Raw genomic sequence first — 141,498 nt, forward strand, 5'->3', positions numbered from 1 at the left:
AATAATCGAGTTACCGTCATTTACAAAGTGAATAATTCAATCGAGAACAAATAACCAGGATCTCGGGACCCCTCTGAATACTAGACAATGCTATTTGTTTCGGAAATCGCTACATAGCAGAGCAAATTAGGGTTCTTACTTAATTGGTGGGACGCAGTCATTGAGTCATTAATGTTTTACAAGACTAGTTGAGTATAGCAAATGGGATCGATACACTGTATACAGTGTCTTTAATAAGTAGTTAGGTCTTAAGGACTTCACTTAACGAATCTTCGTAATTCTCACACTAAAGTACTAAATGATTGACATAAAATAAAACCTAATAGTCCCTGGCATCAACTATAAGTTACTTCACAATTTATTTCTTAATCTGTAACGAGCTGATCTTAAACACATGGCGCTGTTTTTAAAAATTGACATCGCGACAGGAAAATAGAAAAAAATATTTCTAAGAAACAGTAGCGGCCAAGTGAGACATTTGTAGTGATAATATTAGTCGGCTGTTTCCGTGAAACTCTTCTGAGAGAGGTCGCTGCTGACATATTAATTACTAATTGAGAGAGAAATCTTTCACGTGGCAACAGTAAAGGATATTGTCTTTTGTGTCAAGATCACGGACAGATAATTGTTACTCATTCGATTGCCATTAGATATATTATATTAGAGTTGTATTACATAAGTTAAGTGTTCCATATAACATTATTTTCAATAAATGGTTACTATAACCACATATTGTTTTACATTTACTTTATTAGGACATATAATAAATATTCTATAACACGATCTTAAATTGATTGTAACCTGCCTTTAAACCGAAAAACTAAAAAAAACTGTACCTCGTCTACCTAGAAATTGAATTGTTAAAGTGGACATCGTTTTCACGGCTCAAGGAAGCGATTCATCACAATTGGCAGGTAAATTGTTAACTTAAGGGACAATTTGAGTTAAAAGCCCATGCCAAATTGTATAAAAGAGGCATCCAGCTTAGCGTCGGTCGTGCCTTATCGCCATCCCATGAAATTGACTTTGTCACTACCCATAAATCTTCCCACCGAAATGTAAAAATATGGCATCCCGCTGACGCATCCAGATACATTCAACGGATGTTTACACAACAGGCCAGGCTCACAATAAACGAAAACTTTTTTGCAATTTCTTTGGAAAGCTTCATGTGGCGATCGCATTGTTATCGCTATTTAGTTGTCAAAACTTTACTTCGAACTGAATAAAGGCGCTTATTTTGCATGGCATGATTTAAAGCGGGATATGGCACGGACAAACCATTATCGTGGAAATATGACGTTTTTAGCAGAGTCGAATTAATTTCTAGCGCATTCAGCGCTTCCTTTATAGCGCTGGAGGGCTGCCAATAAAATAAGTTTAAGGCGAACTTTCTGCGATAGCTCGTGGGCCATAACTCTTGCCCCTGGCTGGCAATAAATGTCATCGAGGACGCACTACGTAGCACTATCAATCCGGTTTTGCATGTTATCGAGTGTCTCCATCTGGCGGCCATTTTTGCGTTGGCGTCGCGCGCCAGAAACTGTGTTACCACATGAAAAAACAAAAAACATGAGGGATGTCTACATAAAAAAGCAGTGGCGTATGGCGCGCGTTGGACGATGTGGTTTAGTTTGTTTAAAGTTATTTATGTGGTGGGCTCGTGCGAGGAAGTAATTACCCGTGTTATTAGTATTATTTGCGGCTTATTTTAGACACCCGTAGTCGGTGGGGCTGGTGGTGTACAGTTTCAATGAAACATGTCTCGAATAACACAGATGACGTCTCGTGTACTTTTTCCTTCTTTAGCCAAAAATAAAAAGAAAATGTGTTAAGCGCCCCTATCAAATAACAAAGTTGGGGGCTGGAGACATTCATGTATGTGTACATTTGGCTAATTGCAGGATTGCTATGTACGGAGATAAAGTAAATACATTTCATTATACCCGTTGTATCTAAAGCTACAAATTACGTCGAAGCAGTTCGTGTTGTAATCTCTATTTCTACACCAAGTTGGAATTGTTAAAGTTTTATTGTTGTTTACCGATTGGGTCTCGATCTAAAGCCGATCTAGCTTTTTATTAAAAGCTATTTGTTTCAATCGGAAACTGGACACTAAACAAGGCTTTACGCGCTGAGTTATAGCTCTTCTAGCTATTTATTTCTAAAAGGTTTGACTAATCTCATGAACTTATATGACACATCTCTATTTTCTCATCAATTGACATTACCAAGTTGGTTTTAATAGGAAAATATTATTGTTTGTACAATGAAACAATCAAAACTATTTCTATGCAAATTTCCATATACCTTCGTTATATACATGTGTTCGTGACTTAGTAATTTTGTTAACAAATCCATGTGACATTTACATAAACAAACAGATCTTCAAATCTGGGCGTCACCTCTCGAGAAATTAATTGTCATCCTTCTCTCTTACCCTTACTCTCGAATTCAATTCTTAAAGTCTCTTTTAATTTTCCAAATACTATGTACCTTTAGTGTATTGTGTATTATTTTTCAATTTAGACGCAGTGGTCATGTTTTATTTTATTTATATGCAAATTAAGTTTAAAAAAAGTGGGTGGCGCAACTTTCTATTCCTGTATCTGTTTCGCCTTAATGTTTAAAGAACTTTAATAATTACAAAATAATATTTTAATTCCCTTGAGAAACTTTGTGGTTTAACGTGCTAATATTACGAATTTAACACAGCAATTTATTATGTAATTGCACACCCTCATACTTCTCTACTACTCACAAGATTATTAAAGGATATTGCGTGTACCTTCATTTGATTTGCCTAATTGATTTTTACTATAGAGATATTGAATACGAGCGTGTGTTAAATGAGGACATAAACGACCTCAGAGATGAGACTCGCACGTTGAAATCACTTGGCTATCGCTGCTATTAAACTAACAACAAAGGCTAAAAAGCCAGTGACACAAACGCACATTGAGATCATGTAGTAAGGGAAAACATTAGTCATGAAAATATATTGTTTTATTGGTGCCCGCATCCTCTTGGGACAAAAAATAACTCTGTTTGTGTTCTGCGGGGATCGTGTCGCGGCTGACAACCCTTTTAGATTGACATATTTACATACAGACATACATTTATTTAATTTGTAGTTATTTTAAATATTGAAGTCACCAATACTTTAAATTCTAAACTGTAGATTTGTCTACAGATTTGTTTAACGAAATAAACTATTTTATGATTAATGTCTTGGGGTAAAATACCTTGTAATCAATATGCCGCATACAGCATATTTATATCTACGTGTTATGAGTATTAAATAAAATGGGTAAAGGTACACGAAGGAAGATTCAATTAAAGATTTATTTTATAGCGAAATAAATAATAAACAAAATCCCATTACATGTTAAAATAGGCATTAATCTATTAAACGTTCCATAAACATTCGTTCAATCGTATTTGTTCTTTGAAACTTAATGGATCGGAAGAGTTGCACCGTAGAGACGTGTGAAATTGTGTGAAAACTCCTCGATTCCGGCTTTTCATTTTAATCACGTCTAATTAGGTGCCAATTGGCTGTTCTTATGAGGTAAAGGAGAGATTTTTTATAGCAGCCAATGTAAGTTGGCTTGATTATAAATAAAATGCACCTATTCATTTATTATATGTACCAACCTAAGTCAGTATTGTGCTTAAAGGCTACAGCACCTATCAAGTCCAAACATTATTTATTTATGACCATTACTGCCACTGTTTATACGTCCGACTAATTGTGAAGGCGAGTAGGCGTTCAGCCATCTCGACTCACCAATTGTTTCACTTGGGCCTCCGGGTTATCCACCATATGCATCACAACTAGCCTTTTCCTATAGTGTCTCATTACGATTACATATTCCGTACTCACAGCCGTAATTTTCCTTTAACGGGTGAGCCAGTCTCGAACCGCAAGTGAGTTCACGTCACTGAACGCGCACGGATGTTTAGCGCATGAGCACACGCCACAGTAAATACTTTACTATTTTGATGTCTCATCAGTGAATATGCATTTTTAAACTCGCAAAGTTAATCATATGAGAAGTTCTTTGCTGCTCGAAAACTACGCTACCTGAAATATAATATTTTTTTTGTGACTGAACTTTTAAATATAATAAATAACTATGTTATAATTATAATAACTATAAGTAAATCTTCAGTGTTGGCCTAGTCACCGTGAGATCGTAGGTTCGATCCCTGGCTGTGCACCTGGACTACCTTTCTATTTGCGTATTTAACATTCGTTCGAACGGTGAGGGAGGAGGTTAACAAATTGTATGTTGTCAATGACTATAATGTAATAAACAAACACAATCGGATTGTAAATAGCAATAAATAAAAATCCAATTATAATTTGCATAAAACAGTTAGAAATAATTGCTTGCCACTATTTAAATAAAATATACACAATTTTGAATATGATAATACGATCATTTAATAATATTTATGAGTTATATTTAAAAGTAGTAAACTGAAGAACAGGTCTTTGTGACATAGAAAGTGCCTTCTCAAAGATAATTTATCAAGTATATTTATTTCCGGCTATTATATATATAATAGCCTTAAAAGCAGCGTTATGCCAATTGTGAGAAAATGTTTTGATAAGATTTTCTACTTCAGTCTATTTTAATTTTCTTGTCAGCACTGAGGTGATGTCGGTTCATGGAAAGTTCATCACGTTTTGCTTAAAAAAAACAATAAAAGTTAAATTATTAGATATAGTAATTTAATTTTTGTAGACATATTTTGTGTTAAATATTAAAAAAAGACTCAACAGCTTCCCATTTAAACACATAAACCTAAGCCAAGGAATTGAGCCGCACACTGAAGTGCACTATCGTATTATTTCTGGCTAACGATTTTTAAGTCTCATTAGTATATAGATATACTCCAGTTGGACATTGGCTGTATTTTGTCTCAATCGCCAAATCATAGCGACGATCGCAAACTAACATTTTGCTAATGCTGAATTATTCATAACTAATACGAACCCCCAGTTTGGTAATTCGTTTTCATTGTAATACAATACGCGCCCACGCGCCCAGTCTTTGGTTCTTTCGACCACACCAACGCTTAAATAATACTATTAAACATATCGTACTTTATTGAATGTTTTTAGGCTTAGCAGACTAATATGTATACGCAACGCTACATCACAAAAACTATCGAATTATGACTTGTACGACTTACGAGCTAAGCCCGTATCTTTCTACTCACTCAGGTGTTCTTAGTTTTACAAAACGCACTAAGACTAAACTATTTTAAGATAACTTATGGTTATATTGAAGTTAGTTGATTTAGCAGGCTCTTAGTCAAGGTTATTTCGGTAATGCATAACACGTAGTTATCAATATAGTATACATACTAGGGATGCTGCATCTTATTGGCGGATCGGATCCGTAATAATATCTCAAATGGTAACGCAAGACGTAGTTTTTTACCTAAATTCTATTAAAACAAAGTCGTGGACATCGGCTAGTCAGAGTATGACTTGTTCCTTAAAGGTAATAGACTCATTAATAGCCATTAATGTGATGCACCAGTGACGCACGTCCTTCTAGATGGTCTAATATAACCACAATGTATCCAATGACATTATGGTTCATTATTATTCCCCACAGAGCACTATTTATAAATGACTACAATCTTGCTGACAGTGCTGGACTTTTTGCCCTGAGTATAATAACTAATTAATTTTTATAAACAAAAGGTTTTAACAAAATATGTGCATGTGTTAATAACGTACAATAGAAAAATAACTCGACTAAAATTTTTAAATGCGCAGAGGTCTTTTTGAGGTTTCTTCCTGCTAAAAATACAACCGCGGACCACGGCTAGCCAAAATCTTGGCAAATTACGTGACAGTTAAAGTATAACTTTTATACTGTACCGTGTGAACTGTATTTATTCGCAAATACATTTTTTATTTAATGTAACGATGGTATAGGTAAATGATAAGTATCCATCAGTCTTGTTAAACCAAATTATTATAAAACCACTTCCAACTAGATTTGATAGTAGGTAATACACCTTTTTGTTACTTTGTACTTCGTTGTCTAGTAAAATATATGCCTATAGTATTGTCTTTTGTTAAAATAGCTTTTACACATTAAGAAAAACACTTTTTGAACGGGCTAATAATATTAAAACTTATAGTTATTTACATAATAATAATACAATACATAGCTTTAATCCATTCCGTTAAAGTGTTTTTCTAGTAAATCCGACCCTGTGCCAAACAATTCGCTAATACAACGGATGTCATAATACGTACTAAATATATTATGCAAATCTCCTACACGGAATGTGACTGACATGCTACGCTATTCAGCTATATTAGCCTATACATAGATAATTTATATTCAAACTAAATCATGCATCATTATACCGAATGATTATTTTATTAAAATTTGATTCTAATATATAGACTGCAATTTCTAGTGAAAACTAGAAACACACTTATTTAAACACAATATATATATAACCTGTGGTTTATTTTACCTCAGGAATAATGTGACATGTCGCCTGACATATGAAAAACGAATAATCGAATGGAACGTGAGTCGTAAACATTCGTTATAGCTACGTATCGATTACTATCGCCTCGCTCTGTCTCCTGTCTCCTCTCCTGCTGTGATGATCTCCGATCTGTTTACATGCGATGCTTGCACGATTTTAAAAGATTATATGTGTATATATATATATTAAGGACATTAACACATGGCAATCCAATTGAGTCTAGTTATAATATGTCAGTCCGCAGTTTCTACTTGCTTGTCTTTGTTTAGATTATATTGAATACTATAAGGTTCTTAACAAGCTGTAGAATTAACTAGCCTCATTATATATCTTCCAACTTAAATATCTACTCTATTAGAAAATTTGCAGTTTGCCCAATATAAATATCAGTTAAAAACGTATCTGTAACCGGATAAGTGCGTGCTATTTGAGTACAAAACAAATAAAAACTAAACGTGGCGTGGTTTTTGATTAGTTTCGTTAGATTGTAAACATTGTTTCGTTTTCTCTATTACAATTAATCATATACTTATTAAGTGGTATATGATTTGTTTTGGGTCTATGTAAAAAAAATATTCAAGAAATTGTTAAATGACACTAGTTACTTTATTATATCCGACAATGTCTCTAATTATTTTAGGTAATTAAAATGTTTTGTTTGCATATATTGCCCTATATTATAAAAAATGTATATATTATAAAATACACTATAAAAACGCAAAAATGTCAAACAATACTACAAAGCCTTGTTTGTCTTCTAAGGTCATTAAAAACGTTGATTTTTATCTATGGTAAGTACAGCTTTTATTAAACAAATAAAGTAATTAGTACAAAAAGTATAGACTGCCCTAGATGGCCTAAAGTTGGTCATACATATTCATAACAGCGTCGTGTGTAAGCGACATTCCATCACGAAACCTGCATCCTCCATATCAGGTTACCTCTTATAAATATCTAATTATATTAATCGTAAATTCGTTCGCTACATTATGTTACATACTAGCTGATGCCCTGTTTTTATTTTCATTCAAGAATTCATGTAATGTTCATAATCTCCTGTTTTCTACGTGAGAAATACCTAGCACAACTATAACTGTTTTTGTTGGACATATTTTTTTTTAATCGTACGTAGAAATGCTTTAAAAGACATTTTGCATCCACACAGACTGCCTTTATCAATTCGACTTCATCAAATTGTAGTTTTCTCCAAATCGGCTGAACGGTGTCTTAGTCTACAAGTTATGTTGCGAAATTGAGGCCCTGGTGTTCTTTGTTAGCAACGATGTTTCACGCTTAGCACTGGACTTATTGATCTGATTTCTATAGTTTGAGGTTGCTCAAGGAGTGTCGAAACAAACTAACCCACGTGCAATGTACTGCAAGTTACATTCATTTGATATCAAAGGTGCATACAGTACAAACTAAAATTAATCAATATTTAAATTTGTTTGTGTATGTATTATTCTCGAATCTCTATTTACCTCAGTCAAAGTCAAATATCATTTATTCACATGGGTAATACAATGTACACAATGTAATGTCAAAATAGAAATGTATATAAATTGATTCTAATTTTACATTTTCTGGCAGTTCTCAAATCAAGGTCGTAGAACGGAAGAGAAGAACTGAAAATAAACTCTCCGCCACTCTTTTTAACCGCCAAGTTTTTGTTTTTCACAACGTTTGTAAGGAGCTGCAACCATTACTCCATATTCCACATCACAAATTAAGTAATTAATAATAATAAAATACATCTTCAGTAAATCAGTAATTTACATAGTCACTTAAATAATAGAAGTAATTAATTTAATAAGAAACTATGGTTACGATAGTTTAGTATATCCAATGTAAAATGTTATCTCGATGTAGGTAGCCATAGATCATGACAATTGGAGGGGAAATGCGGGTAGGCCTTTAAACTCTTAACAAACTATTTACCAATTAATGGCGCCTACAGCCTTTTGGGTCTGGATCCTCAGATTTCAGTATCGTGACCATTTCTAATGGGCAAGTATAAACATTCTGTGCCGTACGCATACCGTCGACTTTTTGGTCAAAGGCATGCCAGTTTTCTCACGGTGTTTTCCTTGACGTACGGTCAATTAGCGATTGTTAAATTCGCACAAAGACAGAAAGTCTATTAATGCACAGCCGGGGATCGAAACTACGACTCCAGGGTTAAGAGTCGCACGCTGAAACCACATGGCAACACTACTCTTAATATACTAAACCCGTAACGAATATATTTAAAGTAAATATATTATTTTAGTAACATATCAACAATCTTTAATATTTTAGGCTGATATTCAATAACGTTTTCAATACGCATTCGTTGATATGATAAGCGTGTACTAAACTAGTTCATACAAATTACTTTCGATATTTCAAAATGCATTACAAATAAGTATGGAAATCAATTTTTGCAATATGTAAACATTATGTACAAGTTGTAAATTTATTGACGCATAATAAAGGGCTATTAAGAATTTTATAAAATCGAAATGTAGGTAGATAAAATGTACGATACAATATACAATCATTTTTTTCTGAATGTTTATCGTATATTAATGACAGTGTTACAATATTGTGACAAGTCGAAGATCATTGGTCAAGACGAGGATGTATACGATAATATCAGGTGAATAAGATGAGGCAGAGAGGTGAGTGAGACTCACGAGTATTATGTTACAACACTTTTGACTGTGTATATTTTAAGTGTGAATGTTATTTTACGTTTATATTGCAGAGTTAAAAAAACTTTAGATACATTTTGATTTACATATATTACAGAGCTAAAGTTCAGTGATAGATTGCTTATTTTCAAATATTTGTACTAAATAAATAAGTAAATAAACAGCAGTGTTAGCGTAGTGGCTTCAGCTTCCGACTCTCATCCCTGAGGTCGTAGGTTCGATCCCCGGCTGTGCACCAATGTACTTTCTTTCTATGTGCGCATTTAACATTCGCTCGAACGGTGAAGGAAACTATCGTGGCTTGTCTAAGACCTAAAAATTTCGACGGCTTGTGTTAGACACATGAGGCCGATCATCGACTTGCCAATAAAACAAATGATGATGTTGATAACGGAAAAAAGATAAGTTAATTTTGAAATAGTTAAAATGCAATAAAGTTATTGTAATATATAACTACCCGTGTTTTGAAATTGGTTTATCTGTGTTGTAACGAATAAATCTCCTATGCTTCATTAGTGCGCTCCTATTTCATTTGCAAAAAAGCATTTCTGAACGCACCTGAGTAAGCTTTTGCTTGAGACAGTATTGTCTGCAAACCACAAAGCATTGTAGGGCCAATATCTATCATCTAATGCCACTTAACGTCACACTGACGGACATTAAAGCTTCAACCCTTCAGCCGGCTTAAAAGTTAAGCCGATCAGAGCTGATAAAAATATCCTGCGGCTTACTGTCTTGTACATGTCCACATTGTTTATTAGAAAAGGAAATGCGAAATAGATTAACTTTAATGCTCAGAAGTTCCCATTCAATAGTGGAATACAATGTTGCCAAGATGCTGTTAATGCAGCTTCTGTTCTTGTTTAACAAGAACATACATTTTGAGTAAAAAAATATATTTTTCTGTCGAATAAAGAACATAGAATTCATTACTCAGGATTTTTATTTCCACTATTCATGATGACTACCCCTGTGTTTTAATAGTTAATGCAAATAACCGAGCGGTAGACAAAAGTTTGATCACCTACTTGCTTTTACTGGTGTTGCCTCGTGCTGTATTATGGGGATCAAAAAGGCACAATTCAATACATCAGATATCTTGTGGAAGCTTTGTTCATCTTCATCATATACGTGTAGGTAAGTGTCCGTACAACTTTATTTTGTTAGCGGGCCGGAGATATGTTTGGCTCTAAAAGCATTTCTTTGTTGAATTTGAAAAAGTTGTGTCATTGAATGAGTAGTTTTAATATTTTTTTATTGATTAATACATTGCTATTTTACTGTTATGCCCATCAAATATATTTGAGTTTTTTTACAAATATTTGAATCAAAGATGTGAGGTGATTGATTGTAGATACCTTTTTTCACGAATGAATTAATTTGAACAACATTTTTATTATTTTAAGAACATTAGCTCAGATAATAAAGATTAGCCGAAGCTGTGCCGTTCTTCTGTGATTTATGGTCTCACCCACATCCCGGCGACATTCATAAATCTTTTGTTTTTTTTTTCACCACATTGCTTTTGTCTGTGGAATTTAAGTGTCATTTAGGAAGAATGCCGTGTCGTGTAAATATCACGAAAAGATTAATTATGGATTTCTGATCAAATACATATATGACACCATGATGTACAATCTAAAACAGCGTTGTATGTGATACAAAATCTTTTTAACGTATTTCCAAGACTTGCATCTCAAAATAAAGTTATCGGTCAGCAGTAAATCTTGATGGATTTTAAACTGTGATGTGTCGTTAATTTGTCTTCATTGAGAGAATAAAAGCGATATCACTGTCTTATTGCGAAGTGGTGTGGGAAACAAGTAATTTTAATCAAAATTCAAGTTTCGCAATGGCTATAGGAATTAAAATGCATTGAATGGGGTGTAGTATGTAATTCCTAGTAAGTCAAAAGTGGAAAGTTAGCCATAGTAGCGGCAAAAAAACAATTGCTATTAGCAATTATTTAAGCATTCCAGGATTTCTTTTCGTTACAGCACAGTTTATTATTTATTATTTTATGATATAATACATTTTGTACGTAAGTGTAGGAATACATAAATAATTAATCTGATGTTGGTATGTATTGTTAATGAACTTTATTATCATATTGTAGGGTCCTTGCTAGTCTTACCTTTGATTTAATTTAACTATTGTGACTAGATATAGCTTGCGAGATAACATTTTCTGGTGGTGAACTCGCTTCATCAATCAGTCCGAGAAGGTAGCCGGCAGGCTCTTGTGCTACTCACATTACAGACATTATTAACGCGCAGAACTTTGGTATTAAACGCTATTAATAATTTTTATTATAAAGAGTTTCGTAATTGTCTAAAAAACTGATATGAGACGTGTGTGGTCTCATTCATAAAAGCCTCAATATTATATTAAATACGTCACATCACTGACTAGATATTTGATACTTCGACAAGACCATTTACACCTGTACACAATTCAATTAGACATAAAGCAATTCGTGTCTTGTTTTCTATCAAAATAATCCAACGTAATCTTCACAAACACTTCCTCAATACAGCACTGTATCGAAAGCCAGATGGTGAACCTAGCCGAGCCAATCCTTCCGTTTCAGAATCTGGTTTCAATAAAATATTATGTACTGCCATAAGAGGGTTACTATGATTTGTTGATACTTTCGAGTGGCTTAATGAGGAAATTATTTTTAATAAACTCATGTTTTATGAAGCCGAATGATGATTAACGATAATATTTTAAGATTCATACGGTCTGTTTGTGTATTCTTAACGGATTACCACCGGAAACCAATTAAAAGCTAGTACTTTTAATGTACAAGAATACATTATAATGTTTAAGTAAACATTAAACAAGACAATTAAACTTGATAACTGATAACGAAGTTTTATAACGAGGTTAACCGGATTTTGTGTTTAATTAAACACAAAGATTGCACACGTTTTCATAAATTTAGCCTTTACCAGATTAACTAATTGTAACAGCTCGTAATCATTACCTGTATCTCTTTAATCCACATTAACAGGATTAAGAAAAAACACGATTCCACATTAGTAAAATTGAGCGGTAAACAGCAAATTAACGCATAATTTAATGTACGACATGGGCTTGTTCCTTTGTTTTCGAGCAGCCGTTAGCTGAGATGAACTCCAAGTACTGACGAGCGGACAAGCTAATTGCTGGCTTTATTATGTAAAATTTTACGTAGATGAAATAAATTAGTATCTATGCAACGCATAGTTAACAGCATTCGGAACCAGGTATGTTTAATAAAATATAGACCTTTTTAAAAATTTATTATCAGTATCATCGTCGTCATATCGTTATTACCGTAATCGGCTAATAGTACCTATTTTTCAAGTAGGTACCTTCATTCACCTGGTTCATCTCCTTAAACAAACTAAACAATTTCCTCTTTAGCTATATATATTGTATCTATGATCCGCTAACCTTCGAGACTTCGGCTGCCTATTTACATCTTCACAGGCCTTTTTGAGTGTGTTTCTAAAAGGTTGTTGCAATAACATTGTACATTCATTATACTTCACGTTTTTTCGCTATGAAACCGACCAAGGCATCATTATTTCCAAAACAAACCATCAAACGTAACTATATGTACAGGTAACAGGCGTAGTATTGATTAAGCACTTTACCGCATGAGTGTCCAGAAGGTGCGTTGCGCCCACAAGCGCCCACTGTCCCATTGTAATCGTTCCAACTGCATTATGCTGAACGTCATTTGTTTAACTCTACGTACCAACAGCGGAACACCTCACGGCTTATGGTCTCCCGGTATTGTTCCTCTTAAAACACGTTAGTTTTTGTTTTCATTCCGGCTATGATTCGAAGTTAGGTACTTCAGATAGACAATACAAGGCCGCCTCACATATCTGGTCTGATTCTAAAACATTATCTATTATATACGAAAAATAAATAAATAAATTCATATAACAGTACGCATAAAGCTGACCCATCAAATTCTCAATATGCATTTGCTTAAAAAATCAATATGAATTTGGGAGATAAAATTGTTTTTAACCTACCGGTCTAGACTTGTGATAAAGCGGCGCCGGTCTATCAACTCAGTTATCTAATGTCAACTTAGGTTTACATTTTACGCACTCTTATTACTTTATCGCAATAGTAATTCATATTGTCTCGTACATAGTTAAATCTGTCGCGTCTTCATATCTCCAAAGACGGTGACACGGTGTCTTAATCATTAATGGAAACAACAAACAAGCTCGTAACAAAGATGTTGCATTTTTTCCATAATAAATCTATATTAGTAACAATATGTTGATATCTTGCAAAAACAATTGAGTGTTTCTAACGTCTTTTAAAACCGAACAATTTCAATTATTTTCAGAGGTGTAATAATTGTTGGTTACGTTGATAAATTAGTTCAACTAATTTTCCTGTGACAACAACTAAGAGTTTATTGGCGCGTAAATAACCCCTCTTGTTGAAATATGACAGATGATACGCTGGCCATAAACAATAGAAGCGATAGCGCAGATAAAGCGCTGATTTATTGAACCCGCGCAGAACTAAATCAATTACGTGAACGATGACCGATATTGGTTGATGATTAATAATTTTACTTGTGGGATTATTTTTAGAAAGATTTATTTATTTTTGTTTAATTAATATTCAAATAAGGAGTAATATAAATTTACAAAAACATTACAGCAATCCTAGGTAATCATTCAGTAAGAGTTGCTTGAGTTGGCTTGGCTCGGCCATCTTTTAATCAGCTGAATTCGGAATTCACAACTGTAGAGGACCCTTTAGTTTAATAGAGCATTCTCTTTATTTCGGTGATAGGGAAGTGAGATCAAAAATGAATTCTATTTGATCGACCCTCCAGATAACAAAGTGAAGCGGCTCCGCAAACTTTAATCGATTTTTTCATTTGTGATTACGATTCCCAATCTCCGATTTAATGAAATTTTTACATTTACCGAACACTCTTCACTGATTTTCTGAAAACTCTCTTCAAAGTAATGCAATGTACACACTAATTTCCGTCACGAAGAAAACGCCGCTGTTCGCGTAAATTAAATCCGGATATGGTGGAGAGGGACTTTCGATAAAACGTTTCGCGTCGATAATTTGGAAACGTTTCCCTGATTTAGAATCAGAGATTGAAAAGTGGATGCTCTGAGATACTTGATATATTTACTAAACACACTGAGTAATATAAGTTGGAGGGTAGGAAACATTCGCCTACCCTAGATTTAATCATAAGTCATTTAAATGAAATATTTTAGTAGTATACAGGATTTAAGTGTCTATTTATTTTGATAAGTTCTGATCTAATACTATATCCGTAATGCTTGTCCTCAGCCTAGAGGCTCTCTTTACTAAATATTAGTAATATGTTTATTTGGAAGCGGAATTAAATTCATTGCAAAATATATATTTGTAACTAATCTGAGTTCAATTAGTTTATTCAAAGTAAGCAAATGTGTTGGTTCTTATATCATCAAGTGGTGTTAGAAACAGTAACGGCTGCTTATTGTTGATCCTTAAGATAGTCCTCCGTCCTGGCACAAGTAGCGCCATCTACATGTGTAGTAAACTTGCGGAGAGTCCCCACGCCACGCTCCTCGCGCGCTGTCGCCTTTCTCATTCACTCATTCGCCATTGGCGTTTCGTGATTCGACGAAACAAATTCAGTCCCTCTCCGCGCGTCGCGGTGTAGTGTTGTGCATTTGTAAATTTTTATCGCGCCGAAAGCATTGTTTGAAAAACACGCTCAGCTGATCTATGACATAACTACATATTTCTATAGTGCTACAGCAATATCAAATATAGGAATCTCAACAGTTTTTTTTCGTGAAATACCTTCAAGGACTGTAATCTTCTAAAATTAAAATTATAGCGTCGCGGAGAAGCGACCTAACCGTGTGACTGGATCCTGTGAATCGATACTTTTAAATGATAACATGGATTTAATTATGTGCTTTAGAAGACGATGTGATTAGAGTGCAACTGTGAATTGTGTTGTATCTTGGGTTTTATTACAATTTTGGCTGAAAGAGGTGAGTTATCGTATTGATTTGACGTAGGTTTACCTGTGGCTTGATAAGGTGCTAGGATTTGTTTTGAGGCGATAAGTGTAAACGCGATAGCCGCTCAGACAATTAGGTACGATTGTATATCTTAATAATTATGTATGGTTGTGACTTCTAGTCATGAGGTGAATAGCAACGACATTTGAAATAAATATTAAACAATACTTGCATCCCGCGTTTCGTACAACAAAGTAGGTACCTACTTAAGAATAAACTTTTTACATACAAATAAATATTACTTTGGTATCAATACAAATTATTTACTGTATCAATGAGTAAAATAACGTCAAAATTCACGTATTTTTATTACCTTAAACTTAATCGTCTAATTGCTGCATGAAGATGAGATTCTTTCAATTGCAATCAGCGTTTGAATTGTGCATTCATGTACTATTATTTATGTATTTTAATACATTGTTTATACCTTACACACCCGGTGTGTGGAAATCGTTACGAACTGAATTATTTTTTAATAATTAACGTACACCCCTAAATTATCCCTAGTAGCATTCCTAAACCAGTAACCCCATTGGTATTCTGTGGCTAAAGTCAACGTCAGAAAAAGTATAAAATAGTTTATGGTCGAAACAACCGGATACTCTGTGCAGGCCTGCAAAGAAATAAACGTAAGAGTGCGTTGCACCCGCCACCTGAACTAAACCTAGCTATAGCTTAAACTGCACTTTCTCATTTGCAAGTCGAAAATAACCATCGTTCGACTGACTCACGCGTATTTACGACTCGTCTTCATCGACGATTAACGTCATATGACAATGCCTACGCGTTACAATTTTTAAATAGCTTCACAGAATTCCTTGCTTCTTAGCAGACAACCTAACAATTCTTTATTCGACATTACCATTATGATGCTGACAATTATCAATACATATGCGAATTTCAGATCTTGGAATTAGGCGAGAGATGTTTTCGTTGTCGCGGGCATTATTAATATTGTAAATTGTCGTCGTTTTATCTGAAGTGGAGGCTGCACTCAGCGCTTCAGAGACAAGTCTGCAATACATTGAACGCCAGCATTCATACTGTTGTTGTAATTTATTATTATTGTACGCCCGGGAAATGTGTTTAATACTTAACACAGACTACTCTGTCTGTCGTATTATTTATGGGGTCGTTCACTAGTCTAGCCTTAAGATTTTTCATTACTGACTTAAGTTACGTGTGATGTGAGCTTATTTGGTCAATATACGCTAGTTTTGATAATGTTTGTATAATACTATTAATTTACTTAAAAAATTTAATTTGTGAAGACCAAAAACGACTTAGCTATCAGTTAAACTCAATACAAAAATATTAACAAACGTTAAATGCTGAAAAGTCACTTTAGCAATAAAGTTTCGTTACTAAAAAGTAAATTGTCATTCGGTACCCTAAACAGATTTATCAGCGGTAAATTTTTATTATGCAATAAATTGACAAATTTTATATGCGCTTTATTTCTTGACAGCTCTTGCCGGTACTCGAAACGGTGGAATATAAAAGTTGAACAGTGCTTGCGAAAGCCTAGCTGAATAAAAATTGTGAAATTTTATTATTGGCGTTTTGAGTTGCGACGCTATCGGCGGGCCTTGTCTGCTTTGTAAATCATTAAGCCTCAATTAAACCTGCAAAAATATATATCAATTTTAAATATTTCGCTTTTGCTCTTGTAAAGTTTCGCTTTGCGTTAACGAGCACAAGCAACGTTCATAAACATCGGTTCCGTCATACACTGATCAAATTATTAACGCTGTGATACGAAAAGCATTATTGTTTAACTATTTCATTTCAGCCATTAAACACAAATTACATTTTACCCTTTTGACGTACCGTGTAACATGTAATGTGTTAAAACATTTCCCATAACTAAGCTTTCCTTCAAATAACTATGTAAACAACGTTTTCAAATATATTGCAATAACAATCGCGTAAATCTAATACAATAGCACTCCAGCTCCACAATGTTGTACATCGTTATAACACTTGGAGATGCCAGATATAAAAATAAATAAACCCAAACACTATATCGATGTGTGCTCAATAAAAACGGTGGAACGGGTGCGTGGGCGATGATGATGAAAACAACAGCCTCGGCCCAAACACACATCCAATACCAACAGCCGCTCTGTATTACCTAACACCTACTAATTGCAGGTAAAACGCATTAAATGTAATTAGTACGTCGAGTAGCGAGTTCGATGACCGCGCTAACATTCGGGATTCACGCGTCCGACAAAGATCTGTTTGTTCTGTATATTTTATGGCCGCTTATAAATTTTTAAGCGTGAACGTTATGCTGGTATCATTTGCATTCGTCCGAGTCGTTTGCGTCTCGGTGATATTTAGATTTATGTGCGGACAGCTTGTTATTTATTGTTTTAATGACTCGGGATGCCACCGGTAGCCAGCGTACTGCACAATCTACTCGCTCATTTGTAAGGTCCTGGTTGTGCAGTACGCTGAATTGATCAAAAGTTGAAAAGTATAATTTCTATTCGAACTGTTACTTCGCGCGTACTGATCGCCAAAAACATATGTTAACTTATACTCCCAGTTACCGTCTACGGCAGTGAACCGACACATTATCATTTTTATATATTTCTCAAAACAAGTTTCTCATTTAATTGGCTCCATTTAACTCGTCGTGAGTATATTCCATTTGCAAGCGCTGAATTGAATGCCGAGTTCTGTCAAGTTACACATAAGTAGAGTAGCCCAGCTAAAAGAAATAATTCGTGGCTGGTTTATTTAGTTAATTGCTCAATTGGGTACCCCACTAAAGTGTAAGACTGTAGAGCCCTCGGGGTATGCCCTTTGTGAGCTCGAGTCTTTGTGCCTCGCGCCTTTGACACTGTCAGAGAAACCACTGTGCGGGAATAATATAAGCTCCGTTATTGTATGAATTAAGTATGTTATTAAATCTTAAATTTAAGTGTCTCACGAGTTTGAATTTTTTTTTAATCTATTAATCCCAAAAAGGTTAACTCGGCTTCCTCTTATCTTACGTTTTATCTATTCAGTGGATAAAGCCCTGTAACGAAGACAACTGCTTCTTGCCCTTCCTGAATTGTATTGACAGTTGTACGGGCAATTTCGTAACAGTAATATAATATTCTATTTGTAAGAATTCAGTCACATGTCCAGCCATTAAGGATATTAACGAGGAGGTAGCCCCGCTGGGCCTGCTTCGTCGTTTATCAAATTATTTATACATGCAGCCCATACCACCCATCGACTTAGGGCCGACGCTTTTGGGCAACACATACGGCTATCTTCAACTTTAGCTCGCCCTGGTTTTACTGGTTGGTTTGGTCAATCGTTTTTCTACCTACTACTTGCCTAATGTGGTTTACCTACTGGTTACTATTACTGAAAGCAATTTAAAAAAAAAACGTTACATTGCCGCGTGATTTACTTTAAAATAAGACACTTAAAAGCCACGTTAAATGTAATAAAAATGTTGGCCAGTGTCGTTCGTGTATGTACAGCCTAAGACGCTTATTGAATTTTAAAGGCTCTCGTTTCGTAAACCGGTGATGTTCGGACTTTAATTTATGGCTTATTTTCTAAACATATAAAGCTATTTGTTATTCAATCGGATTGAAAGTTTCTAAAGTTATACGTTTCAATAAAACCCGTGAACGTTATCTATAAACCTCTTATATTTGTATATTATTAAAAGGAGTAAAATATTGAATTCATCTTGGGCACTATCATATTTTATTCGGCCCAAAGGAAACTCCTTTTAAAATAGCTATTCATGTATCTACTTACCAATCAAACAATGGTAGTAAAAAGATTACGTGTACCCACAAAAGTAGGAAAGAGTGAATTTTTGCAACTACCCTCTATCGGAAGTTCTGATCGCATAGCGTAATATTAGAAACGAGTAGTTAGAATTGTATGAAAACGGAGCGGCAGCGTGGCAGACATAAACAATGAATGTTTATAAAATATTCGACAAGCATTATACGCTTGTAATGACTACTTACCACTGCTTATGGTCTAAACATAACGGACAATTATGCTCTCAGAATATTAAACACTGGGTGTTTTGATTGTTCGTTCGCTTTCCCGAGGCAAATATTTTACTTTGACCAACCGTCACTTTAGCTGTCATCTATATCACAACAAATTCATTTCCCAAATTGGTCCAAGCGTCTTCTAGTGGCGGGAAAACAAAATCTGTTAAAATATATATAGTCACACCCTTATAAGCGAGATTTTACATTAACCAATTGATTTGAGATGGCTTTTAAACACTTAAAAAGACCTCTATCAGTGTGCACTTGATACGTAATCAGAGCGACGCCTTGGACAAATTGGACATTGGATCACCTTGAGAGCTGTACAAACACGATTTATTGTTTATAAGTACTTTATTATAATGGAAAATGAAATTTAGAAGTCTAGCTTTCCAATTATAATTGACACTTCAAAAGTTCATCTGTTTATCTTTAATGTATTTTGTCTGTTAGATTTATTTTACATTTATTATACAAGGCAGTATATTTGTGTATTTGTTAGACTAGGCCTGTGGTAAACCGGTTGATATTTAATGCAATCAGGCCACCGTGTTTCTCTCATTGGCGCCAATTAGAACCGAATACTTTAGAATGGCATCTACCGAATGTATTTTAATTTTTATAACCTTACACTCGACCCAATTGAACATTCAAATCGTTATGGTTTCGCGAGACCAGATTCCCGACAGAGGCTCGGTAGTTTTCGAAATCGAAACACAGGGCAGACCTCACCCTATCAATATAAAGAAAATATTATTCGATTACATATAAAACAACGGGCCAAAATAATGATTTTCGTTCTCCATAGTCCGTTATAATATTGTGAAGGAGTATGTAACCCGGTGTACTGATAAGGTTGTTTAATTACAATATGATAGAGCTGCATGATTTATTGATATTGGTACTGATAAACTGATAACAGCTACGACGACCAGATACCACTACCTAACACCGCTCGGAATTTATTTTTAATTCTAGATGATTCTAATCAAACGTAAAATTTTTCAATTGCATGGGATTTTTTAATAGAACGCAATTTATTTTAACGATTGCACTTTGACAGATTGTATCTATTGTTCATTTGTCGCCGTATCTACAAAAACATGATTGAATTAACTGTAATACAGAGATGATGATGGTAATACTCCCGATGACAGATCAAATAGATTTTTCACATATGGGAGTGTTTTCTCGCTAAGGCCCAACTCTGAATTTTACGCCGAAAGCGTGCTTGCGAGTAAACGACATAAGAACAACGCTTATATACTTGCGTTTCATATAAAACCATTTCTTCCTAAAATATCGAGAAAAATCTTTACGTAACGATAAGAAAATCCGCGTTATCATTGAAATCTGAATGCTCGAGGCAATAACATAAAATTTAGTTTTATAACACGTATCGTAAACTTGTAATAGTGTAGTTACACGGTATAGCGTGTACAAGATTGAGTGATAACCGCTGATAACGCGTGTTAGCTCCCTTATCACCTTTGCCAATTTTTTAGTTTTGTATGGATTAGAAAATCTCGTGGTAACGTAGACCAAGATATCATCTATAAATATGGTTCCTCATTCAATGGAAATCATTGAATCGGATAGTTGTCTTAGCTAGGGTCAGGAGAAGTTGGATTACATTATGGCCGGGGGTTGTCCGGGGGCCGGAGTGCGGGGTGTTCGGTAATCACGTCAGGGATACACCCTTGTGAAAAATTGTAGTCTGCCAAGTCTTTGCTAGAATAAAACGGTTAGAACATTGAAGTCGTATGTGGCTGCGGACTATGACCTAAAGTCTTGTCTCAATTAATAAATACATTTGAAAGAAAACACTTTTTTACCGGATTGAAGCTATTTATTATAATACATATATATATATATAGCTAATAGCTTCAATCCGGTATATATAAATTATAAGTTTATATCCAGTAAAGAAGTGTTTTCTTTCAATGTGTAAAAGCTATGTTAACAAAAGCCAATACTATGTACATAGTATTTTTTTTCAGCTAAAGTACAGTTTTCAGTTCTGAAAGCTATGCTTTTCCGTAACAGACCAACTCGCGTTTACATTACGAGTTAAACATTTAAAATTACAATTCATAAGGTCATACTCGATTGTTCGATTAAAGCCTGCACTGTTCAAACAGTCGTTTGTTATGCTCACAATGAACCTTTATAATTTATATAAGCGCACAAACAAATCCCTAATTTATCGAAAATCACCCGAATAGCAGCCGAGGAATTTTCGTAATGGCAACATTAACTAGAAGTGTAGTACAAACGAAACAAAACTTTACTGCCCATAAATTAGGGCGTATATCGGTGTGGGGTGGAATTTGCCAGGCATCGATTATTTGGACAAACAAGACTTGCAATAAATCATCCGTTCCCGACTACCTGAGCGCGATCGATATCAAAAAGACCCCATTTTGAAACATAAGGAAGTGACAGTTTCTAACGCAGTTCGACCATTACGGGAACCGATATTTAACAATAGTATATCCATTTAAAGTAATCTTTAAAAGCTTAACGAGAGATACACTTATAATTAATTATTTATTTGACTTATCAAATAGAAAAAAAGTTGTAGTAAGCAATTTGATTTTTTCTTAAGCCTTAAGGGAATTATTCACCCAAGTTGCTATTAAACACGAATGACGTGTCATATGTCAAAACTTATTGGAATTTGAAATGAATATAATACAATGGCGGAATCAAAAAAGTTCCGGAATGTGAGCAATGCGGGCTTAATCTCACTCAGATCATTCAGACTCAATGAACGAACAAGGGACCGATCTAAAAATAGTGTCATTCCCCAAAACATTTCATCACCACTGCGGTTATATTTTTGACAATATCAAATATCAATGCACGAGAAAATTATTTAGTAAAAGGCTACACAGCTAATGGTGTCTAAATCATAGACTACATTCTGTATTGAACGAATTTACCAAAATAAATAATTCTTTAAATAAATAAACTTAAACATAAAATAACGACCATTTTTTATAGTGTCAGCCGGTCACAGCACCTGTTTCACAGAATTAGATGTAGATAAAGCGGCCCAGGTAAAATATTTTATTTTCACGGGTACACGTATTGTTTTAAAAATAATAGTCTTAATGCGACACTTTAAGCTTAATTGCGTTGTAAAAATTTTGCGAAATTCTTCAACATTTGTTTGCAAATTGGCAGCCTGCCTTCGTTTCATATTTTAGTGCAACATTTTCTTTGAAACGTAACGCATTGTCGACCTATCGGCCTTGGGGAAGATGTTTTATGACCTCTTCTATTGTTTTAAGGGAGGTATTTAAGGGAGATTACAAAAAATGTAAACTCTATTTGGAAAGATTACAGGCAAAAGAATCTTGCAAAGATGCTTACTAGACTTACTAATGTTTTTTATTTGTTAGTCATATAAATTTGCTCTTAGATTTCGCGGTTATAAAAAAGTTTACTGCAAATGTAGAACATTTGGTCTACATCTGGAAGTCATGACATTTTATCGTAATTATTAATTAATGTTATTGTTATATTTTCTTATACTTATTTATTTTTTATCTCAGTCATACGAGGGTGTAATTATACACTTTGTCGAGACAATATAGGGGAGGAAACAAAGACCGGTAGGTACTTATATGCAAATTAAACATTTATACGTAGAAAACGAACAACTTTTCCAAGAAACTAATCTTCGTCTTAACGTTTATTTTTAATTTTAATAAACACAGAAAGAAATAATATTGTACAAACGCAGTCTATTTATTAAAGCATTGCCTTATCCGCTTTACATAGTTCAAATAATGATTATAATTCGTTATTGTGAACGGAATATACGGAATTAATTTGGGTTTTTACATCATCATGTCAACATATAATCAAATCATAAATTATTCATGAATCTGTGAATTTCTACCTTTTTTATAGATGTTTTTCTAATACATCTAGTTTATAGCACACTTAAATGTACGGTATTAGTTACAATGAAAATCATACACTATAAATCTCATAAATTTTACTGTCAAGTGTCAAACGAACATAAGCTGAGCTAAACTATCAAATATAATACTACTCAAGACGTAGATAACACTATCTGTCGATGAAATCATGTCATACTATACGTGACACAATTATATTTTGTAAATTCAAACGAACAGAGTTCAACAAAAAGTACTTGAGAAAACTAAATAGCGGTAATCTTGCGGTTTTTGCATTACACGTGCCTTTAGATTATTCTCATACAATTAGTTACATGGAAAACTGTTGCTTAAATACATAATCATAAAAAAAATGAGCAAACGATAAAGTTACAGTTAGCTGCAGTCTGAGTGACAGGATCCTGCTTAACCACTCCACGACTGAGCCCGTGAATATCACTGTAACATGCGAAACTATGAAATGATAAGAGAATAATGTATGTACAATTATGATAGGCCACTTGTTCCAGCTTTAAGACGTTCTCAAAAATGAGTATCAGAACCTCCAAAGATACCTAAATTCATGTGGGTCAAATTTGATAGGTCATTATCATCATAGGGATAGCCATTGCCGAACTGAAGTATTCCAAGCATATCAAGGATATACTACTTGTTATAATAATAATTGAGCCAATTTAATTCCTTACAATTAAAAATTATATATCATATGAGTGTTAGTTTTGTTTCCTACAGCATGGACCCCTGTTTGTTAAAGGCCTCCTGCAGAACTCTCCATTTGGATCTTTTCTAAGATTCCTCCATCCATTGCTCCCCAGAAACTTTGACTCGTCAGCCCATCGCTTTTGTGGTTTCTTTTTCCTGGAGGTCCCTTCTATCGGGTGGTTGTGGCGGTCGATCTTTTATCTGTACACCATGTAATATGGCGTATCGATTATCATTTCAGCTGTAAGGCGTTGTTTTTAGATTATTATACCCTTATGTTAGAATGGTCCGCACCATTAACCTCTGGGTCACCTTCGACTTCACTGTTTCAGCTCGTCATGGGCTTGTTAACGGGTATTATTTCATTTAAGCTTTATCAGAAGTTACATTTTTACGCAGTGACAATAAAGCTATAAATTATACAGTCGGTTCTAACAAGAAAGCGACAAAAAATCGTCACGCAACCACCCTTTCATTATAATATATAGAAGCGGGTTGACAGGGAATTTTGAATGACTAAGTTCAGATAAACTTCTTTAATGTAGAATAGTTTCCCCGAGTTCGTAAAACCCCTGAGGTCACGGGTTCACCTCAGAAATATACTACGTCCGTACCTTATATGTATTTTTAATGAACTCTATACAGCTCCCAGCGTTACTTATATGGAGACTATTTAAGATACATTTGTATTTACTTTATGTTATTTAATTTGTTATATTCGCTTTTAATTAGTCAAAGATTTTTATCAGTTCGTTTTAACTACCGGTAAACTCACCCGTTAAATATACAAACAGGCAGTTCCCACAAACGCAATAAGGACAAATCTGGCGGGCGGGCTCGTTTGTACGTATTTTCATTAGCGGTCTAACTACTTCACCGGTGGTGCTAGTGAACGCGTTAAGCGATTTATTAGATTCAAGTAAATTGGAACTCTTAGTAACCTAGTCTTAGTGGCCCGTCTTCGTTCTTCGGTTGTAATTCCCGTTTTTAAACCAAATTGTATAATAACAAATGAAGACCTTTGTTTTCACCCTTAGTGCGCAGAGACATACCAAATAAACATTTGCTTATCCGTTTACAATTTTGTATGGTACAGATAAAAAACTAATATAGGCTGGAGATGAAGCTTATGATGCAAATTTTCAGTAAAAAAAAATAACTAAGATTTTTCTAAAGTTCCTTGTACCACGCCACAGTCTATAAGCTTTTAATCAGTTGGCGCGAAGCCAACCGATCGGGCATCAACCTCGACCGGCCATTTCTGTCAAACGACAACCTGTCAAAATTATTCCCACATGACCATTGAACACCTTATACGAAAGAAAGCCAAAATTAGGAGGACATTTTATTTTAAACCAGAACGATTATAAACACGGGTTTACTTTAATTAGAGGAGTAGTATTAATATTATATTAGCTGTTGTGGTTGATGGTGAGTTTATAATTTAAGCCAATCAAAAAGGATACGATTAAACATCAGTTTAGGAACCGATTGATTAATTTGAAATGCGGATTGCATTTAGCGACACGTCCAAGCTACTCGACACCAGCTTTTACAGCTCTTTCTCAACCAGAATAACGAGCTGCCGAGCCTTCGGTTACGTAAACATTGTTAGCGGTTCAATCAGTTAGACAAAAGCGATATTGAGTTTGATTATATTTTCGCGACTTTGTGTATTCAAAACTTTCGGTAGTTTAAAAACCCTCGCTAAGGGATAACGAGCATCCTTTTTAGATAGATAGAAATACCCCTTTATAAAGTCAGTACATTACAATTGAAATGCATTAATATATTTTTGTCAATTGTATTTCCTTATTCAGTAATACACATGTTCTACAAAAACAGCTGCACTATTGAATATTAATTAAAACTTCCTTATTAACAGTGCGATGGGTGTCTTAACCATATTACTAATTAAGGCCTTGCAAAGTTGTAAATAAGGACTGGTTCACCGAAACCGCTACCTCAGAAATACCAAGCTAATATCTATGCCTATGATAAGGATAAAATAGAACTCAATAATAATATTATTAATAAAAGTATATTGCCTCGATTATAGGAGAATAATTCATCTGTTTGTTTTTCATAAAAAGCGAGAGAGACCTCACCGGTAGGTATGGTATAATTGATACGGTCTGCAACTGCTACAAATTTTACGAGTGCATTGTTTATAGTCGCTCGACCACCCCACATTGCGTCCCTATAGAAAGCTGTTTTTAGAAATTTTATGGCTTCATAGCTGACATGGTCCTGAACCTATGGTTTGCAAAATTAAATTCAATCACATGGGGTTCAGATATCTCACGTCTTTTTGGCGCAATAAAATAAATTTTTTTCAAGCTTTCGCTAGATTAATCCGGCATTTAGTATTGTGTCGTGTCCGATACTCAATTTTATATTATTTGCTGAAATGGCAGAAATCTTCTATATATTTATTACTAAAGGTTTAATATAAATATCACGTCACCACCAGTCCATTATACTCGAACACTAAATGTAAGTTATCTGAATGAAAAAAGGATCTCCGGTCTGTTTCACTGATTCACTGAACAGCCTTTTCCAATGCTTTTATTCCATAGGGCCGAGCTTCAGTAAAAAGCATGAATGCAATGCGGACTACTAACGAGTGAAATTATTTTCAGTTTGTCGTTGAGAATAGTTTCTCGTACTCGAATACTCTTTAGAGGCGGATGTGTCTTCGCTGGGCCAGTTCGGTTAATATCAATTTAACGATCCGCCATACACGTGGCGGTAACAGATACGCGCACTGAATGCCTTTCTTTAGAGGTGCCCTTCCGTTTAGGATCAAACGACTTCAAATTCGAGTCGAGCGTAACAAATCGGCCACCCTCGGACGTGTGTATTATCTGACTTAGATAAGAACTAATAAAACAATGCTAAAATGGCTTTTTTACAATTTCCAGATGCGGTTAGCATAGCGCGATGCTAGGCGTGTGGGTGTGGGCGTGCGCGGTGGCGGCGGCGGCGGCTCTGCAGCCTCGCTGTGAGGAGATCACCATTCCCATGTGCCGTGGTATAGGATACAACCTCACCTCCTTCCCCAATGGGCTCGACCACGACACGCAGGATGAGGCCGGCCTAGAGGTTAGTTTTCGCATCTTGTATCATCCACTTTGAATACAACATTCGACAGGTGTTTATCTACGAGTATGTAGACGTTATGTATTTACGTTGCATTATTTCATTGCAGGTGCACCAATACTGGCCACTCGTGGAAATTAAATGTTCGGCCGACTTGAAGTTCTTCCTGTGTTCTGTGTACACTCCCATATGCTTCGAGGACTACGCCATGCCGGTGCCGGCTTGCCGCAGCGTGTGCGAGCGCGCCCGGGCCGGCTGTGCGCCGCTCATGCAGAAGTACGGGTTCCAGTGGCCCGAGCGAATGGCCTGCGAGAAGTTGCCCCGGCTGGGCGATCCCGACCATCTCTGCATGGAGGAGAACGATCGCGCGCAGGAACCCGAGCCGCCGCGGCCGCCGCCTCGCCGGCCGTACAAAAACCACTGCAAGGATCCAAAAAACTGCGAAAGCGGCCCGGCTGCAAGCCCGGGCGAGGTCGCAAGCGAGGAGTGCGCGTGCGCGTGCCGGCCGCCCCTGGTGAGCGTGCGCGCCCTGCACAACGCCAGCGCGCGCACGGCCGGCGTGCCCGGCTGCGCGCTGCCGTGTCGCGGCCCGTACTTCACTCGCGAGGAGAAGGACTTCGCGGCCGTGTGGGTGGCGCTGTGGGCCGGCCTCTGCGCCTTCTCCACCCTCATGACGCTCACGACCTTCGTCATTGACTCGCAGCGCTTCAAGTACCCCGAGAGACCGATCGTCTACCTCTCCGCTTGCTACTTCATGGTGGCGATCGGGTACCTGGCGCGCCTGGTCGTCGGCCACGACGAGATCGCCTGCGACGGGGCGCTGCTCAAGACCTCCTCGAACGGCCCCAGCGCTTGCACCCTCGTCTTCGTCCTCGTCTACTTCTTCGGCATGTCGTCGTCGATATGGTGGGTGGTCCTTTCGTTTGCCTGGTTCCTCGCGGCCGGCCTCAAGTGGGGCAACGAAGCGATCGCGGGCCACGCCCAATACTACCACCTCGCCGCCTGGTTGATCCCCGCCGCCAAGACCGTCGCCGTGCTGTTGGCCGGCGCCGTGGACGGCGACCCCGTGGCCGGGATCTGCTACGTCGGCAACACTTCTTCGGAGAATCTGAAACGCTACGTCCTGGCGCCGCTGATAGTGTACTTCGCCCTCGGCGCGACCTTCCTGCTGGCCGGCTTCGTGTCCCTGTTCAGGATACGCTCGGTGATCAAGAGGCAGGGCGGCATCGGCGCCGGCTCCAAGGCGGACAAGCTCGAGAAGCTGATGATCCGCATCGGCGTGTTCAGCGTGCTCTACGCGGTACCGGCGGGGGTGGTCATCGGCTGCTTCGCGTACGAGGCGGGAGGCCGCGAGGACTGGCTGCAGCGCGTCGCGTGCGGGTCGGCCTGCGGCGGCAAGCCCGTCTACTCGGCGCTCATGCTCAAGTACTTCATGGCGCTGGCCGTGGGCATCACGTCGGGCGTGTGGATCTGGTCGGGCAAGACGCTGGACTCGTGGCGCCGCGTGTGGCGCGGAGGCCGGGCACCGGCGCCCGCGCACCGCGCTCTCGTGAAGGGCGCCGTGTGACGCGAAGTGGCGGCCGGCCCGCCGCCCGCGCCGCCCCCCGCCCCGCTGCCGCCGCCGCCGCCCTCGCACCCGCTTCCGCCGCCTCACGCGCCGTCGGCCTCCGCGCGATCCGCCCAGCCGCTCTCCGACTACGGCCCGGTGTGAGCGCTCCTCACGACGACCGACCGACTGCCGCAGTGGATAGTCAAATGGACTGAAGTGATCGTTTCTCTCGAAACGAAGGGACGAATCGTCGAGCCCCTCGAAGTGCCATTTTCGACGTTTCTCTGCCCACGGTCAAATTGTAAATGTGATAAACGCACGGCCCGTGCGCATTTTATATTATAGGGAGTGAATGTGAGTCGCGACTTGTCTAGTCTTAGCATAAACGGAACGCGCGACGCGGTCGACGAGCGCGTATACGTAATCTTCAGGTGCGACAGTCGATTGATTGCCGCACGAGAGGATGTATCCATATTCGACGTAAACCAACCAACCGTTCAAACTCACTCCACGTTCCGCTTAATATCCGCTCCTTGAGACGCCATCAAAGGATTCGAAACGAACTATCGTGACATCCTCACTCGACACGTTTAGAAAAACGGGAAATAACTAAAATAGTTAAACGACGGAAGCGGCTATTAAACGGAGTCAGCGGAATGGCGGCATCGTAACGCGAGTTCCGCGTTGTATCCGAATTGCGTAGATACCGCAAACCCACGCTCGGTCCGGCCGACTAAACAATTTGAAGAATCATAGACAAAAATACGTCCGACTACAGAGACCGCGAAGGAGTCGTCGATGGAAACGCCGACTTCCTCTCGGCTTCTGTGGCGAGGGACGGTTTCGCGATTCACTCGGCCGCGAACGGGACGCGGCTAAAGTGATTCGCCATCGTGCCGTTTCGCTCGCTCGTATTGTGTACGTTTGTAAAGCGAGAGCGAGAGGACGAGCGTTCGAGTCGGACGCGTATCTTTTAGATGAATAAGGCTAATTTACTTTATACCTTTTAATTATTGGGTAATTGTAATTTAATAATAATTCTGAAATAATGCTGTAAAATTGTACGTAATAATATTGTATCTATGATCGTGGTATACGTAATAATTTAAAAATTAAATAATTCTATAAGATTCATCTCGGATGTGTTCGTGTAGGTATTTCTTGAATGCGAACCGCCGCTAGATGTCTCCCTATTAGTTGTCGTCGTCATCTATTGGTCAGTATATGAAGCTTCCGCGTCGTCCTGCCGTCGGCGAGTAGTGACTGAACACCGCCATCTATCGTACAATAGAACAAACTTCCTATTTGCTACTTTTCTACGTAAAAACGAGTGCAATAGTTTTGATGTCAATCGCGAAGGAGACAATGTGAGTCTAACACGAACGTCGCAGCCTAAGAGAAATAAGATTGTAATTTATTTTATATCCTAACTGTAGATAAATAAAACGACTTTTATGTACAAATGTTGGCTTTTTTTTACAAACACCCTTTATTCGTCTGTTACATCTGAAATGGCATCCGATCAAAGAAGTCACACGTTTGGGACATTTTAAAATCATTTATTAACATTTTTAGTACTGCAATGGTTAGTCACTTAATGAGCAATTAAAAGATTTCTAAAAAAATTTAATTAAGAGTTATATAATAATTAGCTAATCTTAAGTTAACTTGAAGTTCATCGTAGGATACATGATGACATGGCTCTCGATAAAATAATGCACAGGAGCAGAAGCAGATTCTCGTCTCCCAAAGAGAGAATTGACCCGAGTGGGCGAGTAAAAACAAAGAACAGCGCCATCTCTTATCGCACTTTAGCGCGTTCGTCCAACGAACGAAACATATCTACGATACGAACTTCACACACGCCTACAACTACGTATCACAATACAAGAAATTACGTATTTCGATAATGGACACCTATACCTTAGTATATAAAGCTTATTTTTTTATATTAGCAATCTACGATATCGTACAAATGAGGAAGTAAAAGAAAACTAGTTTCCGATAACTCGGCAGTCGCGTAAACGATGAAAACAAAGACTCGGTAGTTTCAGACGTGATCTTCTTCGGATCAAATAACTTACGATCACTCTAACCTAATTCACTAACCACAGTTAACAATACTTAATACCTTGACCCGTAACGAATGTGTTTCGATTAGAAACGGTCATAAACCACGGCATCATTGTTCCCCACGATTCGGGGAGGATGTCCTCAACTGGTCACGTTGCACTGAGTGTAGTACATCGCTTGGCTGTAGTGTTGCTGCACGTTCTGCATAGATGTCGCTTCGCTCGAGTGCGTTTCCGGCCCGAAGCTCGGGAAGTACTCCCGAGGGTGGCTCTGTTCCTGAACATCCTCCGGAAGGTTCTCGTGGGATTTGTCCTGCCGGTGTTCCTGCGAACGTGACTCAATTCAATCATTTAAAATGAAACGCTCATACCGTAATCGTTATCTTTATAATGTAATTTCTCAGTTTGGATTGGCCTATTGATAAGATGTATTAAAATGCTACCTGAGCCACCTGATGCTTGCATCTCTTGAAGCGACCGTATAGTGAAGAGTAGGGAAGGTTGAAGTGGATGGCCGCTTGGTTGATCGACATCTGGCCGACTCTGAAACAAACATTGATAGGTTCGACTTAGGGTCCTTCAAGAAAAGAGCGTACAAATTCTTAAAAGGCCGGCAACGCTCCCGCGAGCCCTCTGGCATTGAGAGTGTCCATGGGCGGCGGTATCACTTAACATCAGGTGAGCCTCTTACCCGTTTGCCCCCTATTTTATAAAAAAAAATATATTCGGCTAAAGATGGCGCCAGTCGAAAGTTAATTGTGTGCTTTCAATTCCCAAATAGGATTTTAATATATAAAAAATATTTGAAAACGACTGAAAAAATTAATTATCTATTACGAAAACACTTTTTAAACGGATCGAAGCTATGTATTATTATTATAAACTCATAATTATTTACATAATTTTAAATTTTTCCGAGGTTTCGCGTGCTTTACAGCTTTCATGGTCACGGTGACTGAAAATTATGTAAATTAATTATAAGTTTATAATAATAATACATAGCTTCGATCCGTTTAAAAGAGTTTTCTTAAAAATGATCTAATCCCACTACATAGTATTTTATCTTCTTTCTCTTTCTTAAACTTTTATTAACTTTTATTGATGTCGGAGGCCGGTCTCACTCGTTGGTCGTAAAGCCTAATGTACTAATAAACTATAATAACACGATAAAATACCTGACAGCTTCGAGAGCTTCCCCCATGGCGTCCTCGGACCACGGCGTGGGGTTGGAGCGGGACAAATCGATGCCCTCCCGCTTGCACCGCCCGTACAACGTGCCTGTTACGTTAAGTTACGTTACTTCAAATTCACAATCTGACACTCTTCTTAAAGTTGTGAGGGGACACATCTCAAACTTAAGGGACAATAGATTGCTTCTGCGACAACCGCGATCCACTGATGCCGAATGAATTCGTATGCAAATGGTCACGTGACCGAGCTTTGGCCAATGTCATTTCGATATGAACGTTTGACATGTTACATTGGTGATATAGGACTAGCACGGTGTAATGGTTGCAGTCCCTAACCAAGTATCTGTAAAACTGGCGACTAAAAAGAGTGGCGAAATTGTTTTGCCAGTTATTATCACACCTCCGAGACTACCCTCTGGTACGAAACTCACCAGTGGGTATGCCGTAATGAGAAGCGGCCCGCTGCACGGAGGCAGCGCCACAACGGATGGCGTCGAGAGCCCTCTGCAGGTCGGCTCTTTGCCAAGACGTGGGCGCCGCGTTGAAGGGTGCCGCCAAGCGGATTCCCTCTCGTCGAGCTATCTTGTACAGGGTGCTGCTGGGTATACCTGTAGCTCTCTTGTTTAATTTAACTATCTTCCATTACAGAGATCTATAGTATGAAATTGAATGCCGCAACTTTTGGTTAATCTAAACTAAGTAAACGTTACCACATCGGCTTGAATTACTATTTACCGCAGTAGTGGACAACTCTAACGAATACGTACAGTTAAGTTTTAATCGAACTTACTCCAAAGGCTATTTGACTAGATGCTAGAACCTACACCAGTGTTTCCAAACGTGGGGCCCATGTCCCCGAAGGGGGTCAATTTGATTGCTAAGAGGGACAATCGCGATCAGCTGGATATAACCCAACGTGGGGACTTCAGACCGAAGCTAATCAAATTGAAATATAATATAAAATCTCTGTGCAGCAAGAATATCACGAAATTAATATGGAAAAATCTTTATTAAAATTGTTTGGAATTTGAATTCCAGTTGTTAATTTTGTTATGTAAACAATTTCCTACTGATTGCTTCGTAAAACCTGTCATTTAAATTGCTTTAATGAACAATTACATAGAGTTAAATACAGTTATATAGGGAGGGTTTGCATATTTCAGGTAGGCTAAAGTGTATGTAAGATTTAATTATGTTAATTATTTACAACTTCTTAACTTAGCTTTAACAATTCAATTGAACATAACAAATTAATGATGTTTTTAAGAAACCGCCAAAAAGATTCTCTATTCAAAATGGCGTCGCATCGCACGCTATGTCAAAAAATATACGACTACTTTTACCGCAAGGCTAGTGCGAAAACTATTTAATATATTTATAAATGATAAAGGAAGCAGTATCAAGCGTTCTAACTAATATTTATGCAGAAGATCTTCAGTTTTGCCGTGTGATTTTGATGATTTTTGTTATTCTAGTCCAATGGCACGAAACTGAATGTCCAAAAATACATAATGCTTCGAGAAGAGATTCGTGACTAGGAGTTACTCTTTGACAATAAACTTACTTACATTTACAGAACACCGCGACGGTACAATGAAAAAGCTTCTACGATACTTGGTTTAGTGCTGAGACAGTTCCGGGTTCCGAAAATCAACACAAAAAATATTTTATATAATCGACTCGTGCGCAGCATATCTGAATACGCTACAGTTGTATAGTTTTCAGCAAATGTTCATTTGGATTGTACTTTTATTTGCGAATAAACTTTAAACTATATTTAATTTCTTGACACCCCATCATCCCATTTTTTCTCCTTTCAGAAGGATAACTGATATCCAAATGTGGCATCCAAAGTTGCTGCTGTTTTTATAATATCTTCTCTTTATGTATCAAAACCGGGCGTTGGCAAGCTTTTGTAAATAAAGTAAAAAATCTTAAATTCCACAAAAACTCATATATAGACTATACGTATATTATATTTCATTAAAAAAACATTCTGCGACGCAATGAAAGGCCAAGGCCCTATCAGGATTAGACAGGGGAACACATATAATCTTCTCTCTTGGTTCATCTCCGTAACGCTTTTTAAAGCCATGTTCCATACAGAACACGGCCTTAAGCCTAAAATAAAGAACTGACCGTATGCTTTGCTGGCCTTGTTGGCGGAGATGGCTCCGGTCCTGAGCGCGTGCAGGGCCGCCTTGAGGTCGTCGTCGGTCCAGGACTTGGAGGAGCCCTCCTTCTTGGGCGTGTCGATGCCCATCCGATGGGCCCTTTGCCACAGCGTGGTCGAAGGTATGCCGTAGGTCGAGGAGGCCTGGAGCCAGAAAACCTAATACATATTCTATTTTTCTCGTGTTTAGTTGATTTTTCATAAAATCTTTAGTAACCAGGAATCGGAAATGCACCAGCCGGTAAAAGTTAGCCAGTTACTGTTTGAACGAAACGATTAGAAAAGTCTGTATAGATATGCAAAAAAGTTTTTTACAATATTTCCGATTTATCTACCTTGGTGAGACTCATGTGATGGTTCTTGAGCGCGTCAAGGGCTCTCTCCATGTCCAGCTGAGACCAGCTCTTGGCTGCTCCTCGACCGCTCGTCTCCGGAGTGGAACCCTCACTCGCTTCATCGCCACTCAGCTGCTGACCTTCTGTAATAAATAATGGGTTTTAACCCAGCGATGTGATTTAAATAAAGGAAAAGAAGTCGCCTTGGAGGTTATTTATAAAATAGGTCATAAAAATGGAAATTAATTTAAAAGACTCAATCATAATTGTTACCTACCACCCTCTGAAAGTGGTTCATCCTTAATATTAAGAAGAGGTGCAAAGTCAGACGTGTCAAGTATGTCCGTGGCACTCGATAGTGATATATGTTTTTCCATCAGCTCCGAACCCTGGCGAAATAAAATAATACAGTGAAAACGTATTTTATATTAGTAGGTATTATTATCAAGCGACACTTTTACGAACTTACTGAAAATTACTGAGAAAGACTGAGAAGACTTAGTCACCCGTATGTATACTCTTGTGCAGGAGTATCAATTTCCAATCCGTTTAAGCAAACGTTTTTTTTTTCAAAACCAAATAAGACAAGAACTTTAAGATTAATAATTATCGAATATTATTGATGAGCACCTGCATCAGATGGGTCTTGACAGGCTCGAGCAGAGCGAGCGAAGCCTCCCTCGGGGCGGGTAATGCGGCGCATACGGGAGTCGCAGCCGGCGCCGCTGGCACCGCCACCAGTTCTGATGAGAACTGATTATACACCGATTTCATTACTTCATATTGATAATGTATTGTATCCAGCCACATGAGCTCAGCAATGGAATGATGTCATATTGTCAAACATACGTTCCAAAGTTCTGTCAGTAGCCTTTATTTTTTAAACTCGAACATGATGTTATAAAAAACATTGCATTCCTTTTTTGAATCACGTTCCGTACACAAAAAACAATCACTTTCCGTTATTTTTCACGATGGAGGATGGACATTGAATGAAAACCGAACAGCTGCATTGCGTTTCACCGCTGTGGGCACCAGCCGAGTACAATTTTCAAGTTGCTCAAAAAATACTGATGAATTCTAGACCGGTGAGTTATTTTCTTGTCCTTAACAATGAATTCTCCAGTGTGAAGGACAAGAAAAGAACTCACAGGCCAAGCTCCGCAAGTACGTAGTAGTAAAAAGTTGAAGCCTCAGGAGGGTGTCAGCAGGAAAATAGTAAAAAAGGTTTGAAATGAAGATCTCGGTGTACGAACATACAAAAAGAGAGTGGCCTTACTTAATGCTCGTCTAAAAGCAATAAGGCTTATATTAAGAGATCGCTCGATCGATCGGGTGCTTTTTAAAGCGATACGCGAGACGGTTTTGGATCGGCTTGTGAAAGACCTGCCCAACACGCTATTTGCGGGACATCACTTCGTATTCCAACAGGACTCTGCGCCTGCACACAAAGCCAAGACCACTCGAACCTAGTTTGAGCGTCAAAGCATGGACTTAATTAGACATGAGGATCGGGCCTTCCTCCAGTCCGGACCTTAATCCTCTGGACCATAAAATTTGGCAAGTCTTAGAGCGTAAGGTCTGTGATAAACCCCATAAAAATTTGGAAGGTTTGAAGTCATCTTTAAAAAAAGCAGCCACGAAACTCGACATGAATTAGAAATAAGGGAGGAAGGGAGGGAGGAGGAGGAGGATATTTCGAATAATTTATGCTATTTCTATTCCTTAATGAATGTACCATAAATTGACAGATCACTCATTAAAAACTTATCAGTCCTTTTGTTTGTATCATTATTTACATTTATGACAGAACTTTGGGACCGACTACGTAAGTATTTAAGTATATGTATCCTTCGTAATATATAGAATTAAAAATAACGTAATTTTTTATCCTTATACCACTCTAGAAATAGCTCTGAATCAATGCGGAAAGTCGCAGTAAGATTAAAACAACATTATTTGTTTCATAAAAACTTATTGAAAATCTCATACGGCCCTGGTGTAATCAAAATTTTTAAGCTACATTTATGGTAAAATGGAAATTATTCTATAAATACCTGCAATTGATCCAAAATATCAGCCGACACATCTCCGTCATATTCTATGTTTAGTGGTTTTTCTGTTTCCTACAAACCAGAGACTTATTAATATAATTAATTAAATTATATTACCTATGATGGCTATCTGAAGTATTTACTGGTCATTGCAAAAATTACATAAAAATAATTTAATTCGTAAATTCACCGGAAATCAACCCACTCCAAATTTAATAAATAACTGATAGCAACAATCGATGGGCTTGAACCGTTAACGCGTTTCTGTAAATGTATCAACAAAAATTTCAGCTAATACATAATTTCACAATTTTTTCAACACCAAATAGGAAACTTTACTAAATATCGCAAATGAAAGAAAAAACATATTTTGAGAAGTTCATTTTTCTTCTTCTTCTTCTTCTTAACCTAACGAAAATAGTAATCTGAGTAAAAACTACAAAATCAACATTTTACTTTAGAAACTCGCCTTTGATTAATTCTAAAAATTAATTCTTTTCATCCACTGTAAAGGAAGTTACCAATACTTTTATTGTTTTTCGAAGTAATCTCCGTTCCTCTCTACGCATCGTCGCATTCGATGGTACCACTGAGAAAAGCAGTGGGCCCATTCTTCCTTAGCATTATTCTTCAACGCATCTACAGGGCTCGTAAAGCGAATACCTCGAATTTTATCTTTAGTTCTTGGATATAAATGAAAGTCACAGGGCTCCAGGTCAGGACTGTATGGCGGACAGGACTCATTGTCTCGATACCTGCCATAGTCAAATATTCACCAGTCCATGCGAAGGTGTTTCTGGTCGTCGGTTAAAGTATGGGGAATCCATCTGGTACAAAGCTTGCTGACGCCTAAATGTTCGTGTAATATTTTTTGAACTTGACTCATACCAATGCCTAGGCTTGCCCGTATCTGCTGATAGGTACCTCTCTTATCTTCCTCTATAATGCTTCGCACAGCACTGATGTTATCTTCAGTAGTCGGTGTTAATGGACGTCCCTCACGCGGATCATCCTTGAGATTGCTATGTCCATGGTTAAACTCGTTAAACCAATTGTAAATAGTGGCACGAGATGGGGCTTCAATAAGAAATGCTAATCACAGCCTATCATAGCTTTGTTGTTGAGTAAGCCCACAGCGAAAGTCATAATAAATCATTGACAGAAAATTTTCTGGCGTTAGGTTCATTTTCACGTGTAACAAGTTTTAGATTTGCCGCCAATTCACAAAAACAAATGACAAATGAATGCAATAATATACTACATTACATTACCAAAGAGTTCTAAAATTGAAATTTTAAAAAAAATATTAGCAATGTTTCTAACTGGCCAGTTCTAAACATTTTCAGTGTTACCCACGTATTTCACTAAGTATTCAATTCAAGATTCCCTTATCTATCATATCTAGAATGCGTTTAGGACATGTATGTACACCTCTCAACATTTAGCAAGGCTTCGTATTGTCGATAGCAATATTTGTGAGTGTGGAGAAGATATTGCCTCATTGTCAAAACTATTGCCAAAATATTAAAAACAAGATTCCCTTAGTAATTGATGCCACAAAATATAGCGTCTGCAAATATTTACAACTACGGTTGTAGTTAAAACCACTAAAACGAATTTCAAGTACATAAAATAATAAAGATAGAAAAGACGTTTTAAAAGTATATTGTACCGTTTCTGGTATATATATATATATATATACGACATTAAGTATTTGTGTATAATATTATTAGAAACTACTGGTTCCCATTGAATTTTTGCGTTCGATGGACCAATATGAATATAGCAGTCTAGCGATTTTTTTGTGAAAGACCCGTTTAGCATACAAATAGCAGACTCGAGTCTCAAGTGTGAATAAAAAAGAAAAGTACAAATTTAAACAAACGGTTGTACTAGATTATTTCTATCCAACATTAAAGAATAATCGGAAACTGTAGTTTCTGAGATTAGTGCTTCAAAACAAACTGCCACCATATTAGATAATTTAACATTACATTCTACTAACAATATTTTTTTTTTACTTTTCTAAGTAGATCAAGAAAGAGTAACTCACGTAATAGTTTCCGTACTGACAGTTGTCTTCTTCGTCTGAAGGCGGCTCACACTTAACATGAGACGGGCCGTAACCGGGCATTTCCTGTTAACCAAAGACTGTTTTATAGAAACCATTCTTCAGTGATAAAAAATAGTTTAATTCAAATATAACTTAAATCTTACAAACGAATGAAATAACAAGACTCGACTCCAAAACCATCCCTTTCGCCCGTCCGTATCAAACAAAATATTTCTCCACAAAGTCGCGCGAATCGAACAATCGGCGTAATATAAGTAGGTTCACATAGGCAATTAGACAAAAGGAAGCGAGCTTTATTGAATTTTTTCTCGATTCGTGCACAAATGAAGAGTGCAAACTTAAGTCCCTCTCTTTCGTTTCCCGGTCTGAGCCCGCCGGGAGCTTTTTTAATTTTATTTTGCAAACGATGTTCACGTACAGGCCTTCCGAATAAAACATAGTAAAGTTTTAAAGTTTCAGTGGTGGTAAAAAGATAGACCGGCGCGGTAGACGTTCGCGTGTCACCTGTCGAGGGATGTGTAGTTCACGGCAGTTGCGGGTTGAGCCTCCACAGGTCTCCCTTCAGTCGCAAGGAACACACGCCGTCCAGCCGCGAAATTACAAACTTCTTAGCGAAGAACGACGTAAAGAGGAACCGATAAACGCGAAGAAAGAGGAGACGAGCGAACAATCTGTTAACTCACCTAGTCGGTCAACGGTCGGCGGGAAAGGCGGCCGTGTCACACGTGGGGTTAAAACAAATGCACAGTGACCTTCGGGAAACGATGGGATGTCGCAAATGAAAGTGAATTCGCACAGCCGATCGTCTGCGTCGCTGCGTGGCGCATGTTTAGGAGGTGCAGGGCGGGCTCACTTTTTTCCCGCGCCAAACAAATAAAAACAATCGCCTTCCTTTTTGCCGGCTGGAGCGAGCTTCCGCTCCTCGCGCAATCGCTTCGAGATATTTTAATTTCTATGTTAACTTACCAACGTTATACATTGTTCATCAAACTTTTAATTCGGCCTGATAGTATGAAGCTGTCCAAGTTTTCAGATCACTATAAAAATCAATCTGAAAATTAAATTTTACATCATTACAGGTACAGGTACTGTTGTGAATGAAGCATATAGTCATTATGTACCGCTAATCAAAACAGAATTAATCAATATCAATTCAATTAAAATATACAAGAAGTAACGATTTCTTACAAATTACTTTCGAGGGTAGAACAATTGGAGCTCTATGACGTATATAATATAGGTATGCAGCGGGGAGAGGCCCCGCGCCCGGTCGGCGCCTGTGGGGCGCCTTACTCCACTCCGATTGATTTTTATTACAAGAATTTCACTCTTGTGCTTTTTTGTTTCCGCACACCAAAGAAGCCACGCACACAAACTGAATGTATAATTCGTTTGTACTAATGCTATCGATTTTTTAACGAAGCGACAAAGCCTCGCTATGGGGAAATGTAAGCTGTAAGATCTGCAATTTGCATTAAGTAGGTACTTTAATAAAGCTTAATAACATAAATAATAGATATTTGTAATATTATATTTCTTGTCAGTTTCTATTATATTGTTTCAACGAAATGACATGTATAATTAAGCAACACATAAAATTTTTAACAAAGGTTGGAGTTACGTAGGTATTAAATCCCCTTGCTTAGTATTTGATCCTATGGCTATCTCCATACGGAATTATATAAATTTACTTAGGTTATAATGAATGAGCTTATTGTTTATATTTTATAACGTTAGAGGCCAAGGCGACCATGGCAGAAAACATTTTCTTGGTACTAACAGAAACATTAAACTTCACTAAATTTTCTTGTTTTTACAACAGATGGCGTTTTTATAAAAAAATATTTTTGTTTGTTAAAGTTATTAAGTATTATTTTATAAATTTGACTATTTGACGCCTACCCCCAACAATAAAAATAATATACAGTTGTGTAGTTATTTTTAATAATATATTTGTACAATAATGCATGCTACATTGGTATTTAACATTATCAACGAAATTTTGTTTATTTGTCTGATCAAACATCTACAAACATCGTGAAGTTTATAAAACGTAGAAAATATACCTTACAATAATCAGAATATGTTAAAAGCTGATTCTTTACAAATATAAACTTTATAAAACTATACACACAGTTTACAAAATAGGTCAAGGTTAAGTTATTAGGTAGCCATTGTGATACAGAGTACAGACTACAAAATACAAGTTGTTTAAAATGTTAAACGTTGCTCATAATGGCAACATTCATCTATAGCGCGTGCAGTTCACAGAGTAGAAATATTTTTATTTATATAACAAAAACTCATTTCAGTAATCAAAACAATGCTTACTTAATATAAATTAATTTAAAACATACTCTAAGTGTTTAGAAGATGCAACATTAATAATATGATATTTTACATACATTTCATAAAACAATTAAGAAAATACCTGGCAATATTCTGCTGAGCTTATTTTGGGTCAATCTGTTGTTCGTTTCCAACTTGTGTAATTTAAAGAGGTGCCTTTCGCTTCGCTAAACTTGCAACATAGCGTAGTTTAGTATTTTCATTTCATCAAGAAAGCTGGCGGGTGTGCAAAGCAATGTGTTAATTATAAAAACTATTGTGTTTTATTAATTTTTCAGAACAAATATTTGTGTTATTAAGTTGTTAGAATAGCTAATGAAATAGATAAGGTGAGTAATTGTTAAAATAACATATGCAAGTAAGAGCCTACCTTGAAGAATTTGATAAGTGCTTACTTTATCGCTACGACTTTTCTGAAAATTTCCACTGTGGCTATGAACTTTTCGAAAGTTTCTCAAAAGTTTTGTAGTCTTCAAACTTGATGTCACATTTATGTACAACAAACTTTGTTCAAAACTTCGAATTAGTTCTATGAAAGGAAAAGTTAGTTCCGAAAATAGTGAAACTTAGAATTTTCGTCGCCATTTTATTTTTTGTCGCGCTGGAAAAGCGGCCATTTTCTTTGTGCCGCGTCGCTTACGTCTACTTTACATGGCCTATGAAGTTTAATTTAGTTAAGTTCAGCCGTGATCTCATTTTGAAGATTGATTGGTTTGAAATAGTATTACTTATTCAGAACGGTAGGCATTGAATCTTTCCGCACGAAATAGTTTTCGTGTTGGCCTAATTATTGCGTTGTGTTAGTGGAGAGTGTTAATTTTGTTGTTTTGTAACATAGGAGGGTGGGCGCGACGAATAGCTAAAGGGAACATCGAACAATGGACGACGATCAACAGTTCTGTTTGCGATGGAACAATCACCAATCTACGTTGGTGTCAGTTTTCGACACTCTACTCGAGAAGGGAATTCACGTTGACTGTACTCTGGCTGCCGAAGGACAAACTCTAAAGGCGCATAAAGTTGTTTTGTCCGCCTGCAGTCCCTATTTTGAGGTGCGTATCATATTAACAAACTAACTAGGTCAATTGATTCATGTATAAGTTAGTGCAAGCTAGCACAGTTTTGCTCTAATAAACATTCCAGTCGCTTCTAGCTTTCGTACATTACAAGCAATTAGATTATATTAATGCATAGATGAGTTGGCAACTGAAAGTTGTTCTTACAACTTTTCCAAATACTCGTTTTAGAATCATTAATGCTCTTCCTTTTACTATTAGTTAATCTTAATGATATATAAATTAATTAAACCATTAGAATGACCTAACAACATTCCATTTTAAAATTGCATTCCTATCTTCAATAATAACAGCTATAAACAAATGTCTTATTTATAAACTATACAATTGTTGCAGAATGTATTGTCACAGCAATTCGACAAGCATCCAATAATTATCTTAAAAGATGTGAAGTATGCTGAATTAAGAGCTATGATGGATTATATGTACCGAGGAGAAGTGAATATATCCCAAGATCAGTTAGCTGCTTTACTGAAAGCAGCAGAATCTCTTCAGATCAAGGGTCTATCTGATAACAAGCCCTCAAGGCCTCCGTCGCGCCCTTCCCACGTTACACTCCCCCCTGCACACCCGCCCAGAGCGCCATCACCCCCACCACAGGTAAATATAATATTTGTTAAGTTATTTTTGCATTTATATTATTACTAATCACAATAAGACAAACATAAAATTGGTACAATCTTCATAATAATATAAACCTCAAAGGCACACAGCTTATTAAATTCCTTTATCTTTATTGTAAGTTAAACCACGTTATGTTTATAAAGCTAATTTATATTTGAAAGTGCAATAAAGAATTGTAAAACTTTTCATAATCCTTTCACCAATACATGCTTCTTGCCTTATCCTTTCTAATGTAATAACTTGAACACAATCCTTTTTAAAGTTTAAAATATTGTATGGATTACATTTTTTATATTTCATATTGCATATTCTTTATTCTATTTATAATACATTACGTTAAATTGAATCAATATTACTGTAAAACATACATTGTGTATTACATAATTAAAACTGCAAAAAAAGTTAAAACAATAACACACTTCAAACCACTATAAGACAAATATGACATATCATCTCGCTCTCTGTATATACAATCCCTTCCCTTTATTACTGAATATAATTGTTAATTTATCTTATCAATTTTTTTTTAAATTGAGCACTTACAATGCATTAGTTTAAACAAGGTTGTTATTTGCCCACCTGTGAATATTTATGATTGTTTACAGCAACGGATATTTACATTTTAAGTAATCAATAAATACATCATGTTTGTGGAAGAGAATTAAAAGTTATTTATTTATTCAAAATCATGCTTAAGTAATATCTTGTCAGAATTCACTACAGATTTTTTTGTTGTACATATCTATATTCCTAGAACAGATTGGTGAGACTAGTGTGGTAATTAGAATAAGCTTGACCAAAGATTATTATAGAAAACATTAAGGGACAATTAATCACAAAATAGTTTTTCCTTTATATAACAGTTCTTGTATTTATCTCATATTAATAAAACATCTATGTTGTTGAATTATTCTTTAACATTAAAATATCAGGATTCATTAAACAAATATTTAATTAAAACCGACCACCAGGTTCGTGATGGCAGCATCGACAGCCGCGAAGGTTCAATGAGCCCGACCAGGCGCCGCAAGAAAGTTAGACGCCTTTCCAACGAACAAGTGACTCCCGTTGCCCCACCGGTCCCTGAACATGAAGAAATACCATGCAAGGAAGAAGTCTCCAGGGATGGAGTGGAGGACTTGACACTCGATGAAGATGCTGGAGATCCGCCTGCTCAACATAACGACGTCGTACGGAGTGAGTCTTTTATATTTTGATACATCTTCTAAATTGAACTTGACAGGTTCAAGCGTCTCCAATTAACTTAACTCTTAATGCATTTAGGTATTTTAATAACGGATAATTATATTGCCAATGTGCTTGTGAAAGGTTTTAACCCGTTTCTGCAATATTGTATTTCTTACATATTATAAAGTTTTTCTACATCATAATAATATTCAAATTCAATGTAATTGTATGATTTCGGATGGAAATTCTACACGAGCTTGGTGTCTACAGGCTAAGTATTAGTTGGTATGATTTGGATTCAAGGAGCTTTGTTTTCTAAACTTCAACTTATTGTTACCAAATTATATTTATTTGATATATTTTTTTTATCTGTTTAGTTTATTTAACATTCTAACAAATCAATTCTAACTCATTTGATATTTCAAATTAATTACCACATTTCAAAGGTGCAAATATAAAATATTAAAAGAACATTGTTTGCGACCCTTAAAACATGAAAAATGTGTACATATATTTAGTAATCCCGGTTATATACAAATCTCGCTGAAATGGAGTAGACATCCTTATATTTGTATATAATATTGAGAGCGTATTGACGAAATTCACTTATTGAGTGTTGATTTTTTCAATAGACATTCATCGAATGGAAATGACGGGTTTGCTTGTTACGATTATTATTATTAATTAGCTGCACTGCATCTAGAACAGTAGTGATGTATCGCCATTATCATTTCGACTTGCTCGAAGGCCTAGAGCGAGCTGAAACTATTCGGATAGGGTCGATGTTTACAGAAATGTCCTTTTTCAGATTTTCAATGGCACATGGAACAATCTCAAGATGAAATAATGAATTCAAATGACAGTGTTCGAGACTCGCAAGGTAAGACCTTTATTATTTGTGAGTGGCAACACTCGCTCGCAATACTGAACAAGTTGCATTGCCCTTTTCCACACAATGCAATTTGTTGTTGGGTTCAAGTTATCTATTGGAACAATCAACTTGTGTTAACGATGATTTTAGTGGAAAAGTTGCTTGATCCAAAAAAGAAGGAACGGATGAAATGCGCAATGTCTTCCCATAATTTGAAACTAGACAAACAGTTATCGCTTAAAATGTATTTATTATCTATATAAATATTATTACACCGGAGTCGAGAGTGCTAGTGTTTTCACATGTGAAACTACAAACAATACCTAATCATTAATTTTATCAAATACTAATCCTATACCCGATATCTATGTATGAATTTTTTTCCGACGAGATTTTCAGGTTAAAGGTATTCGGTAAAGGTTTTTTTCTTTTTGTAGCCTTTGAGGCGAGGTATTTTAAGTGAGCCGAGAGGTAAGTATACCTTTGATGTTATTAATTGGCTTGTGTTTGTATGTGGGACCTTTCATTGCATGCACCATTTAATGTAACGGTAACCTTAAGTGCTAACTTATTAATTACTTAACCGTCTGGAGCGGGATGGTTGCGGTAAGTGAGACGTATACATAAGGTAGTATATATTGTATTACCGATTATACTATGTAGATCGCGTGCACATTGCACTTTTGCTAAATGAATACGAATTACAATTTTTTTTCGGCCGCTAAGTTCGGGTTTACTCGCCAGTGCTATTCACGAGGAGAAGTTCCACCAAATGAAAAATAAAAGGTAATTATTATGAAAATGACCTAGTTTTCGTTATGTATGTTGCTTATTTATTTATTTTTATTATTTTTTTATTTGCATTCACATGTGATTTCACTGCAGTTTACTTTTTTTATCAGTTCATGTTTTACGTTCAAATTCATTGCATGTTCACTAGGCCGGCTCTGAGTAAGCATGTCGTTTCAATTTCCTAGTGGATGCGCATTTCATTTTCCTACATTACTCCCAAAACTTTGACAATTGCAAGCTGTGTAATTAGGACGCGGGTACACGGAAGCGGGGCTAGACTGTAACCCTCGCGACCTCATTACATAAGCGCGACCGCAAGCCGCCCTCTGTACGTTCACCTTGTGCTTAACCACTCGTGCTTTAAACCCTGCTTTATCATTGCTTTTATTTACCCTTGCAGAGCCGTTGTGTAGCCTCCTGACCTTCGCTAAAACCCCCTTTCCATTAACACGTGGCTTGCTCAAACGATGGGAGGTCGTCGACACGGTCCCTGTGCAATTCCAATCGGGGGAAAGACAAAGCCGTGCTTCCAAAATTATTAAAAAAGACAAGTTTAAAGTGAAGAAAAAAAGGGGTAGAAAGCCGAAAGTAGAATGCGAAGATTCGACGGAAAGGCGGCACGTTTGTTCGATTTGCAAGAAAAAGCGCTATAAATATAGAAGAAACAAACTGAGGCACGAAAAGTATGAATGCCTGAAGGGAAAGCATTTCGGTTGTAAACTTTGCGGAAAGAAGTATTCTCAGAAAAAGACCCTGCTTAGCCACATTTCTGTAAAGCATACGTTTTGAGCTTTTTACGCTTTATTTACATACTCATATTTTCTATTTTAGTTAAGTTTTTTTTTCTCTTTATACCCAGTTTTGTAAAACATGAATTGTTTTGAATAGTCACGGAGAGAGCAAACTCTATAACTTTTATTGATAAGCTTTTGATCTCTATTAGAGTGCCATTTGTTTCGTAGGTTAATCATGTTAAGATGTAAAGAATCATTCCGAGCTGGACTCTACGCGTCGTCGGAATGATTTTAAGCTTTCGTTATATTTAGTTGATTTTCATAAGTTTATATTGCGTTGTCGACTTTAGAAGTTTCTTTTTGAATATATATATCGTTTGTTTAGTTGAAATTTGGGTTTTCTTTGAGCTTAATTTATTTCCCGCCCGCACCGACCTAGTCGTGTTATTATTCTGCAATCTTTCTATTTCAGGGGACAAAACGCCGGCGCGCGGTATTATGACTCGTAGTAAAAAAGTGTGCGAGGAGGCGACGGCGACCACTCTGGCCATCCTCAAGAACGTGACCAAGATACCGGAGATGACGCCTCCCGAAGAGAGCAAGGAGAACAAGAAGCTAGCGCAGCCCAAGGAGAGGGCGGGCGAGAGGGAGGAGGCCCGCTGCCACATCCTGCCCCGCGGCTCGGCGCAGCTGCCGTGCGCGCAGTACAAGACGGAGAAGGGCTACAAGTGCCCCAATTGCCAGCGATGCTACAACGCGCGCAAGAACCTCGTGCGTCACGTGACCCTCGAGTGCGGCCGCGAGCCCCAGTACAAGTGCCCCTACTGCACCTACAGCAAGCATCGCCGCAACGAGCTCAAGAAGCACGTCGAGAAGAAGCACCCCGACTGCATGCAGCTGGCGGCCAGCCCCAGCCCCGTGTCCGTCAAGTGACGCGTCGCTCCCGCGCCCGAGCCTTGTGTCCAGTGCCTTAACGATCTTCCTTTTACTTATACGGTATTAATTATATAGTTAAGTCTCGTGTATCGATGTCCTATTGATATTGGAATATTTTTTGACCTATTAAACGATTTTACTCGACGTCGGCCTCTCATTTCGCCCCGCCCCGACTTATGGGAAGATACTCGGACATCTTTTGTATTGTGCATGTTTGCATGGATTAGAAGCTTCGCCTTTTAATTTCTAACAGAGATTTTTTTATTATAACGCATTTCTTTGGTTCCTTAATTAGCCTTCGGTAGTATTAACACGGACGTAGTCGCGCTCGATTCATTATTTGCATTACGATCAATTGTCGCATTTCAGAGCTTCACAAGGATAGCCATCTGCCGTCGGCTCTATTGTCGCTGCTGTCGGTGCAGCACCGGCAGCGCTCGCTGGCCGCGGCCCTCGTGCCGCCGTGCATCCAGGTCGGCGACATCGTGAAATCGACGCGCGAGGACCTCCTCTACCCCGCCGCGATGGCCGAGCTGCCCGTGGACTCGCTGAGCGCGATCCCGGAGAACATAAAGGCCCACCTGTTGCGACAGGCCTTCATGCAGAACAACAACACGGTCGCCCAGAGCGCGGAGTACAAGAGAGACGAGGACTCGGACGCCGAGCCGGACGACACGGACGACATCGTGTTGCCCGACGAGGCCGACGGCTCCTTCGGGCCGGGGGGCGGCGGGGAGTCGAGCGAGACGCGCGAGCGCAAGCGCGACGGCAACAGCTCGGACGACGCGTCTCGCCAGTTCGAATGCCGGCACTGCGGCAAGCGCTACCGCTGGAAGTCGACGCTGCGCCGGCACGAGAACGTGGAGTGCGGCGGCAAGGCGCCGGCGCACCAGTGCCCCTACTGCTCGTACCGCGCCAAGCAGCGGGGCAACCTCGGCGTGCACATCCGCAAGCACCACAACACCGAGTGGTACCTCTACGCCAGCAACAAGGTGCGCCGCAACAAGAAGACCACCATCTAGATTCCAGACCAAAGTCCACCCTTTACCAAAACGATTACGCGATAGTTGTAGCTTTATTCGTTCGTCGACGACTTTCACGCGCCGGAGCTGGTCGCGTGCACATTCCCCGACGGCCTTAGATGTATTTTGTTGTTTTCGTTTTAGAGTCTATATTATTGTATTGTTTATTAGTTAAGACTGACTGTCGTTGCGGCGGCGCGTGCCAAATGTTCACGACCGCAGTCTCCCAAATGTATTTACCAAATTGTTGAAATCTTTATTAGTACCTAGTTTAGCGGCAATACTAACTCGAATTTTATAGTTATAGTATCCTAACATTCCTCCGCGGGATAATTCCATACTTCACTTAGTGTAATGGTATCGTTAGGTGTAGTCGCCCGCCGCGAGCGGAGCGTTTCGGGACCGTACTCGTCTTCCCGATTGAATAATCCAAAGGTGTTAAAGTATATTATTACGTTATGTTATGAAATAAATTATTTAGCGATAGGTTGGACGACGCCGAAGGAGGCGTCGGGCAGAGCTCACGAAGTGCCTACGATGTTACCTTTAGTTAAATATTTGTTCGGTTTCGGTGCACTGGGATCGATCGATGTGTTCAAAAACGTTTTATAAAATTATTGATATTCATTGATATTTAATTCGCAATAACTTTTTATATTTCGTTTAAAGTTTAAAGTATACTGTTGTTGTTGTTTAAATAGGATTACAAAGCTATTTGACCAAAGTCAGTATTAGTTTAAAGGTGTGGAGTGATGAATGTTGTTTAACCGTTACGAGTCAGTTTTGACGTTCCACCATATCATGATTGTTGAACGTGAGTTAATATTATTTTAAGTTCACTTTGTTTTTTAATATTATTCGAGACTTAGTTTAATCATTTAGTGTGATTTTATATGAATATATTGGGGTTTATTTGGTAGAGAAGTTTAATAAAATGTAACTTTAGATTATTATTTTTTTGTCTTTTTTTGCATCCTTTTATATTGTTTTGTATTTTTTTTTTGCTTGTAGCGTCGGCGGTAAGTGCAACGTTTCCGTTATATATTTGCAATTTTGCGCATGTTGCACGAGAGGCTCGCTTCGTTCACTTTGGTTTTCTTTTCTTTGTTTTGTTCATACTAATCTAATGACTACTTTCAGGTAGACGAGAAAGCCCGCGGGTCGGGGACTACATTCATTTAACACGTTTACCTAAACAAACAAACCGGTGACTAAAACCTTTCGGTCGAATTATTCGCGTCTCTTGTTAACTCTCGTTCGTTGAGTGGGAATTAATCGAACGAACGAACGATCAAATTCTTCTCTCATTCGTGTTCATTTTAAATAAACGTTTTGTTTTCTTTTTTGTTCTTTTTTTTTACTTTTTCCTCTCGCAACGCTTTCATCACAGCACTCGGTGGACACTCACAGTAGATATGTATGTGTATGTACTTATATGTATCGTATGTATATAACACGTATATCGTGCTTGTATCTGTTAACCTCACGGGAATGTCGAATGTGTGTGCGCGTGCGCTTGAGATGTCTATAAGAGTCGGGGGTTTCAGGTGGCGTCGCGACGGAGGAGTCGTACCCGCGCCTCGGGGGCTTGTCGTGGGAGCATTGGTCGGCGCGCCTGGCTCTACCGCTCGTGGCCGGGATGAGCGTGGGCGCTCGGTCCCTGCCCGCGTCGCCCGGCGAGTCCAGCTTCACTTGCCCGGACTGCGGACGCGTCTACAAGCTCAAATCGTCGCTGCGGAACCACCAGAAGTGGGAGTGCGGGAAGGAGCCCCAGTTCCAGTGCCCCTATTGCGTGTACCGGGCCAAGCAAAAGATGCACATAGCCCGCCACATGGAGAGGATGCATCGCGAAGTGACTATGAAGCCGGAACAGTACATTAAGCAGGATAACGTCGATGCCTGCACATAAATCGAGACAGTGCTCTCAATACTCATTATGTTAATTTCAAACGCCAGATTTCCCGATTTTGCCCGATTGTGATAAATGTGATGTAGTTCCTTTTGTGATAGTGGCAATCGTTCACGTTAGATTTAATCTCTCACAGCTGACTGTGCATGCGCCACCAGAGTTTTTTTCTCGTAATCGGCTTGAGTCAAGTTCTAGTTCCGAAGATACACGAATACAGAAGTTATACATTTAATGAGACCATTGTTAGCCCACTTCCAAGTCCATGCACAGTCTGCCCGAAGACGTTACCGCAGGTGGTCGCGCGATTTATACCATGAATTTATTTAGAATTTATTTGATGATTTGATCGAAGTCGTAACCGTATCGGCAACTCATTGATTTTTATCCAGTTTAAAGGAAACTGAATTGATATAACGTACACAAACACTTATTGTGAAAACGATGATTCCTTTTCGAATGTTGCGTAGCTTTGTTGGGTCGAGAGATAATACTTTAAATGTTGTTACCATTTCAGTTACTGCAACTAAACCTTAAGCGTCGACCAGTTTTGTCTGGTGAATGTTTATGATTAATTTTAATTATTAGATACTGTTGATGCTATTTTCGCTTTTAAGCAGTTTAGGTCTTTGCCATATTGCGTTCCATTAATTTTGTAATACTCATAAGTTTAAATGTTTTGATTCGATTATTTTAGATCTCTTTACACGTATTGCATTTATTTTATACTACGCGGTTAAGTCGTATTAATTGTAAGTTCCTGCAGACGAATGTTAATTTGTTGTTATTGGGGCCAATCGTAATCGTTAGTGTGAGGATTGACCGGAACGAGTGCCTTATTGTTGAATCGAGAGTGTATCTGTGTCTATGAACCGAGCACAAAAATGAATTTTCGGATGTTGAAATCTTCCACGTAGCGTATAAGTATTTTATATTTACCATTTAGCGTTTATAAGTGATGTGGCGTATATGTTAGTAGAGTTATTCCGTTGGCTTTGCAAAAACGCGAAACTATGGAATAACCATACCGATATGGAGCCGCGTAGGAACCGTTCGCAGTTACCATCGTACAATCAATGTGTAGAGCTCACTAAGTACAACAGTCATTTACAGATACATAAGTGCCTTCTAAAATTAGTCATTAGGATTTAAAATGTGTTTTAAGTGAACAAGTATATACTCCCAACTCAGATGTGCGCCTCGGTCGTGATGTTCCAATCGCGAGATTCAATAACGAGAGACGAATACAAGATAGCTGTGATAGGGCGAGGCTCAGGGCGCGAGTGCTGAGGGCGACGTGCGCGTGCCCAAGTGATTTCAGAACTGACCTAGTTTCACAATGCTTAGAGTATTTACTATACCTGACAATAAGACAGTGATTCCATTGCATTTGATTGTATTTTTATAACCTTTTTGTATTTTAAATAAAGTTGCTATTCTTGATAAAATCTAGTTTTAATTGAATTTGTGTTAACGTTAAGATGAGTATGTATTCAATTTTTTTTTTATACCTGCATAACAGTTCACAAAAACTAACCCCGCATGTTGACATCTCTTGTACCTAATTGAAATATATTTAAGGTGGACGCCGGTGCATGTATTCCATTTTAAATTATGCTCGACTATCGGTTGATAGGTTGATAGGTTGCATGATGAAAACACAAGAGGTAATAGTCGTAGATAATATCGTAGCCGAATAAGGAGCAAATTAATGGGAGACACGGTGCATATATTTTGCTTTCGGTGGCACATCCCGGTGCGGTGGCTTGGCTTCATATTATTTGCACGTATTTATTTTTGTTTGCGTTTTAATTTCAGTTGCGCACTTGTACACGCCTTATATATTGGGTTATGGTACTGCAAGTTTGAGCGGCGGTAAAGCTGGGTGGACGCTATATGAGTGCGTCGATTGTGGGAACAAATACAAGCACAAGGGATCTCTCCAACGGCATATAAAATACGAGTGTAGGAAGCAGCCCAGTTTCAAATGTCCCTATTGCGTGTATCGCGCCTACCAGAAGCACAATCTACTGCTACACGAGCGCCACCTGCACAAAGATTTACCAGAGAAGGTCGACTTTGTCTCTGAATGACCCGGGCTTGGGTGAAAACATGTCAGTAACCTTTGAAAATATTAACTAACGACTCGACTATGGAACGCTACACTAACAACTTTAAAAACTGAAAGTTACTGGGAGCTGGAATGTGCAATGTCCTCTTATTTGTTGACTTCAGCTAATTTTCGCTTTTTATCGTTTTGTGAATATTGATTTTGAAGTCACTCATCATCGAATATCTTTTACAGCTTCACGATCGCTGGATCACCCGTGCAACTTACTTAAATTTCAAGAAAGAATTCTAAGAAGCAGAAGAATCAAGTTACCATTAGTGTGTTATAACTAACTGCAATAGTTTTAATCGCCGATTAAGTAGAGACAAAATTAAGTAAAAATAAACGGTCATAAGGTGAAATCCATTAGTGCTCAAGTATCACATAATCATACCAAAATATTTCTTGCCATCCCATTATCATGGTCAGTTTGGTTTTTAGTATTTTTTTTATAGAGTAGGTATAGTAGAAGTGGTAGTCGACCTTCACCGGCAGCTTTACAGCATAATATACACCTTTAATGACCAAATATTTAGTCAGTTGAATCCAAATACTAATATTTTTATTAATTTATATCCTAAGACTATTGTTTAAGACATGTTTTTTTTTTTTTCGATAATTTTATACGTATTTAGTATTATGCATAGATTGTTAAATTCTTGTTGTTAATGTTTATTTAATGTGTGTTCCTTGTTACCAAAGAAATTTATAAATTAACTTTGACACATTGTTGAATCACTTGTATTATAAGGCCAGTATTCCTAATAATGTGTACCTTTATAAAGTATTTTTGCATTTGTTACTGTTAATAATAATAATTAAGTTACCATCGAAGTTCAAAAATCATAATAACCAAAGAGTTCAATCGATTCTAGAATAAATTTACTCTGTGCCTTACTACATTAAGAAACTAAGTAAGTAAATTGTTATTAAACTACATATATAGAGAGAATGTTGTTGCGCATTAGCCATTATTATAATACATGTTTATGATATTTGTTGCTGTCAAATATGAGCCAAAGTAAAATTAATACTTGTTGTGTTATGCCAGCCCAAATGTAGAAAAAAAAGTCCATAATCGTGTTTGCTTAATGTAAATGAAAAAAAACTATTGGTGGTGGCAGACAAAGAATTACTATTATATTACATAGTAAAATATTATTTTGAAGTACGAATGACGTAAATATTAAAGCGAAATTAAAGTCAAACATTCACTTTCCTTCTCTTTGTGTTTTCTGTAATTGATAAAAAAAGCTTAATGTGTTTGCTTTTGTCGAGACCGCAAAAAATTGCTACGACTTTGATTAGCAGAAAATCTACTAACGATTTTTACCCACCAAGATATGTTTTTTGTTATAAGGTTGAGCTATACTTAGTTAATAATTGGTATTAGATGATTCAATTTATAGGTTTCAGAATTGGTAGCTATACGAAAGATATACACAAAACGTTACTGAACATATGGTTTAAATTGTTTACATTTTTTTACTTTAGTCTTCAAAAATTATTTGTATCTTAAAATTGTAATTGTACACCTAGTAGAAATAAATATTTTCTTATGGACATATGGATCGTTCATTACACATATGTTACAAATAAAAACATTTAACGCAATTGTAATAAGCCATATTTTCGCAAAAAATGCGCACACATAGCAGACTAAAGTCTAAATATTTTTCTACTGTGGTGTGGTTTGTTTTTCTTTATATTGTGTATGTGAATAAATGTTAATGATTTAACAAAATCAATTTATTAAATTATTATCTCCCTTAGCTATTTGTTTATAGGCGACAAATAGTATTAATAGTAAATAATAAATATTCTAGAAAGTGTTGACATTTTACATAATACATATATTATTTATGAAATATTAGTGGTACAATATTTGTTAATCTGCTTTAATATTTCCAATACAATTTTAAGTTGATGTAGACAATAATAACGTGTCAGAAACATTTTTATTGTTTCAGGTGATATGGATTTTATGAAATCGGTAATGCATAATATGATGCCAGCGCTGAAGATGCAGATTTATGACAGCATGTACCAGTGCGAAAAGTGTAATAGAAAATACAGACATAAAAGTACATATAGAAGACACGTTACATATGAATGTGGTAAGGAACCAAAGTTTAGATGCCCCTTTTTCGATTGCACCTACAAAGCATATCAGAAAACTCACACGGACGCACATGTAAAAACTAAGCATCGACTAATGATGGTGGAATACAAAGGATGATAAGTGAAGTGATCTGCATAGTACGTTGTGATATTAATATACCGATTACGTTATTTAATTGTTCTTTCTTTGTTTTAGGCATGATAATACTACATCCTTACTTATCCTTTAATCACAGTGACGATAATCTGTTTTATATTAAATTTAAAAAAAGCTTTTGCTCGTGTATATATATTTAAAGAAAGATTTCCACTTTGGTTTAGTAACATTAAGGGAGAACACTAACGAGTGTTTCAATTCTGTTGGGGGTATTTCATTATTTTATTCATTGGCGTATGTGGCGTATTTTTTTTTAACCCAGCCCCCTTACAATGTTTTTTTGGACGCGAGACTAAAAGGAGAATTTATTGGATATTATTCTCTAAAATCTGTGACAAATTGATTCGGTGAATTTCAGGGTTATAATGCACAAACATTTAAAATACTATGTATTTCATATACGTGCCATTCAAATGTAAAAAGTATGTGAAATAAAGATTGGATGTTAAAGATGTTGCTGGTTCTGCAGTTCTTATATTTATTTTTTTAGTTGACCTTCACAGATTATATCCCTTGAATGCATTAGATTTATCTGTCAAGATCAAGTTCCAAGGCTGTCAATTTGTCAACTCAAAATGTCTATTGTTGACGATCAACGTTGGTAAAAAAATTGCAAAACAAAGAATTTACCTAAATATTAATTAAATAAAAATGATTTAAAGTTAGCTTTTTAAAATGAACCGCCTTATATGTTTAAAATCTTGTTATATTAACACGATAAAAAGTAGTTACAATAAGTCAAGCCAATTATTATTGTGTCCTAAAAGTGTCACTCCAGAATTGCTTATAGTAAGAAAAGTACACGAACAGAAGAAAATACGTTCAACCCTCAATTATGTGATCGCTTTAGGAGTTATGACAGTAGGTTTAAGTTACGCCGCTGTACCTTTATACAGGATATTTTGTCAAGTAAGTAACCTCAATTATTTTCCTTATCTTTGTGAATAAAATTTATGTGTGAAAGATGCCAAGTAAAGTTTATGTCCGTGTTGATGAAATGAATATAAACTTCCAACGAAACCTATGTAAAATATGCACCTGAAAATATTCATAGTATAAATTTTATTGTGCAGGCATACAGTTATGGGGGTAGCCTGGGGCAAGCCGATGCAACAGATGAAGTAAGTAATATGAAGGCAGTAAAAGATAGACCTATCAAAATAAGGTTTAATGCAGACGTAGCATCATCTATGCAGTGGAATTTTAGGCCACAGCAAACGGATATTACAGTAAGTATGCAAATATTTAAAACTTCAGTTACTTTACTAAATTAAACTTCCCCTTACCTTATACGGCATCTGATTAAAATATTTGTGCAAAAACATGCTATATAATATTTCAAATTACAATCAAGGGTTTTATTTTCATATCATAAGCTAAAATTATGGTTTTACCATATTATAAAAAAAAACAAATAGAACATATATTTATTATGTTATATTTGCAGGTGGTGCCAGGAGAAACGGCATTAGCTTTCTACACAGCTAAGAATCCCACTGATAAGCAAGTGGTGGGCATTAGTACTTACAATGTGGTTCCATTTGAGGCTGGTCAATACTTTAATAAGATACAGTGTTTCTGCTTTGAAGAACAAATGCTAAATCCACGTGAGATGGTACGGTTTGATCTAAAGTATAATATTTTATATTTCATTTTACAAACTGATTTTCAAATGTTACTAGATTGTAATGCAATGAATAATATTTTAAATCATATCTATATAGGTTTTCATATTCAGCAGAAATTAAGGTTGTATTAGCACATAACAAAGCAGCAGCATAGTAGCTTTCAGTAATTAAGCCAAATAATAAATTAAATAATTAGAATTCAATATCATCATCTTACATAACTTTCAATTGGTCTTGGATTTCTAATGCTGACCATATTTATGAAAATAATAAATAAATATCAGCACAAATTATATAACATTAATAATATCACACACACATTTGGTGTTTTATTATCAATTGGCCTCATTTCAGGTGAACATGCCAGTGTTCTTCTACATAGACCCAGAGTTCAGTGAGGATCCAAAGATGGAGTACATTGATGAGATTGTTTTGTCTTACACTTTCTTTGAAGCTAAAGAGGGATTCCAACTTCCTGTCCCTTCATATGCTAAGTAATGCACAAACCTAAGTATTTTAGTTATAGACATATTGTGTTATGGAATGACATTATTTTATTATAAAAATGTTGAACATATTTTTCTTTTTTAAATGTAATCCTCTAAAGTTTATGCATTGTTATATTATAACTGAGTCTGTTGCTATGGCCCAGTGGGTCACAAACTGTGTATGTATTGAATATAGACAGGTCCTGGATTCCATTCCCAGTGAAATAAATTATAGAAATATATTATTTTTAACAGACTGAAGACATCAAATCCTAAATATGAAAAGATATACATACAGTCATGAATTTTCGCATAAAGACAAGAAGATTAAATGTACTTTTGAAAATTGATATTTATCAATTTAATTTTGCCAAATTTTAACTGAAAATATAATAAAGCTATTACACAATACAATTACCAGAGACTGCCATACATTAATATTTTCAAAGTACCCTTTTTAAATCTCCATATATTACCCCCATATGCTTCACAAATATTTCTCTCCAGCTAAGAGTCGAGTAAACTATTAAGCTGTGAGAGTAGGGAATGCGAGATTGTTAACGTTAGTCAGTGCGAGTCTAATACACAGATGTTTCATATCCTAAAAAAAACCCATCAGGAACCTCGTAGAGTAATGAGGGTAGTCACGTATCACGCAAATCATTTATTCAAAATTAAACCCACGGCTTGATACCACATTTTATTTCCAAAGTTAAGCTTTGATAGCAGCAGTCACAGGGTAGCCCCGCCTCAGTCCCATACATTGGTCCCTGTCTATGAACAGCGTGGTGGACTTATTGCGCAGGTCCGCTTCCAGCCCCGCTCGTACGCCAAGTAAAGTCTGGTGAGTACCTTCGGCCGTAGCTATCTTTGACCTCAAGGTCTCCATAGTCTCTTGGAGATCACAGCATTCTTTCACCAATCTGAAAATATTATTCTTAATACACGCGAATGCCTTCGATTGATGACCTCAAAAGGATTGATCTTGTCTTTTGATGTTTTGTAATACGAGTAAGTAATAGTGTTCTCTCGCACAAACCTATTCTGCGCTTCATCTCGGCACTTCTCCAGGTGCGGTCTGTTGGTCCGCGCTTGGAGTCGGGTGTGAGCCACCCTCAACGGCTGCAATTTGTCTTCGATAGCCTTGTTTAGCAGTTCTAATGTCTTCTCCACGTCAAACATTTCTTGTTGAACCTGCATAAAAGATAATTTAAGCCACCTCTCATCAGCATTTTCATAGTTAATTACGCTGAAAACAAAGCTTTAAAAATTTTGTCAAATGACGGTAGAACAGCTGATGTCATAGATTCTTATAATAATATAGTTAAACATTTTATTTATTCAACTCTGATCTAAATAACTTTAAGGTAGTTCCGAATCAATTCGATTTAGAATAGCTGAAGAACAAATAAATTATTAAAGGGCCGGCAACGCACTCGCGATCCCTCTGGCATTGAAAGTGTTTAGGGACGTCATCACTCAATATCAGGTGCACCTCCTGCCCGTTTGCCCCGTTCTATAAAAACTATTGTATAAGCAGCAATCGCATACCTTGTGCAAGTGCAACTGCAGCTTGTTCTTGATCTCGATGGTCTCGGCGATGCGTCTCGTGAACGAGCTGTTGGTGTTGCTCCATTGGTCCCAAATCTCCGTCGCCGATACGTTGACCAGGTTCTCGGCGTCTGTTATAATTTTTAAAGGGGTGGTGTAAATTAAAGGCTATGTTGCCAGTATTATAAATATTGTTATTGTTTGTACGCTGCTCTACAGTGTTCTAAATCTATGGCCCAGACCTTGAAAGGTCCACTTGTTCACTACCATTTCAATTTTTTAATCCATACAGTACTCTTTTAAAGCGTTTTAAGGTTTTCTTTTCAAATCCAGAGAATCTAATATTCACATATAATTGTAATGACATATTTACCGGAGAGCATTTGCACGGCCTTGGCGCGTTCGGATTGCGACCTCTGCAGTGTAGCAGCACTAGCGGCTGCCCAGCGCTCAGTGTCACACACTGACGGGTCATAGCGTTCAATGCCCGCGTAGAATTGCAGGCCCTGTATAATATTTTCTCTAGTACAATACAAATATATGAGTAGCGATGTTAAACTTTTATGTAAGTAAGTTTTTTAAAGAATAAAAATTATTAATTTCTGTTTTCTGAATTTCCTTAGATTTAAATGTATTTATGATATATAAAATTTTCGTGTCGTATTTGTAACCAAACTCTACCGGAACGGCTTGGCCGATTTTGATAGATAATTAAAACATACACATAACGATAAAGCTTAAACGACGTTTGCCTCGTCGAAAGCAGCAGTCACGGGGTCGAAGCTAATAATGAAAATTATTTCTGACCTTGGAGAAGTTGTTGAGCTGATGGCACATGTTGTCAATACCGAGGGAATATTCCTTGTTCCGCATGTCTGACTCCAACTCGTGTTGTGTCGCGCGACAGTTTTTAGATTGCTGACGAACCTACGAGATACGATTTGTAGCATTAGTAGCTCAACTCGTCATAAACCGATTTATTAAACAATAGACGATCGCTTAGTCTGTCTGTTGATATTGTTACGAAGACGGGTCGACTACAATGTTTCTAGATTTTTCCACTAGTTAGAGAACTTTTCAGCAGGCTGAAATATGATTTCTCACCGTTTCAGGAGAGGGTCAATCACATATTAGAAAATTGTAATTTCTATAATGTTACCCTAGTTTTCAGGAAGCTGAAACATTTTTTCAGTCAGTTTCAGAACATGTGTAGTCGAGTGGTGCAGTTTTCAGGAGACCCGTTTTCAGGCGTTTTCAGGCCTAGTTATACCCCTTTGATGAAGGAATATTCTAGACCGAACTTTCTAGGTGTGAGACAAGGACGAAATGATACGAGAGAGAGAGAGAGAAGATCAGAACTTTCTCGAAACTAGACGAGCACTCTAGAACGCCGTACGACAAGGACGGAGCAACGTGCGAAAGAGACAAAGAGTGCGAACGTTCTAGAATTGTGCAATCGCTACTCAGTAGCAAGCCCGCCTAGAAAGTTCTCGAATATTGTTTAGAATTATTCCCAGGGATATATAAGCGAGCCGAAACGCGACTAGTCGCCTTTAGTTTTGAATGCGATTACACGAGAGAAACACCGAAGCGGTAAAGTGCGAATAAAGTGAATATAAGTGATAAAGTACTGTGTGAAGTGTGCATAAGTGTAGTATTTAGTGACTGTGTTTTTGTGTGTTATTAGTGAATCTCTGCAATTAATTTTGTGCCCATAAATTCCTCATTGATTTTTCAAGAAATAAACCCTTGAAGAAATCTATGGCATTTTCTATCCGATCCCCTAGCTCGTAACAATATATACAGGATCACAGATCCGGAAGGTTTTAAGAGAATTTAAGAGTGGTAGTGTCATCCGACAGCTGTCTTAACAATCATTAAAGATACCTATGATCAGACAATATTACCTTTTCCAGCATGTTTCTGAACTTGTCCTGACACTCGCGTAGTATCGCCACTTCCTTAAGCAAAGACTGCTCTACAGCGTCATGGACTTGTTCCAGACCTAAAGGAGGAAGAAAAGGGGAGCGAACCAAATTTTTATTATTGTTTGATAAAAAACCACACAGCGCACGCAAAAGCCAACATCGAGGATATTCGTCATCGGGTCCTCATCGTGACCTAACAGTGGGTAATAAATAATCATTATTCAGGGGCATTGCTGTCAGTTATGCAACGAAAGTTTTTTCTTCGTACTTAACCATGAAGTATCACCTCCATAACTTTAAGGGTAACGCTCTAGAGTCTAGACCAAACTTACCCTGTCTTTTCTCCCGATGGTAGAGACACTCCTGCACGATATGCAATGGTCCTTCAATACCGGCGATAGCTCGCTCCAATTGTCTTCGAGTGTCGTTCAACTTCTCGCAAGTGGATACAAGGTGCTCCATTTCAATTGACACCTAAGTATATCAATAATTTAGTAGTTTTTACCTACATCTAAACATTTTACTGCGTTTCATTGCTCCAATGTCGCTTCATACTATACAACTATACGTGCTTTATGAGTGCTGGTGAAGGAATTCAAGTTAAAATACATTATTTCACAATAAAAGTACAACCTCACTGTGCGCCATGCGATTCAGTCGCCCAGACGACAGTTAGCTTTTTGAAGTGAAACTTCTTTAGAATCGTTGTGATTTCAAACCGGATGCAACGAAAAAACGACAGGTAAGAGACACAAATACAAAAATGTGTAGGATGAAGCCAGGGGAAAGAATGAGACAGAAATATACATACAATTTGTATATTATCGGTCTCTCCTCTTTGTGCCATACTTCGTAGCGTCCCCACTCCCGTCTTCTAAGCATAGTCGCCTGTAATTTGTGAGCCAGAGCGAGAGAGCAGATGTCAGTGTGTATGTATATTGCACACTGTTTAATACGTGCTTGTATTTGAGCATTTAACGTGTGTAGTGCATGTGAAAACTACGTGAGCTTACTGTACACTGTATGCGGCTGCGTATTACAGCGTTTTAGTAAGATAGCGTGGTGTGTTATTTTTTTAATTAAAAGTTTTATCCTACTTTTAGACATTGAAAAACGTCCAATTTACATATTATTAATAATAAAAACATTGTTTTTGAAGGTTTCACTTCTAACACGTGTGAATTGCACACATGTTTTTTTTTTTGTGCATTTTCATTTTCGTGTAAGGTACTTAAGTGGGGGCAAGATGAAAAATGGGGTAAGACAACAAATCGTCTATAACACCAAAATTAACTTAATTTTTTGTATGCTGGCATTTTAATTGAAACCGCCAGTTTCTAACGTTCCAAACCATAGCAGTTAGCCGCCCAGAGTGCGTAAATTTGGATAATTTGTGCTTTGTGATTTTTTCGTAGAATCTTTCCCCGTTGGAGTAAGATTGAAACAGACGTTCTCAAATGATATATAAAATTAGTTGTATTGTATCGTATTATATTGTAAACATTCACTAAGGTTAAATAAAGGTATTTTAATCACAAAAAACTATGGACTTAAAACAATTGACGACATCTCACATTAATAATAACGATTTTAGAAAAAAAAACAACCTTTACCCTATTTTTTAGTCGTATCTTTATTTTTTTATTTACTAATTTTCTCTGCTTTGGTTCAGATTTAACAATATGTTATTGATATGATAGAAAAGTATAGATTTGCTCGTTACTAATTAAGGTCATAAATTAGTAAAGGTTAATTTATTGTTCTATAAGAGGTTCAAACACAACTCATCAAAAAACCGTTCAATCTTCCCCCCACTCACCCTACAATAATTATAAAGAAAATGTTTGGTAATAACTAGGGATGCAACGATAACCCTTTTCCCGATACATTACCCATGCCGATACTTTTATAGAAATGTCGTCCAACACTTATTGAATTAAAATAAAATAGAGGTAAAATATATCAAGTTTGGTTAAAGCTTTTAATTTTTATCAAAAAATATAAACAGTTACGAACTTTGAATTAGTATAAAGGTTTAGTTATTAAAATTAAGAATTAATATAATTAAATTTAAAAAAAAAACTGTTCATAATTAAAATTGACATTGATGAGATTATTGTAATTCTGTATCTTATTTAATTTTGTATCGAAAAAATACTTATACCCGGGGGACAAAGCGGGTGAGAGAGACACCAATTAATTGAATAAGACGCCGGGATAACCCGGGCATAGATAGTCCGTGCCTCGTTTACAACGAACTAGATCAAATAAGATGCGCGTTCACATTACATTTTTAAAGCGCGAAATTTGAAAAGTCAGCAAACGCAAAGTATCGCCAATATAACGGTATCGGATGCATCCCTAGTAAAAACCAAACTTTTTAGTTATATCTATTTTTAATATATACTTTTATAATTAAGAGGGGGTAGTTCAGGATCTACTGATCTGATTTTGGTAATAATTAATATATAATATCATTGTGAGGGTCATACGCATTCATTTAAGTTATAAATGAAAACTTGTCTCTACAAGCTTGATAATGCCTACAATATCTCAGCAACCGCACATGTCTGTCTTTTATATTATACAAAATATCAAACACTACCTACTGCATGGAAGTTTTTGCAGTTCTTAAGTTATATTAGATCGACTTATTTTTCTTGCGTAAGAGTGTTACTGTTTATCTTGTTTAAATAATAGCGCATAGAACAAGTATATTTACGCAATTATTAATACTTAAAACTTAGGCACTTACCTATATATATAAAAAAAAACTATTTATTTATACTTTGTGTATATAATATACAAACAAAAAGTAAATAGGTTACTTAAGTTATTAGATATTATTATTCAAAGATATTAAGTGACTTTAATTTCTACTTGTGTAAGATAAAATGCACATTTCTTTGTTTATGTATTATATATAGGCCTTGCAGATTTTATCTGTGGCTGGATAGTTTAATTAATGATATCATATTTTTATCCTTTATTTATGATAATGATAGACTCACCTCATTTCTCCAAAAGGTCGTGTCGGTGATACGTTCTCCGATACGTCTCCCAGAGTCACGCTGACCTTGAGTACCAATCTCATCAGTCTCTCTACAATAAAAGTCTCAACAGCTTGATTCGTGGTAATGACAATTAACATGGTTTTTTTATTAATTAATATGACTACAATATACATATTAATAAACGTTGTTAATTTCCACACCAAATTTCTAAACAATAGACCAAGTGTACCTCGGAAATTGAAACCCAAGAATTGTAAACTGTAAACGAGAGCATTTTTCCCACAAACCTCAACATTCTCATGATATCATTTCTGACACGCTCCGAGAAATTCCGCTTTGCGTCAGACTCGTTGTAATTCTTGATGCTGTTCTGGTTCCACTCGTATTGAGTGTAACGGGTGTAGAGTGCAGCACGTGCCGCGTGTTCGGGGCTTCGGTCAAATCCTGTCACCAAGTTTGGGAAGCGAAGAGGCTCTGCTGCCATTCCCGTCGGAGTATAGCAAGGATCTACCATCGTATTGGTTATAGGTTGCGATGGCCTGCCAAGGTATAAATCTATTAAGTAGACACAGTTGTACAATAAGCTACCGAGGGGAAATATTGCTATGACATCTGTTTCAACATCTATGCTTTTTGTTTACCGTAATGAAGACCTAGAATATCATACATTTTATATGTATTATACATTACATAGGAGTAACTTCAATCTCTTCATAGCCCATGATTGGTCGCCAAGGGTGCTTTTTAGGCGAGTGAAAACAATAGCCCACTTGTGGCGGCATATTCGGAGCACCTGCTGTTTCCTTGACGGGGCTCCATTGTTGTAATTGCTGCAAAAATATATGAGATAATGGAAATTTATACAAAACATTAAGAGAAAATTGGTTTTACAAAACCGACAGAGTACCGTGCACATTGTTACTTCTTTTGCCATTTTGGTTAATTGTATAGCAATAAATTTAGGAATTATATTAAACGTATAAAAATTATCCTAAAAACAGCTACATAAAAAGAAAAGTCAAATTTGAATTTCGTGTCTTATTTTTTTTTAATATGCAGGAGACAGACTATGTTGTTATATATAATAAGTATTCTATATAGTATTACGGCACAGATAAAAACGTCGTCCCCATTTGTAATAGTTATTGCTTGCAATATGTCAAACAACGTCACAGTAACTTTGACAAATTTTGATAAAAGCACATCTTAAACTCAGTCTTTGATAGTTTTCTTTAATAAACTGTGGTACAAATTTTAAAAGGTACATAATTACACTAGTCATATTTCACAATTTGTTATTTGTGTTCCTATAATTTCTGAACGATGTAGATTGTAGATTGATAAATATTAAATCATTGAATTTTTTTTAGTTTAGCTTCGGTTTAGCTATAAGGTTTGAAAAAATATATAAACATTCGTTGTATGAATTACTAGAGAAATGAGTAACGTTCCTGAAAACGCTCCACACCGTAAGTATTGTTTAATTTTCATTATTTTCAAAAGTGTGTTAATGAAAATGCAATATATTAATTACTAAAACAGATTGCCCTGGAACTCAAAGTGAAGATGCTGGTAAAGTCTCAGCTTGTGCGGGATGTCCAAATCAAAATATTTGTGCTTCAGGTACCTTGATATATATTACATTTTTAAAAGTGTCTGTTTATTATTTATATAAAACCTTTGAAGATTTAAATTTCAATTACAAATTTAATTTCTATCTGTATAATACAAGCCACAATACCTTTGCAAAGGTTCAACACCTAATAGTCAAGGTTATCAAGAATTATTATTTGTTTCAATGATATTACATCACAAATTTTATCATGTTTTAGTAACAACATTAAGGTGTGTCTATAGTTTGTTTACCCCATTATCTATCCTAATTTTATTACAATAAATATATTTAAAATAATTATACCACATCTTCTTTTTTTATTCTACTTCTCAACTCTTGTTATATTCTACTTAATAAATTAACATTTTTACAGGTTTACCCTCTGGACCTGATCCAGCTATAGAGATAATTAGAAATCGTCTATCAAATGTAAAGCATAAGATATTAATTCTATCTGGAAAAGGTGGTGTAGGAAAAAGCACTGTCACATCACTGCTTGGTCATGGCCTGGCAGCTAAGAATCCAGATATAAATGTAAGTAAATATATGATTTTAAAAATAATCCTCTTAATTTGTGTAATTATAATATTATTCCTTTTATAAGCTATGACTTTTAATGTTGGAGGTCTGATAAGCCTTATCTTATTGAAACAGTAAATGCATTTCATTATAATGCGTTGAAGTTATGAAATCTATTACATATATTAAGTCTAAGCTAATATTGATATATTATATTGTAATAATATCCATTGGTATCCTTGTGATGACCCTTTACCTACCTTAGATGTTAGGATGGCTCAGCCTCCGATATCAGCCTCTTAACTAAAGAATTTCTCTATTGATAAACCTAACATGCATAAGCACAATACTAGAGTTTCCTGTGACTATATGTAGCAGATAATGCTTATCTTTATGGTGTATGAGCACAACGATGTGTTCTCCCTATTATTTAGTTGGTAGCAATTTGTTGCACCTATGACCTGCTGACAGATGCTTGTTCACACATATAACGCAATGCGCTCTCACAATATATTTCTAGCACACAAAGAAAAGGTAAATGAGAGCAAATAATAGAATAAGTTATATTCGTTGAAAAGAACATACCCGGTTATACCGCGAGCGTCTTTCGTAGGAACTCCCGAATTCCATATTATATATTTTTTTATATAAAATTCCCGAGACACGTGTATCGATCTTGAAGGTTCGTGGGCAAGAATTTTGCAACACTACCTTCCGCATTACGACCCGTGCCACGCTCCTTGTGGTACAACCTTGGGTATGTATTGGTATATAGGTCAGCCTTTACTAACACTATGGAAATTAGTACTTGAAGAATTGTTCTTAAAATGAATATGATAGTGTAACATAATTATACCTATCTCCATACTAAATTTTATTTAAATTACTTTTTTTTACTATGATACAAAATATTTTAGTAAAATAGATAAAATGTGTCGTAATGGCGCTTTTACGTCGATGGCTCATGATGATCAGAGGCGTGTTTCAATATAATAGCAAATGGTTTATAGTTGGAGCGACATACTCGTAGTAATTATTAGGTACTTATGGCACGGATTTTCCCAGCTTAAGGACATGCTGCAAACTTAACGCTCCTTGTATGATAAATTATATTGTAGTATTGTATGTTTATTTTGTTATTGTCGACTTAAAAGCTGTGTATCCCCTTCAGACCGAACATCTTAAAATTCAAACTTAGACCTGCAAACAAAACAATAATATATTTTTTCTGTTTTGTCTCCAGATCGGTATTCTAGATGCTGACATCTGCGGCCCCAGTCAGCCACGGGTGTTGGGAGTGCGTGGAGAACAAGTACATAACTCTGGATCAGGATGGTCGCCTGTCGTAAGTCTATTATTCTTAGAGTCATTTGCAATATATTTTTAATATTTGTTCTCATGAGGTAGGAAAGTTAGGTTATAAAAATATTTACTTTTCTATTCATAATATAATAATATCGTAAGCTGATATGCGAACATTTCCTCACCGCGCCCTGTTTATGCTTTAATGAACAGTATGTTGTATCAGCGATAAATATAACGCTCTAGTTAAGTGGCAACACTTACCTTTTTTTTCTTCATAACCAAGTGGATACAGAGCCCTCAGTCGGAATCATAGAGATTGCAATATTACATAAAGTTTTTAAAAGTATTTAATGGAATTTATATCATAAATATAATATTTTTACTTTATACATTTTCAAGCAATTAGTAATACGAAGTAGTTCATGCAAATTAAGTATAAGATATTTAAACTAAATGACATAACACAAAAATACTCTATACAATTGCAAATATTCTTACTAACCAAACATAATTAGATTTGATCAACTGTGTTTGAAATAAAAATAATAATAAAAAAAAGCACAATTAGATAATAATTCTTGAGGGCAACATTACTAATGACACTGACAAGTAATAAACGTTGGATGTTAAAAGCTTCACACTCGAACAAGTCATGCTTGATATCTGCATTTTCCTTTAACAACACTTACCAATTACCGAGATTATTAAATGCTATTGCAGTATGTAAAGGACAACCTTTCCCTGATGTCAATCGGTTTCCTGCTGGGTAGCCCCAATGATGCTGTCATCTGGAGAGGACCTAAGAAGAATGGTAAATTGAAGTTTCTGAGTATATATATAGTATATATTTATAACAAAAATTTATAGATTTCATGAACAAACATATTTTTCAGGCATGATTAAGCAGTTTCTAAGTGAAGTGGATTGGGGAGATCTCGACTACTTGCTGATTGATACACCACCAGGTAGTGTTACCGATCATCTTCATAAACAATATACTCATTAATAGTAGAACCCAGGCAAGGGACTAACAACTGAATGTTATGTTTTAGGTACATCTGACGAGCACCTTTCCCTAGTGCAATACCTGTGCGGTGCGGGCGTTAGCGGCGCGGTAGTCGTGACGACGCCTCAAGAGGTGGCGCTGCTCGACGTGCGAAAGGAGATACACTTCTGCCGCAAAGTGGCGCTGCCCGTCATTGGCGTCATTGAAAACATGTCCCTCTTTGTGTGCCCCAATTGCCATGTGAGTTGATCTTTGCTTTGTATCCTAAATTGTACCGCTCGTATTTTTCTTCTCTCGCTCCTACTACTCTGCCGGATCTGTGAACCAAAAAGTGTCTTGACCTAGCGAAATGACAATCTCCCAGCTATCCCTGTCTTGTGCTACCTCCCGCCAATTGCTGACATTCAGCTGCAGAAGGTCCTCCTTCACCGATCGCCAACGTAATCGATGAGCCTTGTATTCGGCTGTAATGTTGGTCTGGGTTCCCAAATCTCGGCTTTTTTCAGACTCCATGACCCATCCTCCCTTCCTATCGGCACCAGGATACAACAGTATTTGCGTTCTGCCTCCACTAACTTCTGCAACTCTTTCACGGTTAGCGTCCAAGCCTTACAGCCCTACATTAAGACTAGTCGTAAGAGTATATACGAATTTTCGTATTTCTGCTTAGAAGCTTGGATACTAAGACCTTGTGCAGGGCAGTATAGTGTACTGCATAGCGTGATATTTTGAATGCGGATGTCTTGTCTTTTTTACGGTGCAACCCAAATACCGAAATTTAGCAGTTCCTTCGTTAGTATTATATGTGTATCGGACATAAGTCGGACCCATGTTCCACTCACGCGGTTGGCGTTCTATTTCTAAAATTTTGCTCAATCCGTAAACTTTCAGTTGTAACGTCGCTCCACTGTACTTCCTTACTCCGCCGGCAATTCATCTACTCCGTATTTGAAATTACATTTTTCAATTTAGTAATATTTTCTAAATCTTACACCTGTATCGTGACATAACCATATAATTATTGCGGACGAAGATAAACTTTAACAATTATATTGTTCCAGAGCCGCAGCGAAATCTTCCCGGCAACTACAGGTGGCGCGGTACAAATGTGTACGGAAATGGACGTCCGCATGTTAGGAGCGTTGCCTTTGGACCCGCTTCTCGCTCGCTGCTGCGACGCAGGCGACGATTTCACCGCGCAGCTGCCGCATTCGCCGGCCGTACAACAACTGAGACTCATTGTCGATAGTAAGACTATATTCATTGTATTACCATTTTACCTCATTTTTATTGCAATGAACGCATCAGTTTAAAATTTTGGGTAATTATAAACGGAATACGTACGTTGTATAATTTTAACTGTTGCTTTCAGGTATAATAGCAGTCTGCGAAGAATCATCTACTTAAATGGTGTCTAGTAATTATGAATTTATTACCTAGTCATAAGCTTGTAATGTTATTATGCGACTATAAAATTATTATATATTGTTAAAATATTGTTACATTTTTTAACAGCACCTAACAAGCACTTTCATTATTATATTCCTCGAATTTTAGTACTGCTATCTACAGTTAGTCATTTCTAGAAATGTCCGAGTGTGGAATAATGAATAATAAATGGGTAGGATCAATAATCTATAATAAAATCTAATCGTTTCTACTTTCTGCCATAACCTTTAACATTTAATGAAAACAACCTAATCCTAGTATTCCTATCAACTAATTTTGTTAACTATGGTTAGAATTTAGATCATGAATCTATGAGAGCTTAGAAGAGGGATAACGTCAATTGTCAGTTTGAGTACTCGATGTCATTTCATACTTCATAATAGTGTCGTTGACGTTTGATATAAAATGAAAAATATTTAAAAAAAGATAAACTGAAAATATCTTAAATATATTTTATTATTCAAGTGATCTTAAATATCATTATGTGGTACCAAAGAAGGCTATTGCCACCGAAAATATAGCATCATATAACACATCCTTACAAAAAGTTGCGTCATCTCTGCAATCTTTGCATACGAAACATGTACCTAAATAATTAAAAAGAAATAAGTATGCCTTCTCATCAGGGTGAAGAAGAAGATAAACCTTGCAGAGCTTGTAGCGATTTTAAATCGTGGAGTAAAAAGACTAAGGTTAAAATCCAGACTCCAAGTAAACCTGAACCGGTAAGTGTTTGTAACCTCTTACTTCCAGAAAAATCTAGATAAGATAAGCACTACAATATTCTTATTTTCAATAACATAGATCATCATAAAAGACTTAAAAAAGTGATATAAAATATTTTTGTTATATGAACTCACTTATTGTTTCTTAAATTTAACCATAATCATTTTAGGCACCATTGGAAGATAAAGAATGTCCTTTAGATAAGGAGGAATTAGGCAAATCCACATGGGGCTTCCTACACACTATGGCATCCTATTATCCAGAAAAACCAACTAAATCTGAAGCTGAAAAAATGGTTCAATTCTTTAATATTTTCTCCCAATTCTATCCATGTGAGCCTTGTGCACTAGACTTCCAGGATGAGTAAGTATACATACTACATACAATGTCATGTATTTAGTTCTTTTACCTCTATGTTTAAGTTGATTACGGGTGCCTGTAAATAGACATTTGGTGTGCTTTATGACTTTGTCAGTCAGTAAATTATAGTTTTGTATGATTTATTAAATATTATTTTTTGTTGTTTCTCTGTATTATTTTATCTTGTTTTCTTTTTTTGTGATGTGTAACTGTTAATAGATGGTTGAAAGAGATTAATTATAGATTTTTATGATTCTGTGTAAAAAAAATAAAGTTGTAATAGAAATAATAATTATATAACCTATATGTATCTATATATATACTATAACCTAACCCATGTAACTAATCAATTTTAAGGAGTGAACTTGAGACCATATTACATAATTTTAGCCTTATTTTAGGAGCCGAGTCTAAAATTTGCTCAATGTACTTGTGCTCATTACATAGACATTAATGTTATCTAAATTATTTTTTTAGCATAAAAAAAAATCCACCTAAAACAAAAACCAGAGAGGAGTTAGCAAAATGGTTGTGTGATAGACACAATACAGTCAATAAGAAGCTTGGCAAACCTATGTTCGACTGCAGTAAAGTGCATGAGCGATGGAAAGATGGCTGGCTTGATGGCTCTTGTGATTAATAGAAATATCACAGCTAAAATGTCACTTTTAATGTGGGTCCAATTAAGTTTTTTACATTCTTCTACCAGTTATACCTATCTTCTGACCTTACAATCACTAGGAAAATTGTTGCATTTATTTAAAACTGCATGACATTTTAGCTGTGTTTGTAGTATAGAAAATATAAAACAGTTTTAGTTAGTATTCATTCCTGTAAGTATTCACAGCTGGTGTGTTTATATACAGGAATTGTGATAAAAGTGTACAATTTGTAAAATATATTGACTGTTAAATAGAAAGTATTATTATTAATACCTCCAAACACATACCAAATTGTTCCAGTTCTTGTGCAAAAACTATTTTTTTTCCTCTTGTTATGGCTTTTATTTATGCCAACTGGGCACAAGGTACTTCGCCAGTGTCGTGTAGATGGAGAAGACATGAAGGAGATTGATCGGTAAAAATAATAATTAAGCTAATTTTGAATATGCATAAAAAAATAGTTGAAATTAGATTGTTAGTTTTGAGACAGCACAGACAACACAAATATGAGTAAAAGCATTATTAAATACTGTTTACTATTTATGAATAATTTTTATAAATTTCACTTTAATTCTATTGCTTTCTATATATTTACATAAAAATCTACAATATGGACTAAACACAAACATTTAACACTTAAAGGACGGGGGACTTTAGGGGTAAGAATGTCATAAAGAGGATAAGTTAGTTTGGGACAATTAAATAGTATGTTAGATACAGTGCCTTCATCCAAGCCACACTCACTAGAGTGATAGAGAGTAATCCGGAGCTTGGCTAGATGAACAGGGGTGCAAGCATGTCCAAGACGCAGACGCGAGATTGTAGATGTAATCCAGCGATTTGCATTTCGATAATAACAAAACCAGGGTTGTCTTGGTATGTTTGGTTGGATGGAAGCATAAAACTTACCCTTAACCGATTTGGAGTCATTCCAAAATGTCTTCCATGTTCTGTCCAGATATATCTTTGCAAGAGAACAAAGATCCTGAGCTGAATTTTTAAAATGATCTAGAGAACCTGACTCAACAGCTGCTTTGGCACATGAATCAGCAGTCTCGTTTCCTGGGATACCTGAGTGGCTAGGAATCCAAACTAGTATGATAGACAATCCTTTTTGATTACAAGAGAGCAGAGTCTCCCTAATTTTTAGTATAATAGGAAAACGTGATTTGCTACGAAATGGTTTCTCTTTAATGGACATTAAACAACTTAAAGAGTCTGTCAAAATAGCTGTCTGTTGTATGTTATGGGAGTGTGCAAATAGGATTGCTTCCAATAGAGCTGTGGCCTCTCCTGTGAACACTGAAGACTCGGGAGGACATTTAAATTTCAGAATAATTCTATACCGAGGAACCCAACAGGCAGCACCAACACAGCCATCTGGAGACAGCTGTGCTTAGCGTCAGTGTAAATAAGAAGATGATTTGACCAATTTTGATTAATATAGCTTTGTAATTTGATGTTGATATCTGGGGCTCCTTTGATCAGACCAAGGTCTGTGATGATGGGAGGTTTGTATACCAGGGCTTTATAAGGAGTAGAATATAGGGGATTTGTTGGAAAAGATATCATGGGGTTAGGGAGGCTGTTGTACTTTAGATAACTATCGAGCAGATAGGAAGAGGAGTTGCGGGTGCAAGGAGCATGTGAATGTCGGGTTAATCGATGCCAAAGAGGGTGGGATGATATCTGTAACATCTTGCTAACAAAGCGGTCACATAAATACTGCCGGCGGATGTGTAGAGGAGGATCAACACACTCAAAGCAAAAATGCAAAGCATTAGTAGGGGAGGATTTCATTGCACCTAGAATGATTCTTAGGCACCTATACTGAATTTCGTTTAATTTTCCAGCAGCTGATTTGTTAAAGGGATCCAGAACAAACATACAAGAATCCATATGACTACGTACTAAGGCATTATACAATAACTTTAAAGAATAGGGGTGAGCACCCCACCAAACCCCCGCTACTGCTCTTAGTACGTTAATACCTTTTTCACATTTTTTTATTATGTGTTCAGAGTGGGCAATTCCGTTCAGCCGATTGTCTAAATAAATACCTAAAAATTTTACTTTATCTGTCAGGATGATTGCTTGATTTTCAAATGAAATGAGTAGAGTAGGAATGTATCTCTTCCTTGTAAAAACCACTGCCTGAGATTTGCCAGCTGACAGGGACAAGCCGTGGTCAGACAACCACTGGCCTAGATAATGCAAAGCAGAATTGATACGACAGGATACTTCCCCTATACTGCCAGAGCTGTGATAGAGGACAATATCATCAGCATATTGTAAGATATTACAAAAACTGGTGACAGACAGTTCGAGGTCGTGGGTATAAATGCTATAGATCAGAGGGCTGAGAACTGAGCCTTGAAGGAGACCTTTCCAGACTAGTCTGGGGGGAAGAGAGGTATTCTGATGCTTTATCAGAATAGATCTGCAAAATAGCAGATTACATATGAGATGAACCATCCTCGAAGGTACACTCAGCTTAAGCATTTTCTGCCTGAGCGCCGGAAGTAGGACATTGTCATATGCAGAAGCAATATCAAGAAACACACCTACAAGGTACTCTCCTTTTGTAAAGGCTAGGCGAATGTCTGTTGTCAGTATACTGAGGCTGTCTGTGGTACTCGAACCCCTCCGGAACCCAAATTGGGAGGAGGGGAGAATATTTCTACTTTCCATTAACCATTCCAGTCGGTTTTTAAGAAGGTGTTCTGTTACTTTAGCTAAAGTAGATGACAAAGCTATGGGTCGATATGAATTTGAATCTGAAGGGATTTTTCCAGGTTTGAGAATGGGAATGACTATTTGAGATGTCCAAGATGCCGGTATAATACCAGTTTCAAAACATTTGTTTATTATTTTAAGGTAGTAAAGTTTAGCTTTGTCATTTAGTCGAGCCAGGAAGGAATATGGAACGCCATCTTCCCCTGGAGTCGAATCTTTGAGACCATGAAGAGCGATTTGAAGCTCAGAGAAAGAAAAGGGTGTTGTTAATCCAGTCAGAAGGGTTATTTGAAGAAGCATCAACATGGTTCAGGGAACGACGGAATCTCCTCACATTTGACCACACAATAGTGGATGGAGAGCGAGGGCTAAGGGATTCAAAAAATTGTACCAATTTTTTTTTTTCGATACTAACCTTTTAATTTTAGCATCAAGCCTCTGATATTTAGATTTTGGGGATCTGATAATCGGCCGAAGATTTGAGAGAATTTAAAAATAGATCATAGCAAGACAAGACATTTTCTTCACGTTCCAAATCCGGCAGAGAGTCTACCATACAATCAACGGATTGGGCATACTCTTTCCAGTTTGCTTTTTTGAGTTTATATTTCAAAAGGGGGTTGTGGTAAGAGAGGGGTAAGGATTTGTTGTTTAATGTAATAAGTATGGGAAAATGATCACTGCCATAGGTGGACTCAAGGGCGTTCCAAGTTTTGTAATAATTTAAAGATTTGGGATAGGTTTTTGGCAACGTTGGGCGGTAGGGGAATTTCGCTACATGGGGCGACAATACTGAGAAGGAATTCAGAAATAAATTCTAACATTTTGCCCTGAGAGGGAAGGGTGTCAACATTATTGTTGAGAGCACAACCATTTGGGAGAGATGAGGAGCACTCACCAACAATAGTCTGGTGAGCTGTTCTATCGTACCCCTTTGCTAGAGAAGCTTGGGGACGAGAGGAGCGATAGATTGTTTGGCGATAGGAAGTTTTGGTAGGAGTTTGGGCTGTTTGAGGAGATCTTAGAGAATAGACAGGAGGGGTAAACATTTCTTTTGTTATCTCAGCATATGAACGTCGGACAGGTGGAAACTGAATTGCTGCTTCAATGTACGAGATATTGTTCTGGGACATCACCATTTTTATGGATTGCTGTCGAGTAAATTCTGGACAGCCCTTGTCAGAAGCAAAATGTTTACCTGAGCAATGTAGACATGGGGATGTTTCTAAGGTGATTTAGGGTATTTTGTTTATGTTGATTGGTCCTTATTTGGTTAAAATAAAACTTCCTAATAATTCGTTGAGAAGAGGTGAAGATGGAATGTGGAATGTGTTTAATTTTTAAAAACTGTAGATTTATATACAAAAGTTATCCTACACTGGCCACTAGTGGTAACATGTGGTACCAAGATGCGAAGGGTGCGTAGACAATAAAATGGAGGCGCGGCAAAAAGTCGAGTGCAGAGGATCGAACAATACCTGCAGCCGAGGCCCGAACAGTTCGGCTTCCGCGGCGAGCACAGCACGACGCTGCAGCTGACGAGGGTGCTCTTCACTGCAGCCTCGGCCCTCAACAAAAAGGAGGGGGCCGCCGCCGTTATGCTGGACATGGCGAAGGCCTTTGACCGTGTCTGGCACGACGGCCTCGTGCTGAAGCTCATCGAGTCTCCACTGCCCCGCCGATTGGTCGCCGTGCTCCGCGCCTTTATCACCGAGCGCACGTTCTTCGTTGCGACGGGAGAGGCCGCGTCGAGACCGCGACCCATCACGGCGGGCGTCCCGCAAGGCAGCGTGTTATCGCCCTTGCTCTACACCACGTACACCGACGACGTTCCGTGCCCCGAGGAGTGCACACTCGCCCTCTACGCCGACGACACGGCGTACGTGGCGTCATCGCTGAGGGCCTCGCACGCTGCCCAAAAACTCCAACGCGCTCTGGACCTCCTGCCAGAGTGGCTGGACAAGTGGAGACTCGCCGCCAACCCGGACAAGACACAGGCCATTGTCTTCGGCCGGGGTTGGTTGCCACCACCCCTACGCTTCCTGGATCGAGACGTGCCGTGGAAGACGCCGGTCACCTATCTAGGGGTCACCATAGACCGGGGTCTGACCATGACGCCCCACATCTCCAGGGCCGTAGGGAGAGCCAAGTGGGCGGCGCATACGCTTCGCCCACTGATCACAGGCAACCTACCCCTCCGCACCAAGCTCGCGCTACACAAATTGTATGTGCGCCCTCACCTCACGTACGCGGCACCGGCGTGGTTCTCCTATGCCAAGGAGACCAACCGCCGAAGACTGCGCACCGTACAAAACACCGTCTTACGGTGCGCTGTACATGCACCACGCTACGTGAGGAACGCCACCATAGCGCGAGACTTGCGGATGGAGTCGATCGACGAGTTCGTCGCACGGCTCGCGATGAGGATGTTTGATCGAGCGGACGCCTCTCAACATCCTCACCTCCAAAACATCGCGCCGTGGCACTCCAGGCCGCCCGACCAATACAAGTACCCGCGTGAGCTCTTCTCCGCGGGTCCCGACGACACCAGGGCAGCAAACGCGGCTTCGACCGCTGGTCGCCTCGCTGGGCCTCCCCCGGGTCAACCGGGGGACTCACCCGGCGGTGCTTGACCGCGAGCCGCGCAAGCTGCCCGATACCATCACTCATCATCACGACACCAGGGCCAAGTCGAGACTACTCCTTGGCCCCCTCCTCATCATCATCACCACCGGACTTGACACTCCGAACACGACCCCATCGGCTGCGCGCAGCGGGTAGAGACTGAGTCTCCCCGCGCGCCTGCAGCCCCCACCAAGGGCTATATGCCCGCCCCCGTACCGCCCTGTATCAGCAGGGCGCGAACACAGACACCACCTGAAGGGGGCATACGCCCCGAACAGGACAAAACACCCCCCTCGCGAGGGAGGGTGCAGCAATAACTACGCACGTTCTTTTCTGCGCGCAACCGTCGAAGGGTACGAACGTGTTCTTCTCAGAACAGTTCGATATCGTGGTCTAACGATGACGCAATTAACTGTTCTTTTCAGAACAAATTATTGTTTCATGACTATAACGTTTACAACTGTCCTTGTCAGGACACATCACTGTTTCATTACGACACGTACTAATCACCTACAGTGACTTCGCACGTATCACCTGTATGGGGCTGAGCACACCTGTAACATCTGGGCTTAGATCGGCAGACCAAAACGGCAGCAGTTCAGGCACTGTATGGTTGGAAGTTTGTAGGTTTCGACAGGGAGGGAAGTGTGGTAAGAGTAAATCTTAGAAGGGAGCATTTGTCCCCTGAAGGTAAGGACAACAGATTGGGTAGGCACCCAGGTGGTGACACCCTCAGTAACTGATTTTCGGTTCAGTCGCCTTGACTTTAACACCTCACCACATCCAAGAGGAAGCTCTAATGAATCAACGAGTTCGTCCATTGACCAGTCCACCGGTACACCTTTGACCAACTCCATTCTGGTTATGTTATAAGAAGGGATAATAGTTTTAAACTTGCACATAGCGAGAATCGGGTTCACCAGAAAGTTGTTGGCAGCTTCAGCAGAAGAGAACTCAACGGTAATTTTATTACGGCCTACATTTTTTACACCACCGTGTATGACAGAACTAATTTTGTGCTTATGCATAAACTGACCGAATGTAATAGCACGTAACGAGGCTCCAGAAGATGGGTCTTCTACTTCCCGGAAAACTTGGACAATGAATGGACCTTTATCATCATTAGAGTACGCTCGAGGGCCATCGGAAAAGGAGGGGTGGACATATAGGTGTTGAACAGACGGGTTCGCCTGAGTGGGATCCGTAATTGTTTTCTTAAAGGAAGGCATATTTCTCTCCTCTCCTTGTCGTTTGCGAGACGTAGAAAAGGTTCCCGGGTCGGGAGGTTCGGGGTCAGGATCCATTTTACTGGAACTGCAGCGACTATATAAGTTTAAATTTTATACTTTACCAGCACCAATAGGGTTAGTTTTGTGAAGATAGAACAATAACAACTATTTTAGCCTTGGAAAATCACAGAAACACCGAAAAAAAAAAACTAAAATATCACTGACACGTGCGTCAACCATCCACAACCGCAAAAACTATAATATAATAGTATCTAGTTTATATTATTAGTGGGGCAAAAAACATCAATGGGTCTACACTAACAGCCAATGAACACACCAAATAGCTAATAAATGATGGCTGGTGATTGAAATGCATATGCATGCGCTCACATGGTAAAAGAAAACCACAATTGCTTAGAACAAAAATCAACATGTATCAGGCAAAGGCTAATCATCCACATTTCTATAAAGAAAGCTGAGGCCACTGGGTTTTTCTAGTTAATGATATTTCCTTGAAAATATTCTTTAAATATGCTATTAAATCAAACAACATTTAGCAAGCAAGAGTTTAATATCTTATATGAAGTATTCATCGCATTGCTTTTAACCTATAATAATAACAGGTAAAAATTAAACAAAGTTGTTTTTTATTTGATCATAAGAACTCCATCTCTCTCTCGATGCCCACAAATTTCAATTGCTCTGTTGGACCGTATCTGAAAAAACAAAATAAGAACAATTAAAAATATTCACCTTTATTCAAAATTTTAAACAGAATTATACTCGGACAGACCTTTTCCCATACCTTACTATATATATATACCACAAAGCAGATAGAAGATGCAGGTTTCTAATGATTAAATCATTTTTGAAGTTTGTGAACATAACAAAAACACAAATGTTTCCTCTTTAGTACAGATATATTCTAGTAATTTATCTTAATCTGCCAGATATTAATAATTTGATTTATTTTATGGATCTTCCATTAATGAGGCAGGCGTACCTGTAGTCAAAGAAGAGCTCTTCGCCCGGCTGAATGGCCCGCTTGGCGAAGATGCCGATACGGTGATCGCCGTTCACCATCATCACCTTCGCGTAGCAGTTCGGGTTGATGGAGTGATTCGCGAAACGGATTTTGTTGCCTTTGCGAGTCGCATCCACTACAAAATCTGCAATCGTTTATATTCGATTAATACGTTTCGTCCATTTGTCCTTCGAGTTGAGCCCGGAAGCCTCGAGGCAGCGGCAGAACTGTCTGAAAGAACTGAACTGAAAGAACATCTGGGGACCGCTTTTCACTCTTTCACTGAAATGTCTAAACAGATAATTGTGGCCACTAAGCGGCGCCCTGGCTTCTGATCAGAGCGCGCTGAGGAGAACTCCACTATGAACATTTAAATGAAGCCGTCTGTCTGCATCTGTTGAAATAATGATTGTTTAAGCCGAGTACACTTAAGCTCACATACTAACCGTTGTTGAGGTTGAAAAGAAAAGAGCACATATACTTGTCGTAGACCTTTCCCCTCCGGTCGGCCTCGTCCTGGGAGATGATCTCCCCGCAGTACTCCGAGATGAACTCGTTCTTGTGAGCGGCCTCCTTCAGGAATATACCCCACCCCGCGACGTCACTCGGCGCCAAGAGCAGGTGTTTGTGGAGACCCCTGGGGGGATAAATTCAGCGATTCGTCAATCCCGAGGCTCACCGGCGAGGCGGCACGCCGGCGGGAGCAACGAAACGGAGGAGGAGGACCTCTGCACGGAGACGTTCTTGCAGTAGGGCAGGCGGGCGTCGGCTCCGCAGGCCGAGCACAGGTCGGGGTCGCACTCGCGCACGCCCAGGTAGCACGGGCACTGCTTCGTGTTGCACTGCGCCTTGCACCGGCAACCGGGGAACCGGTTCTGGCCTGCGGAAGACAGCGGCGTCAGCGATCGCTCCGTCGGAGGATCGTCGACGGGCACACAACTCACAGTCGCTGCTGCACTGGCAGAATTTTTCGCAGAAGTTCTGCGACTGGACGCAGGGGCACATGTTGTCGCAGGGCTGGTTGGGATGCTCGCACGGCGTGTAGTTGTATCTGAAGGAGAGAGCAGAGGAACACGAATTATACGAAAATAGACGATCCCTGCTCGTGAACAATAACCCATGATGAATGTTTTGTCCTCTTTTCTTTTGAAGAACGGGGGCAAACGGGACCCTGTCGATGCCAGAGGCGTCGCGAGGACGTTGCCGGCCTTCGAAGTTGTCCGCTGTCCTCGCTTCCTATGTTCCTCTATGACGATATTAATCCACCCATTTCAACCCACAGGAAATCCAGCTACACTCAGATACCCGTATCCTCGGAACAAAACTGACAAATATACTCATAAATGACTCCATAACACCAGGTCGACAGACGTACACGTGATGAGAGGCGGAGTCCTTCTTGAGTTGCACCTTGCGGCAGTGCACCGACCACAGGCGGTGCTTCTTCTTCTTCTTCCTGGGCGGAGTCCTCTCCGCTTCTACGCCGCACCATTGGGCACCCGACTGCGTCCAGTGACGGTACACCTGCATCGACGACTGTTTAATAAAAGCTCCTACGAAGATATTCTAGACAATTTGTTTAGCAATATTTATAAGCATTAATGGGTTCGGGCCGGTCAGGGTCACTCTTTGTCAATTATCCATTTGGTTTTGTAATTTTGAAGGAAGCTGTCGTGTGCCTCAATAAAAACAAATAAATAAACAGATTTTCCCCTCGTTCAGACCTCTCTGTTTCTGATCCGTCTCTTTCTTCTATTTTTACATCTAAGATTATGTCAGGCTTGGCATCACACAATGATGGAAAGGAAGCGTTCAAAACAATTACACATCACACTGGAGTGACTCAGATGAGAAAATTGTTATTGCCCAGCTTCCGTGTGCCCGTTCTCCGATGACGTGGAAAAGAGGAGCGATTCTTACTTTCCAGCTCCACGATAGTCGCATTAAAAACCTTTTGCAAAAAGTAAAATAAAAACGACTCGAGTCGAGATAAATGGCTCTCACCTGTTGGCAAGTCTTGGACAGCATCACTTGAGCGATGGCACAGTAATTGGAGGCGAACACCTTGTGCAAGGCCCGGAACAGAGATTGGTCGGAGCCGGTCCACTCCGAGTCTATGTCGCCCACCGTCAGACCTGGAACGCGTTTACGAGGTGAAGCCCTAGGTGTGGAGTGCAGTGAAGGTTAGGTGCGAGACGATACAGATGACATAGTTGAACCAAGAAATGTCTCACCTAGAGCATTGTAAGCGGGCTCCGCGTCCTGTTCGGTCGCAATCTTGTTGCCCCAATTGCTGTTGCTGTTGCTGGAGTTGCTGTTGCCGCCTGGACGTTGTGAGAAAATCATTAGTACATGGAAATATTTACACAGTTATCGTCATATTTACGTTAATTTATATAAGTTTCTATGAAAATCCATATGAGACCGATCTAATTATAGAAAAATTACCTCCCTAATTAGAAACAAAAATTAGCTCAAGTGAAACTGTGACAATTTGATTAGTAGTAAAAAAATGTGGACTGATTCATAGTAAGAATTAAAACTGCTTTATGACCTTATCTTTCGAAAAATGATCTACTATATGCAACTTTACAGAAATTGGTTAAATAAAGTTAAATTAGATAAAATTTAACAAACGGCTTTTATTATCATGGAAATGAATACAAATAATACAATTATTTCATTTTACCTTATTACTACTAAGATTATTATAGAATTTCATTAATTGTAATAAAATTATTACTATCATTGTTATCGTTATTATATATTTTTGTTATTAATGGCTTCGAATCAACCGTGATAGCGACTAGAAAAAGATGGCGCGTAACCGAAAAAAGTGACGTAATTTTTTTTACAACGCCGATAAAGAAATGCGCAAAGGGAAACTTAAATATCACAGATGATACATTTCACAGGTTTTATCGAAATCCAAGAGACAAACAAACATTATATTTATTAAGACGGAGGTATGATTAAATGCTTAAGGAGAGCTATAGATCTTTTAAAGAAAACGCTGCCTCAACTTTGAAACAAAATCCAAAATACTCCTAACTAAAATCCTACGTTAATAACTTAAAACATAATAGTTGTTCCGTACCAAACCAAGTTCTTTGGGGTTCTAAACAGGAAAATGGTGGCCAAGAAATATGGGATTTATTCTCAGAATACTCTCTATCAGTATACCAGCTACTACCCTCATTAACAACAACATCTTCAGATATGGATCCTTCTTCTCCAATAATTGAAGATCCTTGGGTGTGGGAGTACATCGTTGCATAATGTGATCCTGGAAGATCTGCAGTTCGCGCCGTCATTAAGATGTTAGACGTGAACAATGGTATAGGTCGGATAATATACCTAATGTTGTGCTAAAGAAATGAGCCCAAAACTGATTGAAATTGAGCCCGATTCCCCTATGCCTATGAGATAGAAACGTTGTTCAAAACTATAGACCAGTTTCAATATTACCACCTGGAAAAGTCATCGAGGCTCTTACTCAGCAGAACATACACCCAGAGCAAGAGCAACAAGGTTTCATGCCAAAGAAATTGACCACTACGAATTTGCTTGGTTTCACTGAGGACATAGCGAAGGGAGTCGACGACGGACAGGAAATCCATACGATATACACCGACCTCAGTGAGGCTTTTGACCTCATCTGCCACGATTTACTACTGTAGAAGATCTTTTCCATGGGCATTCATGGGTCATTGTTTAAGTGGTGTGACTCATACTTAAAAAATAGGACACATCTGTTAAAGATCCGAGGGCGTGTGTCTAACGGTCAGCCTATACCTAGGGGTGTACCACAAGGGTCGCACTTAGGGCCTTTATTCTTTATCATTGTCGTAAATGACTTAGCATATGATTTAAAGTGCAATTTTAAAATATATGCTGATGATTTAAATTTATACCAACGTATTCAAGAGGATATCGACATTGATTTTCTGCAGGAGCAGAATGTGCTGCTGCATAAAGTTTTCGAAAAAGAAGAGAAATCTTCACCATTAACATACTGCATGAGGAGCCAGAAACTTCAAGAGGTTAAAAGCATAAGAGATTTGGATGTCATTATGGATAGTTCACTAAGTTTTAGGGAGCACATAGATAGTATTATAGAACAATCCTCGAAGCTTTGGTTTTATCTCCAGAATTACAGGGAGTCGTACCGATCCAAGTGTCGCTGTTACTATCTTTACCAGCCTCGTTAGAAGCATATTGGAGTTCAACAGTTGTGTATTTAACCCATTCGGCGAGGCTGGAGAGGGCGCCAAAAAAGTTTTGATACCATTTATCCTTTAAAAATAATAAATGTGCAATTTGAAGTAAATATGAGGATAGGTTAAATTGTTATACCTCGGAATCTCTGAGCGTTCGTAGAGCAAACGTCGACTCGCTATACCCATTTAAGGTAATTCGGACTTGTGGATTGCCCAGAAATTTCAGAACGTTTATCCAGACAAGTTCCTCGGGTCGGGAGTCGTGTATACGATCGAAGATGTTTTCACCTCTCACATTGTCGAACAAACGTTGCCAGAAACTCTCCAATTAATAGGTTATGTCGCTACCATAATGAAATTGCACAGTTTTGTCATTTTTCATGGTTCTTTGGCCTCAGCTAAGAGTAGAATTAGGACACAGTACCAATAATTTATTTTCTTTCTTTTATAGTTTGTATTTTTAATTTTTTTGGTTGTTTGTATTAACACTGTTTATTGTATGTTCACATGTTCTAGGGACGACACCGCTATGTATGTCAATATATATCATTTGTTCGTATACAAAAATGTTTTAGGTTTGTTTTACATCAAAAAAATGTTATGTCATACCTTTCTGAAATTTGTTGGAGTCATTGCTGTCCTCCGAAGAGGCGTCGTTGGGGGATTCCAAAGCCTTGCTCTTGTCTTCCAGTTCCACGTCACCGGCCTCGCCCAAGGCCTTCTCCCGAGCTAACTTTTCACGCATACCGTCCTAAAAATTTTAAAAGATACACTTTAACCGGTTTAAAGCGTGTAAGTATAAGTAGAGTCAATATTTTATCTCAATTATAATTGTATAATTTGCTTATTAATTTTAGTAAAACAAAATTTTAGAATAAAATGCCACAAATATACAGTAATAGCACAGAACACACCAACAGCATGTAGCAGTTAGAGCCGCAGGGCTCTGAGAACGGTGTCAAGTCGGGACCTCGTCGCTTGGAGAGGTTCGGGCGGGGGTGACACGCTTGAAGACCTAGATCGACATTCATTCATTCAGCTAAATGAGTTTTAAGCGGGAAATTCATCAATCGTGTAATGAAATCGGTAGTCAAGAGGCAAGATTTTAAATTAATCATTTGAAAATATTAATGAATCCCGATGAAGTTGCGCGAGTTAGGCTCCGCGGCCTATTAACACACAGATCAAACAAAAACATAACTATGAATATGATAAAATAAACGGGCTAATTGCGTTAGGAGACCTCAATGAATCTACAAAGTCGAAATCATACATGACCATGAGTGCAAAAGTAATGGGGAGGCAGAACAAATATGTTTGTGAGCTCACCTGGCGCCTGACTTCCTGTCGGCCGAACAGAAACGGATACTGTGAGGCCGAGATTAAAAATATAATACTAATACTATATAAGATTCCATGTACGCGGCTATGTACGGCTCGTTGGACACATTATATTCTTACAAAATCATTAATTCAATGTATAACGTATGTAATATCACTTCATTTAAAAAGACCCACCTGATGTTATGTGAGATGTGGCCTATCGGAGGACACTCTTGTCCAGAAGATGCTCGAGGAAGCTCGTGAATAACTTTCAACAGTGAGGCATAATAAAAAAGATTCCCATCCCGAAAATAAAATGAAAAGTATAATTTAAAAATACAAATCTCCGACCTGTTCAACCTGATCAAGTCAACGGTTAACAATTGGAACTGGTCGAGTTCGTTATCGTATCGATACTCACGATGCAGAAAGCAGTCGTACTTGAAGCACCTCCGACAGAAGAGAGTGTGGAAGGAGTGCATGGTCTGGTCTCGGGCCACGCACTCCGCCAGAGGTCCGTCTATGTTCGGAGTGCACTCGGGAGGCAGAGCGTTAGGGTCGCTGCGGGACGTCAGTTCTATGTATCTGAAACGATGCAGTGTATCGGAGATTGATCCTCAATTTAACGACCTTTGCTTTTCCATAAAAGCCTTCTAAGTTTAATGCGCACATAAGATAAGATAAGATTGACTTCCGTCCCGAATCTCATTCTAAGAGTACTCTTGAACCGATGGACCAACACTGTTTTTAAAAATGACTTCAAAATCGATGAACGGTTGGTACTTTTCACTTTTAACAAATCCTACACGATTGTATGTACAATTGTACTTTGCAAGATGTCGAAAGCCTACTTTTCTCTCAGCTCTTGAGCGGTCCCCTTGTCTGGAAACTGAGAGCTGATAGCTTGAAATATTATGAAGATGGGAAACTGCTTCTCGTTGATTATCTTCTTTTCACCATCCTTGGATTCATCCTTCTCTTTCTCCTTGGTGTCTTTTGCTTCTTTCTATAAAAAATAAATTATTATATTTTCGATCATCATTTTTATTTGAAGCCAAACAAGCGATTGAGCGACAAATTATTTTGTATGAAAAAAAACGACTAATTTTTCTCACAAATAGAGCAACATTTTTGGAACCACTAAGAAGTTGCACTCACATCCTTATCTTCTTTAGAATTTCGGGATTCGCGTCTAGTCCGCTCTTCCGCCACCTCCTCTTTGGTCTGGAAGCACATCAAAGCGTGCACGAGATCCACAAATAGATGATCGTCAATGAAACCACCTTCTTTGTCACCTAGAAGATTGAAGTATGTAATTATATTTACATACACGGCCATTGAAAACTTCTAGAGGACTTTTTAAGAGAATGTATAAAATCATTGTTGAATATTGTTAATTGACGAGCTTATATAACTCGATAGAGAAGATTGACAGAAAAATGCTTAAGAGGGAGAGAGCTGCTCAGAGGAGGCATATACTTTTAAGAGGTCCTTGAAAAAAAAAATTGTCTTAATAAAATAAAATTTGAAGCGTGTGTATCTTTTGTAAACATAGATGAATGTTTTGAAGATTATTCAATAATAAAAACTCATAAAAAAACATTACTGAATAATAATAACAATAACCTTCACTACATTCAAAACTTACCATTACCTTGTAAAGATGCTACAAAATACCTTGCAGTCATTTAAATAATTAAATTACCATGAACTTTTCCATCGTAATTCTTTATTAACTCCTCAATAAAGGTTCCATCTTGATCCAATACTTCATCTCCCATGTAAGGAATGTTGTGCAGCACTGTCTCATCTTCCACCATAAAGTTCTTCTGTGTTGGAGCCCAGGTGTACATAGTAGGTATTGGATTTACCGAGTTAATTATGTGTATAGGAACTTGTTGCGTTAATACCACTCCTGATGCTGGAAATATCAGTAAGAACTAGTTAAAATTCAAACTTTCACTGGCTGCAGCAGTAAGTGTAAATGACATATTAAAAAAACTAAACTAACTGTATGAAAAAAAATGGATTTATTAGATTCCTTATATATATATATATATATATATATGGAATGTTGTACTACTTTCTAATATATATTAAATATAATATTATCAACATTGTTGCAATGAGGTGCTTTTGTATATAAGTCTTTTAAACCATCTCAAAATTATAGAGCTAGATTAATAATAGTGTAGTATATTTATAAGTATATATTCATAATGTAAAATTATTAAATAGCTTTGATAATTTAATTAATTGTTTGCTAAATTCTTTGAATGTATAACAATTATTTTTCTTTAAATTGAAAAATAAAATTACCATCAGTATATGAGACTTCCGCTCTCTTCATAAGGCTCTCGTGATTAGGGCTAGGTCCTGGCTCTGGCCAGTAAGGCCGCCTACCACGCTCACATCTCTCATTGTCGCTGTTTTCAACCGCCTCGGACATAATTCTTAAATTGCGAGCCCATGCAACCTTTACTTCGTCGGCGCGTTTGAAGCGCTACAAATCAATAATTCATGCCATTACAAATTTAAAATAATACACAACGGTAAAAATACTTAAATAGCCTGAACTAAATATGAATATGTAAATAATATGAAATGAAAAATAATACTATACCTTTGCCTGCCGGAGCCGCATATATTCCGATTTCACCCTTTTCTTCCATTCTGCTGATACTTTACTTGGTTTACTCATATTTTACTAACTTTACAAGTCATACTAACATTACTTGTAAAAAATTATTAAAAGATAATTGAAACCAACTGAAAAAGTACAGTGCGTGAGAAGTTATAATAAAAACTAAAGGAATTTAAAAGATTAAAGAAGTGTAGTGTTAAATAAGTTAAATGTTTACTGATTGTCACAGATCAAGTAAAGGTAAACTACTATAGCTCTGGGAAAACTTTCATGAAATTGATATAATTAATTGTAGAAAAACATGGATCCCTGTCAAATTTGTATGTATTATACGAGAATAACTGGTCTATACTCTATAGGAACTTCATATGTTCACTGCACAGATAAAGATTATACCGACACATTTTCAGACTGTAACGCTGACGATGGGCTAAATAATTGACGGTACTCTGTCACATTGTAGCTGATAGCTCTACAGTCTATTGGGTATTGAAGTTAATGTGTTCGCTGCCATTTTTTCTCGGTTAATTTTATTGAAAAATAGAGTACAACTAAAAAGGTGAGCATGATAAAGCAAGTATAAATATGATTTAGTGCTGTATGTATTTTACTTTAAGCATGCCATTTTCAATCATAAATCATAATTTCGGCCACGTATTACGTAATTTGTTGTACTTCGTCACAATAATTTACTACGAAAGATAAATAATGCAAAAACATATGTGAGCGATCTCAAGCGCAGAACGTACGAATGGTTGGCTACACCGAAAAGTTGTTCTGTTTGTAGGTGTGCGTATCCTACAAACTGCCGCAGGTTATGCGAAGAGGCTCGTATAATGACCTCGTATCGCAACGAGGTGGGTGCTTGGGATGGCGGCCCGCCCGGCGCCGAGGGGGACTACGCCCCGCAGCCTGCACCGCCGCTGTCAGCGCCCATGCCCACTACAGACCCTTGGACAGGGGTCAGCTACACTCAATATCCTTCCAACTACGACTACCATTCCTATGGTGCCCCGCAATATGGTTACAGTTATGATTCTTCTTACTATCAACGAGCAGACAGCTATTATGATGCTCAAAGTAATTATTCAGGCCAGTACCAAAGCAGTTATGGGTATACAAAGTCCATTGACCAGCCATCTGGTGAGAGTCGTAGTTACACACATAGAAGACCATCATATAAATCCAAGTCTAGAAGCATTTCTCCATATGACCGAAGAGAACGACAATATTCTAAAAGAGAATCTAGTTATGATCACAAGTCTAAGACAAGATCTTTGTCTAAAAGAAAATATACTCCAAGTCGGTCATCTTCCCGATCAAAGTCAAGATCTTATTCAAGATCTCCTATACAGAGAAAGAGGCGCTCTGCTGACTCAGATGATTCTAAGAAGTCCTATAGAAGATCAAGTAGGAGTGCTAGTGAACAATCTTTAAAACCATCTACTAGAAGAAGGAAGTCAAAGTCATTTCATAGATCAAGCTCCGAAAGCAGTGGCAGACAATCACGAAGTGTATCCCCTAAGTACAGAAAACAGAAAGATAAAAGGAAGTCACCAATATATAAGGCAGACAGATCAAGAAGTGCTTCCCCTAGAATAAAGTTAAAAAAATGTGTGTCTAGAAGCCGATCACCAAAAGTGAAACAAGAGAGAGATAGAAATGTGTCTCCATATTCCAAGTCAAAAGATAGAATAGGCTTTAGTAACAAAGGCAAGGATAAAAGGGTTAAAAATTTAAGTCCATTAAGGAAATCTACAAAATCACCCTCACCTCAAATCAAATTGGAAAAAAGATCTGTAACACCATCTAGAAGTCATAAAGCTTATGATAAGTCCTCAACTCCTCCAAGACAAAGCAATTATAAAGAGCCACATTCATTAATATCTGATAGACCTAAAGAGAGTTCTGTTACTCCACCTAGATGCTACGCCCGTAGCCCTTCAAGTTCGAAGTCACGTTCATCTAGATCATTAACTCCAAAAAGGCGTAATCGGTCACGGCGCCGGTCCTCATCATCTTCATGTAATTCGTATTCACGCAAACGCTCTAGATCACGTTCTTGTAATCGGTCAAAGCGTAAGAGTATGTCTATTAATAAGTCGAGCAGCGGGAGTCCAACTCGTGTTCGTCATAGAAAAAGTAGATCATTATCGCGACATCGATCAAGAGCTCGTCGATCGAAATCACGATCCAGATCTCGTAGTGCGCATTCCAGTAGCAGAAGTGGCACTAAAACGCCAAGTGAGGACGAACGTCGTGGGCAGTTTACTGTAGCAGATAGAAAGCGTTATTGGAAATTACACAGACATAATCAAGGTGGACGAATTAAATCTCCAAAGGAAATAAAGGCTCCACCTGGAGCATTTGAAATTGCAAAAGTAGATGATATTGACTATGGAGATCCCCCTGAAGTAGAGGGACCCAATTTCGCTGAATTACTTCCTCCACCGGGTCAAGTTGCTCTCGAAGGGCCTTCTAATTCAAAAAACAATAAAACACCTCTCCCAATTCCTATTAAAAATGACGGAAGCTTTTTAGAGATGTTCAAGAAACTTCAACAGGAGACAAAAAAACAAGAGGACGTAAAGAAACCAGAAATTAAAAAACCAGTTTTACCATTTATAGGAAAAAGGCGTGGAGGTAGAGTTCTTAAGACTGGACTAGTTAAAAAGGCTAAAGCAATCGATGAACAAACCGTTGACAATACACCAAAAGACGCTTGGTCTCTATATATGCAGGAAGTTAAAAAATATAGAGAGACGTCGTGTGAAGAGGAAAGAAAGACTAGACCACTTGTCAAATAGTTGTAGTTTTATAAATTATGTACTTTTAATTCATGAATATTTTTTTAATATCGTTCGCGTATATTGTAGCCTACTATAGGAATTTAATTTGTTCTAATAAAGATATAAAATCTATATTTTTACTTCTCTCATCATTACAGCAGAATGCCTGAAAGTATCAAATCAGCTGCTGATATCAAAACCGCACCTTTCGACCCGCGGTTCCCTAACCAGAATCAAACAAGGTAAAACTTTGACTTATTATAACATTGCATCCTTGTACCACCACGATGGCGATGGCGGATATTTTATTTTTAGCACTTATTTATACAAAGTATTTAAAAGATAAGTTACTCGGCTGATACATTGGTGGTCTACATACAAATGTTGGATAATTTATGTATGAATATATTCATTGATTGACCATTTTTGGCTATTTTTGAATAGAATTAAAAATAATGTCACTTTTTAGTTTGCTTAGTTTGCTAGTTTATTACATTAAACATACTTGACATTTCAGACACTGCTATCAAAGTTACGTAGACTTCCACCGTTGCCAGAAGGTGCGAGGAGAGAAATACGAACCATGCAATTACTTTAAGCGCGTGTACAAGTCCCTATGCCCCAATGAATGGGTCGACAAGTGGGACACCCAACGTTCAGAAGGATCTTTCGCGGGAAGGATTTAATTCATTCGTCTAGTTATTTTATTTATTTTTAATTCCTGTTAGGTTTGCTCGTGATGTAGAATAAAGAGTTAAACTACAAAATGTTTTTAATTTTCTAGGTTCCTATCTAAAGTATTATTTATCTACTGTAATCTAGGTTATCAATGATTTGCGCCCGTACTCCATACTAGCAGTGTAAAGGCAATTATCTGAAACGTTTATCAACAAAATACTATTACTATTTTGCACAGAACAGTACTAGCAAATTCCTAGGTATTAAATAAAGATGCAATAAAACTGCAACAAATTTATTAAAAATGACAAGAATCATTCAAATTTAAATGGGACCTGGAAAGGCTCCCTTTCCACGCAGGTCATCCCAATGTTCAATCCAGAAATTTGGACAAATTGTTTGAAAATACTTCTTAAAGATTTTGCAATCATCAACGTCGCCTAGCAGGCGCGTACAACGGTAGTAGTCACAGTAGTTGTCATAGCAAGCCCTGTCAAATTCAATATTTAAAATCATACATCTAAAAGCAATATTACAACGGCATAATTGCGCTATGTTTTAATTAGGCGCTTGATACGTAAATTTATGTTTTTACAAAATTAATGGTATAATTATTTAATCCTTACTTTGTCTGATTTTGAAATGGGTATCGAGGGTCAATCCTTAATGTCCTAAATTCTTGATCACACATTTTTCTTTAGAAAAAAGAATGAAATGACTAAATGGTAAAATAAATGTTACAAAAACAAATAGTATTTCAGGGCGTTGCTGTTTTCTTCATGATTGATTTACTTGTGATACTAAACAAGTTTTTGAATGCCATTCTTTTATTGTTTTTCTTTTTCGTAACTTACCAAGAAACTTTTTATGGTAGTCATAATAGAACCTTTTTTCTATATTTATTGTAAAATGTTATTTGGATTTCTCAATAATTTGCAACCGAAAGGACCGAGTACAAGTATTTTTTTTTGTAAAACAAAAATTTATGAAATCATGAAGCAGTTCAATGTGCAAATGCATTTCAATTTTGTCCTTTTGTTTACTTCCTCAATATAATCCCAACACAATTATAATCAATTGCGTTTCAACACGCAAATACATGATAATACGATTGTAATCAGGGTGAATATGACAGGTGAGAAATTATATTTAAAATAAATAAAATGCATCGCAAAATATGTTGCTAAGCTCAAAGTTGGAAGACTGCTGGGTCATGGCTGGGCTGAACTCTGCGGAAAGTTTTTATGGAGAAAAAAAAAGAATTAATTTAGTACTTAGGGGTTTTTATTCCAGAAAGGCAAACGTCTCTATGGGGTAGCATAGCAAAATGTTCACAGGTGTTTAAAATAAAACTAATTCGGAAGTAATAGAAATTTAATAATATTTATTACGATTTAAAAATATTGTTTAGCCACACCCATCGCCTACAAATCAGTATGATGACGCCATACGCTGAATCACGCAAATTTTAATTTTTTATATTAATAACAAAATACAGATTTAATAATTAATTGATTTACAATAATAAGACTAGATATTTCTTAAAATTTTATTCCAGTAACCCCTTTAAAAGTCGATTTTGGAAACCAAGTTCATAACAAGACTTAATTAAAATACTAATAAAACTTCTTTGATAACAACACTCTTTCAGTGAGAATCATTGTTGGAATTCTTTATAGTAGCAGTAGCATATTGCTGTTGGCGCATTAATATACCTAAACATTGTAGAAGGCATTGCATACTTGCAGCAGAAGTTGCCTGAAAATTTAAAAAAATACAGCTTATATAAGAGTTATCCTAAATAACAAAACTTGCTAACTTGATGTATTGAAGCAGTTGGTTAAAGAGATTATGTGACTGCATTAAAGACAAGATTGGCGATTGGATTAGAGAGAGCAGAAAGCTAATTATGTATCTACTTGACTTTTATGCAAGAAATTACCCTTTTTCTGTTTCCTATTTGCTAATATCACAATCCAAATCAATGTAGGTCTTTTAACAGCCATGATATCACTCTCTCTCTCATAGATGATGACAGCCCATTGAAGTTACAATTTATGGTAAGTTTACTGGTCTTTCCTTTGATTAAAATATCTTTCATAACCTAAGCTTACATGATTTAAAAACATTAATACAACATATTACCTTCAACAGTAATAAGTCTTGATCGGTGTGTGCAAAGGGTGAATCTGACGATTCTATGCATCTGGCTAATGCGGCATCACTAGTAAACATACATTTTGTTGTTTAAAGTTGGTGTTTTACTGTTAAGCACTCAAAATGTCAATGTAATAAATTTGGATGAATAACTAAATATTATTTAATTATAATATTTTATCTTAAATACTCATCTCAAATTTAAATTTCATTTTCAAAATTAGTGTGGGGAATTAGTACATTTTCAAAATTAGTGTGGGGAATTAGTAATGAGTAAAATAACTCATGTTGTGTTTATTTTTCTTATATGTATATACTCTCAAGAAACAACATAAACAGAATTATTAAACATAAGTTACACAACTTATTGGAATATATACCTAAGCTCAGTAGTCTGAAGCTGCTGCCTAGCTGAAGCCATAGCATCATGAACAGCTAGTTGCTCTCTTGGCTGCAATGGTGGATTAGCTCCCATTGCCTGTTATACATTTTAACTATTTACATGAATTATTCACATGAGATTTTATAACGCATAACTGAAAGGATATAGACAGTAGCACTAAAAACCTTTAATGCTATTTAATATATAAATAAAGCGGAGAGTTTCATTAGAGAGAGAGAATTCAATATAGTCCTTAACACCTTTGTATGAACTTCTGCAATTGCTCTCAAACCATTAACCCATTCTTGTCTAGCCCTTGCATCTGTTGCTCTTAGTTTAAGCATGTCTCCTGAAGCACAATTTATGGTAAAGGTTTTTGAGTCTTCATCGCTTGGACAAATTACAGCCCCAGCTAAATGTGCCTAAAAACAGTCATTTTTGTTCATCACAATTACCCCTTAATTCACACACCTATAGCAGTTTTTACTTTAAATAATTGCAATAACTTACCTCTCCTCTAGCTGGTTGCCCTGGCTGTACTGTGTCACCTGGACCATCAAACAAATAATATGTAAGAACTCCAGTTTCTGGATCCACAGCAAACCATCTTTGTTGCCAACCCTTCACAACATTAGTGTATTTATACAATTGCCCCGATAAGGGTCTGTTGGAACTAAGACACGAAGCTTTGATCATTGTTATGATTTGTTTAAAAACATAACAAATTTATTTCTTTGAATTGTACTGACGTTTTACTAATTTAATTTGCTTCTATTCTTTGTTAACATTTATGTAGAAAGAAATCCTATTAGGGATGTAAAAAGTAAATCCGAAAAAAATTTAACACTGGTCAGTGGCCTTCCGAAACTCCACAAAAATATTAAAATTTAAATAATTAAAATACACCACAGATTAAGACTAAATAGTAAATACAAGTGTTCAAAACTTCAAACCTTGTTTTTATATTTACTCCATAGAGTAGTTTTCGAAACATTTCGTAGTACATTATATATTTACCATAGAGTACATTATATATAGGATTTACTATTTCATTTGAGTCTGACGTCTGTAATTTAAATGTTTTGTAAGTCATGAAATTTTAAACAATCTTAATCTAATAAATAAAAATTATACATTATAAAAGGTAACTAAGATGCCCGTCAAACTAATTCGTACCGATGTTGATACACTAAAAAAGATTGCGTTAAGTCCTGGAAGTCATATTATTGGAAGAGGAGAACATTTAGAAGTGGTATGATCGTGTCATGTTTTGTTACTTGTGAAGCTTAAAATACAATTGATTATTTGCTCAACTTAATGTGTTTCAGTTTGATAAGCGGGTGTCTAGAAAGCATGCAAAGATTGAAGTGAAAAATGATTCTATTGTTGTTAACGCTGTAAGTAATTGTATATATAGTAAGACTTTGTTTCACTCATTATTTTAAATTTTCGCGTCTTATAAAATATGTTTCAGCTCCACCACAATCCTGTATTCTATACTAAAAGAGGTTCCAGTAAATCAGAAGCATTGACTTTAAATTCAGTGGTAGTGTTGTCTAATGGAGACAAAATTGGGTTGTTACCCAGGACGTACTGGTTTGAAATAATTGTTGTTGATGAAAACAATTCTTCAGAGCAAACAAATAATATTGAAGTAAATGAAAATGAAGACTTAACAACAACATCTGAAGAGACATTGAGTATTAGAGCATCTCATGATGACAACATTCAGCAACCTGAAACATGTAAATTTATTTAATAACAACTTATAAGATGACACAGATTTCTTGTAACACAACTTTAGTATAATACATTTTTATATCAATGTTCAATACTTTTCTTGCTCTAGACTCTCGTAAAAAAACACCCAAATTTCATCACAATTTAACCAAATTTAAGAATATGTTAGATCAAAACATAGATTGGACTGAATAGGATGAGATATCTAAATTATATTAATAATTTTATTATCGAACACTAAATTAAATCTATGTTTATCTTTTCAGTTCAAGAACCAAATACTGAGCAATTAGACAACACCCAAGAACCTAAGTTGACTGATTCACCCACAAAACGAAGACGAAGTGCCTCTGAGGATACTTTAAATTTTGATTCAGGTGTGATTTAATTTCAGACATGATATATTTATGGCTCTCTTTATATGAAACATACTATAACACCAAATTTTGAAAGATTGTTTACTCATGTCACAATAATTAAAATGAATTACATTAACAAACAAACAACATTGTAATGGTTTCAATTGTTAGTCTTAATACTAAAAAAGTTAAAAGACTATTTATATAATAATGTCTAAAAATGAAATCTTCCGACTAAAGATAAATAACTCGACATGCATTTTTTTAATATTCTAGTTGAATAGTTCTGTTTATAATCCTAACGTTTTTATTACTTCTAAGTTCTATAATTATAACATTATTAATTAAATGTGAAATAGGGCACATTTTTGATAAAAACTTTCATTTTATTTTTAATTTTCTTGTATTTTATATATATTAGTCATTTTTAAATTATCTAGTAAGAAATTATTTTCCTTCATTGTAACGCTATATGCTAGTACAAGTAGTAGTAATATACATGCAGTGTAGGAGCCAATAAACTAATAATTACTAGCTTACAGACATCTTTATTGCAGTAAGTGAAAACAGCGAGTCTGATTCTGCAAAGAAGATCAAATTGGAGCCACCTGACAGTAATTATGGAAATTCTCAGCAGGGGATAAGTGACGCGAACACGGTAGTGATTTCTTACTATTATGGCAAAAATTGTTTCCATATTAATTCTTTCACTCCACAATTTGTTTAATATTATGATAACTCTAGCAGCAAATTTCATGTAACTACAGTACACAAAATTGTAGCACAGCTGAAATTGGTTTTCATTGTTAATTTTTTTATGGGATAGATAGGAAACAGGCAAGGGGGACTGACTCCTGTATGTCAAATGTTTTGTACTTTAATTAAATTAAAAAAACTGAGCACTGTATGAACTAATTTGTATTAATTGTATTACGCCAATCAAATCAATTGTAACTGCAACTAAAGTGACAAGTTAAGTTAACTGTTCTTTCAAATCAATATGATATCATGTGATGTTTTTGGTCAGGCTTCCAGTTCAAGTGTTCATCAAGGCAATCCCTCAAGCGGCGTTAGAGAAAGGTGTTACTATGGGGCAAGATGTTACAGGTATGTTGTAATAAATATATTGTATTGTTAAAGTGTGAATGCTTGTAAATTAGGTGTTACAAATTATTGGAGTTGATATAAACAAATTTCTGTCCCAACTAAGTTTTTATTCATTATTGCTTTATTTAAGGTGTCGGTAGTAAATTTTATACATATGAAAATGTATTGAGGTTGTATTTTCTCAAAATAAAGTTTTATAATTTTAGACGCAACCCAGTTCACTTGGTACAATACAGTCATCCAAGAGATTCTGATTGGGGAACAAGTGATAGGGGTGTATGTCCTAATGGGGCTTACTGCACAAAGAATGATCCTAGGCATTGGGATACCCATACCCATCCACCAGGGACCACACGGCTGCCACAGCTACAAGGTTTGTAATTTTATATGCCTAAGTAACTGTATTTTGACACTACACCATAATTATTTGCCTTGCCTTTTCAGCTTTTCAAATTACACGCTATGGCAGAGTAATAAATGTTAACCCACAATTCAATATTCGAGATGTTGACACAGAAGATTCAAATGAACAGTGTTGCAAATACAATAGAGATTCTTAAATGTCTGCTCGGAGCCTTGGATTAAAAAAATGCCTACTTGGAGTTAAGATAATGTTTCTATAAAACATCATTTAATCTTCGACAGGTAAACCTAAGACCAAAAAGAAAAAAAAACAGATAGAAGATACAACCGATGAATCTGATCAAGATTTGAATGGATTAAATATGAGAGCTTGTCGGAGAAACAGAGGAGGTAGTGTATCTGATTTTGATCTTGATTGTACAGGGTCAGAGTCAGACCCCTATGGGTCAGATGAATCAGATGAATGGCATCCACTTGATGGTAAATTAATGTGATATTAATGTTTTATCTTATTTTAATATCAATTAAAAACTAGATTCTTAGGCCCTGTCATCATTTTTACTGTCACAACTTATGTGATAAATGTATCATTTCTAGATCTGTCTTTAAGATTGTAATTAGAATAATATCAACAAAATGCTATAACTAAATTATGATATGTACTTATTATTGGTATGTTCTGTTAAGATTTAAGTTTATACTAAGTTCTTTAAAACAATAAATTATTATACTAAATATTTTTTCTTTTTACTTGATTCCATTTTTAATCATTAGTAAGTAAAAACATGCATTAGTCCCATACTTTGTATGTTTATTAATAAATTTACAAATGTTTATCTTGTACTCTAGGCCGGAATACCAAAATATATGAAAACAAAATGAAGTGTTTTAATGCCATATTTATTTCAACTTAAACAGAATTAATAAAATCCTTCATCATCTGAATGATTGTTACGCTCCCAATCTGGTTGAGCTGCAAGTAGTAATGTGGGTGGTGCTTCACCACCTCTCACCTTGAGTGCATACACAGCTGATTCCACTTTGAACACATTATTTCGTGTTGTTGACATTTTACGTGATAACTCTCTATCTATGCTAAATAATCCTGAAAAAAAAAAAGTTATTTGTAATTCTGTTTTTATATAATTATTTGGTAAATCTGGGAAAAATTGGCAGTTGCATATCCAGTATGAAAATAAAGTATATAAAAATTACTACACACCTAAATATCCAGTGTAAAGATCTTTTACTGCCTGACATGACTCAAAACAATCATTACTATCACCACTTGAAATACTGTTAATAGCCTTTCTCATCAATTCTCCTGTCAAATCTGCTAATCCTAACATATAATCAGATTGCGTCAACATGGTAGTCACTGACTTTTCTTCCATAACATACTCCAACTCTTTCTGGACCTGAGACCATGAGATGAGCATCTTTTTCTCCAAGAAGGAGCAAAAGGTCCGTGCTTCTATAAATTCTTGGAAACCAGCAGTTACAGCACGGGAGTGTAAGTAAGCAGGGCTGTTTTCTAGTTCCAATCCAATACTTTTAATGGGACCCTGAATTAGTTTCTGAAGTCGTTCATTTGCTTCATTTATTTTTATTTCAGCTGATTCAATCCTAATAAAAATGGAAAAAAATTCAAATATTAGCTAGCTAAAATATAATTATTGGCTATGAATGCTTGAACATATTATTCATTTAGCTTTATCTAAATGAATAATTATACAAATACTCCATTATAATATCACATAAAATGGTTATATCCAAACAAAGAGAAGATAGCCAAATTAAACATTATAAAGATTTATTTTTTATAAAGAAAATTATTGTAAAATTGTAATTGTAGGGATACAATAAAAAAATACTTACGTGATAGCTGAATGTAAAAGAAATATAATTCTTTTACTTTCAATTGTAATATCTCTAGAAAGCTTGACCAATCGCTCATGTCGATCTTGACGATCATTTAGCTTTTGAGCAACAATTTTGAACATTTGCAGCACAGGACTATCATCCGGTAAAGAAATAGCAGCTTCTCTTGCTACAGAAGACAAAGACTTGTGACCTTGATTTCTATCGTTTTTATGGCCACGAAATCTTCCTGCAAAATATAAGGACGATATTGTAGTATTGTAGTACCGAGTACATTAATGTCTAATAATTAAAAAAATAAATACACTTACCACGTCCAGACATAGTGAATTGTATTCGTATAAATATTACTTAAAATATAAAATAGATACTTTTTCGATTGGGTATAAAATAGAGACAGAATTTAAACAGTTTATTACTTTATTATAGCTATTTTAATGTTTGTCCCAGTGTTGCCAGGTGGTCTCGACGACGTACCCCTAGACTAATTCGATTTCCCCCCAGAAATACCCTAGGATGCCCTCACCAAGCGGATGGTAGCATGGGCGATTATTTAAAACGGCGTTCATGTTGTGATTATTGGGAAATGAACGGCGTATGCAAAGTATCTGTAATAGAAATTGGATTGACGGATTCAAGTTTTATTCGGTTTTTGCGATTGCGACTATTTTTATGTTTTCGTACTACAATGTAGTTCCAAAATGTGATATATAATAGTAAAAAACTGTATTTGGTGTTTTTCCTCTGAAAAAAAAACCCCAATATTCGTTCAGCCTATTCTGCCCCTACCACGCTTGAGAAACCCCTTAATCTAGGGGGAAATCCTCTGATCTGGCAACATTGGTTTGTCCCAAACTCCAAAGTATGAACGCGGGCGCGGGCTGGCACAGTACAGAATCCACACGCCACTTTGACAAGGCTAAACACCATCCCAATCCGCTGGTGCGTAATAGCATCAACTATTACCCCTTCCCGACAAAAAAGGCTCGTAGGAGGCCCCGACATATACTAACGGATCCGGACGATCCAATTACTGTAGCAAACAATAAATTAAATGCCGCCCGCGCGGCCAATAATAAAAATAGCCAATCACAGATTAGGGTAAAAAACCGCCTTCACCGGGGAAGGCGAGGACCTTTACTTCGCACTTCGCTCACTACAGTGAGCTTCCGTCCTGCCCTTCAGGCGATTGACCGCCCCGCGACGGCCCAAGCCGAGGTTCGAGTCTCACAGGAGACGCCCTTGCGCTAGCCGCGGGATAAAACGCCATTCTGGCCGAGCTACGCTCGCCAAAACAGCCCGAGCTGAGCTGTAAAGGCCCTTAAGGCCAACAGCGAGATTCCATTCTCAAAAAAAAAAAAAAAAAAACAGTACAGAAGCTAATGTAATGTTATGAGTGTCAAGCCACAGATGTTTAGTTTTGTTGTTTGACAGAATAAAAACCTAGACTTAGTAAGAGATAATGCTTTCATGACTTTGATTAATACCTCAAGTCATCAAACGGCAAGTCTATCTGCTATCATTTTTTTAGTTGAATTTACTGCAGTACTGCTATCTCCACCCCTTTTTCGCTTGGTTTGTAAATCATAAAATATGTTGTTCCCTTGCTTGTTTAAGTTATTTACTGATTTTAAAATAATTTAATATTAGGTAGCAATTCGTGTTGACTGACCAGAGTCCGCGAAAAACGAACATTCCAAAATATTGAGTCCACGATTGGAACAATCCAGTTTCGGAAGTAATTGAAGGTAAAATTAGTTTTTCTAAATTATTTATTCAGTTAATTTGTTAATATCACCTATCGGCTAAGTGAGTTGATTGATTTAGTGGTTTCAGATTTAAGAATGGCTCAAACTATGACGTTCGGTGACTCATGCGCTCCATTAACGAGTCACGCATGGAATAAGGAGCGAAATCGTTAGTAATTTCAATATTTCTGCTTAATTTCTTGTACCACTACAACTATATTATATATACATTTTTGTATAATTATTGTTTTAGAAATTGCATTCTCACCCAACAACAATGAAGTTCATATATATCAAAAGGAAGGTAATGATTGGAAACAAACTGATAATCTAGTTGAGCATGACATGAGAGTTATGGGTATTGATTGGGCTCCAAACACTAACAGGATTGTGACTTGTTCAGTGGACCGTAATGCCTATGTTTGGACTCAAAATGAAGAAGGAAAGTGGACGACAACATTAGTCCTTCTCCGTATTAACAGAGCTGCAACTTGTGTAAAATGGTCACCGATGGAGAATAAATTTGCTGTTGGTTCAGGGGCTCGCCTCATCTCTATTTGTTATTTTGAAAAAGAAAACAATTGGTGGGTCTCAAAACATATCAAAAAGCCTATTCGCTCAACTGTGACAACTCTTGATTGGCACCCTAACAATATTCTTTTAGTTGCGGGATCTACTGATTTTAAGGTGAGGGTCTTCTCAGCATACATCAAGGATATTGAAGATCAACCTGGACCTAATGTATGGGGTTCTAAACTTCCCCTTGGCCAACTTTTGGCAGAATTTCCTTCCGCTGGCAGTGGTTGGGTGCACAGCGTTTCCTTTTCTGGTGATGGCAATAAAGTAGCTTGGGTGGGCCATGACAGTTCCATCAATGTTGCTGATGCTGCTCAAGGTAAAGCAGTTATCAAACTTAAGACTGAGTATTTGCCGTTTTTGGGTTGCATTTGGGTTACAAATAACTCTTTAGTAGTTGCTGGACACAGCTGTATTCCTCTCCTATATTGCCATGACGGTGATCAAATCAAGTTTGTAGCCAAATTAGACAATACTCAACGTAAAGAGTCTGGAGGGCTCTCGGCTATGAAGAAGTTTCAATCACTGGACCGTCAAGCACGAATTGAAACTAATGATACATTCCTAGACTCTATCCACCAAAATGCAATTACCTGTATAAACTTGCACAAAGGGTCTAAAGCCAATGCTAAGAAGTTCAGTACATCGGGCTTGGACGGTCAGCTAGTCATTTGGGACATGGAGTCGCTGGAGAGGTCTATTGAAGGACTTAAAATTGCTTAAAGAATAATTGATGCATTTAAGTATTATTTTATTTAAATAATTATAATGAATAATATAATCAGTTGCATGTGAGCTCTGAAGTCACTCAGAAAAATGAATCATGGAAAGCCGTGAACAATTATCACAATCACAGTTTTATCAGTCTAGCCAAAACAACAAGAGTAAGCAATGAAAAGAGTGAATTCAGCTCTCGGACTGTAAAAAACATTCAAATATACAGAAATAAACTATAATTTATAGATACAACAGCTATCTTTTTATTACTATACAATTTAAGTTTTAACTTTGATAATTTATATAAATTAGATAAATTCTACACCACGCTCTATTAATCGCTTTTAATACTACTGAAGTACTGATTGCTGTCACTGATTGAATTAAAAAATTATGAAATAACCAATCTCTTATTAACTCGGACCTAATATAGTTAGGCGAGTATAGTTTTTATAAATGACTGCACCACTTAAAAACGAAGTCATGTTAACCTATGAAACTATAAGGCCATTTGTTATTAAATATGTAAATCAATTTATTGCGTGTTGGATATTATATTAAAGACTGGCCCGATTCGTATAAAGACCCGTCGAAGAACTGACCGAAGCTCCGGCTTCAGATCGAAGCAGGTGATCTCGCACAGCAGGGGGTAGTAATTTGACACGTGCGCCGCAAACTGAAAATCATTACGCATTTATTAGTTTTCGCAGCAGTATTCAAGGACTAGGGTATTCACCTTCATCTAAATAGTTCTTTAATCAGAATGATCCCGGGAAATTCTTGTAAAGTAAACCAAAGTGTTTAACCTTTTGTTTATGATTACATAAATACATAATAGGTAACGTAAACTACAAGCGTTTTCTTTGTGTAAAAGGTCATTAGGTAACCAGCCTTACAGGTTAAAGCTACACGCGAAGGCTAAACTTGTGTCACGAAATTTACTAATAATGTTAAGTGATCGATGAAACATAAATATACAATGTAATATAGTTTCATATTTATTTCATATCTATAAAAAAAATGTGTAATTAATCTTATTTAAACCTTAATCAGAGTTGTCTATTAAATGATATCTAAAAATTATGATATATCTGACGAACGGTTGAACTGAGCTACGACATTTATTGGTCGTCTGATTTTATTAGGGATCACACTGAATGACAAAAATTTGATTCCAATCACATTTCATATAATTAATCTTATCATATAGTATCGCTGTAATGCTTCATATTTCAGTGCTAATAGACTTGAATCTTAATAAGACAGTACACCTGCACCTTACGACGAATAAATAACATCTTCGTTAATTTTCGACGATATATAATAAATTGGGAGTTATGAACGATTTTTTTAACGAAAAATACAGAACACAAATGTACAAAGCTGATCAATTTTACTGCCGGGACTTAGTTAATATTTATTCACGATAACATGACAAACATTTAATCTAATCATATGTTGATATATTGAGTAGATACTTGTTTAATTAAAGATGTGACAAAATTAGATTGATTATTATTTAATGTTACGTTCTGTCATTTATGTAGGTATGTCTATCAATTACACCAAGAGTAGGTATATACTAGTTGAGTCGCTGCCTAGCTTACCCATATGCGAAATAAGCTAGGCTAGGTATATCTACATATGATACATTATGTCTGTAGGTCAATGCCGAAAACGTGTCTTGAATAAGTAATTATAACATCAGTCGCAATAATGAGCCATGTTTAAAATTATTAAAATATTTTCCCGTTTCCATATTTAGAATTTCCTTTGACAATATTTTATGGGAAATATACTCGGATTACAAACGGTTTTATAAATGATTTTTGTAATTACTTTCCATTTTTTTTATATAAGTACAAGGTTGTTCAAGTAAATGTTTAAGAGTAAGTTAACCATTTAGTTGTTAATAACGATGACACAACTAACTTGTGAATTAAGAGGAGGCAACAATATTTATTTACATATTAAGTAAGAAAAACAAACTTACTCTTTCATCTGGCATCTTTAATATCCGGGTGAGAATGAGAAGAAGGATGGAGGTCCAGGCATCCCGATGGGCTTCGTTATTAAGTCCCGCAAAGTACTCCAAGGCCTCACAACATATAGTTATAAGACTGTTCTGTACCGCAGGCCAATGACTCCGCCGGGTCTCGTCGCTATACATTTTAAATAGTATCCGCAATACACACGCTAGCGACTGCGTCTCCTGTTTCAACATATTAGGTTTCACTGAACCCTTGAAGTTCGCTTTCCACAACACATTTCTTTGCACATTATTAGTATTGAATGTCTTCGCGAACCGATGACTGCACATAAGACATTCTACCAGACGTAGTAAGTGTGGCGAGCTTAGCAGTCTATACATGCCTTGCTCTTCTCTTTGACATTCTTGCTCGGTTCCCGGATGTCCACCCGTCAATTCGGCCGCTGCTAGGGCTAAAGTCTCTGCGTCTTCTTTTCTTGAGGTCGCAGGATAAAACACGATATTGTCAATAGTTTGAATGAGTTCCAACTGTACGACACACTTTATGAGAAGGCTGTTAAAGACGCGATTCGATGATTTAATTTCGTCACCCCCTTGTGGCTTTTTGAGAATACCATGCCGCACGTGCTGGATCTCTCCATCTTCGTTCTCTTCAGGTTTCCAAGTCAGCAATGAAGTAGGAAGGGTACTATTAAATATATCCAGCATAATTTGACACGTTTTGCTCCATGTGTCCTCGGTGAACTTCGTTCCGTTCGATATGACTAGATTTTCTAAGCAATTCGTACCCGATCTGGCAAGTTGTTCATTATCCTGTTGAACGCACCAATGTAGTTGAGCATACAGCTGCTCTAACAATAAGGAGCCTAGAATGTCGAAATATTGTGTAAATACATCCACTATGGCGTACAACGCGTGGTTACATGTTGTAGTCATCCATTCGTTCTTCTCTAATTGATGTTCAGGCAACTTCATATTGTCAAATATTCTGAATAATATATTAAATAGATCTCTCCACCAATGGGGACGGAATGCATCACCATGCGTTTTTATAATTTCAAAGAGGACAGTAAGTCCTCTTGTTCGTACATCAAGCTTACAGCGACTCACAACACACGAAAGTGAGAACAGTAGAGGGAACCATCCTCTCAACCAGACTCTATCCTCTTCTGGGGCCCCAGGTTCTCCTTCCAGGCCAGCGTGCTCCGCGAACAAATGTGGAGACGCACCTACGGCACTCGCACAAGATCTAACCAGTCTAATAGCTTCCATCGATGTATCTGGAAACTTAGCATTACAGGCAAACTCTGACAGACATTTAACAGCATCTTGGAATGAGTCAATCATGGCTGGAAATTGTTTTTCGTATAAGTCTGTAATAATTTTTCCAGTCGTTTGGAATGCTAGATCAACGATTGATTCGTCCTGATCACTGGCTGCTAAGTGAAATACTGAAAATATATTTTTCCATCCAGATTTTATGTTTGGTGCTTGTGAATTAACCATCTGTGCGATACAGCGAACCACCATATCTCTGATAGTTGGTGAGCTATTCTTTTTCATTATATGTTCGAAAGGACGAAGGAAGTCCTTTTGGAATTTGAAGTTAGCAAATTCACCTTTCTCTATAAACTTCATGGACAATTGTCTCAAGGAGTCAACCGCGAAGAAAGCTATATCTTCGTTACTACTGCATCCTACTTTATTGAAATGATCGCCAAGCACTTGCCAAATACGAGACCATTGGAGCCTGATACGCCCCATGTTGTAGTATGAAATCTCCACTATTTTTTGCAGAGAAAACATACGAGGATTAGACGGATGGCTTAACTCATCAAGAGATACTTGGCAAAGGGCTTTTACAAAATCAACAATAGCGTCACCATCCAGTCTGGTTGATCCTGTAAATATTCTGTCGACAGCGACTACAACACTCTGAGAACTTGTTTCTCCAATATGTTCTTTTACGCTGGGGTCTAATGCCATCAAACTAAATTTTAATGCATCAGGTTGAGGTTTTATTCCAGACCCTGAGAGAAACTGGGGCCGCACCCCAGTACCGATTAGCTGTGCGAGCTCTAATTGTGAAATGCATTTGACCACGTCCAACCAACTAGATCCAAGGTAGTTGCCATCAGTGTGCGCCACTGTTATCAAAGTTTTTATTGTATCAATATTCTTAGCTTTCATTTCTGTAATGGGGGAATTGGCTGTTAGTAGTGTAAAACGCGCTAACGCCTGCACATATGCATCCCTTTCCAGTGACATGTGGAATATACAAGCAATTCTTACCGCACATCTGATGCCATCTAAACATAATGATGCTATTTCAGGGTCATCACAATCCTGTAATCCCACTGAGAATGCGGCTAAAAATGGTGTCCATGCCATTTTGAACATAGGTCGCACATGCTCCACATGCTTGGCTGTAGTGAAAGGTGTCTGAACATGTGACACTGATTCCATTAAGTTTTTAGCAGCAGTAGATATTTGTTCCATCTCCATGTTCCAAGTGAATTTACGCTTCTTTTCATTGGTAAACATATGCTTCCCAGGTTTTGAGGTGTTCTTCATTTTAATTTCATGGCCAGCTATTTCATCATATATTTGAGATAGATATTCACGAGGTAAATCATTGTTGTCACTAATACCACTATTTAGCTTGATGTATTGTTCTTTAGTCATTTTAGTCTTTACTTGTGGCGAATGCAAATCAGTTGTTAGCATTATAATGGAAAATGCTAATACATAAACTGTATCTGCACTTGTAAAAAGAGTGTTTGTTGGGTTACATTCACAATACCGTGCAGCAAATTTTTCCATTAATCTATCAATTTTCTGGGCTTCTCCTGGCAACCTAAAGCCTTCTAGAAAATATCGTAAAGCAGCTACAATGTCCATATTAGCGAAGTTCATTGAGTCAACATAAGCATACATTACTTCTTTTGAATGATCATCATTTTCCCCTAAGTATTCTCCAATAAAGGTCTTATCAAGTCTTTCATCGGTCAGTAACCACTCTGCTATTTCTTTTATGGATGTTCCCAGTAAAGTTTGGTCCTGCAAAAATGCTACACCTTTTTTTGGTTTTCGGTTGAATAAATCAATTCCAGTCTCCCACACCTCTTTTTGCTGTTTCAACACTTCAAACTGTTCAGGAGAGTCTAAAGTTTCTCTATTTCCAATGTTACTTGACCCAGTAGAAATTAAACTAACACTAGAACCCCCATGAGACTTAATACTTTGATGGTCAGACTCCTCCCTCACAGGTCTCTCACCAAGAGTTGTCTGCATGTTTGGATTAATATACAACTCTTTGCTCCATTCAACCATACATTTTAGTATTGAAACAAGGCATTCTAGACCTCTTATTCTCATGGATTTTTCTTGATTTGGAGTGGCACCAAGTTCAACTGCTTGTCTACCTTGTGCAATTTTTGATACATCATTCACCAATCGTTGGAATAAGTTTGCAGCTGACAAGTCACAATCATAGTTGACATAAATGTCAACAACACTTTGAGCATCTCCACAAATCCTTGTCAAGGCTTGAATAACCATCCATTTATGTTCAAAAGTGGAGCTAGTTGTCTCTAAGATGTTCATAAAAATCTCCTTGAAGAAAACTTCAATTTGCTTCTTTAAGTGAACCTTGAAGTTCTGAAGTAAAGCTAAGAAGATAGCCAAAGAAAGTTCAAAAACTTCAGGCACAGAACTAACTCCGTTTTTAGATAAAGCTACACAGAGATACTGTTTAATTGCTGTTATAAACATTTCATTATTTCTAAATACTGGACCTGCATTCTGAAGGATAGAAAGAAGAAGATGTAAGGACAAAATCTTAGATCTTAGCTCATGTGATTTAGGGTCTGGTGTGCCTTCAGGCAGTGGTTTCATAGATAATTTGCATAAAGCTCTGAAAACTAAGAATGCATCTTTTTGCAAAACATGAGTGAATTTTGCAGTAACAGAATTATCATTCTCTGAAATTACATCAACACTTTCTTGTGATGGTATTCTAGGGATGGGGGTTTCGCTTTGAATTTGCCCAAGACTGTCTTGTGATACACTGTGACTATCTTGAGTATCAGATGGGATTTCATTATTATCCGGAATATTTTCAACATTTCCTTCTGTCTTCTTTTTTGTTGCAATTGATATAGCATTATCAATTACCGAGTCAACAATTTGCCGTGCAATTAGCTTGGCTTCTACAACATCATCAATAACCTCTTCTGTGTTGCGTGCGTCTTTGTTTTCTTCACTAGACACATGATTCGATTCATCTGAGACTATATTGCCATTAGGAATTTTGTGACATACATCACTAGATTGATTAATATTATTCTCTGCTTCAAGTGCCTGATTTTCCATTTTTGTAAATATAACATTAAGCATTTGGGTAAGAGTGGCTCTGGCTGTAGTTTGATTGATAAGGTTTTTACTAGCCAAGTATATGTTATAACAAGTTCTAACAGCAAGAAGCACTGTGCCCTCATGAACTTCAACATGTTGACTTGTAATAACTGTTAGTAGGGCCTTAATAATTTGCAGTTGCACACCTTCATCTGTTTGTGGGCCATTAAAGCAGCTACAAATAGTTTCAACGATTCTATCAATAAGGAGTTTTCTTGGTGTAGTTGAGTCTGGAATGTTTCCAGTCAAATGACCATAAGCAATTAACTTCTGAAGACAATCCAAAGCAGTCACAACTATTCGAGATGCTTTACTCTGGCATGCTAGTTCAAATGGTAAGAAATATTTTTCTGCTGTGATAACATTGGATGCATCATTTTTAGGTAATGGTAATGTGCCCGATATAGGACTTTCTGATGTTTCTGCTTGACCACCATTTTTTAACTCGGCTTTTATTTCCTCTGAAACAATTATTTATATTAAAAACACTAATAATTTAAAAATGAGTAAATGTCTCTGACAGTTATTTTAATTTTCGTACCAAATGGTAAAATAGGAAATACAAAACAATTTTTTATCATTGTGATCACTCTCACTTCATGTTAGAATATTGGAAAATAAATGCACAAGTAAGCTACTTATCTTGTTATGTAAACAAAATTATTAATATAATTTAACCTGTAACAGTATACTGTTACCCAACCAAATTATTAGATAATGTTCTTTTTTGCAAAAAATATTACAAAATTTCAAGAAGTTATGGTTGTATCGCAATAACGTATAATTAAAGTTTATTGAGAAATTCTGATAATCTTATCATCAGAAAACAAGTGGGGATACCTCTTGTTTTCTGTTCAAGGTCAACAATACACTTACTTTTCGTACACCTATCGAGTTAAAACTTGATTTAATTTTACTAATATATATAATACAATAAATAGTAACAGCGGAAAACAAGCTGCGATACGCCAAGATGGAAGAAACCTTACCAAGAGCGACTTCGCAGGACTTTTTCAGCTGACTATGGTAGGAGCGTTTTATGTCCTTATCAGCCAAAATCTTTTCTAAAGCCCTGACTATAAACATTTCTTTAGTCTTGAGGTTGGTTTGCATCGTTATTGCAATAACTACTCCATTCGTACTAATGGGAGCCGAGTTGCACTAAACCTGATTGCTTGATCATTTAAAGTTTATTTTTATAGAAGTACTAATTATATGAATAACGCACATTCACAACGCTCATAACAATACTCTGAATTAAATTTTTCGCGTTTCCATTCGAGTAAAATTTAATGCGAATATAAATTACGACCTTTTTGCCTAAGGATTTCGTGACACTTCACACCTCATCACAAACATGTCAAATACTTTGGATTGTCATGTTACCGTGAATGTCATAATATATTGAACATATGCCACTCAGATTCCACCTATGTTATATTGTAGTCTTTGATTCTCCTGGCAATATTATACAGTCTACAATCATTATACTAAAAATAATTATTATTATTATGACGTCAACATATAGGTAGATTTAGGATATTATTATCATACATATAGTTGTGCGTGATAAACTAATGTCAAAAACGTTTTACATTTGACATACTGCTCGAAACTTAATGCTCATCAATCTGTTAATTAATATTGACTTCATTAAATGTCACCCATTAATCTCAATTCCTATTTTTTTACCCCATAATCTTTTTATACGTCCATTATTGATAATGTTCAAGGATAATATATCATCCAAAACAATGATAGGGACAATTACGGGCCATAGTCTCCATAATAAACTTTAAAGAATCTTTATGTCCGAGGCGCGTCAGACAGCCCCCTGTGCAGAGGCTGTTTCAGCGCAAAGAAGAAGCCTGCGAAGTGCCCTGTGAAGTTCTGTGCTTTTGGAAGGAGTGAGGCTGGCTTAGTTAGCCAGGACTTTACGCACAATGGACCTATTGAGCGTCTAAGTGCGGAAACTGAGTCCACACATACATACATACATTTATATTTTTTATTGGTATATTTTACTCTGTGGTAATCTGTTATCATTTTTACCTCTACTAAATCGGTGTACCACAATTTTATTCTATGGTGGTTCCATAAATTCAATAATCAACGAAAACTAATTTTGTTTTCATGAAATTAATATTTTGTTAGCTGCCTTTCATTGGATTTTAGGTTGATTTATTATAATTTATCAAAATTGCTTCCACAATGACTGTCACGCGGGTTGCAGAATCCCGCACGGAATTTAAATTAAAAAGTCTCCCGGAGGACGCTATATCAAGTGTTAAGTTTGCACCGAAATCTAATCAGTTTCTCCTTGTGTCTTCTTGGGACTGTTCTGTTAGGCTCTATGATGTATCTGCTAATATTGAAAGACACAAGTACAATCATGAACTACCCGTACTGGATGTTTGTTTTAGGGTACGTAACATTTCATTATTAATAACCTCACTATCTGTAGCTTCGTTTATTTCAGTTTATTATGATAACTTGTATATTTTAGGATGCTGTACATTCTTACAGTGGTGGCTTAGATCAGACGTTAAAAATGTACGATTTAAACGCCACTACAGAAACTGTATTAGGTGACCATAAGGGTGCTATACGTTGTGTGGAGTTTGCTGCAGAAGTGAACGCCGTGTTAACTGGAAGCTGGGATGGAACTGTCAAAATGTGGGATAGCAGAGTGCCTAATTGTGTAGGAACATACAATCAAGGCAATGAAAGGGTATGTGTGCTTGCTAAAGAAATAAGATCATAGCTAAATGTTTGGTATGATGTAAGATAAAAATAAAAAGTTGTATGCTTGGAATTTTTGTTAAGCTTTTAAAATTAACAAACATGATAATTTTTTCAGGTTTATACTATGAGTATTGTAGGGGAGAAATTTGTAGTTGGAACATCCGGGCGGAAGATTTTTGTATGGGATGTGCGTAACATGGGTCATGTTAATCAGAGGAGAGAATCGTCACTTAAATATCAAACCCGTTGTATAAGAGTATTTCCAAACAAGCAGGGCTATGTCCTGAGTTCTATTGAGGGTAGAGTGGCTGTTGAGTACTTGGACAGCAATCCTGAAGTTCAAAAAAAGAAATATGCATTTAAATGTCATAGAATAAAAGAATCAGGTAAAATAAATATAATTCTCATTGATGGCATGTTTAGTTTAACAAAATGGTTGAAATTTCAATTTTCAAATAGTATGTAAGCTCCATATCACAATAGTTTGTTTGTTCAGCAAATTTTTAATTATTTAATGTACTTGTATAATCTTTTAGTTTTTATGTGATTGACTTGCGTAACTAATGATAAAACTTATTGTTAAATGATTTAGTATTAAATTAGATTTTTTAGAATCTAAAATATGTATTTTAAAATAATTTTGTTTTTTTCAATTTAACAGGTGTAGAAAAAATATACCCAGTGAATGCAATTAGTTTTCACTCTGTTTACAACACATTTGCAACTGGTGGATCCGATGGTTATGTTAATATTTGGGATGGTTTCAATAAAAAGCGATTGTGTCAATTTCACAGGTACATATAATTTTTTTTTATAAGGTAGTTATAACCAATGGATCAAAAAAGATTGATTATGCTATTCACATCATAGTATTAAAAGTAATTAATACATTTAATTAAATCTAAACAATATAGCCTGGAAGAGATTATTCATAATTGCTATATTCATCTGATTACAGTTAAAAGACGACAATAATCGTCCTTAATACTTTGGTCCTCCAAGTTAAATACTATAAATATATGAAGTAGAGCAATAAATGGGACAATTTGTTATGAACTAATGTAATTTTCAGATACAACACAGCAGTGTCCTCTCTATGTTTCTCTCATGATGGTTCAGCATTAGCTATTGCCTGCTCCCAATTAGACGAGACGGAAGCTGAGGATCCGAAACCAGATGACACAATCTATATCCGATATGTCACAGACCAAGAGACAAAACCTAAATGAAAGTGTATTTAAAGTGGCCTGGATTTAGGGCATACTGAATACTCGGAGAGTATTAGAGTGTTTCCCTCTATGCATTCTAAATCCACAACCAAATAGTTAAATTAAGATGTCTGGACTGATTCTTAAAGCCCGTGGAGAACTTGCTAAATATTTTGCATAGTAATAAAATTAAAAATAATATCAGTTTTAATTTAAATTTAATTAAAAGAAGGATTTAAAAATTGCTGGCTGTGTTTTCTATGGACCGTTCCACGTTTTTATTGCTGAGCATTTTTTTTATTGTAATCTCAAATATTTTCCTTTAGATTGTTTGAATAAATGTTTTGTATATAATATAATTAATTAATTGATGAAATGTTTATAGCTAACGCAACTGTTCTGTATTATACATGTACTGATCGAATTCTAGACTAAACTTTTTTCAAAGTATTGAAAGCAGTACTAGAAAATTTGGAAATAGGCTGATTGATCAACAATTTGTGAGAGAAACTGATTATAGGAGCTCTCATAAATCTTCAAAACTAGTTTTTTGTTCGTTCGTAACTGACTTCTGCCCACGGCTCTTGTATTATACATGTACTGATCGAATTCTAGACTAAACTTTTTTCAAAGCATTGAAAGCAGTACTAGAAAATTTGGAAATAGGCTGATAGATCAACAATTTGTGAGAGAAACTGATTATAGGAGCTCTCATAAATCTTCAAAACTAGTTTTTTGTTCGTTCGTAACTGACTTCTGCCCACGGCTCTTGTATTATACATGTACTGATCGAATTCTAGACTAAACTTTTTTCAAAGCATTGAAAGCAGTACTAGAAAATTTGGAAATAGGCTGATAGATCAACAATTTGTGAGAGAAACTGATTATAGGAGCTCTCATAAATCTTCAAAACTAGTTTTTTGTTCGTTCGTAACTGACTTCTGCCCACGGCTCTTGTATTATACATGTACTGATCGAATTCTAGACTAAACTTTTTTCAAAGCATTGAAAGCAGTACTAGAAAATTTGGAAATAGGCTGATAGATCAACAATTTGTGAGAGAAACTGATTAAAGGAGCTCTCATAAATCTTCAAAACTAGTTTTTTGTTCGTTCGTAACTGACTTCTGCCCACGGCTCTTGTATTATACATGTACTGATCGAATTCTAGACTAAACTTTTTTCAAAGCATTGAAAGCAGTACTAGAAAATTTGGAAATAGGCTGATAGATCAACAATTTGTGAGAGAAACTGATTATAGGAGCTCTCATAAATCTTCAAAACTAGTTTTTTGTTCGTTCGTAACTGACTTCTGCCCACGGCTCTTGTATTATACATGTACTGATCGAATTCTAGACTAAACTTTTTTCAAAGCATTGAAAGCAGTACTAGAAAATTTGGAAATAGGCTGATAGATCAACAATTTGTGAGAGAAACTGATTATAGGAGCTCTCATAAATCTTCAAAACTAGTTTTTTGTTCGTTCGTAACTGACTTCTGCCCACGGCTCTTGTATTATACATGTACTGATCGAATTCTAGACTAAACTTTTTTCAAAGCATTGAAAGCAGTACTAGAAAATTTGGAAATAGGCTGATAGATCAACAATTTGTGAGAGAAACTGATTATAGGAGCTCTCATAAATCTTCAAAACTAGTTTTTTGTTCGTTCGTAACTGACTTCTGCCCACGGCTCTTGTATTATACATGTACTGATCGAATTCTAGACTAAACTTTTTTCAAAGCATTGAAAGCAGTACTAGAAAATTTGGAAATAGGCTGATAGATCAACAATTTGTGAGAGAAACTGATTATAGGAGCTCTCATAAATCTTCAAAACTAGTTTTTTGTTCGTTCGTAACTGACTTCTGCCCACGGCTCTTGTATTATACATGTACTGATCGAATTCTAGACTAAACTTTTTTCAAAGCATTGAAAGCAGTACTAGAAAATTTGGAAATAGGCTGATAGATCAACAATTTGTGAGAGAAACTGATTATAGGAGCTCTCATAAATCTTCAAAACTAGTTTTTTGTTCGTTCGTAACTGACTTCTGCCCACGGCTCTTGTATTATACATGTACTGATCGAATTCTAGACTAAACTTTTTTCAAAGCATTGAAAGCAGTACTAGAAAATTTGGAAATAGGCTGATAGATCAACAATTTGTGAGAGAAACTGATTATAGGAGCTCTCATAAATCTTCAAAACTAGTTTTTTGTTCGTTCGTAACTGACTTCTGCCCACGGCTCTTGTATTATACATGTACTGATCGAATTCTAGACTAAACTTTTTTCAAAGCATTGAAAGCAGTACTAGAAAATTTGGAAATAGGCTGATAGATCAACAATTTGTGAGAGAAACTGATTATAGGAGCTCTCATAAATCTTCAAAACTAGTTTTTTGTTCGTTCGTAACTGACTTCTGCCCACGGCTCTTGTATTATACATGTACTGATCGAATTCTAGACTAAACTTTTTTCAAAGCATTGAAAGCAGTACTAGAAAATTTGGAAATAGGCTGATAGATCAACAATTTGTGAGAGAAACTGATTATAGGAGCTCTCATAAATCTTCAAAACTAGTTTTTTGTTCGTTCGTAACTGACATCCAAAAGGAGAAGATTTACAAGATGTAAAGTTTTAAAGGACGCTTGGTCTATTTATTAAAGATTGGTTGTTAGAACAATTTGCTAATGATTGACCGAATTATACTACAAAAATTATTCTTGTTTTCGCCTACTTTGAAAAATTAAAAGTTTTTTAAATAAGATTTGTTTGAATAAAGTGTGATAATTTAAGGTACCTCAGGTGATCTTAAAATAGTCCTAATTTAAATATTTCTCGTCAATCCTCAACAACACCGATCGTGTGTGCGTAATTACATATCTATACTTCAACCTTACCCTATTTGAGATCCACATTTTTAGCGACTTGTATCATTGTTCACGCATACTTCCAGTGCCAACATTTACTTCATTTCCGTAATTTTTAATTTGCATTTGACTATTATGAGGAAATCAATCAATAAAGCGATCCATAATATACAAACATACACAGTTAAAAATTTAAACTGCGTATAAAACGATTTCAATATGTAACAAATTGTCGATCTTTAATTTAAACTTACGTATTTATAAAAAAAATACAATCTATTTGCACTCCTTGAAATATAGTAGTTTTCTCTTTGCATAAACACAATTTGCCAAAAAGAGATTAAAAGCAAGCAAGACTTGAGTTCTTGGACTTGGGACCTATTCATACCTAGTAATAATTTGTAAATGGGATTGACTGTGACTACTTACTGAGACAGATGTTTGTATTTAAGGTATAAGTTGGAATAAAATAATATAAATTTCATGTTATGATTTCATTTATTCCTTGTTTTCAATAATATACAGCACCTGACACGTCAATAATTCCAGCACTATACTTAACAATAATGTTTTTTTGTGCCTAACAACCTGAAATGTTATAAAAGATTAATGACAAGATCTGCTGAATTGGTTTACATACATTTTCATAAGATTCAAATATTTCCCATGTTAATTAACTTCGATTTTCGATCGAGTTGTTTTACGATGTAACTTTAAAAAAAACTCAAAAGGATATTATCGAATAACTTGTCGCAAATATTACCATTCAATAATCATACTGTACGGTTCCTTGGTCAACGGCATGCTTTAAATAATAGAGGTTTATTGATTTACTCAATATTTACCATTCGCGTGTTACAATAGAATATGAGCGAAATAATGACGTGCTAATTGCTATATACCGAATGAATACAATTTAACAGTCAAAGAGAGTGCCTACGTCTGGCTATGCTCTCGGGTGTAACTCCCATGATTTAGTTAATCGCTATGAAACGAATAACTGTATGTAGAAGAGAGTGCCTACGTCTGGCTATGCTCTCGGGGTGTAACTCCCATTATTTAGTTAATCGCTATGAAATGAATAACTGTATGTAGAAGAGAGTGCCTACGTCTGGCTATGCTCTCGGGGTGTAACTCCCATGATTTAGTTAATCGCTATGAAACGAATAACTGTATGAAGAAGAGAGTGCCTACGTCTGGCTATGCTCTCGGGGTGTAACTCCCATGATTTAGTTAATCGCTATGAAACGAATAACTGTATGAAGAAGAGAGTGCCTACGTCTGGCTATGCTCTCGGGGTGTAACTCCCATGATTTAGTTAATCGCTATGAAACGAATAACTGTATGAAGAAGAGAGTGCCTACGTCTGGCTATGCTCTCGGGGTGTAAATCCCATGATTTAGTTAATCGCTATGAACGAATAACTGTACGTAGAAGAGAGTGCCTACGTCTGGCTATGCTCTCGGAGTGTAACTCCCATCATTTAGTTAATCGTTATGAAACGAATAACTGTATGTAGAAGAGAGTGCCTACGTCTGGCTATGCTCTCGGGGTGTAAATCCCATGATTTAGTTAATCGCTATGAACGAATAACTGTACGTAGAAGAGAGTGCCTGCGTCGGGCTATACTCTCGGAGTGTAACTCCCATGATTTAGTTAATCGTTATGAAACGAATAACTGTATGTAGAAGAGAGTGCCTACGTCTGGCTATACTCTCGGAGTGTAACTCCCATGATTTAGTTAATCGTTATGAAACGAATAACTGTATGTAGAAGAGAGTGCCTGCGTCGGGCTATACTCTCGGAGTGTAACTCCCATGATTTAGTTAATCGTTATGAAACGAACAACTGTATGTAGAAGAGAGTGCCTGCGTCGGGCTATACTCTCGGAGTGTAACTCCCATGATTTAGTTAATCGTTATGAAACGAATAACTGTATGTAGAAGAGAGTGCCTACGTCTGGCTATGCTCTCGGAGTGTAACTCCCATGATTTAGTTAATCGTTATGAAACGAATAACTGTATGTAGAAGAGAGTGCCTGCGTCGGGCTATACTCTCGGAGTGTAACTCCCATGATTTAGTTAATCGTTATGAAACGAATAACTGTATGTAGAAGAGAGTGCCTACGTCTGGCTATACTCTCGGAGTGTAACTCCCATGATTTAGTTAATCGTTATGAAACGAATAACTGTATGTAGAAGAGAGTGCCTGCGTCGGGCTATACTCTCGGAGTGTAACTCCCATGATTTAGTTAATCGTTATGAAACGAATAACTGTATGTAGAAGAGAGTGCCTGCGTCGGGCTATACTCTCGGAGTGTAACTCCCATGATTTAGTTAATCGTTATGAAACGAATAACTGTATGTAGAAGAGAGTGCCTGCGTCGGGCTATACTCTCGGAGTGTAACTCCCATGATTTAGTTAATCGTTATGAAACGAATAACTGTATGTAGAAGAGAGTGCCTGCGTCGGGCTATACTCTCGGAGTGTAACTCCCATGATTTAGTTAATCGTTATGAAACGAATAACTGTATGTAGAAGAGAGTGCCTGCGTCGGGCTATACTCTCGGGACGTAACTCCGACGATTTGGTAAATCGTCACGCTTATAAGTGATCGATATGTACATCCATGGCACGTACAAACATAGGAATTTGTCAAGCTTGTAACTGAGCAAGAATGTACGAGCCTTGGCACGTATATAGGGATCATCACGCTTATAATTCTAAGATAGCCCGCTTTTTTTTCGGATTTTTAATATGTCAGATTAGTCTTGATTTGTTTAAAATGTAAGTTTTCCATACAGAGTATATAAATTCGTGAGAATTGGTACCCTAATTTATCGAATAGCCGATGTGGGCGTTACAATCGAAGCAAATCAACAAACGGACAAAGCAACGATAAGCCCCGAACATTCTCAAGCGCTCTTGTTTGTTGAGATGATTCAAGTGCCCGTTCCTGTCAAATTAAAAATACTGACTCGGATTTTCTAAGCATTTTACACACCTTATACGACCATATTGAAACGTTCAAATTAACACATTTCGCGGGCATACAAAGATTTTGCAATTAAATTTAACAGCTATTTTGCGAGCTTTTGTGCTTCTTAATACTGGGCGGTAAGGTTCATTCTATTGTGGTAACTTAATGAATTTGCATGAAGAAAGTGCAGGGTCGGTCCAAATTGCCAATCAAACAATGGAGCTGTTTGCGACCACCTTCTTAGAAATGTTGGCTTGCTTGTAATGGCGATATGTTTGCTAATACCATATTCCTCGCACTTGTCTAATTGCATTCACTCATAAGGAAATGCGTAATTTTAACTAATACGGATATGTTTCGAAGGTAATAATATCCAAGTGTCTATTTCAATATGTAAATACAAATTGTTTTAAAGTAAGTTTATATTATAGCAAGTATTAAGTTATTTACATGTTATGGAGACGGACTATTTGCAGATACTGTAAAACATATTAAAAAGTGTCGTTTGATCTGTGGATGTCAGATCGTTGACTATTGTGTCGATGAGTGTTAAAAAGGTAACCAGTTCGTGTGTTCCGAATTATTAAAAAGAACTACTAGACTGCTATCCAATAAATGTATAAATAGATCAACACACACATACTCACTCACTCCATACATAAATCAAGCTATATATAATAAACAAAAATCACGTGGGCAGTGATCTGTGATTCGTAACCTTTGATTCATAATAAATGTTTTGGACGTAATATGGCAACGCCCCTTTTTTCAAGAGCAAAAGTATAATCATATATACAATCATTAGGCCAAACTACAGTATAAACGGTAAAACTTAAACTTCAGATAATTCACATTTACCAAAATATACCAATTCCTGTACGCAGACACACAACCAACAATATTTCAATCTAAAAGTTGATAATAATTCATAAATAATTTATTTGCATGACACTACTACTCAGCCACTAGCGTTAAGCAGCCTGTTCTAGTAAATAAATAGTCAATTACTCCAGTTATCTATTTAAATGGCAACACTTAACGAGACGCGGTAAGCGATCTGCCTGCGGCTACTGCCCACGTCTTAATAGTCCTCATAAATAAAAATCAACACTTTGTATCTGTTTTTAATAGAAGTAATACTTTTGCTGATACTGCGATCGGATTGCTACTGTAATTGCATCTGGATACTATCACATACTATTTAGATACTGTTGAGTTTGTATTTATTCAAGAAATTCTAATATTAATCATTTCAGTGTATAATATTTAAAAAAAAACTGCCAAAGTCACTAGAGTCCAGTCTACATATAATAGCCGTTGTAACCTGAAATGTCTATCAACCAATCTCTTCATTAATATTATCGCAGGACGTAATATTCAATCAAGACATGCCGAAATCATGGTTAATTAGTTAGTAACAAAAGAAGGTATCGAAATATTAATTATATAAACTTAACCAAAGTTAAAAACACATATTTATTATTGTTATTATTATCCCAATGAAGAACAATATACAACTTTCTCACATCGAATGACAAATTGCTGGTGAATTAATACCGAGTCGAGTTTGTACGGATAAATCAAAATGCACAATTCGCGCAGCGGGCTATACATTTTCATTATTTGCAACGATTTTCCTTCATTTTTACTTACCTTAAACATAGTATGATAAGATTCAATATTGTCCATATATCGCGTAAAATAATTCGCTTAATCGACAACTATATTCTTGCTCAACGCATGAGCCTTATTTTAAATTGATTAAGGACCATTTTTGCTGTTGCCAATGCGTTGAATTTTGCTGAATGGTGTTAAATATACTTGGCGGAGAGAGGATGTTATTGCTCAGTGTCTTCAAGTAACAGTAGGGATGGGCAATTTACTTCGCCGGCTTAGCGTGTCCCTTATATTTTATATAATCCTTACATTGTAATTTATATCATCTGCTGTGGAATAGGATTTTCTGTCCAGTGATAAATAGAAACAGTATTGGCGCAACACTTGCTAATCAAACACTGACAAATTCGATGCTTTGTGCGCTTTAATAGAAATCTTGTTATGTGGTCTCGTTGTGGGGCCTAGCTATTATTTATTCTTTACTAACACACTCTTAGTATATGTACACAGTATTTTCTATTATATTCCAGTATAGTAAGTACATATATTCTAAAATAAAAAATAACACAATAAATTTCAATAAATAAGTTCTTGAGAGTACACAATTTATCGACATTTAGACATTACCACATCCCTTTTTGGCATGGTCTCACGGTATGATGTGTTCTACAATGCTTAAGTATTGCCGGTGTTCCGGACATAAGTGCTTATTTGATAATTCATATTTTATTGGTAAAAATCGCTTCAATAATATAAGAGATTGAAAGGTAGACATATATTGAAATCTTACCTTGAATAAGTGCATAACTCATCCTTGTCATTAGGAGACTCGTGGAGGTTAAGCTTCATTTATTGTAGCCGACATATAAATTGTTTATTGCATCTAACCGAGAAATAATTGATAACGGAAATTTGAGTATTGACTAGACTGTCAAATTGATCTAAATCTACATAATACAATTTATTGGACGAAAACACAATACAGTATTTACAATTTTCTTCACTTAATAAATAATAAAGTAAAAATAATTAAGTTTAAAAAGTTTGGTTGCTGTGGTAGTGTACCTTTAGCGCTGGCAGCATAATAGCAATAGTTTTAAACATCGATAGATATTGTACAACACTAAAATACTCAGAGTGTTCTGTATCATAACAAATGCGTTCTAAAGTCGACTCCAGTGCAGCAAGGGTTAATAGTTTCACTAATTTGACAAATTGCTCACTTTTACACCTGCAATTGATTCAGGTGTTCCGTGGTGATATTGAACTTTAAAATACATAAAGGTAAAACTATTGCCATAAAAAAACATTAAAATATATTATGTTTTAGTCAATTTTTAAGCACGTATGGCAACAATTAGAATCAAAGGCACATAAGTATGTGTAGATGGTTGAAGGGTAAAGGAATTCAATTAATATAAACTTGTAGCATCAGAAAAATCAGGAGAATTAGAATCTATATCATCATTAGCGATATGTGTAGGTATCTGTATGTATGAGTGGAGGTATACGGTGGCAACTTTCATATGTACTATGTTGTACATAAGATTTGCATATAATTTTCATATTTTCTATCTGACTTTAGTCAGGGAATGCGTGTAAGGTGTGGCTTTGTATTTGTGTATGTGTTCAAATCGGCTTGATTCAGTAACATTAAATGTCTAATAGTGTTCTAATGATAAATTTTTTGAAAGAGGTACGAAAGGGTAATTATGTTTAATATTGAAAAAACTTTATTAAACGTTGGAGGAACTGAAAGTAGTGGGTATTTCTACTCCTAATAATAAATCTGCAACTGAGTTTATCTGTGGTATTTTATGATTTTATTTTATATTATATTAATCTGGTGGAATCTGCGACACATATATTAAACGTTTATAACAAAATATACTGTATAAGGTTTAAACGTGTTATCGGTTATTTGTCTTACATTAAGTTTATAAAATTAGCGCTGACGCATGACTTACCCACGTTAAATCCGATATATACTGTTTTGAATACTTAGGACATCTCGTGAACTAGCTTTACTAAATGAATTATCTCAATTAATAAAACGGGCATTTAGTTATTATTTATATTATTCAAAGTACGAAGCCAATAGGGAGCAATTATTTACGTATGCAAATCCGAGTCTTTCTTTTCCCATTATGTGAATGATTAATACGTAAGCCGGTATTTGTTGCCTTTGTTTACATTAATTAAATATGACCATAAATTCCATTTATTGACCATCTTTGAAACAATATATCTAAGCTTCGTTTTGCACATTTAAATTGCCTACAATTTCAATGCAGCTTTTTACCTTAATACATAATACAGCAGCTTATGCGCTTTTGGTGGCCTTTTCGTAATAAACAAACAGAATTGAAACTCGGAAAACAGACATTAAAGATTTCGAGGGAGTAGAAAAACTGTATTTATCATCTGTATGTATCTGTTTAAAAAACAAAAGTGCATTTCTTTCTTTCGGGCGGGTCATATAACAAGATGCAAAGATAAAAGTTGGACTTTAAAGACAACGTTGGTATTGAAAGGACAAAGGGAAGGATGAGAAGAGAGCGCCACAAAAATGGTGGATTAAAAACATATAGAAGAGTTATTTATTTATATATACATTCTAAAATGATCAGGGAGCGAGTGGAGAAAGAAAGACATTGACAGAGCTATTTGGAAAAAGCTGGAGAAGGCCTTTACCCGTGAATGGGTTCCTATCAACGTTACTGTAGGAAGCTAGGATATTAAGATAACAAGAAAAAAAGTATATATAACGAATCTGAGCTGTATATTCTACTTTTGTAATGATTGGAAATTAAACGGGCTTTTATGATTACTGATTACCACAGATATACTGTGATTTGAAAATACATTATGTTATCATCCTTAAGCATGCGAGGAAAAAGATGCCGCGCGGACATTACTGTTACTCATTGCGTTTATTATTTTATCACTATATTTTTAATTTCATTAAAGTTGGTTTATATTACATCCTTATTTGTCGGTCGGTCGGTGCTTAAGTCATGTCATGTCAATCTTGCCCGATCTGACATCGTGGAGTGTGGCGCAAATGATGAGACGGTACAGCATACGTTGGAAGATTGTCCGCAGTGGTCTTAGCTACGTCATAATCATTTTTCTGAGTGGATACCCTTGCTATGTCTTGTGTTGTCCAAAAAAATGGTCGGCAGTGGCGGGGTATGGAATGCAGTGGTATCCTGCTGTGAGCAAGTAATGCTACAGAAGGAGACAGCAACAACAACAAGAGAGGGAGCGCTTTAGGACGAATCCTAGGGTTAGAAGAAGGGTAGAAGGAGAAGATATGCTCATCTCCTACATCCCATGTATACATGCCGTTGATGTCCCAGTAGATTGCGAGTCTGACCCCGGAGCCTGTGTAACGCGGCTTTGAAGGAATGCTCGAGGTGATTTGACTGAATAGCTCACTCAGTCTCTGAATAGCAGATATTCTGGTGTGGGTCGAGTCCCACATACCCCTGCAACTTTTGTGGGCAGGGGATGCGCAAATGCATTGCAAAAAAAAAGACAGTACAGTACATAAGTACAGAGCGTGGTCATCTTTCACTTATCTCACATTCACTCTTCTCCACATTTTCTAGACTTACAACTTAGAGCAGTCCAATTATAAATCAGCTATTCTCATATTGAAGAAACTCAAAGAAATTTACTGCACAGTCATAACTCAATCACGACAATATTTCCACGCTGTCTCATTATCATGCGAACTACGACCAACTTTTCAACATCAACTTAAGACGGTTGTAAATTGTTAGCATTTATTGTAGAGATGCGCCTTGGGTGGCATCACATAAAAATAAACGCCATAGCCTCGGTATTGGGCGTAAAATGTATGGCTTTCATGTAAATCTATCACTCAGGTCCAGTCAATGTATTGTTTAAAACATGTTGACAGACGTTTGATGTTATTAGACAAAAAAAAAAACAGTGGCGCTACAACCTTTTTAAGTCTGAGTTCACAGGTTTATGTAGCTGTTTTATGATCATTTGTCAATCTAATAGGCAAGTCTGTGATCAGCCTCCTGTACCTGACACAAGACAATAGAATAGAAAAATTAGGTACGTACGATCGTTTTTTAAGGCAGTTTTTCCGCTATTGTACCTCCATTATTTGTTTCTCACTGAAGTATTTCCGATCCAATTCGACTTAGGGTCCTTCAGGAAAAGAGCGTACCAATTCTTAAAAGGTGGGCAACACAATCTCGAGCCCTCTGGCGTTGCGAGTGTCCATGGGTGGCGGTATCACTTAACATCCGGTGAGCCTCCTGCCCGTTTACCCCCTGTTCTATAAAAACATATAAATTTTTAAACAAATTTTCAACAAACGAGTAATAATAAACTTTTGCAATTTTGATTAGCTGCTGAATACTTTGCACAATATAATGGCTAAATCTAGTATTGGAGTAGTGTTAAAGTCGTCACATTTATGTAAAAAATAGATTCCCAGTCAAAACTGGTGCGTAGGCGCATGTCAAAGGTTAACATGTGCTCGTAAACCGTGAGCCACGATTACTTTGCGTCAATAAATACTCTAAATTATTGACGTTTTTATTCGTACCAAATTCACTTCATATTTTTTTATTTTGGCGTTTATAAGTAGGTGATATCTAAGGAGGATTAAAAATTACTTTTTTGCTAGTAGATGATATAACAAGGTAAAATCAGAAAAAAACACTTTTTTAAATAGTCTAACGGGCTCATCTGATGTTAAGTGATACCCGCCGCCCATGGACTCTCATATTGCCAGAGGGTTCGCAAGTGCGTTCTAATTGCTACGAGAATACCTCATTGGGTAGCCGGTTCCATATAGTGGTGGAATGACCGGAGTGGAACTTCGTATTCTGCCACGACGTCAGATGATAAAACTCTGATGCAGGTATTACCTAATCCAAACAACTCCTCTGAATACTCTCTATGGTGAATGCGTCAGAAGATTCAGAGACCCGACATTTAACATGATGCCAAGGCATCAAGCCGCTCGGAAAGAAAATGGTCGTCGACAATTCTAATCGCTCTTCGTTGAATAAGGTCAATTGGAAGAAGCTCGTACTTGGGAGCTCGAATGGTACCGAATGTAAAGCACAAATTCGCGCAATTCCTAACCTAACCAAGGTCCTTATTGTAAAAAAATTATAACCTGTCACCTGTAAAGTATGAACATAAGGAATGCAATAAAGATTTGACTTTGACTTGCTGAGCACACCTACCATCTTATCTGCTAATTTAGTCTTCCCTTCCAAATGACAGCGACACTGAATCTTGTATTGTGATATACGTAACAATAACAGTATGCATCTTCTATTGCATCAATCAGAAGAAACAATAATAAGAAAAGAAAAACATAATTTGCTTATTTTTATAAATAACGATGATTATGAGTGTATTTGGCAATCAAATTAAGAACCAAGTGGTGTTCAAAAGTTCCGCGCGATGTTTTATAAACAGCTGTTTTAATTCCTATCAGTACGCTTTGTGCGAAGTTATGATTTCGCTAATATAAAGTTTTGCATATAAATAAAAACGGTATAAAACATACCTTAATTATTTAATTTATTGTATCTATTCGTAAAGGTCACGAGATTTGGGTAATAAACATTGTGTATGGTATACTTTTTTATTGTCATCAGATGGTGAGCTTTGTTTTATTATGTTTTAAATTTTCGTTAGCATTCAGCTAACGAATAGATGGTACAATAAATATTAAACTGTTTGGAGGAAACTTTATACATAATGTACTTACTATAAAATCAGACTGATGAGACAAGATGTATATAAGAGTGTTTATTACCAAAAACACAAAAACTTTTTGACATTTAAATTTTAGTTTTATAATTAAAGTTTTATTACATGCCAAATATAAATGCAAATTTGTATTATTATTTTATACCAGTTTTATTATCTCATAAATCCTTAAAGTTCTCACGAAAGTACGGTAATCCAGTAGAGGGTGGTATGGACTAGCAGGCATGAAATCGCTTTTTGTTTCATATTTCTATGACCTCAAGGTTAGGTTACGTTTGCGGTTGTAACATTTAGTCACGAGCAGGTGACACTGTAAACCGTTGACCTCGCGCTTCATCTCACAACCCTGTTATCGCTTTGGATATGCATCAGGGTATCAAAGTTATAGAACAAACAGTGCACTTGCGTAGACATAACTACTTGTACATATGCGGAGGGCGAGTTGATCTGGAGAAATTTCATCAGTACACCTATTGTTATATGTAATCGAACTCTTATTCATAAAACTAAATCAGTCTAAGTGGACTATTGTTGACTAGGCTAGGCTTCAGCGTGTGACTCTTATCCCTGAGGTCGTAGGTTCGAGCCCCGGCTGTGGACCAATGGATTTTCTTTCTATGAGCTATTTAACATTAGCTCCAACGGTGAAGGAAAACATCGTGAGGAAACCGGTTTGCCTTAGACCCAAAAAGTCGAGGGCGTGCGTCAGGCACAGAAGGCTGATCACCTACTTGCCTATTCAATTTACAAATGATCATGAAACAGATACAGAAATCTGAGGCCCAGACCTAAAAAGGTTGTAGCGCCATTGATTTATTTTTTTAAATCAGCCTAAATGCAAAAAAAAGACTCATTTCTTTCTTCTCACCTAAATAGAAGTCTTTAGAAAACGTAAGAGAACTTCGATTAAAACAGTGCAATTACAACGATTTTTTTGAGTACCTACAATAGATGATAATTTATAGTATTAGGCGATTTCATGAAACAAATACACGTATTGTCGACGCATTAATATATAGGACGAGATTCGCTGTATTTTAATACCATAAACATCTGAACTAATATGATTATTTAAAATTTATATCCAAAAAATATTTTCATAGAATAATCAAAAGTCAACAATCCTGACCTCGCTAACTCCGCAAGTTTGGGTGTAGTAGCGTTCAAAAGAGTTAATTTATCACCAGTTTCATATTAAGAATTCGTAGATAATTAAGGCAAGGTTAATTATTAATATTTTATGTAAACATGCAAATTTATTTGCTCTTGATGTTTATTCATCAAATATGAATTTTTATGATTGCAAGATTTATTTCAGTAAAAAAACTCGCAATGTCCACTTTATTTTGAACGTATTTTGGCGAAAGTAATACAATCATAACATAATTAATCAGTGGCGCTACAACCTTTTTAGGTCTGGACCTAAGATTTATGGATCCGTTTCATGTTCATTTGTAAAGCAAAGGCAAGTTGGTGATCAGCCTCCTGTAATTGATTAACACACGACTTTTTGACTCGTCGACTTTTTGGTCAAACGCAAGCCGGTTTCCTCTTCTTTCTTCACCGTTCTTCTTCTTTTTTCAAGATCTTTTCCTTCACTTTCACGAGAATAAAAGCGCAGTTAAATTGCATGAAAAGACACTGGAATAATTTAATGACTTTGGATTTTTATTCCCCTTCCGTAATTTTCAAAATCAGATTTAAAAACAATATTTTCATTATTGACAGTACCACGTGGCCCAATCAACGCATATAGATAGACACAGTACTATCTTTGCATTGTTTCCTGCGTCATTGCAGGCGCCAAGCAAACAATAGCTATAAATTATAAACGAAATGTTTGCGTGTGAAGTCAGAATCAAATATCGACTACTAACATTCATATAGACCGCGGGAAAATATTCGTTATATCTATTTAAATAAATATCATTATTGTTTAACGATGGAATTGCGAATTATGCTTATCAGGGCGGTTTAATCAGCGACACAGCTTTATGCAAATTTTATAGGTCTTAGTTTGCTTAGTACAATTTAATAGAAGTGGTACTGGAGTGTCACTCATTGATTTTGAATTAATAGTTAGTGTGTTTTTAAATTCATAAAATAAATATAGCACATTAATACGTAGTCAAAAAAAAGCAGTAGATACACATACTTACACTTACACTTCTATGTCTCTTTAAAAACAACAAATTAATTCAACAACAAACTTAAGGGAAGAGGAAGTTCACGTCCAGATTCATTCGGAGGGCACCCTCCGTTGTAGTGCAGCTCCACAAAATCCTATAGTCCAAGCTGCTCATCAGAAATACCAAGCTCAGTATTTTCGAAAGAGTTATAAGACCCATACTGTTGTGAGACTTGGACGCTGACCATCAAAGATAAGAAGAAAATAGTAGTAGCTAAAAGAAAGAGAGAGAGGATGGAAGCTGGAGAATCAAGGATTCAAGGATCGTCATGTTCGCTTAAATGTCATTGCTTGTGGCGGCGTCCATGTGTCGGGTTGTCTCTCTCCCTAAAATATGGCGAGGGGGCCGATGGCTGGCCATGCGTCATACTCATGAACGGGTGCTAATTGTCAGTCACCACAATCGTACTTGAATTCGTGTATGCGGTGAGGTTAGTTATTTTTGACTATGTATTTGCGTGTTATTCCCACGAGAATGTAAGTGCGTGCTTTTCACCAATGCCACCATCAATTTCACCATGCCTCCTGCTGATGTCATGTGGAACATGGTGTGATGGTTGCAGCTCCTTACAACCGTTGTGTAATAGATCTTTAAGAAAGAGTTCTCTAGTTTCGAAGGCCCACTCAGTTTCATCAGTCTTACAGACCTTCTAACATAACATAAATACTTTAAGGTACAACTGAATCCTTCGAAACGTGCAACTCTATATTAAAATGCGCCAAATGGCGTTGTTGCTAGTAATATTCTGTGTAAGAATAAAACCAAGTCAAAATTCAGGTATTTGTTTAGAATTTAAATATAAAAATAATTCCGTTCTCCCATTTATTTGTGTTTCTTATTGATCAAGAAAAGCGGTTAAAACTTTAATTCATATTCCTAAATCTGTGCAAATTTCGGTAAACGATTCCTAACAACTTATGACCTAAAAATAAATTAGCGAAATGTTACAGAACGAATCTGTTTAATGAATTAATTGTTTGAGCCAATCAGCCGACGCTATTAAACGTTGCCGGCAAATTTTTACGAATCAATAATGTTAATGGTACGAGTTTGAAGAAATACTTACTTTTCTATACAATCATATGTTCTAATGTATTTTTTAATTCAGAAATGAAAGCCTTTTAGTTATAGTGCTTCAATAATCATACTCATAAAATATATAACTAAGAATAATTAAAAACAGTGACATTAATATTTAATAAGATAAAAATGTCATAGGCTCTAAGATGACTTTTCATTGTACATATTTTTCAATATCAATTTACAATCTAAAACTGTCAAATTTCCATTATTCATCAATGGTTTACCAATATTGACGTCCAAGTATAATTAAGGTTTTGATAGAAAAGTAGAATAAGATTTCATCTTAAATACCATCTGTATCACTTCGACGTCCGTCGTTCCTCAATTGAGCGTATCTTAGGGAGTATTTACCGCGCTCCACCGCTATGTGGAACAAATTATAATATTGTTAATTATCAAAAGAGCGTTCTAATTTTTTAAAAGGCCAGCAACGCACTTGTGAGCCTTCTGGCAAACATCGGGTGAGCCTTTTGCCCATTTGCCTCCCGTTACATAAAAAAGAACGCTTACTCAGAGTGATCTTAACACATCAATAATTTACATCTAAAATATGTCCCCCGTTAAAAATCATATATATGCATATCATCAATAATTAGTGGACCGCCCATTGGGTTAAGTCGTATATATTTCGTATCCCACATGCATATGATACGTCGCGTGTCTCAAGACGATTTTTTAATGAATTATTATTTATTCGATATTGTTTTAGTTGTAATATATGCAGGTTTTATTCGACAGCAATCACAAACTGGCGTTGATTTGTAGCTCCAGTACTAGATGATATTTATGAAGGAATTTTATAGCTAAAATATATTATAAATGACACGAATTTGATTAGGTGTAGCTGTTGATGGAATTCGTGCAAATGACATTTCGAGATTTTTATTCGATCAGGATTTAGATAATTAACTTTGTTGATCGGAATTCCTGTCTTCTTCTTCATAGTGACATTCTAAAAGCATCTAGAAAGTTTTGAGAATACACTCCGGTATTCTTAGATATACGTACTGATTCAAATGTATGGGAATTTTCTGCACTTCCTGCATTATAATCCCGTAAGCTTTCCCTCGTTGATATCATAAGTATTAGTAGTGATACTTACATACATTACATGTTAACCAAGCATTTATGGCTAAGCCGGCAAGGAGTAATTACACATTGGATCAAAGTAAAAAGATGCCGTATGCCTGTTTTATAGACCAATTAGAAGCAACGCCTACGTATCAATTCGTTTGCATATCATTAAGTTTATTTAACGATTTTATGTGAGCATTTTGGTCGTTGGTCGATCGATAATTTACAAGCATAGGCCAGCGGCATCTAGCGGCGTTTTATGGCTCACCCCGTTAATGAGGTTGCGTGATGATGTATTTAATCTTCTTCTTGCCAGTGCCATCACCTTGCGAAAGTTGGCGATCATCATGGCTAGTTTAATTTTCGATGCCGCGCTTCTAAATAATGACATTTACTTTAACCAAACCATTGTGTTAAGTGTTTCAACCAAGACTTGTATGATTAGTTGAAGGAGCTATGCTAGCTTTTATGTGCTATTTTTTATTGTGTTGCTATTAGCTATGTTATATAGGTTTTGTAATGCCTTCTTTTGCTGTGCCCTAACAGGGTCCATAATATTGTACCTAGCTTTAAGCCTCATAAACATCTTTTGTAACGTTATGGAATGCAAATAAATACATGAATACATGAGCTCGTATTTTTTTGGTGTTACGTAAAACGCGTCCGGAATACTCAAGTTCTTTACCGTCATGAGCATATTTGTTGTTGTTGGCCTGCACGCGGTCAGTATGCGGTCTGTCCAATTTAATCATTACGTATACTTCAGTCCCTACGTTCAGTATTCGTACTTTTCAGATAGGATTTTTTAAGAGACTAAGATGTTTATTTCCTCATTGTACATTTACATGTGTCAGGTTCACGTATTTGATTACCAAAGTTGGCTCTATACATTAAGCTTTTTTAAAACTAGTTCGTAACATAACATATCTTTCGTGACTTTCACAGGTTTTTCTAAATTATGTTGGAATTAAATATATGCTTACAAACTTATGATTACTTACAAGTTGTAGATGTAGTTTTTGTAGAATTATCCAGTTATAGATGTTATTGCGTTCTATCGCATTCGTGATAGCTGTAAAGACATAATGATTATGCATTGTAAAATAATAATAATACCAAGCGACATCTACGACATATTAAAAAAAAAGCATGTCGTAGATGTCGCTACGCGTCCGTAGCAGTTATAACATTATCTACGACGCGATCGACAAAGCTATAATTTAGTAGTATAAGACCGTTACAAAAATTGTTCAAGGAAAATGTCACAAACCAAACGTCATTAAAGTTACATAAGTAAAAAAAATCTGTTCGATGATTTACCACATTCACCATTACACACATATTCACAACACTTCAAACTTAACAAAACAAATTATAACAATATAACTAGAACTATTAGGTATTAGGTAGTCATTAACTGTGTCGTAACCTTTACACATTATATGTTGTTTAATATGTGTTTTGAGTCCGTTTAAAGGCAGTTCTAATATTTCACTACGAGTCATGTTACAGCAGCGTATACTTAGGCCCACAAAATTAAGTATTTACATTTGCAACCTGTAAAAGCTGGAAAAGTTTTCCCTTATTTCTTGTATTCCTACTGTGAATGTCACTGTTCTTTAGATAACTAATATTACGACGCACAAAAACGATACAGTTGTAGTTATATTGGGAAGGTACCGTCAAAATATTGATTTCCCTGAACAAATTTCTCAGTGAATTGCCTGGCTTCAAGGAATTAATTGACCACCCAATTGTAAGTTGTGTATTAAACAATGTAATTAATTGTTCTGGTATAATTTTTTCAAAAACTTTACTTAAAGTTGGCAATATTGAGATGGGTCTAAAATTAGTAGGATCTGTTCTGCATCCAGATTAAAATAAAGGTATTATTTTACTATGCTTTATCACATCTGGAAAGCTTCCTCAATACAATTGTTGAAAATATACGCAATTTCTGGGGCAATTATATCAATGTCATAGTGACGTATTTTTACATTTTAATTGTAACAAGTTTGTTACTAAATTTACTAGCATATAACTTTAAAGAAACTGTCACATTGACAAAGTAATATTATTGTGATTATAAAAACCTATGGGGGACATGTAGTATAAAACTGTCACGAAAAATGTACCTTTTACAAATTTAAACTAGGCAAAGAATTAGAATGTCACAGGTACTACGAAACCAAGTTCTTGGAGCACACTTGGGTTCACACTACATCCCTCAAGACTTTCAGTACGTAGTAGGCTAACTGTAAGTCCTGCCTAGTGTCCAATTTATTGTACCCCACCATCTCTAAGACAAATAATGTTGGGTATATTAAAGGATAGTAGGGATAGACGCTATGCAACATAAGGCAGTATTTAGCTTCTTGTGGAGCCCAAACACACATGTTACACTCTAACATACTTCTAACCAGACCGTTCTTTCACAGACGTATGAAGATAATTCATCACGTGCGACGGCGAAGGCCTAGGTTATTTAGCAATTAATATACCTAGGATAATTCTTTAAATGATTAACTTAAAAGCTTCTAGCGATTGTACCCGCAGCCTGTTCGTGTTTTGTTACTTATAATATCTAAGAGTTATAAATAGAGACTCAGTTTTCTAACAAATACAAGGTGGCGTAATACTCCATTCAAGCGTTTGTGTGTAATAAATAAGAATATAATAATAAAGCCTCTTTGTTTCCAATCCCTACAAATTTTGAATAGACAGTTTAGATCTGTTATATACTTTTCGTGTTACTCGATATCCTAACTTCCTTCTGTACCATTGATCAGAACCTCTTCACAGGTAAAGGCATTCTCCATCTTTTTCCAAATATCTCTATGCATGATTTTCTTCTTTCGCTTCCTGCAAATGTTTCTATATCTTCTATCCATCTTTTTTTGAGGTTGCCCTCTACTCCTTCTTCCCCTTGGTCTTTTCCTCATAGTTGTCTTTAACCTTCCACCTTTTATCTATGCATCTTGATATCCTTGACCCTGTTTCTTCTGCATATCAATGATATGTTGCAACTTAGCAGCATTCATTACTATGGGGATGACAGCACTGGATACTCTTTACACTGGCCGGGCAGTTATCGATGTGTACCGGAACAAACTTGTGTCTGAAGTAGAAACTTTACTACGTGGAGTCTCGGACTGGGGTAGACTAAACCTAGTCCAATTTAACCCCAAGAAGACACAAGTTGCGCATTTTGCGCGAAAAAAATACCCTTTGTCGCTACTCCTCTTTTCGAAAACACTCTTCTTGAAGCAACAGCCAGCATCGGAATACTTGGCGTAGACATATCGAACGACATTCAGTTTCGCGGTCATTTGGAGGGAAAGGCTAAATTAGCCTCCAAAAAGCTTGGTGTGCTCAGCAAGGCGAGACGGTACTTCACTCCGGGCCACCGCTTGCAACTCTATAAAGCGCAAATACGGCCCCACATGGAATACTGGTCTCACCTCGGGGCGGGGGCTCCCCAGTACCAGCTCCTTCCACTTGACCGTATTCAAGGAAGAGCGGTTCGAATCCTCGATTACCAATCACTCTCCGAGTGGCTCGATCCTTTGGCGTTGCGTAGAGATGTGGGGTCACTCTGCATCTTCTACCGCATTTAACATGGAGAGTGTTCAGAAGAGTGGTTCGGAAACTGGCTGAGTCGTCGGACGTCGGACGTCGAGGAATACGAAAATCCAACCGTAACCTAGACGTCCGAAGTTCCACAACTGAGTGTTTTTCAAGGTAATTTTTGCCGCGCACCACCTCTATGTGGAACCAGCTGCCCACTGAAGTATTTCCGAAACAATTCGACTTAGGGTAAAGCGTACAAATTCTTAAAAGGCCGGCAACGCACTCGCGAGCCCTCTGGCATTAAGAGTGACCATGCGGCAGTATCAGTTAACATCAGGTGAGCCTCTTCCGCGTTTGCCATCTATTTTATTTAAAAAAAATCTCCAAATCCTTACGGCTGATATTATTGTGTGCCTTTCTTCCTGGTAAGAAGATATTGTAACGAGGTATGTACTCAGGACTTATTATTCTAGTATAAGATTGTGTATCGACGGCCAGCGAACCGTTCTTTGTGGTACAGCATCTGTCACTTTTGTTTTTCATCTTATTATTTTTTGTAATAATCGAACCAAACTGGTGATTTGTGTCAAACACACACTCGAGTAACTGACTGGGTAACTTATATAAATCCGGCTGTAAGAATATGAAAATTGTTTAAATTACTTAAGTAATAATAATTTCCTATATATAATAACTTTAAAGTTGTAAAGATACACCGCTTGCAACGCTCTCGAAAACAGTAATAAAATTGATCGATGAAAGTTTGACCGAAACAAATTTCTAATTATCTATATGTCAGAGGTTAGTATTAAATCAATTGGCATCCAGCCAATCTATTCCACACACACTGGAATGTGGATTCGAGACACGGCACCTTAAATGCCTTATTTATTTTGTGGTTCAAACATCGGTAACGATCGGAGAAATCCGTAATGTCACTTTAATAATCGTGTTCATTAGTAAACATTTAAAACGCGCATTAGTGCGTTGGGTGCCGGCGCCTGGACGATCATAATCTCGATATATATAACCATCCCTTTTTAAATTATGATTATGACGTGTGTGCGAACGAAAGGTTTAATAGGTGTTGTGATTGCATCGTTGTCGGGCATGCGCACTAATTAGGGAGAGGCAAGAAATCCTAGTTTGATTAAGACGTAAGACTAACAAGCTGCAGCTTTAATCGATTTTTAGTAGATTTGAATTTGAATTAATAATGTCTTGATAACCCGCAGAGAGATAATTGGATATAATTATTTAATTGTTAATGATACTGCTGTATATTATGTTTCATTTGAATAGTATATTTGCTGTATTTGCATTTCATCCATGTTTTATATTTGTCATTACAAATACAACGATTTATAAAAGAAAAAAATAAAACTTCTTTACGCAATGAAAAGGAATGTTAATTTTTATAACGCTATATGTCACTTATTTAAAGAGCTATATGTTATAAAGTATAAATGGGTCAACGACATTACCAAATAGATATAATAAATTGTAAAACTAATATTATTAGAAAGCGTGTGACCAAAATATTGCATTCAATAATCGCATATGATCAAGCGAATCGATTGCGTGACGGAGCCAACTCGATATATGGGCTATCGAATCGATTTGTATCGCCAACGAGTGGGTTACGGGAACATACAGCGATCCCGAATATCGTTCTCGTATCGTTCTCAATTAAGAACAATTATCTATTATAAAAGGCAGAGTAAATATACCGTTTGTCAAACACTTCACGGCAGTTTTTCGCCGACAATTTTTTTATTGTAGGCAATTTGAACATTTCCACGGTGACGAATCGATTTAACCTAACAGTCGATCTTAAATAAACCGAATAAATATTTAATTATAAAGTTTTATAGTGAATGGTAACGCAACAAATTTGTGGTGATTTGTTAATAAATTTAATTGGAGTTTGATAGTTTTTATGCTATTCACTGCGGGATTGCATTGATTTTTAGCAATGGACGATTGAGAAACTGTTCTTAATGTTTTACAGATTTGCAGTATCGGTTGAACTTTTTGATATTTTTTATTAAGACGAACTCGATAATAAAATATAACGTTTTTTATAGATCACGATTGCGAATCATAACATGGTATATATTGTATAATTAAAAGCTGAGATATTTTAGACACTTTATTGTTATAGACAGGCTATTTTGTATATATATATATACACATACACACACGATAGCAAAAGATATATCCTATGTTACGCCATATTGAAAAAAACGCAGAATAAACACAAAATATCAATTAAGGTCGTTTGATTTCTCCCATACACACACACACTTCCTCGTAGTCATCATTACTGCAAGTCGTGCCTGTCTTGAAATGCCCAAACTGATGCAACGACTTGCTGCCTCCACGCCACCCTATCTTCAACTTGTCGCAGGGCATTGGGAATGAGACGCATAATTTTCTAAATATGGTCAGACCAATGGGTGGCGATCGACACCGACTTCTCCTGCCACCACTCTTCCCTACCAGGTCGTCCGAGACTAGGGAGAGACTAAAGTATCTAAGCACCGGTTTGTAAATAATAGTTGACATTCCTGTGGTCTTGTGTGTGTGTGGTCTTATTGGTTCTTTTTGCAGTCCATGGTATTCGCAACATTCTCCTCGTCATCTCGTATGCCTCTATTTTTTGGTCCGCTAATAAATCATATATTATAATAGCTTTATGTATTTTACTTGTATACGTAATATACACACAATATAAAATGTATTATTACGCAGATGAGCGTGATGAGGTCATTATTATCAAGGTAAAAATAAAAAATAGATATACATCGAAATTTCAACTACTTGTGAAAGTATCAGGAATTTAGAGTTTCACCTTTGTTTAAAATATAACCTCTGTAATGCGTTGTGGCGAGCTATGAGACGTGTAATTACAACTCGAGGCGTTAACAAGCATCTATCGATCCATCAGTAATACGAAATTAAGTCATTAATCTCATAATAACACTTTAATTTGCTAAAAATCTTTGTATAGTTACTGGGAATTAATTTCAAAATAATTAAACTACGGGTCATGTGCAAATGGGTATAAAATATACTATAATGTTTCTCAATTTATTTGAAATTGCACAGACTATTAGAGTTACACATTATATTTTGTTTCTGTGGTTAGGTTTTAAGTTATACAGATAGAAAGCTAAAATGCTGACTTATATATTTTCTACGCTACATAAAATGCAATGTATTGTAATGCGATAGATAAAATAACATTTAGGAATAAATTAATGATATTAAATTTTCTATAACTTTATGAAAACCTATTCTTGAGAAAACTCGAAAAAACAGCCCTTCAGCAAACTTCCCTTTACTAAATAAAAATGGCAAAGATTTATCAATCTGTATTTTATTTAAAAAAACAGTCACAGTTATCCCTTGTGCATAAAAGTACAATGATAGATTTTTAGAAAGATTTTTGTCAGATAATATGAAAATAAAAAATTGTTTTGTGTGTACTAGTATACACACGTAAGAAGTGAAACTTCTTTATGACCTTATTTTTCGCAAAATGATCTACTATATGCAACTTTACAGAAATTGGTTAAATAAAATAAAATTAGATAAAGTTTAACAAAAGGCTTTTATTATCATAAAAATGTATACAAATAATACAATTATTTCATTTTACCTTATTACTACTAAGATTATTAGAGAATTTCATTAATTGTAATATAATTATTACTATCATTGTTATCGTTGTAATATATTTTTGTGGCTTCGAATCTCTTCTAATCAATCGTGGTAGGGACAAGAATAAGATCGCGCGTAACAGAAAAAACGTGACGCTCAATTTTCTACCAACGCGGGTAAACTAAAAAAAAAAAAAAACGCTGTTTCTCTGTCTGCCAGTGCCTGAAGTATATACACCACAGTACATATTTCTTTAAATACTTTATAAACCAAAGAGTTAAATAGAATTAATACAAGAAACGAAACGGAAACTTTACAACAAACAAACAATCTTAAATTGATTGCGCCAAGCAATCACATCCCACGTTGACCAAAAAATACCTAAGGATATACCTATCGGCTGGCATAAAATTTGTAAGGACTATAGATAACATAAAATACAAATCAATTGTAGATGTGATCACTTTTCGTGTCGAAGACCTGTTTCAACACAATATTTATTTTGTGTAAGCCGTGTTTATAATTACAACGTAATCTATGGCAATGAATTGGAGTAGACGTAATCGATTGCATGCTCGCTTAAAGCGATTAATCGTTAGTTATCGAGTCTTCACTCGATTGTAATGAGTATGTTTAATGTAATCGATTTTGTTTAATCGCGTGATCTCGTCTAAATGGCTTTTTGGTGTTGAATATTCAAATTGTTTCAAATAAATGAGATGTCGAACTCGAGTTATTTGACTGTTCCGTGTTTATTATGGTTATTTTTTAATATAAAACCATCTAACCCGGCAAACGTTGTTTTGCCATGTACTCGTATATTATCTTTAGTTTATTAATAATAATAATTTATTGCAAGAATATAGTACAATAGTAAGTTCGCATATTCTGCCACACACAATGGCGAGGATTGATTTTAAAGGAGTTTTACATTTTACATTATTAGTCATATGAATTGGTCAATTCATATATTATTTGTATCGTACATATCACATCAAATGTTATTAAATTTATATCAATTACAGTGCCTCACGCAAATAATAATTTATTGAATGTAATACACCAAGTTGATTTTTAAAGACTCTAGTCGGAAGATCTTTTAATTCTTTTGGTAAATTATTGTAATCCTTAATAGCCATACAAAAGGTGTTTTCATAAACAGTACCAGATTGATTTTTGGCACAGCCAATTTCTCCTCATGTCTACTTCTACATTCGACTTATAAATATGTGCTTCTGTGCACGAATAAGGATATTTCTAAAAGATAAATACAGGGAAGAGATAAAATTTTGAGCTTCTTAAATAAAGGTTCGCAACTATGAATACAGTTTGCTCCACAAATTGCTCTAATACATTTCTTTTGAGCCTTAAAAACCCTATCTACTTCAACTGAATTTCCCCAAACTATAATTCCATATAAAATTAGATGAAACATATGTATGATAAGCAGCCAATACCGTATCATGGTTAACTGTTTATCTTAGTCGTTTTAACACAAAAACGAAACTGTAACTTTTCAATGTGTGCTGTCCAACTACAAAATTTATCTAGCGTTATACCTAAAAATACAATGTGCATTCATTATTTTTAGTTTATTGTTTTTATATTGTAAGTCTATTTTTTGTCTGTCTGTGTTTTTGAGTTGTAGGTCTGAAAATGGATTAGGTTAATTTTAATCATGTTTATTTGTAGATTATTCGAATTCATCCAGTTGATGGCGTCGTTTAGAGATTTAATTAAGTTGTTTTTTTTTAAATCTTGTTCGTTTTTACATTTTAGCTCAATAAAAATAACTATCTACTATAATAAAAAATATTGGTTGATCGTAGAGGGCTCAAAATTAAGGGTTATATTTTTGTATGATCAAATCCAACAATTTTATCAAAAAAATAAAAATGTAGGGGTTCACCACCCTTAACATTTAGGGGGATAAAAAATAGATGTTGTCCGATTCTCAGACCTAACCGATTTGCACACAAAACTTCACGAAAATCTGTTGAGCCATGTCGGAGGAGTTTAATTGCAAACACCGTGACACGAGGATTTTATATATTAGATATAAATGTCATAAACACTAATTTTACTTACAGTTTAGATTGAAAAATGATTTAATGTAACTAAAAGGATGGTGATTAATCATCAAAATTATCAATAATTCCGAAATCAAACAAGATAATTTACAACATGTTAATTTATTTATAATCTGATTATGTCTTGATTGTATTTAAATTTTTCATACATCTCTAAACCATAATTAATAGTGTATCATAAAAAAATCGGTTATTGGTACATTGTTGGCAACCCTACAATTTCAACACAGATATATTTCCGTTAGAGTTTATTACGAATCATGATTATAAATCACAACAAAGTAGGTATTATTTTCCAAATCCAATCAAAATATCGATACAAAAAAAATATCAATAGAAAGAAAATTTATGATTTACACCCAGACAAAATCAGTTTTAGAAAGATTAAAGTCCATATATTTGAATATAATCGGTGTAATAGTTCCATTGTCGCCTCAACGTCCACCCACACCAATATGTTAATTTTTTTACTCGTGAGAAAACGCAAGAGCATCGTTTAATATTCTAAATTCAATGAATCTGAATATATAGATCAAACAAAAAGTTTTGACAATTACTAGAACACAATGATGCGTATAAAATTTCAATTTGAATTTCGAACACGATAAACGCGCGCTTCAGATTCCACAGATTCAATATGACGACTGTTCGTTTTTGGAAGAGAATTCCTGTCATTATGGCCATATATTAACTACGCGGGGCGCTTCATTTTAGATAAAATCTTTTTATACAAAATTATGGTTCTTTAGTTTTGTACTTACAAAAATAAAGAAAAAATATAGATGTAGCTATATTTTTAATACCTTACTTGTAACTTAATTTATATAATATTCGCTAAAAGTTATATTCAAGGAGAATCGTGAAATCGAAATACTGCTTCGGTGTGTATTGTGTGTATCTCATAAAATAATGAACTTATATTTGCCCCCAAAACAGTGGTTTGGGCAATGTGTAAGTTATGAGAGATATCTGGTGATCTGTGAAAGGTAAGTCGAGCTCCGCGGGCAGTCTGTCCCGTAGTGGGCCCACATTATTGTTATTGCTGTCACACTAATGTAATTATTTGATAACGAATAGCTCATCTGTGGAAAATATTAAAAAAATCGTATCATTTATAGTATTATTTAACTGATACGAGTTTTAGATTAAAAAATAATGAACCAATGGAATAATTTATGTTAATTGCGATTTTTAAATTAGTATTGGAGCCAATTAAAATTGTTGCTCTTAACCTTAATGTAGTAACTACTTTATATAGAATCAAAAATAGTCGATATAATCTGTAAAACATGAACATGGTTACTTTGGGTTTTCCCAACATCCTTGGGTAGAATGCCTGGCGAACCCCGAGAGCCCATCTTAAGGGCTGAGGTGTTTTTAGTGTGTTGGGTCTCGCTATCCCTCCCTGCTGAATAGGGGGATTTAAGTATAGACCCAGCCTCACAGTCCCCGCGTCAAGCTCGTCCGTTTCCCAACATATGAACCAATAAGTAGTGAATTATTATGATCTTCAGAATATGACATTCCACTCATATCACCACGACGTCCGTTCCACAACTGATCGTTGTTGAATCTTTTTTTGCCACGGCCCACCGCTATGTAAAACCGTGGTATTCCTGAACCAAAACGACTAAGGCCTTTCAAAAGAACGTGCCAATTCTTAAAAGGTCGACAACGCACTCACGAACCTTCTGGCGTTAAAAGTATATCACTTATCATAAGATGAACTTCCTGCTCGTTTACACACTGTTGTATAAAAAAACTATATCGTAGACGTTTTTGAGGACTATTCAATATACATAAAAAAAAAATCTTTTTGATTACATGTATTTACTTAAATTCAAGGTATTCTATAATCGTTCGACACGGCTAACCGGCAAATATACTGTCAGTTGTTTTGTTAGACTGGCTTAACTCGGCACGGATTGTATTTGCTAAATTTAATTTAAAACCTTTTTGTATTTTGAGCAATGAAGTTATTGTTAGCTGCTCAGGTCATGCTTTCTTGTCACGTTCAGATTCTCATGCACCTTATAATTAGGTGCTTTTGGAACAGGAGGCAGACTGGTCACTGTGAATAAAGTGACAATCGCCACAGATGGACTGCACCTGCAACGGACATGGCTAGCTGATGTGTTGCCGACCTTGCTGTGAATGGTACGGTCTTTCCTTGAAGGCCCCTGGGTCGTGTCGTTTTGAAAATATCTCTTCTGGCAGCTGATTTCACAAAGAGGTGGTTTTCCTATCGTTTGGTACAAGTGCTGCCCTCGTTCCTCGTTTTTAATTTATTTTCCTCTTTCTCAGTCATGTCCGTATATATGATTATTAAATTATTAATATTTAATGGTGTTGGTTGCATTTTAACAATGACTAATTTTGGGTAAATATTTAGGCGTGAAAAACGTAATTCTGTATAAATTTTTTGTTATATTTTTTCTATTTTAACCTGCAAGGTAATGAAATAATGGTTACTGCTGTAGGACCCCACTCCAGGGGACACTATTAGTGAGATTTATCGTATGTAACTTTATTGTCTTAACCGTATGTGTGTGTGAGTGTCACAATGACATAACTTTTATTATTTGTTAATACGAAGAAAATCATTCTTTAGAAAAAATTTATTATTATTTGCTTTTTTAATAGTATTGTACGTTTTTACACCATTTTCCAATAAGCTTTTCCTTTTAAGGAAATCTGACTCTGTTATAGTTATAGTTGCTGGATAAACATGTGAAGGAAGAAAGGAGTACTGATCCTCCAACCCCCCAGTGGCTATGGTCGAAAGGTTCTATATCTAGTCTAAGTCTAGAAGTTTTAAGGTAATGTCATCATCGCAGTGATTCGTAAACGCAGATTGTAGATGTCAAAGAAAGATGTTATATTTTATTCCTTTTTTTTTATAGTACAGGTCTTTTAAAAGTTAAAAATTAGTTGTAAGTCTATTTGTTTAGGAAATGTCTTAATAATATTTCCTTGTTGGACCCCCAAGAGTTGAAACGGAATCGTTTGATAAATCGTTTTCCCAAGTAAAAACGATCAACTTTGTCCTTATAAATCTGCCGAACTAAAATTACTAGAGCTCCGGATATTACCACCTACAATAATGTATAGAACGCGCTTAGTGAACTTGAGTAAGATGGAATAAAATTGCGGACAATAAAAATACGAATGTAACAAATTTTGTGTATATAAACATAGGTAAGCGCAAATGTTTCTTGATATATATTAATTTGTTATAGTTATTTGTTTGTAGCTTTACTTTATTCGTGATATATTTAAATTAATA

The 141,498-nt window shown here is 36.4% G+C and overlaps 16 protein-coding genes across 31 annotated transcripts; 10 read left to right on the plus strand and 6 right to left on the minus strand.

Moving 5' to 3' along the window:
* The first annotated feature begins 14,889 nt into the window (after positions 1–14,889).
* LOC123710478 (frizzled-2) lies at positions 14,890–29,957 on the plus strand. Its single transcript, XM_045662407.1, has 3 exons — positions 14,890–15,265; positions 26,879–27,059; positions 27,166–29,957. Exons 2-3 carry the CDS (start codon positions 26,898–26,900, stop codon positions 28,621–28,623), a joined length of 1,620 nt encoding a protein of 539 aa, XP_045518363.1. The 5' UTR covers positions 14,890–15,265; positions 26,879–26,897; the 3' UTR covers positions 28,624–29,957.
* Positions 29,958–29,988: 31 nt separating this feature from the next.
* LOC123710481 lies at positions 29,989–40,720 on the minus strand. Of its 4 annotated transcripts, none has more exons than XM_045662415.1 (13): positions 40,570–40,720; positions 39,692–39,965; positions 39,470–39,554; positions 38,483–38,566; positions 36,433–36,501; positions 35,006–35,128; positions 34,653–34,764; positions 34,376–34,518; positions 34,007–34,184; positions 32,299–32,475; positions 31,858–31,955; positions 31,121–31,220; positions 29,989–31,002 (listed from the first exon to the last, which is right to left on the minus strand). In XM_045662415.1, the coding sequence occupies exons 4-13, from the start codon at positions 38,561–38,563 to the stop codon at positions 30,788–30,790; spliced, it is 1,296 nt and encodes a 431-aa protein (XP_045518371.1). In that variant the 5' UTR covers positions 38,564–38,566; positions 39,470–39,554; positions 39,692–39,965; positions 40,570–40,720; the 3' UTR covers positions 29,989–30,787. The 4 variants fall into 4 exon arrangements, with proteins under 4 accessions (XP_045518371.1, XP_045518370.1, XP_045518373.1 ...); XM_045662414.1 differs by having other exon boundaries at positions 29,989–31,014; XM_045662417.1 differs by having other exon boundaries at positions 31,853–31,955.
* Positions 40,721–41,014: 294 nt separating this feature from the next.
* On the plus strand, positions 41,015–52,005 carry LOC123710480 (longitudinals lacking protein). Of its 5 annotated transcripts, none has more exons than XM_045662410.1 (7): positions 41,015–41,181; positions 41,691–41,904; positions 42,265–42,528; positions 43,524–43,749; positions 44,549–44,620; positions 47,443–48,065; positions 49,643–49,882. In XM_045662410.1, the coding sequence occupies exons 2-7, from the start codon at positions 41,731–41,733 to the stop codon at positions 49,736–49,738; spliced, it is 1,455 nt and encodes a 484-aa protein (XP_045518366.1). In that variant the 5' UTR covers positions 41,015–41,181; positions 41,691–41,730; the 3' UTR covers positions 49,739–49,882. The 5 variants fall into 5 exon arrangements, 4 of the variants coding, with proteins under 4 accessions (XP_045518366.1, XP_045518368.1, XP_045518369.1 ...); XM_045662412.1 differs by lacking the exon at positions 49,643–49,882 and adding an exon at positions 51,820–52,005 and having other exon boundaries at positions 41,016–41,181; XR_006753831.1 differs by lacking the exon at positions 49,643–49,882 and adding an exon at positions 46,610–47,133 and having other exon boundaries at positions 41,023–41,181; positions 47,443–47,459.
* Positions 52,006–54,722: 2,717 nt separating this feature from the next.
* LOC123710482 (cytochrome c oxidase assembly protein COX11, mitochondrial) lies at positions 54,723–56,599 on the plus strand. The gene is made up of 4 exons (XM_045662418.1): positions 54,723–55,298; positions 55,463–55,618; positions 55,837–56,004; positions 56,372–56,599. Exons 1-4 carry the CDS (start codon positions 55,065–55,067, stop codon positions 56,513–56,515), a joined length of 702 nt encoding a protein of 233 aa, XP_045518374.1. The 5' UTR covers positions 54,723–55,064; the 3' UTR covers positions 56,516–56,599.
* A 557-nt stretch (positions 56,600–57,156) lies between these two features.
* Positions 57,157–64,034, minus strand: LOC123710479 (tektin-3-like). Its single transcript, XM_045662408.1, has 11 exons — positions 63,906–64,034; positions 63,689–63,828; positions 63,286–63,537; positions 62,996–63,086; positions 60,317–60,458; positions 59,964–60,061; positions 58,864–58,983; positions 58,430–58,562; positions 58,057–58,187; positions 57,545–57,699; positions 57,157–57,428 (listed from the first exon to the last, which is right to left on the minus strand). Exons 1-11 carry the CDS (start codon positions 63,930–63,932, stop codon positions 57,218–57,220), a joined length of 1,500 nt encoding a protein of 499 aa, XP_045518364.1. The 5' UTR covers positions 63,933–64,034; the 3' UTR covers positions 57,157–57,217.
* Positions 64,035–64,219: 185 nt separating this feature from the next.
* Positions 64,220–68,941, plus strand: LOC123710154 (cytosolic Fe-S cluster assembly factor NUBP1 homolog). Its single transcript, XM_045661888.1, has 10 exons — positions 64,220–64,259; positions 64,369–64,467; positions 64,541–64,621; positions 64,987–65,147; positions 66,376–66,477; positions 67,158–67,248; positions 67,331–67,402; positions 67,490–67,683; positions 68,505–68,691; positions 68,816–68,941. Exons 2-10 carry the CDS (start codon positions 64,437–64,439, stop codon positions 68,848–68,850), a joined length of 954 nt encoding a protein of 317 aa, XP_045517844.1. The 5' UTR covers positions 64,220–64,259; positions 64,369–64,436; the 3' UTR covers positions 68,851–68,941.
* A 316-nt stretch (positions 68,942–69,257) lies between these two features.
* On the plus strand, positions 69,258–70,624 carry LOC123710155 (FAD-linked sulfhydryl oxidase ALR). The gene is made up of 3 exons (XM_045661889.1): positions 69,258–69,617; positions 69,788–69,981; positions 70,456–70,624. Exons 1-3 carry the CDS (start codon positions 69,504–69,506, stop codon positions 70,616–70,618), a joined length of 471 nt encoding a protein of 156 aa, XP_045517845.1. The 5' UTR covers positions 69,258–69,503; the 3' UTR covers positions 70,619–70,624.
* Positions 70,625–77,782: 7,158 nt separating this feature from the next.
* Positions 77,783–86,756, minus strand: LOC123709915 (histone-lysine N-methyltransferase E(z)). 4 transcript variants are annotated; one of them, XM_045661522.1, is made up of 17 exons: positions 86,421–86,756; positions 86,117–86,300; positions 85,503–85,718; positions 84,956–85,092; positions 84,649–84,803; positions 84,219–84,382; positions 83,804–83,818; positions 83,389–83,489; positions 83,084–83,225; positions 80,489–80,578; positions 80,259–80,389; positions 79,630–79,778; positions 79,199–79,305; positions 78,981–79,134; positions 78,701–78,891; positions 78,234–78,399; positions 77,783–77,946 (listed from the first exon to the last, which is right to left on the minus strand). In XM_045661522.1, exons 1-17 carry the CDS (start codon positions 86,496–86,498, stop codon positions 77,886–77,888), a joined length of 2,241 nt encoding a protein of 746 aa, XP_045517478.1. In that variant the 5' UTR covers positions 86,499–86,756; the 3' UTR covers positions 77,783–77,885. The 4 variants fall into 4 exon arrangements, with proteins under 4 accessions (XP_045517478.1, XP_045517479.1, XP_045517480.1 ...); XM_045661523.1 differs by lacking the exon at positions 83,804–83,818; XM_045661524.1 differs by lacking the exon at positions 78,701–78,891 and having other exon boundaries at positions 78,934–79,134.
* Positions 86,757–86,865: 109 nt separating this feature from the next.
* LOC123709230 (cytochrome c oxidase subunit 6B1) lies at positions 86,866–89,997 on the plus strand. Of its 2 annotated transcripts, none has more exons than XM_045660362.1 (3): positions 86,866–87,000; positions 89,389–89,472; positions 89,748–89,997. In XM_045660362.1, the coding sequence occupies exons 2-3, from the start codon at positions 89,393–89,395 to the stop codon at positions 89,914–89,916; spliced, it is 249 nt and encodes an 82-aa protein (XP_045516318.1). In that variant the 5' UTR covers positions 86,866–87,000; positions 89,389–89,392; the 3' UTR covers positions 89,917–89,997. The 2 variants fall into 2 exon arrangements, with proteins under 2 accessions (XP_045516318.1, XP_045516319.1); XM_045660363.1 differs by having other exon boundaries at positions 86,890–87,000; positions 89,392–89,472.
* On the plus strand, positions 87,007–89,362 carry LOC123709227 (serine/arginine-rich splicing factor 4). Its single transcript, XM_045660355.1, has one exon. It carries the CDS (start codon positions 87,278–87,280, stop codon positions 89,246–89,248), a length of 1,971 nt encoding a protein of 656 aa, XP_045516311.1. The 5' UTR covers positions 87,007–87,277; the 3' UTR covers positions 89,249–89,362.
* A 1,030-nt stretch (positions 89,998–91,027) lies between the features above and the next one.
* Positions 91,028–96,740, plus strand: LOC123709228 (aprataxin and PNK-like factor). 4 transcript variants are annotated; one of them, XM_045660358.1, is made up of 9 exons: positions 91,028–91,043; positions 93,592–93,699; positions 93,776–93,844; positions 93,922–94,192; positions 94,454–94,564; positions 95,104–95,204; positions 95,574–95,653; positions 95,860–96,026; positions 96,299–96,740. In XM_045660358.1, exons 2-9 carry the CDS (start codon positions 93,601–93,603, stop codon positions 96,508–96,510), a joined length of 1,110 nt encoding a protein of 369 aa, XP_045516314.1. In that variant the 5' UTR covers positions 91,028–91,043; positions 93,592–93,600; the 3' UTR covers positions 96,511–96,740. The 4 variants fall into 4 exon arrangements, with proteins under 4 accessions (XP_045516314.1, XP_045516312.1, XP_045516316.1 ...); XM_045660356.1 differs by lacking the exon at positions 91,028–91,043 and adding an exon at positions 91,662–91,968; XM_045660360.1 differs by lacking the exon at positions 91,028–91,043 and adding an exon at positions 91,662–91,968 and having other exon boundaries at positions 96,098–96,435.
* On the minus strand, positions 91,444–93,382 carry LOC123709229 (oxysterol-binding protein-related protein 11). The gene is made up of 5 exons (XM_045660361.1): positions 92,958–93,382; positions 92,708–92,869; positions 92,446–92,543; positions 92,054–92,132; positions 91,444–91,666 (listed from the first exon to the last, which is right to left on the minus strand). Exons 1-5 carry the CDS (start codon positions 93,141–93,143, stop codon positions 91,556–91,558), a joined length of 636 nt encoding a protein of 211 aa, XP_045516317.1. The 5' UTR covers positions 93,144–93,382; the 3' UTR covers positions 91,444–91,555.
* Positions 96,741–96,897: 157 nt separating the features above from the next.
* On the minus strand, positions 96,898–98,605 carry LOC123709694 (translin-associated protein X). The gene is made up of 4 exons (XM_045661188.1): positions 98,209–98,605; positions 97,895–98,126; positions 97,239–97,642; positions 96,898–97,121 (listed from the first exon to the last, which is right to left on the minus strand). The coding sequence occupies exons 1-4, from the start codon at positions 98,219–98,221 to the stop codon at positions 96,937–96,939; spliced, it is 834 nt and encodes a 277-aa protein (XP_045517144.1). The 5' UTR covers positions 98,222–98,605; the 3' UTR covers positions 96,898–96,936.
* A 759-nt stretch (positions 98,606–99,364) lies between these two features.
* LOC123710400 (actin-related protein 2/3 complex subunit 1A-B) lies at positions 99,365–101,190 on the plus strand. 2 transcript variants are annotated; one of them, XM_045662264.1, is made up of 4 exons: positions 99,365–99,472; positions 99,548–99,645; positions 99,725–99,814; positions 99,899–101,190. In XM_045662264.1, exons 3-4 carry the CDS (start codon positions 99,742–99,744, stop codon positions 100,942–100,944), a joined length of 1,119 nt encoding a protein of 372 aa, XP_045518220.1. In that variant the 5' UTR covers positions 99,365–99,472; positions 99,548–99,645; positions 99,725–99,741; the 3' UTR covers positions 100,945–101,190. The 2 variants fall into 2 exon arrangements, with proteins under 2 accessions (XP_045518220.1, XP_045518219.1); XM_045662263.1 differs by having other exon boundaries at positions 99,734–99,814.
* Positions 101,191–101,289: 99 nt separating this feature from the next.
* Positions 101,290–108,710, minus strand: LOC123710399 (brefeldin A-inhibited guanine nucleotide-exchange protein 1). Its single transcript, XM_045662262.1, has 3 exons — positions 108,334–108,710; positions 102,932–107,805; positions 101,290–101,614 (listed from the first exon to the last, which is right to left on the minus strand). Exons 1-3 carry the CDS (start codon positions 108,455–108,457, stop codon positions 101,474–101,476), a joined length of 5,139 nt encoding a protein of 1,712 aa, XP_045518218.1. The 5' UTR covers positions 108,458–108,710; the 3' UTR covers positions 101,290–101,473.
* Positions 108,711–109,421: 711 nt separating this feature from the next.
* Positions 109,422–114,641, plus strand: LOC123709601 (mitotic checkpoint protein BUB3). The gene is made up of 5 exons (XM_045661034.1): positions 109,422–109,768; positions 109,851–110,075; positions 110,205–110,475; positions 110,751–110,883; positions 111,162–114,641. Exons 1-5 carry the CDS (start codon positions 109,556–109,558, stop codon positions 111,316–111,318), a joined length of 999 nt encoding a protein of 332 aa, XP_045516990.1. The 5' UTR covers positions 109,422–109,555; the 3' UTR covers positions 111,319–114,641.
* The last annotated feature ends 26,857 nt before the right edge of the window (positions 114,642–141,498 follow it).

The sequence above is a fragment of the Pieris brassicae genome, chromosome 5 (genome assembly GCF_905147105.1).
Source record: "Pieris brassicae chromosome 5, ilPieBrab1.1, whole genome shotgun sequence".
Lineage (NCBI taxonomy): Eukaryota > Metazoa > Arthropoda > Insecta > Lepidoptera > Pieridae > Pieris > Pieris brassicae.

Bases quoted from the DNA above. Each gene is read 5' to 3' on its own strand.
- LOC123710478 (XM_045662407.1), top strand. From the start codon at position 26,898: ATGCTAGGCGTGTGGGTGTGGGCGTGCGCGGTGGCGGCGGCGGCGGCT. The intron at 27,060-27,165 runs GTTAGTTTTCGC...ATTTCATTGCAG, and splicing joins AGGATGAGGCCGGCCTAGAG to GTGCACCAATACTGGCCACT.
- LOC123710481 (XM_045662414.1), bottom strand. From the start codon at position 38,563: ATGCCCGGTTACGGCCCGTCTCATGTTAAGTGTGAGCCGCCTTCAGAC. The intron at 32,476-34,006 runs GTCAGTTCTTTA...AGAGAGCTACAG, and splicing joins CAAGGCCAGCAAAGCATACG to GTATACCCAGCAGCACCCTG. The intron at 31,956-32,298 runs GTGAGTTTCGTA...TTAACGTAACAG, and splicing joins TCATTACGGCATACCCACTG to GCACGTTGTACGGGCGGTGC.
- LOC123710480 (XM_045662410.1), top strand. From the start codon at position 41,731: ATGGACGACGATCAACAGTTCTGTTTGCGATGGAACAATCACCAATCT. The intron at 41,905-42,264 runs GTGCGTATCATA...CAATTGTTGCAG, and splicing joins CCTGCAGTCCCTATTTTGAG to AATGTATTGTCACAGCAATT. The intron at 44,621-47,442 runs GTAAGACCTTTA...GTCGCATTTCAG, and splicing joins CAGTGTTCGAGACTCGCAAG to AGCTTCACAAGGATAGCCAT.
- LOC123710482 (XM_045662418.1), top strand. From the start codon at position 55,065: ATGAACCGCCTTATATGTTTAAAATCTTGTTATATTAACACGATAAAA. The intron at 55,299-55,462 runs GTAAGTAACCTC...TTTATTGTGCAG, and splicing joins TATACAGGATATTTTGTCAA to GCATACAGTTATGGGGGTAG. The intron at 56,005-56,371 runs GTACGGTTTGAT...GCCTCATTTCAG, and splicing joins TGCTAAATCCACGTGAGATG to GTGAACATGCCAGTGTTCTT.
- LOC123710479 (XM_045662408.1), bottom strand. From the start codon at position 63,932: ATGGCAAAAGAAGTAACAATGTGCACG. The intron at 58,984-59,963 runs GTAATATTGTCT...CGTATCTCGTAG, and splicing joins TCAGAAACATGCTGGAAAAG to GTTCGTCAGCAATCTAAAAA. The intron at 57,429-57,544 runs GTTTGTGCGAGA...TAATATTTTCAG, and splicing joins CGAGATGAAGCGCAGAATAG to ATTGGTGAAAGAATGCTGTG.
- LOC123710154 (XM_045661888.1), top strand. From the start codon at position 64,437: ATGAGTAACGTTCCTGAAAACGCTCCACACC. The intron at 67,249-67,330 runs GTAAATTGAAGT...CATATTTTTCAG, and splicing joins GAGAGGACCTAAGAAGAATG to GCATGATTAAGCAGTTTCTA. The intron at 67,403-67,489 runs GTAGTGTTACCG...GTTATGTTTTAG, and splicing joins GCTGATTGATACACCACCAG to GTACATCTGACGAGCACCTT.
- LOC123710155 (XM_045661889.1), top strand. From the start codon at position 69,504: ATGCCTTCTCATCAGGGTGAAGAAGAAGATAAACCTTGCAGAGCTTGT. The intron at 69,618-69,787 runs GTAAGTGTTTGT...TAATCATTTTAG, and splicing joins CTCCAAGTAAACCTGAACCG to GCACCATTGGAAGATAAAGA. The intron at 69,982-70,455 runs GTAAGTATACAT...TTATTTTTTTAG, and splicing joins GCACTAGACTTCCAGGATGA to CATAAAAAAAAATCCACCTA.
- LOC123709915 (XM_045661522.1), bottom strand. From the start codon at position 86,498: ATGAGTAAACCAAGTAAAGTATCAGCAGAATGGAAGAAAAGGGTGAAA. The intron at 84,383-84,648 runs GTAGGCTTTCGA...GCATCGTTTCAG, and splicing joins GCTCAAGAGCTGAGAGAAAA to ATACATAGAACTGACGTCCC. The intron at 80,579-83,083 runs GTATGACATAAC...CACAACGTCCAG, and splicing joins CTCCAACAAATTTCAGAAAG to GCGGCAACAGCAACTCCAGC.
- LOC123709227 (XM_045660355.1), top strand. From the start codon at position 87,278: ATGACCTCGTATCGCAACGAGGTGGGTGCTTGGGATGGCGGCCCGCCC.
- LOC123709230 (XM_045660362.1), top strand. From the start codon at position 89,393: ATGCCTGAAAGTATCAAATCAGCTGCTGATATCAAAACCGCACCTTTC. The intron at 89,473-89,747 runs GTAAAACTTTGA...TTGACATTTCAG, and splicing joins CCTAACCAGAATCAAACAAG to ACACTGCTATCAAAGTTACG.
- LOC123709228 (XM_045660356.1), top strand. The intron at 95,205-95,573 runs GTAGTGATTTCT...GTTTTTGGTCAG, and splicing joins GGATAAGTGACGCGAACACG to GCTTCCAGTTCAAGTGTTCA. The intron at 95,654-95,859 runs GTATGTTGTAAT...TTATAATTTTAG, and splicing joins TATGGGGCAAGATGTTACAG to ACGCAACCCAGTTCACTTGG.
- LOC123709229 (XM_045660361.1), bottom strand. From the start codon at position 93,143: ATGATCAAAGCTTCGTGTCTTAGTTCCAACAGACCCTTATCGGGGCAA. The intron at 92,544-92,707 runs GTGTTAAGGACT...AATGTATAACAG, and splicing joins TTGCAGAAGTTCATACAAAG to GCAATGGGAGCTAATCCACC. The intron at 91,667-92,053 runs GTAATATGTTGT...TTAAATTTTCAG, and splicing joins AAGACTTATTACTGTTGAAG to GCAACTTCTGCTGCAAGTAT.
- LOC123709694 (XM_045661188.1), bottom strand. The intron at 97,643-97,894 runs GTAAGTATTTTT...CATTTTTATTAG, and splicing joins CTTTTACATTCAGCTATCAC to GATTGAATCAGCTGAAATAA. The intron at 97,122-97,238 runs GTGTGTAGTAAT...TTTTTTTTTCAG, and splicing joins TCTTTACACTGGATATTTAG to GATTATTTAGCATAGATAGA.
- LOC123710400 (XM_045662264.1), top strand. From the start codon at position 99,742: ATGGCTCAAACTATGACGTTCGGTGACTCATGCGCTCCATTAACGAGT. The intron at 99,815-99,898 runs GTTAGTAATTTC...TTATTGTTTTAG, and splicing joins ATGGAATAAGGAGCGAAATC to AAATTGCATTCTCACCCAAC.
- LOC123710399 (XM_045662262.1), bottom strand. From the start codon at position 108,457: ATGCAAACCAACCTCAAGACTAAAGAAATGTTTATAGTCAGGGCTTTA. The intron at 107,806-108,333 runs GTAAGGTTTCTT...TAATTGTTTCAG, and splicing joins GTCCTGCGAAGTCGCTCTTG to AGGAAATAAAAGCCGAGTTA. The intron at 101,615-102,931 runs GTAAGTTTGTTT...AATGATTTTCAG, and splicing joins TAAAGATGCCAGATGAAAGA to TTTGCGGCGCACGTGTCAAA.
- LOC123709601 (XM_045661034.1), top strand. From the start codon at position 109,556: ATGACTGTCACGCGGGTTGCAGAATCCCGCACGGAATTTAAATTAAAA. The intron at 110,476-110,750 runs GTAAAATAAATA...TCAATTTAACAG, and splicing joins TCATAGAATAAAAGAATCAG to GTGTAGAAAAAATATACCCA. The intron at 110,884-111,161 runs GTACATATAATT...TGTAATTTTCAG, and splicing joins CGATTGTGTCAATTTCACAG to ATACAACACAGCAGTGTCCT.